This window comes from Mesoplodon mirus, assembly GCF_964341445.2.
Source record: "Mesoplodon mirus genome assembly, chromosome: 17".
NCBI lineage: Eukaryota > Metazoa > Chordata > Mammalia > Artiodactyla > Ziphiidae > Mesoplodon > Mesoplodon mirus.
The window spans coordinates 4758833-4898701 of record NC_138993.1 but is presented as its reverse complement, the minus strand read 5'-3'; the positions used below and the strand labels follow the sequence as shown (position 1 = coordinate 4898701).

Sequence of the window (139869 nt, the reverse complement as noted above, 5' to 3'; positions counted from 1 at the left end):
TACATTTTGATTACCTAAGTGTAAATGAGTCAGCACAGTGGATTAAGTTAACCTTAAATTTGTTTTATTTATTATTTATTTATTTAAAAAATTTTACACTTTGACTCCCTTCACCCATTTCTCCCGCCCTTCACCCCTCCCCCCACTTCTGGCAACCACCAGTCTGTTCTCTATATCTAGGACCTTGGTGTGTTTTTTTGTTTGTTTTTAGATTCCATGTATAAGAGAGATCAGACAGTATTTGTCTTTCTCTGTCTGACTTGTTTAACTTAGCTTAATGCCCTGAAGGTCCATCCATGTTGTCACAAATGGTAAGATCTCTTTCTTTTTTATGGCTGAGTAATATTGCCCTACATATGTATATTTATATATATATATGTGTGTGTGTGTGTGTGAGCATCTGTGTGTGTGTGTGTACAAAAAAACCCTAAAGATCCATCAAAAAAACTGTTGGAACTAATAAATGAATTCAGTAAAGTTGCAGGATACAAAATCAGTATACAAAAATCTGTTACATGTCTATACACTAACAACTATCAGAAAGAGAAATTAAGGAAACAATCCCATTTATAATTGCATCAAAAAGAATAAAATACTTAGGAATAAATTTAAACAAGGAAGTGAAACCCTGTATACTGAAAACTATAAGACATTAAGGAAAGAAATTGAAGACACAAATAAGTGGAAAGATATTCTGTGCTCATGGATTGGAATGAAATTAATACTGATAAAATGTCCATACTATTCAAAGCAATCTATAGATTCAATGCAATTCCTATCAAAATTGCAATGGCAACTGCTGAATTGTCTTGAACTGAAGTTCTTGGATTTTTTTCTTAATAAATTTATTTATTTATTTATTTTTGGCTGCGTTGGGTCTTTGTTGCTCTGTGTGGGCTTTCTCTAGTTGCGGCGAGCGGGGGCTACTCTTCATTGCGGTGCGTGGGCTTCTCATTGCAGTGGCTTCTCTTGTTGTGGAACATGGGCTTTAGGTGCGCAGGCTTCAGTAGTTGTGGTGCGTGGGCTCAGTGGTTGTGGTTCGTGGGCTCAGTGGTTGTGGCTCATGGGCTCTAGAGCGCAGGCTCAGTAGTTGTGGCTCACGGGCTTAGTTGCTCCGCAGCATGTGGGATCTCCCCGGACCAGGGATCAAACCCATGTCCCCTGCATTGGCAGGTGGATTCTTAACCACTGTGCCGTCAGGGAAGTTCAAGTTCTTGGATTTTTAATTTATCCTGTAATTAGACTAATTTTGCTTCACTGTTATTCTCTCACATCCTTATATTTCCAGTGAAACTGCTTGTTGGGTCAGATTTGTGGGAAAATCAGATAGGTATGGAACTCACACTTGATTATGCTTGTTAAAATTTCTCTTGGAGACAAAATCCAAAATTTCTCTTGGATTTCTTTAAAAAGAAATCCACAGACATTTTCTCAAAACAGTCTTTCTGGCTGTCAAATGAAATAGGTGAGCAATTAGGCCTCTGTCCTCTGATTAGATTCAGAATTTTCTGCTGACTAGCGCAGTGTCCTGTCTCTACCTTCTGCTGTCATTCAGGTACTTGGCTGTACTCTGATGGAATGAAGAAGAATCTGTGGTTGAAGTATTTTGACCACAGTACTTGCTGACAAAAGACTAAAACCTTTTTAGCCATTAGAAAAACTATTCTGGCTACAGTTTCATATATGCCAGGAATTTTTGAAATAGACTTTTTGGGAAAAATGATAATAACTTTAACCATTATAATGAACCACAATGACATCAATATGCTTCTGCAAAATAACTGATACAAAATGCTTTTTAAAAGTTTTAGCACTGGGACTTGTAGCTGAAGCAAAAAGTGTTATGTGAATAATCTTTGTCAGACATTGTTTTAATGCTGCTAATTTTCACAAAGCTTTCACATTTTGTAAATACAATTCCATTGCCAATTATTTTTTTCAAACTAGTTTTCACAAATCAGTGATACTTAAAAGTTGGTTTCTGTAGTATTTGAAAGCTGATTTACATGCATGAAATTGGTAAGGTTCAATTTAAATAATTTGCTAGAATTCTATTTAATTTTAGTTGATTTAGGAGAAGATATTTGAAACTAGAGGGTAAACTGGATAGGGAATTTCTGGGGTTAGTGGTCTGATTTCTTTGGCACAATGGATTTCAGAAAATTTAAATATACGTGTCATAAAGGTAAGGACTTAGTCACTATAGGCATACCACTTCGTATCCAGTGCTTAGCAAGTAGTAAATGTTCAAAAAATATTTGGAAATAGAGATGGAAAAGATGGAAATGGATGGAAGCAACATGATGGCCCAATTGGATTTTAATAGTATTAATGGAGTTTTAAGAAAACTCGTTCACAGTTGCAGAGTCTTATAGTAACAGGATGAATTGGGGTTTAGGGTCCACTTGAGATTGATAATGAATCCAACTTAGTCTGCTGCCCAGCTGACTGGTTTCCTCAGCAGTACTCAGGGCATTCATTCATGGAGCATGCATTCACAGAGCACCTATTATGTGACAGGCACTGATCTAACACTGGAGATACAGAGGAATAAAACAGACAAAAATCCCTGTGCTCTTGAAGTTTACATTCTAGTGGTGAAAGACAGATCATAAATAATATACCATTTACATGATTATGTTATGATATACACACTATGACATGTAGACAAGTGCTATGGAGAAAAAAAAAAGCAGGAAAGGGGAATGATGAGACATTACTATTTAAAATAGGGTGATCAGAGAAGACCTCACTGTGAAGGAGCAAAGATCTGAAGAAAGTGACGAAGGAAGCCATGCAGATACCTGAGAGAAGAGCCTTTCAAGCAAAGAGAGCAGCAAGTGCAAAGATCCTGTGGACAAAGAGTATCTATGGATGTCAGTGTCCTACATGCTTAAGCAATGCTGGAGGTGGGGTGTTGGCAATGGGCTGCACCAAAGAGGAGGGGAGATGGCATGGAATGCGGTGAGAGGTAGTGGGGGACCTCTAGGCGTTGTATGTACTTTGGTTTGAACTATGAGTGAGGTAGGTGGGAAGGCATTAGAGAATTCTGAAGAGGAGTGACATCTGACTTACTTTTGTAAAAGATTACTCTGAGGTTAGTGTTAAGATTAAACAGAAGGTAGAAATATAAAATTCAGAATTAAAAGGTAGAGACTTCAATACGCTATCTCAATAATGGATAGCACAATCGGACAGAAAATTAGCAAGACTATATCAGCCAGCTAGACCTGACTGACATCTATAGAATATTCAAACAGCAATAGCAGAATAGACATCTCAAGTGCACATGGAACATTCTCCAGGATAGACCATATAATAGGCCATAAAACAACTCTCAAAAAATTCAAAATAATTAAAATCATATAAAGTATGTTCTCAAACCACAATGGAAACATAAGGGAAAAATTTGGAAATCACAAATGTGTGGAAATTAAATGATACACTGTAAGTTACCAATGGATCAAAGAAGAAATCATAATAGAAATTAGAAAATACTTAGAGGGACTTCTCTGGTGGTCCAGTGGTTAAGACTCCACGCTCCCAATGCAGAGGGCTGGGGTTCGATCCCTGGTCAGGGAACTAGATCCCACATGCTGCAACTAAAAGATCCCACATGCTGCAACAAAGATCCCACATGCTACAACTAAGACCCGGTGCAGGCAAATAAATAAATAAATATGTTTTTTAAAAAAAGAAAATACTTTGAGATGAATGAAAATGAAATATACCAAAATTTATGGGATGCAATGAGAGCAGTACTTACAGGAAAATTTAAGGTACAAATTTTTTTAAATTGAGGTATAATTGACATATAACATTATATTAGTTTCAGGTGTATAATATAATGATTTGATATTTGTATATATTGCAAAATGATCACCACAATAAGTCTAGTTAACATATTTTGGAATAAATCTACTTAAGTGCAAGACTAAAAAACTTAAAATTACAAAGTATTGTTGAAAGTAATTAAAGAAGACCTAAATATATGGAAAAACATCTTATGTTCTTAGATTAAGAAAGACTTAACATTGTTTAAAAGGCCAAAAATATTTGGTTTATGTATTCAGTGCAAACCCTATTAAAATATTTGCTGGCCTTTTTTTTGGAGGATAGAAATTGACAAGCTAAAATTCTCATGGAAATGCAAAGGACTCAGAATAGACACAATGATCTTGAAAAAGAAGAATAAAGTCTGAGGACCTACACTTCCCCATTTCAAAATTTAAAGCAAAGCTACAGTAAAAAGACAGTGTGAGGGCTTCCCTGGTGGCGCAGTGGTTGAGAGTCCGCCTGCCGATGCAGGGGACACGGGTTCATGACCTGGTCCGGGAGGATCCCACATGCCGCGGAGCGGTTAGGCGGGTGAGCCATGGCTGCTGAGCCTGTGCGTCCGGAGCCTGTTCTCCGCAGCGGGAGAGGCCACAACAGTGAGAGGCCCGCGTACCGCAAAAAAAAAAAAAAAAAAAAAAAAAAAAAAAGACAGTGTGATACTGGCAAAAGGATAAATTATAGATGAATAGAATAGAATTAAGAAGCCCCAAATAAACCCTTACATTTATGGTCAATTGATTTTTAGCAAAACTACCAAGAAAACACAATGGAGAAGAAGGAGTCTTCAAAAATGGTTCTGGGATAGTTGAACATCCACATATGCAAAAAAATGAATTTATATCTCAACCTCATACCATACACAAAAGTTAACTCACAATGGATCACAGACCTAAATGTAAGAGCTAAAACTGTAAACTTTAGAACAAAACAAGGTCTTTGTGACCCTGGTTTTGGCAATGATTTCCTAGATACAATACCAAAAGCACAGAGGTAAAACAAAATATAATGAATTAGACTTTTCAAAATTAAAAATTTGCATTTCAAAAAACACTTTCCAGAATGTGAAAAAACCTGAGGATGGGAGAAATATTTACAACTCATATATTCAATAAGGGACTCATATCTAGAATATAAAACTGTAACAATTCAATAATAAAAAGACCCAATTTATTTCAAATGGGCAAAGGGTTTGAATAGACATTTCTAAAAAGAAGATATACAAATGGCCAATAAGCACATAAAAAGATGCTTAATATTAATAGTAACTAAGGAAGTGCAAATAAAAACCACAATGCGATACTGCTTTATACCTACTGTAGTGGCTATAATTAAAAAGTCAGATATTAACAAGTGTTGACAAGGATGTGGAAAAATGTGGAGAAATACATTGCTGATGATAATCTAAAATAGTGAATCCACTTTGGAAAACAGTTTGGCAGTTCCTCAAAATTGAAATCTCCAGGGCTTCCCTGGTGGCGCAGTGGTTGGGAGTCCGCCTGCCGATGCAGGGGACACGGGTTCGTGCCCCGGTCCGGGAGGATCCCACATGCCGCGGAGTGGCTGGGCCCGTGAGCCGTGGCCGCTGGGCATGTGCGTCCGGAGCCTGTGCTCCGCAACGGGAGAGGCCACGGCAGTGAGAGGCCCGCGTACCGCAAAAAAAAAAAAAAAAAAAAAAAAAGGAAATCTCCAGCTATTATTGTAGCACTGTTTATTTCTCCATTTAATTTCATCCATTTTAGCTTCATATACTTTGGAGCTATTTTATTAGGTCTTTTATTAGGTTTTATATTTGGAGTTCTTTTACTGGGAACTCATTTATTAGATACAATTGTTACAGCTTCTTGATGGATTGACCCTTTTATCAATATAGAGTATGTTTCTTTGTCTCTTGTAGCAATTTATTTTCTAAAAGTCTACTTTGTCTTATATTAGTGTAGCTACCCAGCTGTCTTTTGTTTACTATTTACATGGAATTTTTTCCCATACTTTCACTTTCAACCCATTTATGCCTTTGGATCGAAAGTGAGTCTCTTGTAGACAGTTTATAGTTGGATCGTGTTTTTAAATCTATTATGGCAATCTCTACCTTCTCATCAGAGAGTTTAATATATTTTCATTTAATGTAATTATTGATAAGGAAGGACTTTGGTCATTTTGCCATTTGCTTTCTATACATCTTATATAATGTTTGTTCCTCAATGCTTCATTCCCACCTCCTTTTGTGTTTAACTTTTTTTATTATACTGTTTTGATTCTCTTCTCATTTCTTTTACTCATTTGTTTTAGTTATTTTCCTAGTGCTTCTCCTGTGCATTACAATTAACATTGTTATTTATTACAATCTGGTTTGCATTTATACCAAGTTACTTTCAGTTGTGTCCAAAACTTTGCTCCTATGTAATTCCATATATGTTGTTATGTACCCCCTTTTATGTTGTTATTGTCACAAATTACATCATTCTACATTGTGTGCTAATTCACATAGATATTTAGTTGTTGTTTATGCATTTGTCTTTTAAATAATGTAGAAAAAAAACAAGGAGTTACAAACCAAAAATACAATAATGCTGGCTTTTGTATTTTTCTATGTAGTTGCCTTTACTGCTATTCTTTATTTCTTTGTAAGGCTTCAAGTTACCATATATTGTCCTTTCACTTCAGCCTAAAGGATTCACTTTAGCATTTCTTTTAGGGCTGCTCTATTACTGACAAATTCCCTCAATTTTTGTTTTTCTGGGAGTGTCTTAATTTCTACTTCATTTTTGAAGAATGGTTTTGCCAGATATAGAATTCTTGGTTGATAGTTTTTCTCTTTCCAGGCAGGCATATCTCAGAGATATTGCGGGTTCAGTTCCAGACCACTGCAATAAAGGTAATATCACAATAAAGTGAGTTATAGGAATTTTTTGTTTTCCCAGTGCATATAAACTTATGTTTATACTATACTGTAGTCTATGAGGTATGCAATAGCATTATATCTAAAAAAACAATGTATATGCCTTAATTCAAAAAATAACTTTATTGCTAAAAAATGCTAACCATGATCTGAGGCTTCAGTGAGTCATAATCTTTTTGCAATAGTAACATCAAAGATCCCTGATCACAGATAACCATAATAAATATATTAATAATGAAAAAGCTTGAAATATTGCGAGAATTACCAAAATGTGACACAGAGACATGAAGTGAGCAAATGCTTTTGGAAAATGGTGCCAGTAGACTTGCTCAACAGGAGGTTGCCATGAACTTTCAATTTGTAAAAAAAAAATGCAATATCTGCTAAGCACAATAAAGTGAAGAGCAATAAAACGAGGTCTGCCTGCATTTTAAATGTAATCCACTGCCTCTGGCCTCTATTGTTGCTCATGAGAAATCAGTTGTTCATTTTACTGGGAATCAGTTGTACGGGATGAGTTGTCTTTCTCTTGGTGCTTTCAAGGTTCTCTCTTTGTCTTAGGCTTTTGCCAGGTTGATTATACGTGTTTTAGTGTGAATCTCTTTGAGCTTATATTACTTGGAGTTCACTGAGCTTGGGTGTGTAGATTCATGTCTTTCACCAAATTTGGGTTGTCTTGGCCATTATTTCTTCAAACATTCTTTCTGCCCGTTTCTCTGGGGCTTCTGTTAAGTGTAAGTTGGTGTTTTGGATCATGTCCCACAGACCTGTTAGGCTCTGTTTATTTTTTCCATTTTTTTTCCTTCTGCTCCTGAAACTAGATAATCTCATATTCACAGATTCTTTCTTCTGACTGCTGAAGGTTGGTTTTTCATTTTAGTGATTGTACTTTTCAACTCCAGAATTTTAAATTGATTCCTTTTTTTGTGATTTCTGTCTCTTTATTGATATTCTCAATTTGGTGAGACATTATCCTCCTAGTTTCCCTTAGTTGTTTTTCAATGGTTTTCTTTAGCCTTTTGAACATATTTAAGATAGCTGATTTAAAGCTTTTTCTGACTCAGTGTCCAATGTCCAGAGTCCAATGTCTAGGCTTCCTTAAGGACGGTTAATTTTTTTTTCCTGTAAATGGGCCATACTTTCTTCTTTTTTTGCACACCTTGTAATTTTTTGTTGAAAATTTGACTTTTTTAATATTGTAATGTGGCAACTCTGGAAATTGCTTTTCCCCCCCTCCCCATGATTTGTTGTTGCTTGTTTTTTATTTTATTTTTCTTTTTATCAATATTTTTTGTTGAAGTATAGTTGATTTACAATGTTATGTTAATTTCTGCTGTACAGCAAAGTGATTCAGTTATACATACATATATATATATACACATATACATTCTTTTTCATATTCCTTTCCATTATGGTTTATCACAGAATATAGTTCTTTGTGCTGTACAGTAGGACCTTGTTGTTTATCTATTCTATATATAAATGTTGCTTGTTTTTTAAATGACTTTTCTGAACTAATTTTTAAAGCATATTCCTTGTAATGTGTGGCCACTGAAGTCCCTTTTCCACTAGTGGTCAGACAGTGGTTTGGCACAGATTTCCTTAAATGCCTGGAACCAGAAAAACGGAAAACAAGGCACTAAAGACTCTTTTTGGTCTTTTCAGATTGGCTCAGTGGCCACCCAGGCCATGTACTTCCTGCTCACAGGGAGCCTGTAGCTCAGCTGGAGCTGAGAGCTTTGAGCCTTCTCAGGTCTTTTCTGAGCACGTGTTGAGACCAGGCCTCCATGTGGCCTTCCAGAGCCCTGGAATACATGGAAACTTTTCAAAGCCTTGATTCCCTGAAGTGTGCCCTTCTCAAGCCTCTTTTTTCCCAGGATTGTTGGTTTTTCTATTGCTTGACCTAATTGTTATCCTTTGTTGCACGTGGCAGCAGCTAATACATTTGTCTTTAAATGTTTTTGGCAAATGTCACCCAGGAAGCTGCCTTAACCCTGGGGAAGCTCTGGGCAAGCCCTTAAACAGATCTTTCAGGGAGCTACCATACAGGTCAAAATGCAGAACTACAGTTGTCTGAGAATAAGGTCAGTATTGGTTTCTCTGGTACCAGTAACCTGCACCAGGGAAGTGGGCTTCTGTCCTCAAGTGTGTAGCTGTGTTGGGGAGTCAGGGTGGTAACAAGGCACGTTAAAATGCCACAGAGCTCTCTTACCAAAATTCAGCTTTTTTCTTCGTTAAGCTTTCCCCTTGTTGTTGTAAGTTTTAAGAATTAGATTCTAGAGTGCTGAAGACGTTCATTGTGGCAGTTTTTCCCAGCTTCTTCATCGCTGTTGTTGAGGAATGAAGTTTCAAGGTTCTCTACTCTGCTGTTTTCACTGATTTCTGCCCAAAGGAGAGAGTGGGTGAGGTGGGTGTGATAGTACTGGTCCCAATAAAAGAGTAGCATCCAGTCCAGATCCCTTCAGGTTTGGCTGGGAGTCTTCTGAGTTGGAAGGCACTGACCGGGCCCCTGTGTGGGGTCACCTTTGAGGAATGGACGCAGATTCTGCCTCAGGGGCCTTCACTCTTCGGGCGTGCAGGCTGACAAAAGGCTTTTCATCTGCCTAGAAGGTTTTCAGTTTTCCTGGAATAAGTAAATCCAGGAAAACCTGGCACTGGGATACTTGGTGAAGGTCTTCACAGATTCCAAAGTTCAGCACTGGACACGGGCCCTGGGATGGTGAACTTTTATGTGACCTGGGAGAAGATCCAGAAAAGAATCAATCCGTCCTTTTGCCTGGACTCTTTTGAAGACCCCTGTTTGACATCCTGCAAACATCACTCACTCCTCACCTGCCTCGGGCATTTGGTGAGAGAGAACCAGGATGGGCTTTTCAGTTGTCCATGGTGTCTCGATATGCCTCAGACACAGAGCATCCAGATCAGCCCAGCCCTGGAGGCTGGCGGCTGAGATCAAAGTGCTGTGCCTGCGCTGAGCGCGCACCGCACGATGCTGAAATTCCGTGTGAATACCGTCTGGATCCAGCCACCGCCAGCTCCCTCGGACTCTGTGCGACCTGCGGTGTGTCCTGCTGAGTCCAAAAGAGAGTGCTGAGACGTTCCTTCCTCTCTGCGGCTTGTGTCCTGGGCTCCGCTTCAGCTCTGGCTGCCACGTTGGATGGAAACGGGGAGGAGGGTTGACATGGGGTGGCATCTGCACGGAGTCCGCCTGTTGTCAAGGGACATTCTCCATGTCTTTAGAGCTTGAATTCTGGGTTGGGAGCCTCAGAAGAGGATAAAAAGTTGCCGTTATCCCAACCCAGGACCCATGAACCTTAAAATTTCAGAAGGCAAGCGTTTTCCTGGTTTTGACCCGAAAGCCATTTCCTTTTGGGATGCTTCTGATGGTTTCCATCTGTACGCATTCAAAACTGTGTTTACCTCAGGGCCTTGGCATTAACCTTCTGTCCTAGGATCCCAGGACAGGGTGAGAATGTGGAACCCATGAAGGTCCGTCCCAAGTGAGCTACAAATACTGCCGTTTGGCCACAGCCATCCCGAGAAAACATGTAAACTCTTGCTAAAATGAAAAGCAAATGGGAGACAACTGTTGGCTTACGAGTGCCCAAGCTCTTCTGTTATGGCAAGGGGTTTATAAGGTTGGGAATACTGAGCGGGTTTTATTTTGTTTTTTTCTCCCTGATAAGGAAGTCTTAGGATAGAAATTGCTCAAATAAGTCATTAATTCTAAGTGGTAGGTTTTGCTTAGGATGGACCCGGAACAAACCCAAGAGGTACCATTACAAGTGTGGTTAGGTTTCCTCTTGTATGTTTCCAAGAAGACATGTCCATGAATTGCTGCTTCCAGAGGAAACCAAGAGCCTGTTTCTGAACGGTATCCAGGAGGATCTGTGTCAACCGTCACTGAAAACGCTCCCAGTCAAAACAAGAGATGTGTGGGTGAGACGTGGACAAAGAAACATTATCTTGTTGAAAGCTTGGACTACCAAATGAGAAAGGGGACCAAAATGCAAACGAAGAATCCAACTGAACAAGGCAAAGGGGGACTCAAGAGTCAGAAGGTTCTTAAAAGGGAAGTCTTGCAAAGAGAACAAGGGAGTCAAACTTCTGAGGAATTCACTCCTCAAACAGAGAACTGGACGGGTATGTAATCAAGTAAACCACAGAGTTATCAAGGTTCCCAAGTTTACATTAGTCTGTTAATGGTGGCTATAGACAACTCTCTCATGAGATTATAGTCATAAAGACCAAATATATTCTCAGACATCAACATAACGAAATCAGGCTTCAAATTGTTTTTGTTTGGAAATCCAAGTTTATAGGATTTTCAATATTTTAGTATCTTGGAGGAAGATCTGAACCAGTTAGGATGACCCTGTAATGTTTGGTTTATCTCGCAGTGCAGAGTGCTTGACTTTTCTCCTGACTGCCGTCTGAAGTGCTCCATCATGTTGGAAACAGAGCAATGTGTCAGCAGTGCTGGCCTCTGGCATCCCTCCTTGGTCAAGTTCCTGCCGCTGAGGTGTGGATTTGACTGCAGAGTTGGCTGTTGCTTTTAAATTCCGTATCTTTAATTGGTCATTTTGTGCTATTTGGCTAATTTACTTATATAGGAGTAACTAGTGTTCTTCTTTTTACAGAAAGTCCTTTTAATGGTTATCAAAATGCAGTGTAGGGAGGCTTAAAAGTACACTTTGGTGGAGGGCGGGGGGTGGGCGTTGCTCGGTATTTAGTGTTATAATTTCCTTTTACGTTTACTGCCATTATCAGATCAATTCGGATTGGGAACTAAGAAACTAATTTACTCTACCAGGTTGGGCTGAAGTAATTATGACTGTAAGGCTCCCCAGGTTTTTCCTGGTCCTGGCCTGCAAGGAAGTGACAGACTCATGTGTGTAAGGGGAGGATTTCATAAGCCACAGAGCAGACACTAGGCAATTTCTTCTGGGGGGAATTTGTGGGCATCATTTCTACATGTGAATCAGCCCATAAGAGTGGGCTTACGAAACGTAATTCCAGAAGGATTCAACACTTAATTGTAAAAGGTAATACCTTGAAGCATTTAGAAATAGGAGACTATCTTTTCTTAACCTCTGTGTAAGAAAGAAGTACTTCAACGAGACACAGGAAGCTCTAATTGGAAAGATTGACTGTGTTAATCTATGTTAAAATTAAGAACTTCTGTTCATCAGGAGACCAACAAGAAAGTGCAGAAACAATCTAAAAACTGGAAGAATGTATTTGCAGACACATAGAGCTGAAGAAGAAAGTAGTATTCAGATTAATCGTATAAAACAAACAGAAAAAGACAAACAAGCAATGGGAATACGGTCCAAACACATGAAAACAGATATTTCACAGGAAGCAGAAACACAAATGGTGAGTAAACATACAAAAAGTTTCTCCACTTATTAGTAATTAAGGAAATGCAAAAAGAGGCTATAATGACATACCACATAAACCCCACTGAACTGGCTAAAACTAAGTCTTATAATCACAAGTCTCAAAGATCAGTAGAAACTCTTACACACTGCTGGTGGGATGATAAATATACATAACCGCTTGGACACAATTTGATAATACCTTGCTAGTTGAATGTTCACATTCCCTATAACTCAGCAATTGTGCACATGCACACAAGAAGCCATCCATAAGGACATTCATAGCAAGATTGAAACAGTATTTCTACCTTCTTTCCTGCATGCATTGAATAGATGCAAAGTCTACCTCTCTGGATGAAGTCACCTAGAATTTTAGTTATATGCGTAACTCCTTAGGGAAGTGCTTAAAAATTAACAAAGAAGATTTTTGTAGAACTACTCACTCTTTTTTTATTCTGGATAATTTTAACCTATCATCAGATTGGCAAGTCACCTCTAATAAAATGTAAACTGAAGATAGATTTTTTTTTCTTCGTTGTCTAAGCTTTTTAATTTTGTTCTCCTTTGCTATTGTCTAGTTCCAAAAGGAGCAGCTTAGTGTGAAATTTGTGGGAAGGGTGCTATTCAGAGTTTAATGTCATTATGTAGTAACCCAATGAAAATCCAGCAGAAAAAATGTAGGTGTTTCTAGAAAATGCTAAAAATTATTTGAAAAATGAAGTCATAGACATAATTTCTCTAAAGTGGAACATTCAGTCATAGAGTTGGAGGTTGAATAAATGAATGGATGATTGAATGAAAGGTTGTTTCAAAATGCATCATTAATGAATTGGAAATAATCAACTGTGTCACTTGGTCCTAAAAACATTCCTCTAAGGAACTATTAGCATCATATGGCAGACTTTCTTTTTTTTCTTTTTTTATTTGTGGTACGCGGGCCTCTCACTGTTGTGGCCTCTCCCGTTGCGGAGCACAGGCTCCGGACGCGCAGGCTCAGCGGCCATGGCTCACGGGCCCAGCCGCTCCGCGGCATGTGGGATCTTCCCAGACCGGGGCACAAACCCGTGTGCCCTGCATCGGCAGGCGGACTCTCAACCACTGCACCACCAGGGAAGCCCTATATGGCAGACTTTAAAAAAAAAAAAAAAAAAAATGATACCCAAGCCCCAGGTGAATTGAACCAGAATCTCTAGGAGAGGGGATTAGACATTAGTATTTCTTAAAAGCCCCGGGATGAGTCTAAACTGTAACAGGTTGTGAACCACAGAGCTACAGCCTTGTATGACTTCAAAGTGGGATCCAAGGACAACGTCACCTGGACGTTGTTATCATTCAGCATCTTTAACCCCACCCAGACCTGCTGAATCACTCTGCAGTTTAACAAAGTCGCCAGATGACATGTAATAGTATTAAAGTTTGAGAAGCTCTGGGGAGTCGGAATTGCCTTCCATCCTGCATGCTATTCTGCTACATCTTGGATCAGGAGGTTGGGGACAGGTCTTTAAGATTCTGTTCCCACTTTAACCTGAAAATGAGTGTGGGGGTGGGTGAAATAGGTGAAGGTGGTCAAAAGGTGAAAACTTCCAGGTCTAAAATAGATAAATCCTGGGACTTCCCTGGCGGTGCAGTGGTTAAGACTCCACGCTTCCACTGCAGGGGGCACGGGTTCGATCCCTGGTTGGGGAACTACGATCCTGCGTGCTGCACGGTGCGGCCACAATCAATCAATCAATCAATCCTGGGATGCACTGTACATCACAGTGACTAGTTAATAACACTGTATGTATATTTGAAAGTTGCTAAGAGAGTAGATCTTAAAAGTTCTCATGCATGAGGACCCCCAAATAGCTGAGGGTCAGACTCTGTTCCAACTTGCAATTGAATGGAACTGTGTGTTCCCTGCAGAAGTATCCTTCCTAGGCCACAAGCCCAAGGTCAGACAGGAAGCAGGTCTTCTTTTGGTGGTTATTTGGTGTCATAGTGAGAAGGGCCACTCCTATCCCCCCACCTTGGTTCCCAGACCACTGCAGTCCGGTTATGAGGGCAGTGGTGCCAAATGCTGGCTGCTGGTTTGGGGAACTGACTGCATCCACTAGGCAGGTACCCACCTTGCAGGGTCTTGCCTTCCAGCTGTCACCATATCTGTCTTCAGCAGGCCCCTCTATTAAGCAATCTCTTTCTAGGGAATGAAGCATGTGATAAAGCCAGTGAATTCCATGGCCAAGCGCCCACTGGCAAATGACAGCCTCTGAAAATGCATCTTCTCTGGGGAGGAGATGCTGAGTTGCAACACTATGGTGATAGATAAGATATTCTCTAAGTTCAGGAATGTTGGTGCTGGCAGAAGTCCTGGGGGCAGGGAAGGAGAATCCGTGATGGGAGCAAAGATCTGTCTCTCTGAGGCTGGTTCTGGCCCCTCCGTGATGGAAGGGGTCTCCGGCTGGTCCCCTTGGGGAGCGGTGCCATTTTAGGGTCTCAGTGTTGATCACCTGCTGGCAGATTGGACACTCAGCCTTGTCAGGAGCCAGACCAGCGCTGCTGAGAGAGAGTAGGCCACTGGCCTGTGCGCAGCTTCCACCCCCACCTCATGTGTCCTTTGCTCATGGGCCCATGGAGCAGGCACGTGGGTGGCGAGGAAGAGACTTATACACATCCACGGGGTGGATCATCTTGACCACCTGATTAACGCTCTGGGCTGCGTTGTACCTCCTAAATCCATGTGTTGAAACCCTAACCCCCCCCGTGTGTCTGTATTTGGAGACAGGGCCTTAAGGAGATAATTAAAGTTAAAGGAGGTCATACGGGTGGAGCACTAATCCAATAGGACTGTTGCCCTTGGAAGAAGAGGACGATTATATGTTCATGATAGCTTAGTGAAGCTGGAAAAAAATTTAATAAACAAAAATGAGGAACAAAGGGAAAAAAAGACCAAGAGACATCAAAAAGCCCTCTATGCATGCTCAGAGGAGAGGCCAGGTGAGGACGGAGAGAAGGCCACCTTCTATAAATCAGGAAGAGAGGCCTCACCAGAAACCAGTCCTGATGGCACCTCGATCTTGGACTTTGAGGCTCCACAACTGTGGGAAGATAAATGGTTGTTGTTTAAGCCTCCCAGTCTGTGGAATTGTATTCTGGCAGCCTGTGTATGTTCTGTGCACATTCCAGAAAGTCCAGCCACATGTCTCTCCCCAAGCTCTCCTGTCACTAAACAGACAATTTATTTTTTCCAAGTCCCCCATCAACGTGGTGAACATGTTACCACTGGCCATGAATTGGATGGATGGCATTCCTCAGACCTCCTTCCCTTCCATAAAGAATAAACCAGAAGGAATGCCTGGAGTTCTGCCCACTGGGGGGACCGCCTCTCCCTCCCTACTTTCAGACCATCCCTGCACAGGGCTGCAGCTCAGCGGCTCATCCCTGCTGTCCGGTTCCACCCTACCATGTGCATCCATTAATAAATCCAGCCCCGCTTTTCCTCCTCTGTATGTGGCTGCAGGGAACTTGCCATCAGGCCACCAGATGTGTTGAGAGGCAGTCAAGCAGTAGGAAGAGGTACCGTGGAGCCTGAACTGACTGATCTGTGGTTTCCAGACCTGCAGAGCTTGGTCTCAATGTATCATGCACACTTTACAACGATGCTGCTGGGCATGTCCCGGGCGTGATGGGCAGTTTAAATCACATAGTCCTTTGTGACCCAGGGTCAAATGTTCAGTCCCTATGGGGCTCTCCAACAGTCCAGGAGCTGCTTTTCAACTGAAAAACTAGTTACCAGCAGTTGACTTTACTTGGGTCCTATTGGGCTTGCCAGGAGCCCCCGATAGCATCTCTGTCTGCCTCAGATCCTTCCAAGCCCCTGGGTCTGCTGCTCAGACTGCTTGTAACGCAGCCTGGATTTGTTTCTGAACCGCTTTCATACCCTGTGCCCACTCAAAACCAGTAGCCTTGTCAGATACCCAGTGATTAGGTCAGAGCGGCACACAGAAAAATATGGTTTAGTTTGCCTCTAAACTCACTACATGTTGTGTCTCCTATGTGGTACATGGGGCGGGATGCAGCAGCTATCTCTCCCATGTAGCAGGAGACACCCCAACATGCCCCAGACCACTGGGCCCCTGGAACCATCAGTGATGTCGCAGCCCTGCACTTCCCAGGGGGTTATCTCCCAACTTCTTTTTTTTTTTTTTTTTTCTATTCTTTTTGCGGTATGCGGGCCTCTCACTGTTGTGGCCTCTCCCGTTGCGGAGCACAGGCTCCGGATGCGCAGGCCCAGCGGCCGTGGCTCACGGGCCCAGCCGCTCCGCGGCATATGGGATCCTCCCAGACCGGGGCACGAACCCGTATCCCCTGCATCGGCAGGCGGACTCTCAACCACTGCGCCACCAGGGAGGCCCAATCTCCCAACTTCTTGAAGTCCATGTGTTACCAACGCACCTGAGGCACCTGCCACCTCCTGCTCCCCAAATCAAATTAGCATAATGCCATCAGTGTAACGGCCCAGCGTGATGTCCCATAGAATATCAAGACAAGCAAGCTCCCTCCAGATTATATTACGATAGCAGGATTTGATTTAGCTCTAAGGCAGGACAGTTAAGATATAGTGCTATCCTTGGCACATGAAGGCAAACTACTTTTAATTTTTTTTTTTTTTTTGCCGATAGAGAAAGGGCATAGTGAAAGCACTTTCCAGATAATTAGGTGCCCGGAAGTGTTGCCTTTCGAGCAGCCAACCCACAGCCACCCTGCTGAGAGAAAGCCAGGGTCATAAATTTGCCAACCGGTCTCCAATCTCCTGCTGGTGCCTCCAGTTACCCAAGTCCAACTGAAAGCCAATCCTACAGGTCAGCCCGTAAGACACAGGCAGAGTGGAGAAGGTGGAGCTTGGGTCAGAGATGCAAATGGAAACCAGCCATCCTACTGGCACATGACATAGCGCACACCAGATAAACGAACGAATAATTCGATCCTGCTCCAATGTTAAAGGAGGGGTCCTTTCTCAAGAACAGAATTTAGGAGTCATGTCACTGGGCAGGAAGCTTTCTGGATCAAACTGATTAAAGTTAGACTGCCAGGACAGGATGCACTTTCTGACTATTTAATATATACAATGGAGTCAGAGATCTTATATGCTAGCGAGTGCAGGATTTGAGATTTTGAAAATTCTAGTGTCCTCTGCTGATACACCACTGTTTCAACAGTCTCCTTCATGAGGTTGAGTTTTATCACAACCTAATTCCTCCCACTTTCCACTCGAGTTGGGGCACATTCTTCCTTCTGGAGATTATCAAGAGGTACAGTGTATGAACCTTGAGGATATTATGCTAAGTGAAATAAGCCGGTCACAAAAAGACAAATACTGCATGATTCCAGTGAGATGAGGTACCTATGGTAGTCAGACTCACAGAGACAGAAAGTAGAAGGGCGGTTGCCCTGGGTTAGGGGGAGAGGAAATGGGGAGTTATTATTTAATGGGTACAGAGTTTCAGTTTTGCAAGATGAAAAGAGTTCTGGAGAAGGATGGAGGAAACAGTTGCATAAGAATATGAATGTACTTAATGCCACTGACCTGTACACTTAAAAATGGTTAAGGTGTTAAATTGTATGTCCTGTATTTTACTACAGTTTTAAAAATTGGGGGGAAAAGACATTGGTACCTGCTGTAGAAAAGCATACTTCAGAGATTCCTCAACTGATTAAAATCCCAGCATTACCACTTACTAGCCTTGGACAAGTTACTTAACCTCTCAGACCCTCAATTTCCTTACTTCTAAACTGGTATTGAGAATGCCTATCTCACTGGGATACTGAGAGAATTAGGGAGATATATGCATAAGCATTTCCAGCAGAAGCCCTTTATAGACCCTGATGCCCTTTGTCCTTTGAAAGAAAAACACAGGAAAGGAACCATCTTAGGACAGGCAGGCAGCTCTCAGAGGCAGCTTGTTTGGGCCCATCCTGTCCCATGAGGCATAAGGACACGTATAGATAGATCCCTTAGGTGCTGGCCACCCTTGCCTACAGGGATTACACATTTTCACATGCTGTTCCTTCAGGCTAGAGTGCGGTTCCTCCTTCCTTTCTGTTCTGGCCACACCCCTCCTCTTGTGCCGACAGAAAACCTGATCATCCTTCAGACCTCAGCTTAAACACCCTTTCCTTTGCAGGCCTTTTCTCACCTGGTCAGGGCATCCCTCCTGTAACACTGTGCTAATGCCATGAGTTGTCTGTTCAGCTCCTCAAGATCATAAACCCCACGAGAAAAGGGACCATGTCTGTCTTCTTACCACTTGTAAGCCCAGAGCCGAGTCGATCCCAGGGAAATGGGAAAGGATGTAGGAAAACAGTGGAAAGACATGGGGGCCTTAAGAACAAGAAAGCACCATCCTCGGACAAGACATTTTAGAAGATTTATAGAAGATAGAAAGTGGATCATAGCAGAACAAAATGATAACTCCAGACCACCATGGAAGTAGTGGCTGTTTTTCCTGGCAGAGCCCTGGAGCAATTCCAGGACTTGGAGTCAGCAAGTTGGGAGAGAAGGAGTGATGACTTGAAGGGCCATCTGTAGACTGGCTCAGACAGTTAGTCCCTCCCCTCCATGAAATATTTGGAGCGGCACCACTTGCTGGGGCCGCAGCCCTGGGAGTCCTGACTCCGACAGTGTAAAAGCTGTGTCTGCGGAGATCCCACGTGAACGGGTGGGGGCAGCAGACTGAGGCAGAACAGGACCTAAGACTTGGGACCCCCATACGGAGCCCCAGGTAAAGGTCTCCACTATCAGAGCGGATTCCTGTTGGTTCTCACAATTCCGAGCCTGCCTGTGAAGGGGATGGAGCCATTTACACAGACTTCTTAGCCAGCCCCCGGTTCTGGTGGGGATGGAGGGTGGGAGCGGGGTGGGGGAGAGGCCTTTCAGGTAAATGGGTCTATAGCTATTTGCAAAGGAAATGCATGTAAGTTGCCTGTAAAAATCAATGTATCCCATCATTCCTAAGCCAAGCCATGCCAATCAAAGATCGTAAGAGGTTTAAGAGCAACTAATGCTGTGAAAGACCAATTTGAACAAGTAGAGCACATCGTTTCAGAGAGTGGGAGACAAGAAACAAAACAAAAAAAAAACTTTCTAATCTAAACTCCAAAAGATAGACTATGTATCCATTGAAAAGAAGAATAGGAACAGATGACCATGAAAAAAGAGGCCTGAGAAAATTCAAAATTCTCAAAAATTAAAACATGATTGCTAAAATGAAAACTCAAAAGTAGAAGGTCTGGGCTTCCTTGGTGGCGCAGTGGTTGAGAGTCCGCCTGCCGAAGCAGGGGACGCGGGTTCGTGCCCCGGTCCGGGAAGATCCCACATGCCGCAGAGCGGCTGGGCCCGTGAGCCATGGCCGCTGGGCCTGCACGTCCGGAGCCTGTGCTCCGCAACGGGAGAGGCCACAACAGTGAGAAGCCCGCGTACTGCAAAAACAAACAAACAAACAAACAAAAAAACAAAAGTAGAAGGTCTGAATGAAGTAAAAGATCAAACAGTGATCCAGAAGATACGGACAGAGAGATATTCCAAAATATGGAGCAAAAATGAGGGAAAGTTAAGAAACATAGAGGATTCGATATCTATCTAATAGGAGTTTTGGAAGGAGAGAACAGTGAATGAAAAGAAAGTGTTTAAAGAAATAACTAAAGATAATTTCCCTGAACTGAAAAAAACTTAAGTGTTCAGATGGAAAAAGTTGACTAGTACCAAAGACAAGGAATTAAATACACACGCGCGCACACACACACACACACACACACACAGACATTTTTTTTTTTTTTTTCTTTTTGCGGTATGCGGGCCTCTCCCTGTTGTGGCCTCTCCCGTTGCGGAGCACAGGCTCCGGACGCGCAGGCCCAGCGGCCATGGCTCACGGGCCCAGCCGCTCCGCGGCATATGGGATCCTCCCAGACCGGGGCACGAACCCGTATCCCCTGCATCGGCAGGCGGACTCTCAACCACTGCGCCACCAGGGAGGCCCTACACAGACGTATTTTGATTAAGGTTCCGAATGCTAAGTTTAAAAAGAAAAACGCTAAATTTTGCAGTGAGGAAAGAAAAGAAGTCTCTCTTAGGAAATAAGGAATAAATTAGAATCAGAAATATCTAAAGTGATATCGTTTGCTAAAACATAGGGGAGCAACGACCCCCAAACTTAAAACTACATCCAATCAGACAAGCAAATGTGAGGATAAAATTAAAATGTTAAGCACTCACAAAGTTTATCTCTACATATTCCCTTTCTGGAAAAATTAATCAAGGATATGCTCCTCCCAAAGGGAGAAGGAATCCAAGAAAGAGGGAGGTGTGAATCCCAGAAGCCCAGGAATCAGCCAAGGAAATCATTGAAAAGAACCACAGGGGGTCATGTGTGTAACAGGCCTGGAAAGCTGTCAGTTCAGATTAAAACAGGAAGTAGAAGGCCTCCAAGAAGATGTCTTTAGGAAGAAAATAGATTTCATTACACACATTGAATATTTAGGAACCTGGAAATACTTAATGACAAAGCGAAGGTATTTCAATAACTGCATATAAACACGCACACACACAAAAGGAAACTAGAAACTGGGGAAAACAAATGCTGTACAAGCTAGTCATGATCCGAACAGGAAGCTAACTAAAACGTGATTTTGAGCTATACAGAGAATTCAGAAAAGTCTTTAATCATGACGCAGGTGTCATGACACTATACTTTTCTGTGGGTTCAGTCACATCACTTGTTTTTGCACTGAACCTCTATACAGAGCACAAAAGACTTAATTATAGTTGTAGGGCAGAATGAAGATGTAAGAGCAGTGGCCAACTTGAACAGAAATAGGGAATGGGAGAGAAGCAGAAAGACCTGCAGGTCCATGATGACCTCAGCTCCCAAGGTGGCCGCCTTTTACAGAGCTTAGGAGAGCTCGGAGGGAAACCCCGTCCCCCTGCGGAGTGGGATCTAGAGAAGGGAAAGGGAAGGGGGGAGGGGGTTTTGTACCCCAGCGCCTGGCTTCAGCAGTGACCATGGCTTTGGTCTTTAATCTCAGGTGGGACTTTCTGTCCTCATCACCATAGGAGTCAGATTCTCAGCCACCACTGCTTGTTTTGAGACCCACAGCCCAGGCCCCACTCGGCTCTTACCGTTTCTTTTCTCTTTCTTGTCCTCATGAGTAATTGTCTTATTTCTGAGCCATGTTCTATCTTTTTTAAAAAAAATTTCCTCTGTGGGGCTTCCCTGGTGGCGCAGTGGTTGAGAGTCCACCTGCCGATGCAGGGGATGCGGGTTCGTGCCCTGGTCCGGGAAGATCCCACATGCCGCGGAGTGGCTGGGCCCGTGAGCCATGGCCGCTGAGCCTGCGCGTCCGGAGCCTGTGCTCCACAACGGGAGAGGCCACAGCAGTGAGAGGCCCGCGTACCGCAAAAAAAAAAAAAAAAAAAAAAAAATGTCCTCTGTGTATATTTCGTTTGGCATTGCTTACTGTTTTCACAGAGGATGAAATGCACCTTGCTGTACCATCTTGACTGGAAAGCCATTGTATTACTACTATAATTCTTAAAATGATATCTTAAAACATAGAAAATCCATTCCTCTCTCCTTATAGGATCTAATCTGCAAGATACTGACATTGTGTACTTATTGGTTTTTATACACATGCAAAACCAGAACTTATCTTTCAGATCAACACAGTATCCGTTTTCTGAACTCCGAAACAGAGTTATTCCATGAGGGAAACCGAGGCACGGGAGAGGGTACCATTGATGTTCAAGTGGTTCACCCGCCCTCAACCTGTGCCACGCCCCTCCCGCCCTCAACCCCGCCTTCGGGGAGGAGCATATGCAAATATCTCAGAGTTTGGAGAGGTCCGTGTATGATCTCCACCTGCGGTGTGTTAACAGCCGCCCGCCCGGTCAGCACATTTCTCCTTACAGGTCACCCTGAGTCACTTCTGCTTCCTCCCTTCTCTCCAGTCTCAGCGGAGATGAACAGCTGACCCTCCTCTGTCTCCTTCTCCTCTCCCCTCTCCTCTGGGGCAGAGTCCTTTGGGTGGCAGGAGATCAGTATTTAGTCACCCTCTAGCCGTTTCTTTCCCTGGCCGGCTCACGCCCCTTCCTTAAAGGTCCGTCCTAGGTCTTATTCTGAGCGGTTAGTCATCTGGTGGCTTTTCTTCGAAATCCTTCCTAGGCGCTTTTCCACGCTAAGCGCCGAGGTCGGAATGGATTGGATACTCTTCTGGTAAGCATTTCCAGGAGGGCTGAGACCGTAATCCTTTTCATAATTCTTAGGATTGAAACATAAAACACAATGAAGCAAACCACTGACAACTGTGCCCTAACAAATAAGGAAGCAAATACATAAAGTTGGGGGGTTGCCCTCATTCCTCTTAAATATTATCATTCTGTTTCCTGCTCTGAGCCAGTCTGTTATCTGCTGGGCTGTTTTCCTTCCAGTGTCCATTCTCTCCTTTGTTTGTGCTCAAACCCCCAGTTACTGGCTGGATACATGACCACTCAGAGTAAAGACCGTTTCCTAGGCTCCCTCATAACTTGATGGGACTCTGAGACCAAGTTCTGACCAATGGAATGTTAATGGAAGTGTTGGATACAACTACTGACAAATATTTTTAAAGGGTAAGGGCAGGCCCTTCCCCCCCTTTCTCCTTCTCACTGCCTGGAAAAGGAGATCAGATGGTAGGGATCCCTCTGGGGGCCATGAGGCAGCTCTTTGTGGATGGAGAGCAATACAATGAAAGGCCCCCGGATCCAGATAATCACGTACCGGTTAGAGCAGCCCTGGCTACCTTCTGGCTTATTTAGTGTGTGAGAGAAATTAAATTCTATTTTCCTAAGCTGCTGGTGTGTATGTGTGTGTGTGGGGAGGGTATTTATTTATTTCATGAAGCTAAACCTGATTAAGCAGCCCTTAGAATGTGTTTATATATGTTTTGTTTTGTTTTGTTTCACTTGCAGAGGATGATACAGAGAATATCCAGCTGGTTGTGTTTTTCTCTCCTCTGTGTGTGAACAGCTCAAGTGTACCAAATGCTTACTATATACCAGGTACTTGGTATGCCTGGTTTCACTTAATCCTGACATAAACCTAGGATGCTATTCTTATTTTTACTTTAAATGAGAGTACACTGACACCCGGAGGTTAAATAACCATGCTCAAGGTCACATCCCACAGCCTGACCCTACAGCCCACCCTCCTGGCATATGAGCATTGATTCTGTTCCCCAAGGACCTACCGAAAAGGTGTTCATAAAAGTTACCGTGCGTTGAGTCCTTGCTCCATGCAGGCACTGTGCTGGGACACAAAACAAATTCTAGAAAGGCTGGAGTGAACTGGCATAGGGGAAGCAGAACAGGCAAGGTAGCTAGGGGCTCAAATTGTGTGTTTCCAAATTCAGAGCGCCATTCAGCAGTGCTGTGTAGTGCAATATTCCTCTTTCCACTGATGTATTTTCAAATTGTGATTGATAGATGCATGCTTTTTGAAGCTCAGTCATCCAGGATTCTTTCTTTTTCTTTCCTCTAAATTATTCTCTTAAATTGCTTCACCTGGACTTTCCCTTTGTTTTATGTTGAGAATATTGATGTCATAAAAATCTTATTCATCACATGCTGATATTAATTCTGGAAAGTAACTCATGAGACAATAGAATATGAAGTATGATAAAAATACAGTAATTTATCAGCTATTGACCTGGAGATATTACACATGACTTAAGCTACAAATAAAGTCAAATGAAAGATTCGTTAGTGTCACTTTCATAAACTAACAGACTAACATTAAAAAATCATCCCCTTTTAGACTAACAACCTTTGGAAAATTCAATACTCAATATAGTCAATAAACTATTGATTGATGACACATGAAAATAACCGTTCTTATTTATTCTCCTTTAGCTGTTCTTGAACAGGAGAAAACTCTTCATTTCCACTTTGAACAATTAGTAAGGTGAACTTTCAGTCCAAATTAAACTATCCTTCCTGGTGAAATTCTTTCATAAATTTTTACGCTCCTTTCTGGCTTCTTGAATAATCAACCTCACCATCTTTTTAATTGAGAATTATAGATAAAAGCATGACTCAGAGCTGAATATAAATCCTACACATTGTAACTTTGAACCAATATTGCAAATTAGATTCTCTGAGCCGTTTTTTTTCATGTTGATGCACTATAATCACACAAATAATATCAGTTGCAGGATATAAGAACTACTTTTCATAGGAAAATTGGTTATAGGGCTTTGAACTACCTAACTAGTTCTTGAATATGGAAGCAGTATTGTTTCTGTAATATCATGCAATTGTAAGAAGAAATGGTGAAGCATAAAAACAACTTAAAAAGAGACAAACTCTATAGTTTTGATCACTATTAAAAAATAAAATAAAAATTCTATATTGCAAACATGTGGCGTTCAAAAAAAGCAAACTACAAATTTGTAAAAATAAATATTTAAGACAAAAATATAGAGAGCCCACACAACTTTAAAAACCGTAGGATACCAACAGAAGCATGGGCAAAGACTTCAGATACATAATTCACAAAATAAGAGTCACCAATAGCTAATAAACTTAAGAAAAGTTATTCTCGAAAACAAAGAGATGCAAATTAAAATGCACAGTGATTTTTAAATATCTCATATAAGCAAATATTTTAAAATAATGCACCATTAAATAGAAGTGGTTGGAGTGGACAGCCTTGCTTTGTTCCTGATCTTAGTGGGAAAGGATTGGGTCTGAAACCATTAACTGTGACGCTAGTTGTACATTTTTCAGTTGCTTTTTTTTTTTTTTCAAACTCCCAGTCCATCTCTCAGGTGCTCTTTTTTTTTTTTTTCAGTTTAAAAAATTTTTTTTATTGGAGTATAGTTGCTTTACAATATTGTGTTCATTTCTACTGTACCTCACATGCTCTTGATCAGGTTGAGAAATCTTTTTATTCCAAAATTCCCTTTTGTTCTCTATTTTGACAATAATGCTCAAGGTTGGCAACAGTGCAACAAGACACATGATACTCTGCTGTGGGGGTGTAAGTCTGCACACTCTCTAGAAATCAAGTTAGCAATATGTATCAAATATTTTGTGCCATATTTTATGTCAGTCCTTTTGTTTCTATACAGCTGACCTAAGAAAGTCATCTGATATATGGTTAAAGATTTATTTACAAAGATATTCATTGGAATGTTATTCACAATAGTGGCAAATTGAAACTAACGTAAGGTCAATATTGGAGGATGGTTAGGATAATTATGGCCAAACATAAAAGAGAATAATATGCAACCATTCAATTTCAATTTACAGAGTCTTTTTAATGCCACGCGAAAATGCTTACAAGTGGGGCAAAAGTATGATAAAGACAAGATCTGGCCCAGGAACTTGGTTTCAGAGTCAAGGAGGTGCGATGAATGGATTTGAAGTGACAGGGCTCTGAGATCCTGATCAGGGACATGATGTGGGGACCAGAGATTGAGTGAAGACCCAAAGTAGGGTCACAAAACCAGAACTCTGCATTCAGTGGGGGAAGAGGTAGAACGCAATGTAGGGAAAAAGAAACAGAGAGTCATCAGCGAGGAAAGGCAGAACGTGGAGGCGACAGAGACCACACTGCTTTCATACGGAAAGCAGAATGTTCTCCTCCGTGAGTCCGCCCATCCTCAGCACCAGAGTGAGATCCAGCACTCCAGGGCAGACTCTTTTCAAACTGCAGACAAAGAAGACTGGAAGGAAATACACCAAAACGTTAACCGTGATTTTTGTCTGAATGGTGGATTATGGATGATTCTAATTTCTTTCTTCATGCTTTTACATGTTTTCAAAGTTTCATAATGACAGAGAAGTATTTTTAAGAATTTCTGACCATAGACAATCAGCTTTTTAATTCCCTGTGCCAAGTTCAGAAACATACTATAATGGGATAAAATAACTAAAAGATGACAAGACTTCAGGGTACATCCTCTTAATCTCCAGGCCAACTGCCAGTTGCTTTATAGATGAACTTTCTCCCCAAGTGTCCTCAAGGCACTGCAGTCACCTATGCCGAGTTGAAACTGTGTCAGATATATTTCTTTAAACAGTTGTTGCAGGTTTAGCTGTCCATGGGCATTTTTTAAAATAACTAGTCTTAACATATTCATTCAGTCATTCACCGTGCTCCCACTAGATGGTGAAAGTATTACAAAGACGAAGTAACTATGTCTACACGTCTTATGTTCAAAGTCCTTATGTGGCACGTAAGCTAGAAGCAGAAAAAAATGAGCAAAGCGGGAGTTTTAGAGAAGTGAAAGAATACTTCTGCCTGAAGAGATCAGGGCAGTCTTCACAGTGGAGGTGACATTTGGACTTTAAAGTAAATGCGGTTCCAACAGGTAGAGAGGGGAGGATGCCATGATCTCCCTGAGGGCAGGAACTGTATTTATCTTGTTCACTACTTATCCTGTAGCTCCTAGCTCATTCCTGGTGCTTAGTCGGTGTCCAACAAACATTTAATGAACATTTGTGGGCAGGGTGGAGAGAAGAGACACATAATCATATTCTCAGCAGTGGGGAAACAGGTTTATTCATACAAAAGCTACTTTTCTTTTGTGGAAGGATAGCTGGATGAGGAGGAACATTGGAATTTAAACTGGAAAGTTATATACGGAGTCCAGGTATGCTAGACTAAGGAGCACACAGTAGGTAATCATGATGGTGGACTGGAAATGTTCATCTGGAGTGGTTTTCAAAACCAATGGAATAGATCAAAAGTGAAGAGACCAAGTGTAAGTCTATTAAAAGAGTATTGGGGAGGGACATCCCCGGTGGTCCAGTGGGTGAGACTCCGTGCTCCCAATTCAGGGGGCCCGGATTCAATCCCTGGTTGGGGAACTAGATCCCGCAGGCCGCAACTAAGACCCAACACAGCCTAAATAAATAAATGTATTTTTTTAAAATAGAGAATTGGGGCTTCCCTGGTGGTGCAGTGGTTGAGAATCTGCCTGCCGATGCAGGGGACGCGGGTTTGTGCCCCGGTCCGGGAAGATCCCACATACCACGGAGCGGCTGGACCCGTGAGCCATGGCCGCTGAGCCTGCGCGTCCGGACCTGTGCTCCGCAACGGGAGAGGCCACAGCAGTGAGAGGCCCGCGTACCGCAAAAAAAAAAAAAAAAAAAAAAAAGAGAATTGGGGAAATGTGGATGCAGACTGTGTATTTGATGTTAAAGAATTATTGTTTTTTTTAAAATTTATTTTATTTACTTTATTTATTTATTTATTGGCTGTTTTGGGTCTGTTGCTGCACATGGGCTTTCTCTAGTTGCAGTGAGCGGGGGCTACTCTTCGCTGCGGTGCACGGGCTTCTCATTGCGGTAGCTTCTCTTGTTGCAGAGCATGGGCTCTAGGGCGCATGGGCTTCAGTGGTTGTAGCACGTGGGCTCTAGAGCAGAGGCTCAGTAGTTGTGGCGCATGGGCTTAGTTGCTTCGCGGCATGTGGGATCTTCCCGGACCAGAGCTCAAACCCGTGTCCCCTGCATTGGCAGGCAGATTCTTAACCACTGCGCCACTAGGGAAGCCTCGAGGAATTATTGTTCATTTAGGTGTCATAATAATATTTTGGTGATCTCTTAAATACAAGGAAATATTTACAGATAAAATAATATGATATCTGGATTTACTTCAGAATCATCCTGGAGGGTCCAGGGGTAGGGGCACCGATGAAACAAGCATGGCTATGTATTGATAACTGCCAAACTGGGGGATGGCAAAGGAACTTTCTGGGGTGATGAGAAAGTTCTATATATTGATTAGGGGTGGCAGTTAAACAAGTATATACATTTATCAAAACATCGTACACTTAAAATCCATGCATTTTACCATATGCAAATTTTTGTAGAAAAATTGGGTGATGGGTAAATTGGGTTGATTTTACTGTTCCCTCTACTTTTTTATATGTTTGAAAATTTTCATAAAAAAGAAGAAAAGAAAGAGAAGAAACAAGAAATCTACTGCAGTATTGGAAGCAGGAAAATGACTTAAATGAGAGTGGAGGCATGGAAGGAAGAGGGGCAGATAACGAGTGACACCTTCTCAGGTTCAAGCAGGTGGTGGCTCGCTGGATGAAGCAGGGTTCTGCCTCACGGGAGCACTCACACAGTGTTGCGGAACTGCACTTGGGTTGGGTTGCCTTAACCCAGGCATTAAAAGAAGACAGCACAAAATAATTTACTCGGTATTGTCCGATGCAGCTCCCATTTTCTGCAACCAACTTCATAATCAGCATCATCAAAATGCCTACTTGATAGTCTCATCCACAAAACTGTTGCTCCGTCATCTCTGAAGGGAAAAAAAAAAAGAAGAAAATTTCTTTTACGTGCTTTGGTTATAGGATTGAGCCTTTCTCAGGCCATTTAATAGTAGACCCAGGAGGAAAGGTATTTAGGGCTTTCCAGGGTAGGCCTAATCCTGAAGAGGTCTGGCCCGGTAATTACTGTGCCCTGAGGGCCTTCTTCTGTTGGAACTATGTCCACGGGATAGACCATATTGCCATTTACATGGCTGTTGATTTGTTTTTATTTTAATATTTGAATGGGAGCAATCTGGGAATATTTTTGTACAGATTTGACATTATGATGACTTTTTAAAAAATGACTATCAGTGGTGCTTAATGTAAGTAATTGATAACATTCTGAATTACATTCAAACGAGTTAAACATACTGCCCCAGAGATACGCTGACAGGATGGAAAGAAGACATTACCAGAGGCAGCTCTGGCCTGGAAGTGGATCGTTCCCCTAATCCTACCAAATGGATGCATTCACCCAGCATCTGTTCCTTCCCTTCTTTTTTCAGAACTTAAATTTATTATCTTCTGGTTCTGAAGATCAGAAGTCTGACATATGTCTCACTGGGCTGCACTCAAGATCTGGATGGGGCTGTATTCCTTTCTGGACACTCCAGGCAGGGGTCCATTTCCTTGCCTTTTTCAGCTTTGAGGGCCCACCCACTTTCCTTGGCTTGTGCCCCCTTTTGCTATCTTCAAAGCCAGCATCCTAGCATCTCCCTGACTCTGCTTTCATCAACACATTTTGCTTCTCCTCTTCTGACCGAATGCTTGCTTTGGCCAAGGTGGTCTTTATCCCTCAGACAGCCTTGTGCCTCAAGGGGACAGCCCAGCTCTGGGGGTGAGCCTGCTTAGTCAAAGCAAATCCCATACCTCTACGCCCCGCCAGTGATCTGTTCAGAAACTAACTTTTGTCCATTTCCTCCCCTTAAATGTGAACCCCACGAGAATGTGGATGGTCATCTGCTTTGCCAAGCATCTGGAACAGCACTGGGCACATAGTTCTCACTTAATAAATGAATTTATCTTTTTCACTCCTCTTCAGCAAACTTTAACTGATCACCCACTTTACGTCAGGGACTCTTCTGAGTGCTGGGGATGAGAAGATATATAAGACTCCAGGAGTCTAGCGGGGGAGACAGACGATTCCCTAACTATGCGCCGCGGTAAACACTGTCGTGAAGTTGAAGGGAGAAGGCTGAGTGGGCACTGCCTGCAGGAGACGGGCAAGGCTTCCCAGCACCTCTGACATCTAGCAGATCGTGGAGGACGAGCAGAGGTTTGCCAGGTGAAGAATTAAGGCAAATGCAGTGACCACGCGATTCGTTGCCTAACAGGACACTTTGGAGAGTGAAAGGAAGGCTATTAATAATTACACCGAGCAACAGGTGTAAACAGAGACTGTTCTGGGCAAACCTGGCCACGTGCTCCTTCTTGGCGGGAGGAGCAACATGGGCGAAGGCAGAGGTGGTAGCAGCGTGAGGGGAGAGGGAGACCTCAGTGTGCTGGGGTGAGGAGTGGGCACGGTTGGCGAGGGGCTGGTGTGGCAGGTGGGCGCCGAGGCGAGGGACCTGAGCAAGCAGAGAACTTCAGCTTGTTCCTGCAGCCCTGGGGACCTGTGGAGCTTCTCGGCAGGAGAGCACCAGGACCAGGTTTGCATCTGGGGACAACAGCTCTGGCTGTCCCAGGGAGAGAGGCCCAGAGGGACCCGGACTAGAGGAGGGAGACCAGAACGGAGGCTGCTGCGGTGGCTCATTAGGGGATGCTGGGCCCTGATCTCAAGCGGGATGGGAGGGCGGGTCCCAAAGGAAGCACGTACACTAGGTGTTCCTGAGGTGGAGCTGATGGAAGGGCAGAGGAGGGAAAGCAGAGACGGGTGATGCTCAAGTGTCCAGCCTCGGTGACTGGTGGCTCCTGCTGGGGACACGCAGAAAATGACCTCAGCTGCCTGGCAGACGGAGAGTCATCGGGGAGCAGGTACAGGAAGCTGAACCTCGCAGGGCCAAGTGCCCAGCCAAGTGGGCAAGCCAAAAGCTAAGTCACTCGATCCAAAGGGTCAGCACAGGTGGAAAAGAGGGAGACCGGGGAAGCCTGTGAAGGAGAAGCACTAAAGCAGACGGGCAGAGGGGCAGGGACCGAGGCCTGGTTTCCAGCTGAGCCACAGGCATACCTGGCGTTGTTTGTAGCCTCTGCATCCCGGTCATGCTTCAGAATGGAGCAGGGATCCCCGGGCAGACCCCTGGGAGCGCTGAGAAGACAGCATCTAAGGGTGGCAGAAGAGGTGAATCTGGAGGCAAGTCAGCGTAACTGAAGTGATCTGTGGGACCAGAGGGCAAAGTCAGTATAAAGGAACACTGGCATTATCTGTAAGTCCTTGGTGAGATTTTTTAATGATTGTTTTTTGTTGTGCTAAAATATATGTAGCATAAAATTTACCATTTGAACCATTTTTAAGTATACAGTTCAATGGCATTAAGTACATTCACATTCCTGTTCAACCGTCACCACCGTGTATACCCAAATCCTCTTCAACAGCCTCAACAGAGACTCTGTACTCATTAAGCACCAACTCTCCGTTCCCTCTCCTCCCAGCCCCTGGCTTCCACTGTTCTACTTTTTGCCTCTAGGAATTTGACTATTTTAGATACTTCATGTGAGTAGGATTATACAGTATTTGTCCTTCGGCTACTGGCTTATTTCACTTAGCATAGTGTCCTCAAGGCTTATCCATATTGTAGCATGTGTCCGAATTTTGTTCCTTTTTCAGGCTGAATAATATTCCATTATATATATTTGCCGTAGTTTGTTTATCCACCCATCCGTTGATGGACTCCTGGGTTGTTTCCACATCTGGCGATTGTGAATTCATTACTCTTTGAATCAAGCAACCATACACTGTTGAGGAAAGAATCCAGGGAAGCAGCCAGGCACTCTTATCTCACTCATCCTGGGGGCCAGCTGCAGTTCTGAGTCCTTATGTGCAGTATCTCATTTAATCTCCCCAACAACCTGATGAAGTAGGGATCTTCCCTTCGTATAACGAAGAAACTGGAGCTTAGAGGGTAAAGGGCTTGTTCAGGATCACAGACTGGATATCCTCTGTGGGTGGAGGGGAGGGATTCAGCCAAGGCGACACCCTGATTCTTAACTTGAAGCCCATTGGTATCTCAGAAGTCGACTACTACTAACAACCGTAGAGCTTTATAAAATCTGTTTTTCCCTTATTTATTATTTTTGTCATCTATTTCCTATTTCTTAGTAATGATTGACAGTGGAATTCTTAAAATAAAAAGCTCCTTGCTGCTTACAGGCAACAAAGACAAGGAAGCAGTTCCTCTGGGGACACTGTGTGCCCAGGTTGTCAAAAGGAGCAGCCCTGGGCTTGAGCCTTGGAAAGATGGGCGTGTGTTTCCCTGTTACCTGGAAGACCTATTAAAAGATATTCTGGTATCATCTGTCGTTTGTGTATCCTCAGGTTTTGTGTCAGAAAGCAGATATATCTGCTCCTATGTGTAACTGTTGTTAAAAGGAAAAAAAGTAAAATTTCTACCACGCTTAGTAGAATTGACCAGAGGGAATTGGGAAAGGCTAAAGGAAAGAAAAAATCAAGCCCTACAAAAACACCCAGAAAAGGTTAAGATGCCTGGGAAGATGAGCACTCTTCCTGTGCTGGAGAAAAGCACAGGACTGTTCTGTGGACAGCTGTTGGGTAATGGTGGTCATGTGATCATTGATTATGTGATCACGTGAGGAACTGTGATCACTTCACCTCTTTTCTGTTTGGGCCTTGAGGATGGAGCGCCAGGAACAGAGAGGATTTTCTGGGCTCACCTCCCTTCATCCCATCTCTCATTTCCTCCACAACCTCTTCCTTTTGACAGAGCAGGAGAAACACCCATTGCTAGCCCTCTTGAAGCAGGCAAACAAAAGCTTGCCCTTCTGTAAAGAGACTGTTATCTTTCTTAACTTGCAGAGTCTGAGCCAATGCAGGCAGAAGAGCCCAAACAGAGTCCTAAGGAAGGAAGTGTCAGAGTTCAAGTGTGTGTTCTATTTAGGCAGAGACAGACCAGAATTGAACTAGGCTTGCACTAAGTTACTTAAAAAAAATTTTTTTTTGGTTTGGATTTTGCCTAGTAACTTAAAAATATTGTCACATAACTGTCTTTTATTTAAGTTTAAAAAAATTCAATTTACTTAACTTTTGAAATAGTTATACATTTGCATGTATCCAAACTCAAAAAGCATAAAAAGTATGCAGTAAAATTCTCTCTTCCATCTTTTTCCCCAATTCACCCATTCCCACTTCCACAATCCTGGGAAATCACCATGAACAGTTTCTTGTATGTCTGACAGGAGTTTCTGTATGCTAAATATATTTTGGAATTTTTGCGTTTGTTTAACATTGCTATGCTCTGCTGTTTCAATAATTTTTAAAAAGAAGAAGTGGGAACCATGCCTGTTTGTCTCAAGTGATGACAGAGCTTGTGTGTCTCAGGAAACCCCCAGCGGGTATGCTGCCCCGTACTAGGTGCCCTAGGCAGGCTCCTCAAGGTCAAGTGCCCAGGAGGCCCGGTGGGCGGGAAGATGCAAAAGTGGCAGTAAAATCACAAGTTAGAGCCAAACGTTTACAATACAAACTCCAAGTGTATGGTTAAACTCTGGTAAATCATATAGAAAAACCACCCTGACATTTTTGAGAAGTAGGTTGTTAAGGAGAGGGCAGGATGAAGTAAGAAGCTGTCTCCAGAGGAAAAAACCTAAAGGCACAGTAAAGAAAATCAGAGCCGTGATTGGGGAAGTTGTAGATGCCTGAGACTTTCTGGAGTCCAGAAAGTACATTTTCTTTTCTTTTCCTTTTTTTCTTTTTTTTTTCTGATGAACTTTCTTACAAGAGCTGAGCAAATGCTGAACTGAAAATGGGAAACTCCAGACCGAAGGCAGTCAGAGAAACAGCAGTGTCTGCAAGCGCTTTCTGAGACGTCACATTCATTTTGTTGATTAGTCAAGATAAATCAGCTCTATGTACCAGGATTCTTCTGTTTTTATTTGCTCTGGAGGCGAACATACTTAAAGTGTAGGTGTTTTATTAGTTTCCGTTCATTCACTAACATTTATTTATTGAGCACTTACTGTTCTTCCTCAGGCCTTGGGGACAGAGCTCTAAAATAGACAGGGTTCCAGTTCTCTTGAGCTTACATGAGAGGAGGGGATCTGGTGGCATCAGGGCCAGAGGAGGTCACTCTGTAAAGGAGTGGGAGTGTTCCAGGGAGAAGGAACGGCCAGAACAAACACTCAGAGGTGGCATGGAGCTTGTCGGTGCTTGAGGAATAAGACAGAGGCAAGTGTTACTTACAAGATATAATTATGTTACTCTTTGAGATTTTCCAACTTTTCCCTTTGGATCAGGTGACCCTACTCTCTAGTTAAGGGGTAGCATTTTGGATGACCCAAAGAAGAAACAATCACTTTCTTCTCTGAACCCTTATAATACTATAAATCACACAACTGGTACTTAAAGTGATTTGTGTACAAGTCTTCTCTCTCAACTAGATGGCATGCTTTTTTACTTTTTACTTTTTTAAAATTTTATTTTATTTTTTGGCTGCATTTGGTGTTCGTTGCTGCACGCGGGCTTTCTCTAGTTGCGGCAAGCGGGGGCTACTCTTCATTGTGGTGTGCAGGCTTCTCATTGTGTTGGCTTCTCGTTGCAGAGCACGAGCTCTAGGCGCGCGGGCTTCAGAAGTTGTGGCACACGGGCTCAGAAGTTGTGGCTTGTGGGCTCTAGAGCGCAGGCTCAGTAGTTATGGTGCACGGGCTTAATTGCTCCACGGCATGTGGGATCTTCCCAGACCAGGGCTCGAACCTGTGTCCCCTGCATCGGCAGGTGGATTCTTAACCACTGAGCCACCAGGGAAGTCCCGATGGCATGCTTTTTGAAGGAACAAGCTTCTTTGTTCCCTGTTTCCGACAAGACTTCATGAGTCGGAGGTACTCAACAGATATGCATTGACTAAAAAAAGCAATTCAGATGCACACTGCTGAGTAATTACATGACTGGAATGGATCATGTTTGTATCCAGGGTTGTCGCTTTATGGTTCTGTCTCTCTCTGTTCTCCCCTTTTCACAGAAGAAAGGGGTGGCTGATGGAAGCATTTGAAAAGGTGTCCCCTTCTCAAGTTAAGCTCTGCAACTTTTGCACTTTTCCTAAACAGCCGGGATGCTCCCCAGCCTCCTGTAGTCAGGCCCTGCTTAGTGAGGAGCTAAGTACAAAAGAAAATATTCCAGTTTACCTCTGTGCTCCCCGGAAGTCAAGGTTTTCTCCCCAGGTACCTACCTGTTAGTTTGATGCCTCCTTGAGATTCTCTGCCATGTTTAGCCTCAACAGATTCCAGGGTGGGAATCCAAATGGAGATTATGAAGAACAAGGAACAGGTTTGCAGGTAGGCTGATTCCACCACTTAGTACTGATGGATATGATGGTAGAGGTTCCAGAGACCATAATCCCTGCTGGTGTCACTGTGGGTCAGATGGTCCCCTTAACATGCCACACTCATCTCCACAAACTCCACAGAACACTCAGTGCCCCAGCCTTAGACGTACCTCTGGCTCCTATGGGTCAGTGCATGTGACTTGCCCTCTGCCTTCCCCTCCCCCGCCACTGTCCATCCTATTCTTCTGGATTGTGAGGCTGTCCTCAGCTTGTCCCTCCTGCAGGCAGGGTTAGTCTCACCTGCCTCAGAGCTGACTGCACTTAGTTCTCCCTTCTCCCAGCTCATTTCCGTACAACTCATCTGTCTATCCCAATGGACTGTGCGCTCCCTGAGCGCACAGATTTCTCTTAATCATCAGTAGATGACCAATAGATAACCTGTTTTAATGAATGAACTCATTTTTCAGTTTTAAATAGAATGTAAAGGGGCTGTGCCTTTGGCCCTCTTTGAAAACCTAGATTTAAATAACGACAAAGGTTTAGATACATTAGCTATATGCCATGCTGCCCAGCAAATCAGAGTCATATATCCATAGGGCATATGCTTTGACTTTACTCATCTGAATTAGAAATCAGCCTTGAAAAGTAAGTCACTGATTTGTTGATTCAAACCAACAAAAGAACATCACTGGTTTTTTTTTTGTTTTGTTCTTGTTTTTTTTTGTGGTACGCGGGCCTCTCACTGCTGTGGCCTCTCTCATTGCGGAGCACAGGCTCCGGATGCGCAGGCCCAGCGGCCATGGCTCACGGGCCCAGCCGCTCCGCGGCATGTGGGATCTTCCCGGACCGGGGCACGAACCCATGTCCCCTGCATCGGCAGGCGGACTCCCAACCACTGTGCCACCAGGGAAGCCCAGAACATCACTGTTTTGATTAACATCCACCTCTGGACAGCTGGATGATGTTAATTAACACTACCAAGAAGGTTAATTCATTCAGCTGTCAAGGAGCAGGGTAGAGAAGGGGAGAGACCCTGGGTTTTCAAGTCGGAGTGTCTGGGTGTGGCCCCTGGCCCTGCACTGGCTGGGCAGGGCCATGGTGAACATGGTAAAATGATCACAAAATGATCCAGCCCCAAGGGCTCTGGGAGGTTACATTACAAAATGCATCTAAAATACTAATCAGGCTACTGGCACTTGGCTTGTGAGGCTTGTTATATCAGAGAGAGTAAACCGGCAGCCTGAGGGCAGTGCTTGCCCATCCTGACTTTTAAAATGTTGATAGTGAATGTCCATTCAAAGCTCTCCAGTCTATGCTGAGTGCCAGGCACTTTTCTAACTGTGTCTCCATGTTTTAGCCTTGCCACACCCCTCTGGGGTGGGCATAATCATTACCCTTATTTTCCAGATGAGGGAAGTGAGACAAAGAAATACTTATCTGCGTTTATTTTGTAGCTGTAACCTGGTCCCAAAGGAGTGAGTGCCTTTCAGCCTCCTGCTGTTAGAATCAAAATGAGGCACTTTGACTTGAGCTGGGTTAGCAGGGTGGATACAAGTGTGGCCTCTGGAGCTGGGTTAAAATCCTTGTTCCATCATTTATTACTTGTGCAACCTTGGGAAAGTTCTCTCTGTGCCTCCGTTTCCTCATCTAGAAAATGGGGACGATAATAGCACCTACTCCATCGGGTTATGGGGATTTGAGGAAATGCTTGGTGCCCGCGTAATTCCTCGATAAGCACTCCCTGTCACTGTGGCTGTCTTACATGCCTCTCCACCCCCTCTCCACCACATCCTTCCTCGCCCCATCAAGGGCAGCATTTCACTCATTGATGTCAGCTGGTGCAAACCCAAATGGCTTCGTGGAAAAGAGAGGTGGCAGAAATATATGAAGTGGCACGTGGTTAACTGGAGACAGGAAGAGAACAGAAAAGATGAAGTGGCTTGCAAGGAACTGGACCGTAAAGGATTGTGTAAAATTATTTAAACAAAACCATTTAAAAACATCGTGCTAACCAAATGGAATGAGCTTGCCCTAATTTGTTTACTTGCTTGGTCCCTGAAGTTATCTGGGTGTAATTTGTAGCTGATACACTCAGGAAGGCCTGAAAGAGGTCAGTTGTACATAAACTCATCTTTCCCTACATACAATGAAGCTCTTTGTAAAGCTGATACGGCTGCAGGTAAAAACTGTATTCTAAGTCCAGATGATCCCTTTCAAGCTCTGGGGGCACAAGTGTGACATTTCAGCTATATCTTATCTTCATCTGCATTACATATGGTAACAAACAAACAAACAAACAAACAAACACCCCAGTGCAGCACCTAGCACATGGAAGATTCTCTCTTTACGTTTGTGCCTTTCCACTCAGCCTTGACGCTGGGGAGGCGAGGCATTGAGAGGTTTGCTATTAGGATCTGTGTTATCACCTGTGAACTTATTTTTTAAATTTTAAAAAATTTTAAATCTTTTGGCCACGCCACGCGTCACGGGGGATCTTAGTTCCCAACCAGGGATCAAACCTGTGTCCCCTACATTGGAAGCGTGGAGTCTTAACCACTGGACTGCCAGGGAAGTAAGTCCCTCATCTGTGAATTTAGATGGCTATAACATCAACTAAACACAACTTCAGATAATTCCACCAGAAATCCATTTAGAAAAGCCCTTGTTCTTACATACGCTTACGTATAAAGCTGGTGGCCTCTGTTCCATGGACAAGGAGAGATCTTGGTGGGCAGCCTAGATGGAGATGGGGCTCAAATTCTGACACATTAGACCTGTTCAACGGGACGGAATGACAACTAGACTTTCATCCAAATAGATGAGATGGACAGGGTCCAGTCTGTCATGGGCATGGCAACACTGGTAGGAGGCCCAGGCATACCCTGGAGGTCTAAGCAGGATGGAACATAGCAAGAAACAACTCAGGTGGGTGATATTTCCAAGTCTAGGCAGGGAAATGGGGAGGTGAGCACCCCAGCTACCTGAATGTGTGGTTCTGGCACATTCTGGCACTGGCTCGGGTATCAGGGCAAAGAGGGAAGTCCCGGCTTCCAGGGAGGCAGGTGCCTGGAGCAGCAGGCCAGCTACTATGGGACTTGGCTATATTCTGTTTGCAATTTTGTTTCCCCCAAGCAAGCTTATAATGGAAATCACTATGGAAACAGCATGCATGTACCAGAAATCTATTTTTCACCTAAATTTTGTTTGAATGTTTTGTGTTTTAAATGTTTTGAACCGAAGAGTTAAGGCATATCTGATTTTAGAGACTCGTATGTCATTTGTCATTTCTGCCCCACTGAAATGGGGGAAACTAAAAAAGCATCCCATCAGTTCTTCAATCGTGAAAAATCACAAGCTTTCTAATACAATAATTTATAAAGTTATTCTACTAACTTGAACTTCTTTCTCAAATAGGAAGAAACGAAGCTGAGCTGTCTGACATGAACAGGATGCAATGATACATTTTATCAAAGCAGAAAATAGGAACTATCCCCCCTGGCTAATACTGCTTCAGCATTTCTCACAGGACATTTTTCTTACTTGTGGGACTTCTTGTCCCTGGGAATAACATCATCACTGCTGGGTTGAGATCCTTCCCTATTTTGCAACTCAACTTTCAGAACAAGTATATTTAGATATTATATTTATAACCAAATTCTAAATTTATGGCCAACAAGCGGGCGGAAATCAGCTTCGCCCCCTTCCCCATAATTTACCTTTCTTAATTCAAGGAGCCAAATATAGTTTCTTCTTTGCCTCTTTCACTTTTAATTAATTAATTTGTCTTTCGCGAAATTACGGTGTTCTGACCCAGGTTATTTACCCAATGTATGTAAAAAGAAACAAACCACCTTGCATTTTAGGTGCTTGGGACATTGGATGACCTGGGCTATTTTAACCGTTCAGAAGCAGGTTTCCTCCCACCGCACCCAGAATTATCGAGATCACCCCCTCAGTTTTCTGTCTGGGCTAGCTGTTCTCGCCCTTGGTAGAGGCTGCTGGTCAGCCCCTTCCAGGATTGACACTGGTCGCCCCCAGCACCCTTGTTGCCCCTCTCTCGGCACGCGGGCTCTAGGACCGCGAGGGGCGCGGGCGGGAGGCGGTGGCCCCTCCGAGCCCCGCCCCGGCTGAGCGCGGGGTGGAGCCGGCGCGGGAGTTCCCCGAGTCGCGCGCTCCGGAGCCCGGGAGGCATCCGCTGAGAGAGGGCGGTGCCAGCGCGGGGAGTGGGCGGGGCCGCGAGGGGGTGGGCGGGGCGCGCCGCCGGGCCGCGCAGCTGCCAGCAGGCCGGGCATTAGGGCCTCGGCGGAGCCCGCTCCACAGCGCGCTGGGCGGGGTGTGTGGCGGGCGGCTTCGCGGGCAGGCGCGGGCCCCGAGGCAGCGGCTGCGCCCTGCGCCGGGGAGGAGCCGGGGGCGGGCGGGCAGCCGGCAGGCGGGGGCTGGGGCCCGCGGCAGGGAGTGCCGGAGCGCCGGCGGCGACGACGGCAGCGGCGGCTGAGCAGGCTCGGTGCCTGGGTCCGCGGCGGCTCGGGGTCCGCCCGCTGGCTGCGGTGCGAGCCGGCGACCCGGCTGCCCTCCTCCCCCGCCCGCCGCCGCCGCCGCCGCCGCCGCCGCCGCCGCTGTGATTGGGTGGAGGATGGCGCTGGGCGGATGGAAATCCTAATGACAGTCTCCAAATTCGCCTCCATCTGTACCATGGTAGGTGAGGCGGGAGGGCGGCGGGCGACCCTCGTCCCCGCCCTCGCCGCCCGCGGGGCCTAGCGCGGGGCTGTGGCCGGGAGGGGGCGGCGCGGGCCGGGCGGGGGCAGTCGGACGGCGGGGCGCAAGCAAGCGCGGAGCGGCCCCGGGAGGCGGGCGCGCGAGGGTGGCCGGCGGGGGCGGCGCGGGTCGTCGGTGCCCGTGCTCGGCCTCGGGTCCCCGCGGCTCCGGGCTGTGGGCGCGCGAGCCGGGCCGCGGGCCCGGCCGGGGCCGGAGGTGGAAGCACAGGAGCGGCGCCCGCGTTTCCGTCCGGCTGCGCTCGGGTTCGGGCCCGGCTGGCCGGGCCCGGAGGGTCCCCGGCGGGCGAGGGGCTGCGGCGGGAAGGCAGGGTCCCCTTACCGGCCGCGAGGGCACGGAAGTCGGCTTAGGTTTCCTCTTCGCGCCTCTGGCGAGGCTGAGTCCCCGCCGGCGCCGAGGGGAAGGGGGTGTGTGTGAAGGTGGAAACTTTAAATAAGTGCTGTCGAAATTTTCCCCCTTTTCTCCTCTTCTGAGAGGAACGAGCTCTCCCGTTTCCAGCCGCGTGTCCAGGTGGCAATCTTGTCTTTGGGAATCCACGTTGATCTTGGAAACAGCTTAAGCATTCCTGTCATTTGTTTACTTGAACGCCCCAGACGCATCAGTGTGTGGCTTGAAGTGTTTCTGTGCAGGAACTGACGGCAAGGGTTGCTGTCTGTGTTTTACTGGGGCTTTTAAATCGACTTTAAGGGAAAAGTGCTAATGCCTGTGGAAAAGTCCCGAGTTGAGCAGAACGTGGGTGCGTTTAAATCTTGGTGTTTTGTGGTTGGTCAGAAAGACCAGTTTTCCACACGGTGAGGCGAATTCGTTTCATTAGCTCCTTATGACTTACATATTGCGATCTTAAGTATGAGCCATCACAGAAAAAAAAGTTATTTTTCACCACGTGGGCCTAGTGATGATGTTATTAAAGACTTCTGAAATCTTTCCTTCTGTTTTATGTCTTATCAGACCTTTTTATGCATGTGGGAGATTCCCCCCCAGCAATCTTCCATTTAAGGGTGGTACGTTTCATATACCTTTCTTTAAGGAGCGGTGAATCAGATCGAAAAGGTGTTTTAGAAGCAGATTCTGTACTGCACGCTAAGGAACAGTATAAAAATGGCTGAAATCAAGTGGGATTAAAATCTACAGTATTAAAGACATCACACTGAAGAATGAATCATGAAGAATCCATTTCCTCAAATGGATGTTTGTTTTTCTTGCACAATTCATATTTTAGGAACCACTGATGTTAAAGGGACTGTATTTTTTTTTAATTTTATTTATTTATTTATTTTTGGCTGTGTTGTGTCTTCATTGTGCTTCATTGGTTGCAGTGCGTGGGCGTCTCACAGCGGTGACTTCTCTTGTTGCGGAGCATGGGCTCTAGGTGCGTGGGCTTCAGTAGTTTTGGCTCACAGGCTCAGTAGTTGTGGCTCGCGGGCTTTAGAGCGCATGCTCAGTAGTTGTGGCGCACGGGCTTAGTTGCTCCGCGGCATGTGGGATCTTCCCGGACCAGGGCTTGAACCCGTGTCCCCTGCATTGGCAGGCGGATTCTTAACCACTGCGTCACCAGGGAAGCTGAAAGGGACTGTATTAAAAGGATTTCCAAGGGTCATGTAGATTAATTATTTTTAGATATGCCAGTTATTCTCTTTCTAAAGGAATGTGATAATTAAGTCTTTAAAAGTGATAATCTTACCAGATTGCTGAGCTACACAGATTGTCAGGTCATAGTTCACTGTCAAAGTCTAGAGTTTCTGGAGTGAAGTGTTGCTCTTTACTGTTTCATCCACTCAAGTATATCAGGTATACATTTAGCACCTACTACGTACAACAGAGTGTGCTGAGTGCTGGGGATACAGCAGTGATCAAGACAGTCTCTGCTTTCATAGTGTTTACATTCTAGTTAAGAGAGACAAACAATATTCACGTAAACGTATTAATATATGCTCTAATCAGGTTAAGAAAATGAGGCAGAGAGAGATTTGCCACGTCAAACACTGAGTAAGTGGGATTTTGATCTCAAGAATTTTAGACTCCAAAACTCTCTCTGGGGCTTCTGCTCAGGTGCATTAATTACATGCGGTGTGTGTGTATTGTTGGCAGATAGGGAAACATCAGTGGCCGGCCAAATGAGATTGCTCCAAACGTAGTGTTAAAATTGTATGTGCCTGTGTTCATATTTAAATACACTCTGATGCACTCCCAAGGTAGTGCTAAATATATCAAAGTATCCTGCAATCTTATTCTTTAAAGAGAACTTCAGTCTGTCTTCTGAGATACTACAAAAATGACAATCAAGAAAAGCAAAGGTATTTATCTCTGTGCCTTTGTAGGTTTCTGACCTGGTCACAGCTGTCTCTCAAGCAGGTAGCCTTCCGTGAATAATCTTAGCTCCGTCCCTCCCCACCCTCCATCCCCCTCATACAATTTCACAGCAGTTTTGTGATCTCAGGAGCACTTACCATACTTGCTGTGTTGTAAATTTTTCTCTTATCTCCTTATTAGATTCTGAAGGCCTTAAGCGAAGGGACTATCATTTAATTCTACATTTTGGTGGAGCAGTACCTTCTGCATACAGTAAAAGTCTCCCTGCATCCTTCATGTCTTCTCCTGATGTCTGGGGGGAGTAAGTTTGGTTAAACATGCCTGAGATTGGGGTCGTGTGTGGGGTGAAGCGGAGGAGAGGGGCTGGTCCTAATGAGAATGATCTTTCAGAATCAGCAGCTGTGAAAACGCTTATAATGAGTTGACGTTTTATTCTATAAATAATAACGTTGACATAATTTTTTCACATGTCAACACAAGGTACCTGGGCAAATAGCAATACCTTAATAGGATTAAGTAACCGTTAAAAGCAAATCTCTTTTGATGTGTCTTATTCTAGATCACAGTTGTTCCTCTGATATGCGAAAGTCAGTTAAGTTTGTTTCTCTTAAGTTAGTGTTACAGCCTGACGGCGTGAGTGATTATGTTTAGGTTGCAGTGAATCAATTTGCAGGATACCTGTAGAAATGCCTCTTTTTTTTTTTTTTTTACGGTACGCGGGCCTCTCACTGTTGTGGCCTCTCCCGTTGCGGAGCACAAGCTCTGGACACGCAGGCTCAGCGGCCATGGCTCATGGGCCCAGCCGCTCCGCGGCATGTGGGATCCTCCCGGACTGGGGCACGAACCCGTGTCCCCTGCATCGGCAGGCGGACTCTCAACCACTGCGCCACCAGGGAAGCCCAGAAATGCCTCTTGTTGTTTGCCCGTGAAATAATTTCAGTGTCACATGGTGCTTGTTTTGCTGATGAAGTAGCTTCAGACTTCAGGGCCTGGCACAGAGCAGCTACCTAATATTTAATATTATACTTCATAATTGTGAAATAATGGGGAAAGTGACCGAATGCATGTGGAGGGATGGCCTGTGTTTTGAAATTGAAGTGGAAGTTGTAGAGCAGCTTGTGGTGGCCCAGGACTAGAAGATGACCATACGGGTCAGGGCTGTTAGGAAGCACAGCGCTGGGGGCTCCACGGATGTGAGAAGCATCCTGGCTTCCTGTTTGGGTTGTAGGAGTCCTGGCGGGGGAGGGCGTGCAGGGCGGGGGTTGGATAAAGGAGAAGTCGTTGCAGGGGAACGTGGTCGAGCGTGGGGTGGCCTGGCTCCTTGCCCACCCCCAGTCACTGGGTGTCAGCTAGATCCCCTAGAACATGGTGTCGTTGAAGCCAAGGCCACAAGTCTGCTGCTCGGTGGGTCTGACAGGTTTGCTTCGAAAAAGCCTGTACCCAGCACGGCACCCTGCGCGTGGGAAACTTTAAGCTGACTGTACTTACTGCAGGAAAGTCACAGGTGAGACTGGCTCTTTGTCTTTTCTTATTGTTTGAGTCTCACTGGGGTCACTCACGCAGAGTCAGATGCGTGTGTGGTCAGTGCAGTTTATCACTCCAGAGGGAGGGAGAGGAGGAAAACCTCAAACCCCGCGGTGCCTTGCTCGTCGGGGTGCGGGGTAGGCTCTTCATGTCGTCCGAATATTAGAGTAAATGATAGCGGCCCTTGTTCCTTCTTGAGAAGTAGGGTGGGTGTGATTCTTTTATTAGCGAAATATTGAATTAATTTTTATTAATATTTTAGTAGTAAAGTGTTTTCTATGATGGGAACATTCAAAGTGGGTTGCCATTGGTTTACTAATTTTGCTGTTTTTAATGTTAATTTAGGAGAGATGAAAACTTCAAAAATAAGGAGACTTCTGTCATATAAATGGTTAGATAAGGAATGTTTGAACATTTGTTTGAGGACCTTAGCAGAGAGATCGTTTAGAATGTTTTATTTAAGCCTGCTGATCATTCGAATTTCGCTAAAATACATATTGGACATTAAAAATTGCACATTCTCATTATAGAAAATTTGGAAAGTATTCTATAAAAAAGAGTTTCGGAACTCTTAATGCAGCAGAAAAAAAATAACTTACTTTACCTCCCAGAGCTTTTGTCTATTATTTATTTATTTATTTAAAATTTATTTTTAACTTATATTATTTATTTTTGGCTGCGTTGGGTCTTTGTTGCTGCGCACGGGCTTTCTCTAGTTGCGGCGAGCGGGGGCTACTCTTCGTTGCAGTGTGCGGGCTTCTTGTCGCGGAGCCCGGGCTCTAGGCACACGGGCTTCAGTAGTTGTGGCATGCGGGCTTCAGTAGGTGTGGCATGCGGGCTCGGTAGTTGTGGCTCGTGGGCTCTAGAGTGCATGCTCAGTAGTTGTGGTGCACGGGCTTAGTTGCTCCGCGGCATGTGGGATCTTCCCGGACCAGGGCTTGAACCCGTGTCCCCCGCATTGGCAGATGGATTCTTAACCACTGCGCCACCAGGGAAGTCTGTCTTGTCTTTTTTAAAAAACTATGCCCTAGGTAAAATTTCACATTTCAGTTTTCCACGTGAATTATTGGCACTTACCACAAATAAAGGTAAGACCATTGGGATTTGAAACTTTTCATATGCTTAAAAAGTATGGTTTTAAATACCATATTCAATTAGGTGAAACAGGTATAAAGACTCTAGTCTCATATCTTTTGGCTTTGCTTACCTCTTGGTGGTTTTCTCCTTCCTCCTCCAACTAATCTTTTTATAATAGATCTCTGAGTAGGTTAATTATTTACTGTCCCACGACCCACGTGGCCAGTTCAGCCAGACTTGATCGCTGCATACCTAGTTTTCTTCCTTGGTTCTGGGCTTCTGATAGGCCCCCAGAGACTGAGTCCACTTCCATTTTCTCACAAGTTCTTTCTTTCTACCTTTAAAGCCAGATTTATTGGAGCTCTCCTGAAACTTCTACTGTCTCAGGAAAGATTATTTAAGCATTTGTTTAGCTAGCATTAATTCCTTTCCAGAAACCTTCATTTTTTAGATTTAAATAATCTGATTTTGTTTTGAATTCTCTTTCAGTAGCTCAGTTCCAGAAACTTAATATAGTTTTTTTTTTTTTTTTTTTTTTTTTTTTTTTTTTTTTTTTTCTTTTTGCGGTATGCGGGCCTCTCACTGTTGTGGCCTCTCCCGTTGCGGAGCACAGGCTCCGGATGCGCAGGCCCAGCGGCCATGGCTCACGGGCCCAGCCGCTCCGCGGCATATGGGATCCTCCCAGACCGGGGCACGAACCCGTATCCCCTGCATCGGCAGGCGGACTCTCAACCACTGCGCCACCAGGGAGGCCCAGAAACTTAATATAGTATTTTGTAATGTATCCTACTGCATGGTATATTAAAAAGAGCAGTTGGACCAGAAGGAAATTTCTAATCCAGATTTTGACATTTAGATCTGTGCATATGGGAAAGTCTCCTAAAACTTTGTGAGTTGGTTTTTCTCATCTGTAAAATAAAGGGGTTGGACTAGACACATAAATATTCCTTCTGTGTTTGTTTCCTTCTAGATCGAAAACTCAGTATTCTCTGATCCTTTGAGAATTTATAAATGATTGTTGATATCATCACTTTGGGAATGCTAATTGTGTTTAATTGATTTTCTTTTACCTGTTTGACCCCCTTCACCCATTTCTCTCCACCCCCCCACCTCCACCACCTCTGGCAAACACCAGTCTGTTCTTTGTTCTATGAGTCTTTTTTTTTTTTTAAAGATTCCACATATAAGTGAGATAATATGGTATTTGTCTTTGACTTACTTCACTTAGCATAATACCCATGATATTCATCCATGTCATCGAAAATGGTAAGACTTTTAGTCCTTTTTTAATGGCTGAGTAATATTCCATTGTATACATGTACCACATCTTCTTTATCTATTCATCCATTGATGGACATTAGGTTGTTTCCATATCTTGGCTGTTGTAAATAACGCTGCATTGAATATAGGCATGCGTTTATCTTTTTGAGTTAGTATTTTTGTTTTATTTGATAAATATCCAGAAGAGGAGTTGCTGGATCATATAGTAGTCTTATTTTTAATTTTTTGAGGAACCTCCATATTGTTTTCCATAGTTGCTGCACCAACTTACATTCCCACCAACAGTGCACAGTGTGGTTCCCTTTTCTCCACATCCTCACCAACACTTGTTATTTCTTGTCTTTTTGACACATTCTGACAGGTATGAGGTGATATCTCATTGTGGTTTTGATTTGTATTTCCGTGATGGTTAATGACGTACAGCATCTTTTCATGTTACTGTTGGCCATGTGTATGTCTTCTTTCGAAAAATGTCTATTCAGATCTTCTGTCCATTTTTTGATTGCACTGGTTTTTTTTTTTTGCTGTAGAGTTGTCTGAGTTCTTTTATGTATTTTGGATATTAGTACTTTATCAGATATATGATTTGCAGTAGTTTCTCCCATTCAGTAGGTTGCATCTGATCATGTTTTAGATAATATAAGGTGCATGGAATTAGATATAGTTAAATATGAATTATACTTAGTTTCCTAGTTTGTTTTTTTCTTGTTTGTTTGTTTGTTTTTTTGGGCACGCTGCTCGGCTTGTGGGATCTTAGTTCACTGACCCGGGATTGAACCCTCACACCCTGCAGTGGAAGCGTGGAGTCTTAACCGCTGGACCACCAGGGAGGTCCCCCCCCCTTTTTTTTTTAATGTTATAGAATTCATGGAAAATTACGGTCCAAAGTAAATATATTTCTTCCTTAAAAAATATTTACTGGAGGTTAATGATATCACCATTTTATTCATTAACAGGCTAATCCACGCTGTTTACTTATTTTTGACGTTTTTTTCTTTTCCAATGCCATTTTAAAAAAGGATTTGAGAGACTTCCCTGGTGGCGCAGTGGTTAAGAATCCACCTGCCAATTCAGGGGACACAGGTTTGATCACTGGTCCGGGAAGATCCCACATGCCGTGGAGCAACTAAGCCTGTGCGCCCCAACTACTGAGCCTGCGCTCTAGAGCCCGTGAGTTATAACTACTGAAGCCCACGCACCTAGAGCCCGTGCTCCGCAACAAGTGAAGCCACTACAATGAGAAGCCCAAGCACCGCAACGAAGAGTAGCCCCTGCTCGCAGCAACTAGAGAAAGCCCGCGCACAGCAACAAAGACCCAACGCAGCCAAACATAATAAATAAATTAAATTTGAAAAAAAGATTTGAATTTGAGCCCTTTTTGAGATTCCTCATTTATTTTTGTGGGTGTGAGTGCGACCCTGAACAAGTTACTTCACTGTGCCACGGTTTCCTTATCTGTGCAGTGGGGGTGAAATAATGTCCACTTCGTAGGGTTGTAGAATGGTACCTGGCCCAGGGTTCGTCATCTGTAGTGTTTGTAGTTGCTGTCATCACCTTTGTAAAGTGATTTGCTCCCTCCATGAGGTAAGGGCTCATTGGCGCTACTAAGACTAGTAACGAAAATTGAAATTTTTAAAGTAAAATGCAGGTATGTTTGTTCATTTCCATCATAAGAAAGATTAGTTCGTTAATAGCATATGCCTCTGAGAAAGCAGACGTTTACCTTGAAGTTAAGTGAGCTAGATTCTAATATTGCAAACTAAGGATGTAGATTATCTTTCTTCCCTGTTTTGAATATTTTGTAGAAAGATTTTATTCCTTTCGTATGGGAATAAAAATGTTCTAATTTGTAACATTCTCAAATATGTTCTAGAAGTTTAGATAAGTTGGGAATACTACTTTCAGAAGAAACGTCTTATTTTTTCTACTAAAAAAAAAGCATACCAACTTTTTGTCATTGTTAGAATGAAGCATGTGTTTTTTGTTTTGTTTTGTTTTTTGTTTGTTTGTGTGGTACGCGGGCCTCTCACTGCTGTGGCCTCTCCCGTTGCGGAGCACAGGCTCCGGACGTGCAGGCTCAGTGGCCATGGCTCACGGGCCCAGCTGCTCCGCGGCATGTGGGATCTTCCCGGACCGGGGCACGAACCCGTGTCCCCTGCATCGGCAGGCGGACCCTCAACCACTGCGCCACCCGGGAAGCCCGAAGCATGTGTTTTAAAGTTAGCTTCAGGCCTCATTTCCTTTCAGATTTTCCTGTTCTTTCCTGAGGCCATCTTGTTGCACTTGATTCACTCATGCCTCTGCCCCCACTGGAATGATATCTCTTGTTGGTCTGCGGTGCAGTTACCCAACCTGCTTTTTTTAGAAGAGGATTATTTAAATATCTGTAAAATAAGGTGTCGGTAGAAAAGGGTAAATGCTAGATGTTATGAGGCGTTAATGGGTTGCTGAATTTAAAAATTTAATCAGAGACCCAGTATTGTTGAAAATAACTATACATAAGACTTCATCATTTAAAACCTTGTACATAGAATTTGTATTAGAAGGGGAGAGACAGTTTATATACGTAATTCGTTTTGGAAGAAAAACTATGAAGTCTTTACTTTCACAGAAGTACTCAGTCAAGAACTTTGTGATACTGCAGCGTGAAGTACATGTGTTTAATATAGAACATGATTGCGTGAGGTGCCGTGTGTCTTCACTCTCCTGTGTTCACTGGCTTATCCTTTGCTGCCGCTGCTTCAAAAGAAAGATCATTAGCTTTTCCTAAGAGTTGTGTGGTGTCTACAGAATGTCTAAGCTTGCTTAGAATCTCCATCTGTAGTCATCCATGCATCTAAAGCTGCATGCCAATAAATTTATTTCCAACTTAAAACAAGAAGTGGATGTTCTTCCAGTGATAACGGACAGATGTTCTTATTGAAATGCTTCATAGGTGCAGGAACCAACCAGCATTTCCTTCTTGCGAATAGTGGTGTACTTTAATGGAGTTAGAATATGATTGCCTTTGATTTTATTTTAGTGCTTTTTATTTCAGTGACCTAAGTAAGCCTTCTGCCTGATGGTGAGTAAGTATATAAGTGCTTTTCATGGAAAGAGGGGTGGATTTATTATTTTTAAGCTAACAGCGACGAGTTCTCTCTCTCTCTTTTTTTTTTTTTTGTAAAGAGTGCCTTTCTTCATGAGTACTTTCAGGAAGTATTCATGGAGGCTTGCATTCTGTCAAGGTGTATGCGGGTCCTGAGAATTCAGAGATGACCATGATAAGCTCTGGTCTTACAGAGCTTCCCATTCAGTGTGTCCCAAATGGGTTATGGTCGTGCAGAGAACACCCAACTTCTGGTGGGTTTTCCCTGTGAAAATCCAGCCTTCGCCCGATGACCACACTTGAAAGTCTGCATCGTTGTCTTCTTGTTTGTAGATTGCCCTTTTCAACTGAACAGATGTCAGTGGACTCTTCCGCCTTTTCTGCCTCTCTGTTTGTGGTCTGTCCTATTACTTTCGTCCTTTCACGGTGGCATGGCTGCCTTGCCCTTCCTTTCTCGTGTCCTGCCGTCTCTCTCTCTCAGTTGCAGTGTTTCACCCCAGACGTCACCATCTTTCGTGTTTACTTCTGGGACCGCACTGTGGTTTTTATACCACCTCAGTGTGTTCTGTTAATGATGACCAGGGTCATCTCAGCAAACTTAGTGAAGTGGGAGGTGACTTCTGTAAGTTTCAGCTTCCCGGGGAATGTGTGTGGAGATCTGGCACTCGGTGGCCCTTAGTGGTGCTGGTGTTGAGTACTTTGCAAACTGGTTTAGCAGACTTAGAGATGATAAATCCAGGCTGGATCGTTAACAAGAATTAGGATATTTGGGTCCATTTTTGGTTGACATAAAGCTGATGAGCCCTCTCTAAATGGGATGTGGTGAAGGCTGGGCTGAATAGGTGTGGCCCAGTTGAGAAATGAAATTTCATGATAGAATATTTGTAAAAACCTTCAGAATTGTATTCCAGGTAGACATGGAGTGGTTGGTAAATATTTTTTTTAAAGCTGTCAATTATATATTTTTATTGAATTTAAATGCTAGAAAAAAGTATTCAGGGCTTCCCTGGTGGCACAGTGGTTGAGAGTCCGCCTGCCGATGCAGGGGATACGGGTTCGTGCCCCGGTCTGGGAGGATCCCGCATGCCACGGAGCGGCTGGGCCCGTGAGCCATGGGCGCTGGGCCTGCGCGTCCGGAGCCTGTGCTCCGCAACAGGAGAGGCCACAACAGTGAGAGGCCCGCATACCGAAAAAAAAAAAACAAAGAAAAAAAGAAAAAAGTATTCAGAAGTATTTATCTCTTCATCTATTTATTTGTAATACCGCAGAACTCCTCTTTAAAACTTTCCTGTAGGAAATTTTTATTAATAGACCTATTTTTATCTTATTTTCCTTCTGTCTATGTTTAGTACTGATTCTGAACTATAATGATGTGGTCACTTTTAGAAATGGGGTGGTATATATGCCTTTGAGGTTGAATGAATTGTTTTGAACTATCAAAATGAGGATTTTAAAAGTGAAATAAACCACTCAGGTTTAGCTGTATGCATTGTTAAAGAATATTATGACCTTTGGTTTCCTTGGAAATAGTAGTTTCTTTTAATTCTTCATTTTTAAAAAGTCAAAAAATTTTATTATTTTAAAAAGTACAAAATTGTGTGAAGTAAAAAACCTATCTCTTGCAAAGAGAAGGAGGGGCAGCCCTTTCCAGGAGTTAATTATTTGTTAGAGTCTGTGTGTGTGTGTGTTTGTATGGCTGGACATTACCGGAGCATATATAAACATACAGTATTGTGTGTGTCATCACCCCCCCCAATAAAGTTTGCAACTTGCTCTTTTCACTTAATGTATTGAATATATTGGACATTTTTCTTTGTCATTATATTGCTTCATTCTAGGTCAAAACTGTGCTCATTTTAATTCTCCATCATCTTCAGTGTCGATCATATTAGAAAGGTTGGATTATATAATACTGATTGCATATTTTCATTTTCTTTAACATCAATTGTGTTAGTTTCCTAGGGCTGCCAAAACCAAGAACCCCAAACTGTGGTTTAAAATAACAGAGTTTTACAGTCTCACAGCTCTGGAGGCCAGAGTCCAAAATCGGCAGGGGCTGGGGGTGGGCAGAGGTGGCGCCTTTGGAGGCCTTGGGGAGACTGCTCTCTGCCTTTCTCCTACAGCTTCGGGTGGTTCCCAGGCAGTCTTTAGTTTGTGGATGCGTCACTCCAGTCTTTGCCTTCATCTTCACTTGATGTCCTCCACTTTGTCTCTGTTCCTTCATATCGTCTTCCCTCGGTCCATGTCTATTTCTGTGTCCACATTTCCCCTTTTTATACGGACGTCAGTCATACTGGATTAGGGCTCACCCTGATGACCTTTAACTTGATTACCCTTGTAATGACCCTGTTTCCAAATAAGGTTCATATTCTGAGGTACTGGGGGTTAGGACTTTCAGATGTTTTTATTGGGGGATACGATTTATCCCAATGCAACAATGGAGCAGTCAGGTTCATTTTTACAAATCAGTATCAATGATGTTCATTAAGTAGGTTATGTACTAGACACTAGAGTTGCATTTAAGTTTCAGACTTTGTCCTCAAAGGACTTGCAGTCCTTTATATATATATTTTTTTCATATATATGAAAAAATCAATAATGAAAGTAAAATGCTACATTAGAAAATACTTAATGCAAAAGAAAGCAATAAAGGGGAAATAGGAAAAAAGACAGGAGTCGGAAAACATTTATAAAATTATAAATTTTACCATATACATCTTAGCTTGTTAGAATCACCTTTAGATTTTATACTAGCATAATTCCAGTGATGTATAGGAATGTTATTCCTATATAGGTCCATTCCCTTTCTCCCCTTTTAGGGCTTTATTTTTATATATATTATATCTGTTAATGTTATAAACACAGCAATACATTGTCATAATTAGTACTTTACCATCTATTTGCTAAGCCCATTACAGCTTTGCTCCAACCCGCCCCTTTGTGCTGTTACTGGTATATGTATGACGTATATTACATTTATCTATATTATAGGCCCAGTAATACTTTATATATTGTACATACATACTCGTTTATACAATTGCTTTTTAAATCAGTTAAGAGAAGAAAGAAAAAAATGTGTTTATGGCGTCCTCTGTAGTGAAACAGTTACTGTCACGGGTCCTCGTCTTTTGTTCATGTGGACAGCAATTGTTATCTGAGGCCATGTGCTTTCATCCTTAACAACCTCCTTTAGTATTTCTTGTAAGTCATGTCTGCTAGCAAAAAATTGTCAGGGTTGTTTGGTTTCGTTTTGTTTGGTCTGGGAGAATCTTTGTTTCACATTTAGTCTGAAAGCTTTGCCAGATTTAGTATTCTTGGTTGACGTTTTTTTTTTTTTTTTGCGGTACACGGGCCTCTCACTGTTGTGGCCTCTCCCATTGCGGAGCATGGGCTCCGGACACGCAAGCTCAGCTGTCATAGCTCATGGGCCCAGCCACTTCATGGCACGTGGGATCCTCCCGGACCGGGGCACGAACCCGTGTCCCCTGCATCAGCAGGCGGACTCTAAACCACTGCGCCACCAGGGAAGCCCCTTGGTTGACGGTTTTTTTATTTTGATCACTTTGAATATGTTACCCCACTGCCTTCTTGCTGCCTTGTTTCTGTTGAGAAGTCAGCTGTCAGTATTATTGGCGTCCCTTCTAAGCGACTCATCCTTTTTCTCTTGCTGCTTTCAAGTTTTTCTCCTTGTCTTTGACTTTCAGCATTTTCACTATCATGTGCCTGTTTGTGGGTCTCTTTGTGTTTATAACCTATATATTCTTTTTTAAAAAAATAAATTTATTTATTTATATTTACTTTTGGCTGAGTTGGATCTTTGTTGCTGCACGTGGGCTTTCTCTAGTTGCAGTGAGCGGGGGCTATTCTTTGTTGTGGTGCACGGGCTTCTCATTGCGGTGGCTTCTCTTGTTGTGGAGCACGGGCTCTACGTGCGTGGGCTGCAGTAGTTGTGGCTCGCAGGCTCTAGAGTGCAGGCTCAGTAGTTGTGGCGCATGGGCTTAGTTGCTCCATGGCATGTGGGATCTTCCCGGACCAGGGCTCGAACCTGTGTCCCCTGCATTGGCAGGCAGATTCTTAACCACTGCGCCACCAGGGAAGCCCTGACCTATATATTCTTAAATTCTGGTTTATGTTAAATGCCTGTACCTTTCAGTTGGGAGTTTGTTTTTTTTTTGGGGGGGGGACATTTCAGCTATAGTATATCAACTTTGTAGGTCAGAATGATTAGATTAATTCAGGATCATTACGTCTCAACCAAGAATATATTACTATAGTTAAATATTACATTCTCGCAGAAGACATTCATAAGAAAATCGGACACAAACTAAAATGAAATGATAGTATGAATTCCTTTCATGAGTTATATATTGTTGTGCCTGTAGATTAGCTTCACTGTATATTTATTCTACAGATAAAATTGTTTAGTGTTCTTTGGAAAGGCAGTGGTTATGAGGGTGTCCCGCTGCATGTTTATCGGATGGTGTATTAGATTTCTAGGGCTTCTGTAACAAGAGCTGCAAACTGGGTGGCATAGAACAAGGGAAATTTATTGTCTTACAGTTCTGGAGGCCAGAAGTCCAAATCCAAGGTGTTGGCAGTGTTATGCCCCCTCTGAAGGTGCTAGAGAAAGATCTGTTCCAGGCCTCTCCTAGCCTCTGATAGCCTCACTTGGAAGTATGGAGCCTCAGGTGTTCCTTGGTTTGTCGGCCACTTTTACCGGTGTCCCTTCACATCATCTTCCCTCTGTGTGTGTCTGTGTCTAAATTTCCCCTTTTTATAAGGACACCAGTTATTGGATTCGGGCTCACCTTAATGACCTCATTCTAACTTGATTACTTCTGTAAAGACCCAGTTTCTAAGTAAGGTCACAGTCCAAGCTACTGGGAGTTAAGACTTCCATATATCTTTTTTTGGGGCGAGGGATACAGTTCAATTCATAACAGATGGCTTAAAGGAGTATTGCCATCTTAACTTCTTTCAGAAATAAGATAGGGACTCAAGGAACTGTAGTTTTTTAAGGGGAGTAGCAATTAGTTAGTTTGGGTATCTTTTAAACTAATTAGTTTAAATATCTCTAACCTCACTTATGAGCCAGGATTGGAGCTCTGTAGTTGGTAGAATTTATACTTAATTTTGCATTAAACTAATAATGGCTGACATTTTCTGGAAGTCGACGTATCAGTAGTTAGCTGACTGCTTGTTTTTTTTCCTCTTTGTGACTGCTCAATCCGTCACCTTCTACCCAGCCTCCCACACCCAAGTCTTTCACAGCTGTGTAACATAAGAAACTAAAAGTCACCTATAACCCATTAATCAATTACTAGTATTTGATAACATGTTTTTTGTATGTTCTCTTGGTCTTTTCCATATGTGGCAAACATGATTTTTAAAACACAATTTGTATTAAATATCCTTTTACTGTCCTGTGGGTAATTGAGTTAATTATTAATGCTCGTGCTCTCAAATCAGACATTTTAATATATTTGCTCTTATATCTTACTATTCTGTGACGTCTTGGAAACCAAGATGTACTTATTTTTGTTGTTTCTTATTTTCTCTATTGATAACAGAAGTTTGGTGTAACAGATTTAGAGTTTTGGAGTTAAAAAAGGACCTTGTGACAACTAGCCCTTTATAGTAACAAGTGAGTAGTACAGGGGGACTAAATCTGAGATCCCGATATTTCACAGTGATAAGCAGATTCTAAATGAACTCCTTCAACATAGTGGTTTAGATTGAAGTTATGTGGGAACTAGTTTATGTTATTATTAATTTGTCCTTCCTTCTGAGAAGCTGCCAAACTGGAATAGCAAGCATTGGAAGAAAGTGGTTATGCAGGAAGTCTTCAACTAACAGACTGATTTCCAAAGGTCTTTTTTTTCAAAGGTCTTTTTTAAAGCCAGTTGATTGGCACTCATTATTGATTCTCCCATAGAAACAGTGTATAAATTCAGCTCCTTTGCCAAATGGACAAGGTGTGTTTTAGCCCTGATCAGTTCCTCTGGCTCAGCAGCATCATGGCACACGGTTCACGCAGAAGGGCTACCGTTGCCACGTGGAAAAGTGGGGCTCAGAATTTCATGTCTTTTGCTACCTGTCATTCTTCAAGAAGGAGACTCACTGGGAAGTGTCTTACACTTGTATGGTTACTTGAGGAGAACCTGACGTTTGGGGAGGGTAGTGTGATGAAGAGTAGCAGTTCTGTGTCTGACACAGACCCACGTTCAAGTTTCCCCTCTGCCATTTATTAGTTACAACTTTGGGCATATTACCTTAAACCCTTGAGTTTATTTTACATGTAAAATGGGCCAAAAATAATATGTGTAACAATTGGGTAGTGCTTACTGTGTGCTTGACATTATTCTAAGCCCTTTACATATATTAATTCATTTAGTTTTCACAGTAGTTCTTTGAGGTTGGAACTGATGTTATCTTTTACTGATAAGAAAACTGAGGCACAGATAGCTTAAGCTGTTTTCCCAGTGTCATACAGAGCTGGGATTCAAATCCCTGGAAGTCTGGATCCAGAGTCTTTGTTTATAATTGCCATACTCAACTGCTTGTCCAAAAATACTGCTCTGAGGTTACTACGAGGAGTAAATAAGATAGTATGTCAGGGGTCTGGTTCAGTCAATGTTAGGTCCCTTCTTCAACTCCTTAGGTGTCTGCGAGCAACCCTGTATTTTCATGGCTCACTGGGTACTCAATCACAAATTATGAATTCCCTGTACCAGCAAAATAAGTTTTAATAACATACTAGCCCTTCTCTTGATTTGTCTACACATTACCTTCTCACTGCAGGTGGAAATCCCCAGTCAAGATTTAGGCAGTGTCGGGGACTTCCCTGGTGGCGCAGTGGTCAAGAATCTGCCTGCCAATGCAGGGGACACGGGTTCAAGCCCTGGTCAGGGAAGATCCCACATGCCGCGGAGCAGCTAAGCCCGTGCGCCACAACTACTGAGCCTGCGCTCTAGAGCCCACGAGCCACAGCTACTGAGCCCGTGCGCCACAACTGCTGAGCCGCCTAGAGCCCGTGTTCTGCAACAAGAGAAGCCACTGCAGGGGGAGGTCCATGCACCGCAACGAAGAGTAGCCCGCACTCGCTGCAACTAGAGAAAGCCTGCACGCAGCAACGAAGACCCAGTGCAGCCAAAAATAAATAAATAAATTTATTAAAAAAAAAAATTTAGGCAGTTTTGGGGTGAGTGGAAAGGGGGAGGGACAGACACAGGGAAGGGTCCGTCCAGCACAGTGGTGGAGTCGCTGGATGTCAGGGATCATCAGCGCCTGTAAACCCTGATGTATCAGCACTTCCCGCTGGGGAGCAGGGCCTTCTCTTTGTAGTTTTGAATTATACTTACCTCTTTCTTAATATAGGTTCTAGTGAAAAAAATTAACCTTTAGATTAAAAGTTACACACATATTCGATGAAGGAAATCGTATTTTTAAATAGTTCACATTAATATTTTCAAATCAGATTTAACATTAGTTTTTGCCCCTTAACTTCTTTGAATCTTCTTCCTTTTTAATTGGGATGCTTACAGAAGGCTTTAGTGGAATTCTTGTGTAGTGTTTTGAAGTTACGTAGTCTGTAGTTTTAGTATGTTGTTTTGGCTGAATACTCACTGTCAGCTGACATGGAAATAATTGTGAGATCTTCTAGTCTCTTGTTAGAGCAAATGAACATTTTGCAATTAAAATTTTTTAATTTCAAGTTAAGATCTTTTAAAATGAATTTGTTATACCTAGCTATTGCTTCATTTACATATGAAGAAAGAGTAGTATTAGTCAAATTTCCAGTCTTTTAAGGATTCAAAGTGCTAATTTTGGTTTTGTTATCTATAAAATTAGCATAATATCTAAAAGGATTGTTTTGAAGATAAAATAGATTATATATATAAAGTACCTAGTATCTTCCTTGGCCCATTATAGATACTTAATAAATGGTACCTCTTATTATTATTATAATACTATTGTAGCTTATATTGCCTATGGGGACATAATAAGCCTTAAAAATTACTTGTTTGATTAATATACCTTGTTGATGTAGATCAAGATTTCATAATCTAAAACTTTTGACCTTCTATATGTTTTCATAACTATACTGATTTGCTTAACATATAAGTATAAACCTCAGTGAATTTTCAGATTAAATACACCTATGTACCAGCTCCAGTATTAAGAAGCAACCTTATCAGCACTTTTGATGCCACCGTCATGTTCCCTCCCAGTCACTACCTACCATCTTCCCACCATCTTCTCTTTCATGGGACAGTGCAGGAATTTTTCTATTTTTTCTCTATTAGGCCCTACCAAAAACATACTGTATGTATTAAAAGAAGTAGTCTGTTTTTGAGATTAGAATTATGTTAGATGAGAAACTTTAAGTGGGCTTTGTAAATAGCTTTTTACATTGCATATTGTGATTTTTTAATGAAAGTACCCTAATAATATGTTTTGCAAGTAGGAAGTGAGCTTTTAATTTGTATTTTACCTTATTATAGGGTAATTAGTAGAACCTTTTTGAGGGACAATAACACTAGAATATCTTTTTCACTGTCACTTGTACATCGATGGTGAACAACAAAGGCAGAAGTTCAGTTTCCTTTTTCTGTGGGGATAAGTCAAGTTTGTATACTCCGTCCTTAGCATAGTACCTAGTACACATTAGCCATATAAGAAATTGTTCTGTTTTTTTTTTTTTTTTTTGCAGTACGCGGGCCTCTCACTGTTGTGGCCTCTCCCGTTGCGGAGCACAGGCTCCGGACGCGCAGGCCCAGCGGCCATGGCTCACGGGCCCAGCCGCTCCGCAGCATGTGGGATCTTCCCGGACCGGGGCACGAACCCGTGTCCCCTGCATCGGCAGGCGGACTCTCAACCACTGCGCCACCAGGGAAGCCCAGAAATTGTTTTTAAATTAAATATCTGAATCAGTATAGGCAAGTACTTGTGTACGACTTTACCTGCATTTATTTATATCCTACCATGTAAAATAATTTTTTTTTTCTTTTTCTTTTTTTTTGCGGTATGCGGGCCTCTCACTGTTGTGGCCTCTCCCGCTGCGGAGCACAGGCTCCGGACGCGCAGGCCCAGCGGCCACGGCTCACGGGCCCAGCCGCTCCGCGGCATATGGGATCCTCCCAGACCGGGGCACGAACCCGTATCCCCTGCATCGACAGGCGGACTCTCAACCACTGCGCCACCAGGGAGGCCCCATGTAAAATAATTTAAGGTGGACCTTGCATGTTTAGAATTGCTGTGGGAAAACTCTGTCTTTCTATAGGAGTTTCAGACTTTAAATTTATCTAAGAACGACTGTTTTCGAAACAGTTTTATACATGTGTGTAGCATAAGCTGTAGGAAATTTATCACAGCTGTAGGAATATAGGGTATATCAGCATTATAGAAACTAATCATACTCCATTCAGATGTAAACTACGGCAAGCTCTATTAAGTGTGTCTGCATCTTCAATATTATATTTTGATCTGTATGCTGAACTTCTTTGCCAAAGAAATCATCAATCTGGGAAAAGTCCAGCAAAATGTTAACAGTAATAGTTAGAGATGTGTGGTATATTCAGTAGGAGAAAACTGAAAAGAATAAGGTGATTGTGCCTGGAAAGAGAATGATTAACATACAGAATGTGAATACAAGGCTGCGGGATCATTTATTGTCTCACCTGGGGCCCTTTGGAAGTGAAAGGTGTGCCGTGACACCTGGCACACTGTCTCAGGCAGGGCGGGGCGTCGTTGTCCTACTGCAGAGTGAACATGGATTTCTCTGCCGTATCCTAGAGTTCTAGAATCATTATTTCTTTAAACTCAAGAGAAGGAATAATAGCACAACTAAAGGGGCAAATACTATACAAAATGTGGCAAATGTAGAGCTTTGGAACTGAAAATAGTCACAAATTTAGCAGCTTAAGCCAACACACATTTATCATATAACAGATCCACTGCCAGCTAAGGCTCTGATGAGAACTGAGCTCTGGCCAGCACACTGATTGCAGCCTTGCAGAGGGCAAGGCTGAGTGAGGGCCCTGGCTTTTGGCTGGCTGTTAGCGCTGAGAGATTGCCTACAGTTCCTGGCCACATGCCCTCTCCTCCATGGAACCTGTCCTCCATGTAATCCTCTCCTCCATGTGGCCCCCTCTGCCATGGCCCTCTCTGCCATGGGATGGGCTGTCTCCCAGCACTGCAGCTTGCTTCTTCGAAGCCAGTTACTGAGTCAGAGAGCAAGCCTGGGAGCCATGCAGACTCTTCTACAACCACAGAATTGTCGTCCCATGACTTTATCATATTCTGTTGGTTGGAAGCAAGTCACTGGCCCTGCCCACATCTGAGGCGAGCGCTTTAATACTGTCCACCACAGTGATGCGTTCACAGGCAGTGAGCAGTCTCAGTCTGACTGAGGTTTAGTTCTTGCTTTGTGTGGTAAACATCTTACTTGTGATTATATTATGTGGAGGGGCTGCCTCTTTCTGAACTAATCAGTTATCTGTATCACTTATGTGGCAGTTAATCGTGTTTTGCATTTTGTTTTAACCAAGCGTAGTCTCTTTTTATTATAGAAAAACAAACATCTATAAGGTAGATGCATAGTATCGTGTGCCGCCGTGCACCTATCCACTGGCTGCGGCCCAGAGCATCTCTTTTTTTTTTTTTTTTTTGCGGTACGCGGGCCTCTCACTGCTCTGGCCTCTCCCGTTGCGGAGCACAGGCTCCGGACGTGCAGGCTCAGCGGCCATGGCTCACGGGCCCAGCCGCTCCGCGGCATGTGGGATCTTCCCGGACCGGGGCACGAACCCGTGTCCCCTGCATCGGCAGGCGGACTCCCAACCACTGCGCCACCAGGGCATCTCTTTTTTTTTTTTTTTTTTTTTTTTTTTTGCGGTACGCGGGCCTCTCACTGCTCTGGCCTCTCCCGTTGCGGAGCACAGGCTCCGGATGCGCAGGCTCAGCGGCCATGGCTCACGGGCCCAGCCGCTCCGCGGCATATGGGATCCTCCCAGACCGGGGCACGAACCCGTATCCCCTGCATCGGCAGGCGGACTCTCAACCACTGCGCCACCAGGGAGGCCCAACAGGGCATCTCTTGACCAGCCTGTGTCTTCTACCATCCCACCTACTGTAAACCTCCCGGATTATTTTGAGGCAAATCCCAGGTATCGCTTTATTATTGAAATATTGTGTGACAACGTTTTATGTGCTGGATCCTGGTCCTCCTCTTCTGTACTGTGTGTTCCCTGAGGATATGGACTGTCTAGTCCATACCTTGCTTTGTCCTAGTGGTGCCTAGTGGGTAGGCAGCTACACGCACGTGCACAAAGTCATTTCAGAATCCCCCGGCGGTGGGGCCTCGCCTGCTCTTCGCAGTTGCTTTTCACATGGACCTGTGCTGGGGAGACAGTCCCCTGATAACATAGCTCCGCAGTAACTCAGGCCTCTGGTGGGAAGAATTCTAGATGGAGTTCTGCCTGACTTCTAGACGGAAGGAACCCCGTGAACACCTCACCCAGCTTGACAGTGAAGGAAGAATGTTTCCTTTGCCCCTCTCCCCAGCTTGCTCCTGGCCGCGCATGTTGATATATGGTTGTATCCCATGTAGAAAACAGCAGATATCTTAGGATTTGTATATTTCATAGACCTCGATATTTAAGTGTTTGAATATGTAAATATTTAGGGATGTGGCTGATATAGTAAAGGGTTACGTATATTTAATTTATAAGTTTTGATACACATAGAGATTTGAGATAAAAAATAAATTGTGAATGTTTTCATTCATTTTATGATGTAATTTTATTCATCTTCGGATTGTTCGTAGGCATCTTTAGCAGCAGCGTTTTGTTCTTGATACTTTTGTGACATCCAGCGCAGTTGGTCAGAGCGCATCATCTCTACTTTCGTTTAAGTGCATCTGTCCCTACGGGCAGCACTGCTAAATTTGTCTTGAAGCATTGGTGGATACTGTGGCTTGGAATGGCAGATCTATTCATGTAATATTGACCACGGGGTTTTTGCTTGCTCGTTTGCCAATATCGCCATATAATGTTTCACTGATTGCTGACCTAGTCTACCCTTTAAAAAAGTGATTTTAAAGGCGCCTTTGTTATAACATCCATCACGTACTATAATGAGATCATATCTCTAGCATAATTAATACATGTGTTCAAATTTCTTACTTCTTCTCTAAAGGAATTAGAACTATCATTTATTGGGGTTGTTTCAGACTTCCTCGGATAACCCTTAGTTGTTCAAAGTGAAGTAATTGTGAGAGTATTTTTTGGTAATAGGAGAGACTCTAGGGGACCGGGATGGAAAGAAGCTCCCTCTTCTCTGAGGGTGCCGCGTGTATTTGGGCAGGTGATGTGTGCATTCTCACCCGGGACTCACTGAACTCTTACTTTTCCCTCCTCTCGGACTTAATAGGGGAGACCTTTTTTCCCCCTTTTCCTGTGTCAGTTTCAGAATGTAACAGAAGGTGAGTCTAGGTGGCAAGCCACATGTGATAAAGAAATGTTAGAAATTGAATTGCTTGTGGTCAAAGCACTTCCCTGGGCATTGCCTCCAAGTTCTGTCCCATGGGGCTTTAGCAACCCTATAAAGAGAACTTCTTTAGTCCTTTTTGTCTGAGTGTGGTGACACATTTCAATTATATGTATGACTAGTAAAATTATTTTTTATAAATTAGAACAAATTTGAATATTTTTCTGAAGTAGATAATTGATCTATAAATTTCTTACACGTTTCTATATGTAATATTTGTAACATATTATTTTTGGCCCATATTGTTGGAAATCATTGCTGGGAACAGTGGTCTGAATGAAACAGCCTTTGGTGTGGGCTGCGAGTTTCTGCTGAGCCTGATTCAGCACCAGAGGGGCTCTTTCCATTACTGTAGGTGTTTATTAGCAAAGTTTTTTTATATGATTTAGATAATATATTCTGTGGAGAGCAGACTACTTGAAGTAATATACTTGTTAAAATAAAAACTCTTGTTTTATAAGAAATCTGTCGTAAAGGACCCTGAGGCCAGTCTGTGCACATCCACCTCTTCAGCAGTGTCTGTGGGAGTAACGGAAAGATGTGTCTGCACGCGTGTGCGGAGTGGCTGTTTGTGCTTAGTTTATTAAACTTCAATAGAGGTAGAGGGTAAATGGTGCTACCGATGGACCAGAGCTTTTTGAGGAATTCCTAGAGGATTGAAAAGTAGTGACAGGAAAGAAAAGAACCACTAAACAGAACAATTGACTGTGGTCCTCCCAAGAGAGCCCTTGTGGAAGCTTGAATTTGGAGCCTGCAGTTCACGGTTGGCGTGTGGCTGTGATGCCATCACCATGGTAATCGCTGGAAGAGCTGGCTCAGGGGAGCCTTCTCTCTTCCTGTTCACACAGAGTAGCTGGCACGTGGGGTCAGGCCAGAGACGTGGTCTTTGCAGAGAGCGGGTGACCTTCTATCTGGGGGCGGATAGGCCGTTCGGGCTCAGGAGTGGAGAGATCAGGGAGGGGCGTAGGGTGGGCCGGTGTCCCTGCAGACGTGGGGCTGGGATGCAGCCACCCTCAGCCGCGCCCCCTGGTACCCAGCCTCCCCACTCCTCCAAGCACCCGCTTCCTTGGAACTGGGAACCAGCGCTTTCAGGACAAATGCAGAGGAATCCCAGCCAGAGATACCGATGCTGGTCATCTTTCATTCACGAGTCAGAAGAGCTAAGCAAGGATTTCCAGAAACTTAAGGAAAAGCGGGAGCTTGAAAGAGAACAAGAAGCTTGGTTCTCCTTTAAGTGGCAGTGGTTTAATGACCAAGGGCCACATTTCTGTCCCTTCGCTTTTTTCTTTTTGGCTTTCCTGTACCGCCTTTTGTTGCAGTGATGATATTTTCTTTGTTTTCTGGCAGTTACCTGTAAAGTTTTTCGCATGTGTAACTAAGCTTTTCTTACGTCGAGGTTGTTCGGCACCTTTCTCCCCGTCTGCTTTGAGTCGAGCTCCTGAGCGGCATTAGCTGCCCTCTGGGCTGCTGTCCATGGAACTCTTGGGTTTTGAGTAAAGGGTGGCAGATCTAGTTATCACTACAGAAGCAAATATAAGTGTCACGGTCCCTGCGTAGGTAAACAAGTGGAGGAAGGAGAGAGGTAGAGGGAGAGGCAATGGGTTGCATAGCGGGAATTTAGTCCTTTATGAAATTGGTTAATCTAGCTAGAGATTTAAATGTAGAATTACTAGATTCCCTAAAGCAGTATTATATCTAATGATTTGTAATAAAAATTAGGAGGTGACGTGGGGAAGGAGAGTTGGAGGAGTGTGTGTGTGCCAGTTTTTCATTTGCAGGGCAGATTTAAAGCTGTTGACGAGATAGCGATTATTTACACCTGCGATAATAACCACCTACAGCTGAAACCAAGCTGTTCGCAGCAGGTGTCTCTGGGGAAGGACCTGAAGGGAGGGAGTGGCAATTAACACTTAGGTTTTACTCTCTACCCTCCACAGTTGGCATTGTTTTCAGTGTGTGAACCTGCCATATTTATTAAATAAAAGTGTTACACAAGGCATAGAAAAGGGATCTGATGCTCGTTCTAGTCTTTACTACAGCTGTCCAGAGGGAGCTAACTTCAGACTTTGGGATAGATTAAAGAGCTGTGGGGCTTCCCTGGTGGCGCAGTGGTTGAGAGTCCGCCTGCCGATGCAGGGGACATGGGTTTGTGCCCCGGTCTGGGAAGATCCCACATGCCGCGGAGCGGCTGGGCCCGTGAGCCATGGCCGCTGAGCCTGTGCGTCCAGAGCCTGTGCTCCGCAACGGGAGAGGCCACAAAAAAGAGCTGTGTATTTTCCTTCTACCTACACAAGTAACTTCCAAAACAAAGTACAAGTAAAGTACTTCACTGTCTTCTCTTGGAATTTTCCATTGTGTTGATCAGTTTGGTAAAATGATCACTCAGGAGAATTCGAGTGACTGATGCTTCTAATTCCTTTACGAAGTGAAGTTTCACCCTCGTTGTTTGATTTCCACACCTGTGAGCTCGGCAGAGTAGGTGTTTCCTTGTATTAAAAGGTGAGGAGACCAAGCCGGCTACAGTGACTTGTTCATGGCTCATGAAGTGGTGCCGACCTTGGGCTCGGACTCCGTCCCCGATTCCGGGCCCCCGCTGGTCCTGCTGCCTGCGCACGGGAAGTTTATACTGTCGCCAAACTCAGGTTCCCACACTGATGTCTCCCTGCATTCTGAAAATCGTATTCTAGTTGTATTGAAAATACGTAAATCTGTGTTTATTTTAAAAGCTGAAGTTTACTGCAGTTTTTAAGAAGTGCCACCCGTGAACACTGGGTGTCATTCAGCCTCTTGCTGTTTCAGCAGCTGGACGACACTTACTCTCTGCCCTGCTGAACGGATCTTTTCTCAGACATGGGTGCTTCCCAGAATTTTCCTGATGTCTTTGTTTTGCACTGTTGTAGCTTGCTGAATCAAAGCAGTTGAATGTAGATGTTGTTTGCTTCAAGGATTAACTTATCTTTGGGGGCTTGTGACACTAAACAAGCAACACTTGGCCTTATCTGATCCCTGCAGTTACGTTTTTCACCCAAGAAATTTTGGATTTCAGCAAGCGATTTGCCCTCCAGGAAAACGATGGTGGGAAAGGAAGTGTATTTATTAACTCTTGTTTTGGGATCTCAGTGTAGCACCCTTGACCCTTGATCACCTGTCTTTTTCTTTTTTTCTTAAAATTGTGGTCAAATATATATAACATAAAATTGGCCATTTTAATTTTATGTGTAGATTTCAGTAACATAATTACATTCAGCATATTGTGCAACCATCACCACTATCTAATTCCAAAATGTTTTTATCACCCCAACCGGAAGCTCTGTAGCCATTCAGTAAAACTCCCCATTCCTCCCTGTCCTCCCTGTCTGTAGACTTCATTGCCCTCTAGTCAGCTTTCTTTTTTTTGTTTTTTTTTTAGTCTGCTTTCTGTCTTCTGTGAATTTGTCTGTTGTAGGTATTTCATGTATGTGGAATCATACACTGTCCTCTTATGTCTGGCTTATTTCACTTAGCATAATGTTTTCAAAGTTCATGCATGTTGGGCTTCCCTGGTGGCGCAGTGGTTGAGAGTCCGCCTGCTGATGCAGGGGACACGGGTTCGTGCCCCGGTCCGGGAAAATCCCACATGCCGCGGAGCGGCTGGGCCCGTGAGCCATGGCCGCTGGGCCTGCACATCCGGAGCCTGTGCTCCGCAGCGGGAGAGGCCACAACAGTGAGAGGCCCACATACCGCAAAAAAAAAAAAAAAAAAAAAAAAAAAAAAAAGTTCATGCATGTTGTAGCATGAATCAGTACTTCATTTCTTTATATGGCTGAATGATATTCTGTTATATTCCACATTTTGTTTATTCCTCTCTTGATGGACATTAGGAGTTGTTTCTACCTTTTGGCTATAATGACTAATGCTGCTGTGAACATTGACATACCAGTGTCTGACTTCCTGTTTTCAGATCTTTTGGATATATACCTAGGATTGAAATTGTTGTGCCATATGGTAATGCCATATTTAATTTTTGGAGGAACCACCAAATTTCTTCACATCCTCACCAGTGCTTGTTATTTTCCATTTTTTTCCCTTGGATTCTGGCCATCCTGTTGGGTGTGAAGTGGTACCTTGTGATTTTGGTTTGCATTTCTCTAATGAGTAGTGATACTGAGCATCTTTTCTTTTTTTTTTTTTTTTTTTTTTTTGCGGTACGCGGGCCTCTCACTGCTGTGGCCTCTCCTGTTGTGGAGCACAGGCTCTGGACGTGCAGGCTCAGCGGCCATGGCTCACGGGCCCAGCCGCTCCACGGCATGTGGGATCTTCCCGGACTGGGGCACGAACCCGTGTCCCCTGCATCGGCAGGCAGACTCTCAACCACTGCGCCACCAGGGAAGCCCTGACATCATTCCACTTTGAGGGATGTTTTGGACAGGACTCCACGTGGTGCCAGCTGCAGTCAGTTCCTTTCTATATTTGACAAAACTATTTAAGTTTGGTGATAATTTTAGTTTTTATTACAGTTAGCCCCTAGAATCTGGAGTATGAACTCTGTTGTTATAGTAACAGAATAAGTCAGTCAATAATTTACATAATTTTGGTTTCACTTCAACTTAATAATACCTTTTAACTATATGGTGATTTTCCTCTCAGGAATCTGAGGGACTTTACAAATGATTCACTTTACTGTAACATAGGATTTGGGGAAGATAGAGGTGTTCATGTTTTCTTAAGTGGAAAAGCATTGCCCCACATTTTCTGATTGAGCACCACCACACAGGTCAGTCATCCAAGTCAGCTGTCTGAGGGTTGGCCTGGTGCCAGTCCAGGGCCCCTTGTTTTTTATAGAGCTGAAACATTTGGTAACACAGAATATAAAAACTGTCAAGAATGTGGTAGAAAGGGCTTAAAATGATGAAACATTTCTTGTAATTTTTTTTGGCCATGCAGGTGAATCTCTGCATTGAAAGGTATGCAGAGATGCTGTGAAAACCAAATCTTGCCCCCTTTTTTGGTCATAGGTATGGTGCCAGTGATGGAGTTCAGATATAGCTGTGTTTTAAATGTTTAACCGCCCGTGAAGGTATTTTGTGAATTATTTGGCATTGGTAGAAGGGTTGGATTTGTAAAATTCATTGTGCCCATTCAAATCATTAAGTATGTTTGGTCATGTTGGAGAATTTTCTTTCTGATGTTATTGTTAAGCTAAATGTGAAGGAGTTACAGAGTAATTCTTGCTAAAGACGCCCAGTGTCACCGCTGTTACTTTGACAGAGATGAATTAACGAGATTTTTTCAGTAATTCTGTGTCTCGTGATCACATACAGGTCAAAGCATGGGTTTTTTGGTTGTGGCACCAGGTCAGTGCCAACACTTTTCCATTCCTTAACTGACTTCAAAGATTTGAAGTGAATCTATGTCTTCTTTTATTCTCTTCATATAAATATTCTCTGTAAGTAACACACATTTAGCCACGAATTATATAACCAGACTTTTCGTTGGAGGTATTAGGTGAGATAATTGGAAGGTTGTAGCTTTAAGCTCACGTCTGATAGGAACATTGAGTTTTAGTGGATATTTGAATTTTTAGAGGTTAAAATTATATGCCTATTGTTTTTGGTTTGGTCGTTAGTCATTGATTTACAGTAGTGATGCAGATGTGTAATTTGTTGCTTAGCTTCTGTTTTTTACATGGCACGTCTGTACATGTATCACTTTTAGATGAAAAGGATTACGTAAGTGCCGACTTCTGAGTGACTTTAAATTTTCAGTCTTTGGCCAGTGATTAATCATAGAACTGAGTTTTCGCGAAGAGCTTAGATGAGGAATTTTACACGTGTAATATGTGCTCCTGTGGTGGCAGTTGAAGGGGAAAGTAAGCTCCTTTAATTTCTTCTGGGAAGAATCCTGGGGGCGGGGTGTGGTCAGGAGGGTAGGAGGGAGGATGAGACATACACACGGACGTGGGCACACCTACCGTTGGACCGTGAACTTGTACGGTTTCCCCTTATTTTCATTTATTTTATTTATTTATTTATTTTGCGGTACGCGGGCCTCTCACTGCTGTGGCCTCTCCCGTTGCGGAGCACAGGCTCCGGACGCACAGGCCCAGCGGCCATGGCTCACGGGCCCAGCCGCTCCGCGGTATGTGGGATCTTCCCGGACCGGGGCACGAACCCATGTCCCCTGCATCGGCAGGCAGACTCTCAACCACTGTGCCACCAGGGAAGCCCTCCCCTTCTTTGAGGAGCTCACGGAGACGGCTTCTGGAGGACCTGCCTCGGGCCCTGCCTCGTGCGCTGGCCTTGGGCTCTGACCTCCCTGCGCGGCTGAGTGTTGCTGGCAGCACAGCCCGTCTCGCCAGGGTGGCTCTGCCCCGTGTGGCCGCTGCTTCTCAAAAGCACTCGCAGCCCCTGTGATCTGCTGCAGCAGGGCAGCGCCGTCTTAGGTCTGGGCCAGTCCCGGGGTCCTTTGTCCTTTCTTTGGAGCCCGTTTTAACTCTGATGGCAGAGTTACAAGCAGAGAAGACCACTGTGGCGGGCCTAAGATCCTTAGAATGACTGTCCTGAGTGTGGGACCCCCAGATCCTTCCTCAGTCACCGTGGGAATTTCAGGTCTTCGAGGGGTCCAGCCCAAGGTGGGAGTAGGAAGGGGCAAAGGGACTGCGTATTCAGCGCCTTCCGTGCCAGGCTTCGCTCGGAACGCCTCCCGTCCATTTGATGGAAACAGGCCACGGAGGGGCTGTCGTTTGCCCTGTTTGGGAGATGGGAAAAGTGGGGTTCGGGGTGAAATAGCTTGCCCTAAATTCACACCTTCAATGTGACTCTGTATTGCCGCTGTTTTAGAATTGAAGCATTTTAGGTTTTCAGTAGGTGCCACACATCTGGTCTCTCTCACCTTGCTGGTGAGGAAAGTGAGCAGTGATTTGCAGAAGGTGACGCCGCTTAGTTGTTCATGTGTTAGAACCAGGCCAGGAAGGCAGGCCTCCCGGTTTGTGGGCCTCGCTCAGTGCCGCACAGCCTGAGCTGGAGGGGGACGCGCGCTCACGTGCATCGGGGCACGTGCAAAGCGCTGATGAAAATGCCTCTGAAGGAAAATCGAGGCTTGGCTCTTTTCGTTCCATCTGTGAAGGCTCCCCCCAGTTCTCCAGCTCTCAGCGTCTTTCCTGTCCTGACACCCTGTAGTGCGTACTGTGTTGTAGCAGAGCAGTTTGGTATCTGTTCTCTCCTTTATAACTTTAGATTTATTTTAAAAATAATTTTCTACCTGTCATCATGAAAAACTAATTTTTATTCACTGTGTGCTCCCCAGTTGGATTATGACTTCGGTAGTTTCTCTTTATCCTTTTTAATGTATATCAAAAGTTTTCTGATTTGCACCCACAGTAAAAATTAGCTTTACAATTAGACCTAATACATGCATACTGGAATATTGGAACAAAAGTTCCACAAACCATTGTTTTCTCTTGGTAGGGAGATGTACTGTCATCTGTTCTATTTTACTGAAAAAGAAAATGGTGGTTGTGATCCCCTGAGTTGTCCTCACCCCGCCACTAATGGGTGTGACTGTTTGAAAATAACGTTCCACAGCTTTTGGCACAGGGCTGGGCAGAAGTGCTCAGATGCTTACTGAGGTTCATCTTTTCTGAAGGACTGCTGCTTTGAGAGGATTTTTATGATGCCTGAAACTGAGGGTATGGAAATGGTTTGTTTTTTCATTAAAATGTTTGTTGTCTTTGATTTAGTTTCAGGGGCACAGCGTTTTCCGGGAGAACAGGCATGGACTTTCAGCCTTCTCTTTCTTCTCTGTTTTCTTGTTTAGGAGACAGAAACTTGTTTCTTACATCTTCTTACTTTGGAATCATCCTTTTACAGCAGTAAAAGGATGTGTTCACATCCTCACATCGGCTCTTCCTGTGCCTCCAGAACTGTTCTTAATTTGCTAAGGTCGCTTGCTCCTTTGATCATCAGGAAGCCTTTCCTGCCTGTTTTGGCAGTTCTCCTTTGGGTACTGACCTGATCTGACCCACTTCAGTGTTAAACTTGGAATGATAAACACTGGATTCTAAGATATGACTTGAAACACAGAAGTGGGGAAAATGTATTTTCTCATGTTTGTATTAAATACAAACTATCTGCTATAAAGAACTGTAACTATCTAATGTAAAGAAGGAAGTGCCGGCCGTCCGTATCTGTGGGTTCCACATCCGAGGATTGAAAATATTTGGGGAAAAAATTCTGGAAAGTTCCAAAAAGCAAAACTTGAATTTGCTGTGTGCTGTCAACTATTTACAAAGCATCTACATTGCATTGAGTATTATAAGTAACTGAGAGATGACTTAAAGCATACGGGAGGGTGTGCATAGGTTATACTCAAGTACTACACCACTTTACATAAGGGTCTTGAGCATCCTTGGATTTTGATACACGTGGAGGTCCTTGGAACCAATTCCCCACAGATACTGAGGGACGACTGTATTCTTGATAAGTATGTTTTCTTGATGGAGATGTTCATCTTTTAGGTTTTCATCATTTTTTATTTCCTACTAAAATGTATTAAGTACCCTGTTTTCTTAAACAGTATACACTGAACATAATTAGCTTTTCAAAATGATATGTCTTCATAGATACCATTTTTTACCATAGTCTAGCTTTAGATTGTGGAAGAGATTTCCTTAATTTACTTTCTTGAAAACATTCCTGGGTATCAGTTTCCTTTTGTGTAATTGTTTCTTTCTCATAATGGCACATGCAGGGCAGTCAGATGTGTGTTTTCCACGGTTGACTGTGTAAACATTATTTAATCAGAAGCAGCTGTCTCCCAAGTGATTTTCTTTTTTCCTATTTGCAGATGGTATCTTCAAAACATAGGTACCCTTAACAAATAAAGGGTATCCTTATAGTTTCAGCTTACTCTTCTTTCACTTGGGTGGTTATTTTTGGCATGATTCAGCTTTCTAAGAATCATACTAGGTAGGTTTAAGGAGGCACTTACTCCATGGCCTGCAAAGTCTTACATGGGATGATTGTTTCTGAGGATGATACTGTACTAACTTTCATCCAGAACCTTGTTAGTGTCTGACCTTGAATAGACTGTGCAACATTTTATCCTTAATGTTTTAATAAGATTGGAAGAGCCAGTAGGTTCACACATTGTTAGAAATGTGGGGATGGAGGTACTATAGAGATCAAGATCTTACATACGAGATAACCCAGGTCCCGAGAGAGAAGCATTTTTTCTCAAGGTATTACAGCTAGTTAGTGGCATGGCCAGAGCCAGACTCAAGCCTGTAGCTTTGCTAGTTGAGTCCTATTTTTAGTGTACCCTGGTCTCTCTCAGTAGCTCCCTAATGGCTCCATTTTTCCATGAAATTTTTTCTGTAAAACAATACTTCCTATTTTTAATAAACCTTTAGTTTCAGTTAGTAGCATTATATTGACAGGGATATTGATTTTAAAATATTATCCAATATTAACCTTGTTTCTGAAGCACAGCCATTGAGGGTTTTTTTCTTTCTGATTTTATTTATTTATTTATTTTATTAAACTTTTTTTTTTTAAGAACAGTTTTAGTTTCACAGCAAAATTGAAGGGAAAGTACAGAGAGGCTTCCCTGGTGGCGCAGTGGTTGGGAGTCTGCCTGCCGATGCAGGGGACACGGGTTCGTGCCCCGGTCCGGGAAGATCCCACATGCCGCGGAGCGGCTGGGCCCGTGAGCCATGGCCGCTGAGCCTGTGCGTCCGGAGCCTGTGCTCTGCAACGGGAGAGGCCGCAGCAGTGAGAGGCCTGCGTAACGCAAAAAAAAAAAAAAAAAAGTACAGAGATTTCCCATATACCTCCTGCCCACACGTGCACAGCCTCACCCCTTGTCAACAGCACCTCCAGAGTGGCACACTTATTACAATTGATGAACCTATGCTGACACATCATAATCACCTAAAGTTCATAGTTTATACTACAGTGTACCCTTGGTGTACTTTCTGTGGGTTTGAACAAATGTATAATGACATGTATTCATCATTATAGTATCGTACAGAGTATTTTCACAGCCCTAAAAATCCTCTCAGCTCCGCCTGTTCATCCCTCCTTCTCCTTAATCCCTGGCAACCACTGTTGTTTTTTGTTGTTGTTTTGAACTGTCTTCATAGTTACCATTGAGTTTTAAACTTTCAATTAATTTTTATATTTAAAAGTTTTATAATTTTTATATTTAGAAGTTTTATTTGGTTCTTTAAAAAAATCAGCTTAGGCTTTAAATTCTCATCTTTGTTCTTATAATCAAGCTTTTGCTATTTCTTTGCACATATTAAGCATTTGTTTTATATCATGTCTGAAATAGTCCTGGTATTTAATATATTGAATCTCATTCTGCCATCTGTGCTTCTGCTGGCTTTTACTCGTGGTGCTTTGTTTTTCTGTTTTTCTGTGTATGTGTGATTTTTGATTGTGAACTCAAATCTCTTGGAGTTATATTTGTGGGAATTCTTCGAGGGGTGGATTGAATTTGTCTTCGAGAGTGAGTTTGTAATTCCGTTGGTTGCTAGTTGTAGGGTGGAAGAGGGCACTGTCAACTCAGGACCTCTTTGAATTACATTTTCTGCCTGATTTTGTTTGTTTGTTTGTAAGATCGTATAGCACGTGTGAATTTGGGTCACAAACTTTGATTAGGGCCAGCTTGTCGTTATGACTGTTGGGAAGATATTTATCATCTCGCCCACTCCCACACCAAGGACAAGTCAGGCAGGTTTCATTGCTGTCTCCTTCTGTGGTGCAAGGTTATTTCTTGTTCCCCCTTAGCTGAAGACATAGCCCTCTTGGGTTCACTGTCATGCTGGGGTCTTCTGCTGGCCTCCCTGTCTTTGGTGGGCCCTAAGCTTCAGCACCTGGTTACCATGTTCTGTTCCATCCAGCTGTCAGAGTAGGGTGCACAGGTCACTAGTGTTGGCAGGTGACCTCCATGTAAAATCTATCTTTGGCATTTGCTTATCTCCCAGGGTTCTCCCATGGCTTCGTTTTTTGGTTTCTGCAGATTCCTTATTTTCTCACCAGCTCAGTAAATTATTATTGTTTTAATTAAAAAATTCATTCACCTTTTGGTTGTTTTCATCAGGAGGGTCACGAATATCTAATTACTTCTTCTTGATGAATTTGTAGTAATAGGTCCTGAGTCTAAAATAATCTTATGTAAGTTACAAAACTGGAGACAGAACAGTCAGGATGTCTTCTTCCTTCTGAGCGTGCTGTGTTCTCAGACAAAACAAATGAATCCTGTTCCTCACGAAAGCTTTAGAGCAGAAATTCCTAACTGAGAACACCAACATTTCTTCCCTTTATCCCAGTAAAGAATCGTGATTTCATAAAGCATTGTTAATTGCAGTAGGGTCATATTTCTCAAGTGTGGGGATGCAAGGCTGTTCAGAGCCATTACTATTGGATGTTGACTTGTTCTAGGCTCAATTTAAATCTTGCGGTGCTTGACTGACTGTTGTTTGACATGATAGGGTGTGTCAGCCTTCAATAAAATCTTCAAGGGATGATGTTTGAGAACTCTGGTAAACGTACTAAAAATTGTGTGGCAAGTTTTCGGCTTTGTGGTGTTTTTTCACCAGTTATATCTAACTGTAGTATTGAAAACACTTAAATTAAAAAAAAACACTCATCGGAAACTGGATTGCTTTGTCTACACTTTGCCTTTGTAGTTAGCATTTGGCTAGAGGTAGGCATGTGCTCTGGTCGTTTCTGCAAGGAAGTCTTGAATTCCTGCCGTGGGGCTATCCTCCTGTAGTTCACAGAATCCTCTCTGCCGCGTCACTATGCTGTACTGAGGTATAGTTTACTGTGCTGTGCCTTGCTTTAGACCTGTCGCCAGGCAAATTCTGTTCTCTCTGTACTGTCCGTTTCCATCTGCTGCCCTTGCTGTATCTGCAGCCACAATCCCTCCCTGTCAAACCGTGTTGCTCGGCATGTGTCGGTTGGCTTAGAATTCCCTGGAGCTTTGTGTTACTACAGTAGTGTCCTCAGAAGTGTCGATAAAAGTGATTGGAAATATGACAGAATGTTAAGTTAGAAGACACTTCAGAAATTACCTGATCTTCGGCTGTGAAAACCTAAGTTTGTGTAAAGGCTTACTTGAAAACCCAACAGATAAGCTTAGAGCTGGGGGTTTGGAAAATTGCTGAGGAGACTGGCCCTTTTATTTTGCAAATAAAAATTCTTAAATTACCAGAAAGGTTAATGACAGTGGTCTGAGTTTCCACTTCATCGCACTTAACCTCCTCCTCAATCCAGCCTCGTTGGATTATGGTTCTGCTGGTGGTTCGGCTTTTGGGGAGTATTATGAGGGTTCTTCCAGGGGCCGTGTTGTGGAGTTGGCCCGATTGGGGAGATGATCTGTTTTTTTTTATGAAGCTTCCTCATTTTCTCCTTCTGATTTTTGTTTCCTTCTCTTGTTATTTCTTAGCTATTGCATGGAGCCGGTCATATTTATTAATATTACTGGCCAGTGAGAGTAGCTTTTCTTCCCCTTGGAATTGAAGGGAAGGGAGAGAAGAGAAGCGGCATTTACGGACACCGGCTCATGTACAAGGCACAGCCAGATGCGTTTACAAAAGCTTCAACTCAGTTTATTCGTAGCCACTCTGTAAAGTAGTTGGTGCCATTTCCCTCTTACCCTTAGGAACTTGAGGCACGGAGAAGCTAAGAACTTGAATCGTAGTCAAAACTACCCTGAGGCCAGGATGGGTGGGGGAAGGGCTTTCTGAGCAGCGCCTGGAAGCGTGTAGGGACACCAGTGGGACATGGGGTGGTCAGAGCACACGGGTGTGGCATGCGATCGGTGTTACAGCGGAGAATGCTCACGTGGTGTTCTGTTCTTGCTTCATCCCGAGGGCCAGAAATGCTTTCCCCAGGTACGTGTACTGGCATTTTATTGTCCCGAGTACATAGATGCATGAGGTTGTACTTTGGATAATAGCACCTTTTCTTGTCTTTTTTGTGTGTGTGTGGGAAAGGGGTTATACTCATTTGAATACACCAATATCAGTTTAAATTCTTACATCTGGCTTAGTGATAGTTTTCAACATACCTGAGGAAATTCTGTGACAAGATACTTGAGCTTGCGGGGGCGGAGAGTGGGCTTGTAGCCTTCCACCAGGACGGTTCTGTTCAGTAGATCCTGAAGTTGCTGTAATAACTGAATTTCATGTCGTTATAAAACAGTTCATGGAGGGCCAAATTTAGAAATAAATAGTATCTGTGAACCAGTGACTGTGTCGGGGATTTATAGAAAGCCGAATAGTAATTCCTAAATTAAAAAAATAAAGACAGTATCATGTATGTATACAAGTGCTGGATGGCTGGAGGGCGTTTTAGAGGAAATGTCTCATTTTGGTGGAACTCGACGACCAACCCACCCGGTCCCTTTCATCAGCACTTATTTCAGGCCTGGACCGTCAGGAAGTTGAAGAGGCGTCGTCTGACAGAGATCTGGGCTTCCCAGGCTCAGGAAACAGCAGGGGCGGGCTATGGGCACCTGGTGGTGTTGACCGTGGTCGCACCCTTGGGGAGGCATGGTGTGTGTGTCGTGTTCTCATCTTGTGTGCAGCTCCGCAGGGTGGTGGTGGGCTGTTTTGTGAGTAGTATCAGTTGTATTTGTCTAGTAGTGTGTGTTCTTGGGAATTTCCAGGTAGACTTATGCAGAGTTACTATGTTTTCGGAATTGCTTTTACTTCCCTTTCAGGCTACGTCTTGAGCCCATTTGCTAGTGTGTGCTGGTGCTCAGGGCCTGTGTGCTGCCCACCACTTCCCCCGACTCCCCGTCCCTTTTCCTTCAGAGACCTCAGATGCACAGAATTGAGTCGGTCGTATTCCTGAGACCATGACACACAGTTATTGTTTGAGCAAGGCCCCTCTTTTGTTGGGCTTTATTTTATTTTTTCCTTTGTGTCCTTCACCCTGCAGTTCCACATCCCGGCCCTCTTCTTCCAGCCCTACTCAAGTGTGTTTCATGTACATTCTTCCAGCCCGTTTGCCATGTACTGTTTTATATATATATGCGGTAGTGGTCTATGTTGATCTCGTTTTTACTTTGTTTACTTAATATTATGTTTTTGACAAATATCCATGTTTCTGTATGTAAATCTAGTTCATTTATTCTGACTGCTACATAGTATGCTGTCAATTTATAGACCATCTAGATTGCAGTCAGCTGTGCAGTCGTCAGTGACGTTTCAGCAAACGTCCTTGTCACCTTTAATTCTGTGTGAGAATTTTCCAGGTATATACCTCTGAAAAAGTGTTAGGTCACTGAATATATGCATATTTAATTTCACAAAATTTCAGCTCTCTGAGATGGCTGCTCTGAGATTACACTCCTGTTAGACCATGTAACACAGCAGGGGCTCTCATCCATTACTTAAAACAAGGAACAGGATTTGATATAATTCCTTGATCCAGGCTTTGTCCATGAGAATGTTCCTGCAAACTAGTTTTCGGTCATATTATTAAAAGCCTTTATTCTTCACTCTCACCCTTTATTTTCTTTCCATAATGTTAGGTAGTTATAGGGAACAAGAAAATTATTTTAAGGGTTTCTCTGTAATGTGTATATAATTGTGACGGTATTGGGAAAATACTGTAAATACTAAGATTTCTGTTTTTCATTTTATAGGGCGCCAATGCCTCGGCATTAGAGAAAGAGATTGGTCCAGAACAGTTTCCAGTCAATGAGCACTATTTTGGATTAGTCAACGTAAGTATCTGTTGATACGTAGCCTTCAAATTATGCTTGGAAGTAGTGTTAAGAATGATGAATGCCGTTCATAATTTATTAAAGGAAATTTGTTCCTTTGTATCAGTAGACTTAATGCCAAGAAACGTGACTTGGGATTTCAAAATTATCTCTAATGGGAGGGAAACAACATTGCCTGAAGTGTTTTTTTTTTTAATTTATTACTTATTTATTATTATTATTATTTTTGGCTGTGTTGGGTCTTTGTGGTGGTGTGTGGGCTTCTCACTGCGGTGGCTTCTCTTGTTGCAGAGCCCGGGCTCTAGGTGCACAGGCTTCAGTAGTTGTGGCTCATGGGCTCTCTAGAGCACAGGCTCAGTAGTTGTGGCGCACGGGCTTAGATGCTCTGTGGCATGTGGGATCTTCCTGGACCAGGCTCGAACCCATGTCCCCTGCATTGGCAGGTGGATTCTTAACCACTGCGCCCCCAGGGAAGTCCCCATTGCCTGAAGTCTTAAGAGTCTTGGAACAGTTTCTAACTTGTCAGCCTTATTTTTTTTCCTATTTTGTGTCAGAATTTTCTCATAACCAAAATTTCACATGGCCTAGACCAAATGATCTCTTTGATTCTTTGAGAATTATTTACGTGTCTAAATATAAGTGGTCCAAATGTACAGATATAAATATAGTTTTGTAAATGCCCCCATGTGTCTATAGCGTCTTTGTCAGTTTGCTTCTGGCGTTGTCCCAGTGGTATAGATTTAAAAGTGTGAAATATAAGAAAAAAACATAGCCTTGCCCTTGTGGAGGTAATCATTGTAATTATACCTTATTAAAACTTTGGAAGAACTTTCTTGAGAGTTTTTAGCTCTTTCCTGAATCTTGAGAAAACACCACAAATCTTTGTTATACAGTTGTCGTGGTAGTTTATGCTGTACTGTATGCACTGTTAGGTGGATCCATGGTGAGTGTTTTAAAATCTGTGTATTGGCGATAATACAGGTAAGAAGGTAAGTTACGTTGAACAGATTGGTGTGTCACTGAGTACTAGCACGTCATTATGTACAGATAGATTTCTTGTGCAGTTTGAGGAGGGCAGTTGCAGTGGTATGTGTGTCTCGCCTTGCTTGGGGACCCTTCTCTGTCTGTGCTGGGCATAAGCTAGTAACACAGGGTCAGCAGTGCCCACCCTCCTCTTCCCCTCCCTGGAGGAGGCCACTCATTAGTCCTTGGGCTATTTTTTCTGGAATGTATCCTTACAGCCTAAATAAGGTACTTATACTGCCATTAAAAAAAAACAAAACTACTGATTCCTGTTTTGGCAGATAAGAAACTTCACTCTCTTTTCTCACCATCCCTGCCCAACTTCACTTTCCCCCGTTCTCCCAATATGGAATTAATCATTGCTTTATTTTTCCATGTCCTAAACTTTCATTTATTCTTCCCAAAGCCTTCAGCAGAACTAAAGAAAGCCAAAAAGACCTTCTCAATATCCGTTTCCACTGAGCCGTGCCTGTCAGGTACCACCCAGCCCCCCGTGCTCCTGCTGTGCAGCCTGTGCCTGGCGACGTCTCTTCCATCGCCCTTCACATTCCCTGCACTTGTCTCCTTTCCTTCATCCCGACTTCTTTCCGGGTTTTTCCTCCCTTGCTTTGTGGAACACCTTCTGTAGATGCTTGTTTAGGAAATGTGCATGGATACAAACTTGGAGGTCTTGTATATTTAAGACTGTTTTGGTTATTGTTAGAGCTAGATATCCATCCTAGGTTACAACCTTCCTTCAGAATTTTTCAGGGCTTACTCCACTGCTTTCTGGCTTCTGTTGATGCTGAGAGGGTGGATGCCATTCTGGTTCTCGATCTCTTATGTACAGGGCTTTTTTTTCCCCCTTTAAAAAGTTTTTGGGCGGCCTTAAGGATATTCTCTATCCACAGTGTTCTGAAATCTCATCCTGTGTCTTGATGGGGACCCTGTTGTGCTGAGTGTTTATGGACCCATTCAGACTGATGATTTATTTCCCTAAGTTGTAAAACATTTCTGATACTATTATTGGGATAATTTTCTTCCTATCATTGTAATTTCTCTGTTTTGTCTTTTTTTGATATGGTTAGTTGTACATTGAAACACTTAGACTGATTCTTTATCTTTCTTATTCTCCCATTTTTGATCATCTGCCTTATTCTACATTTTAGACTATATCTTCAACTTTTTTGTCCAGCTCATTGCATTTTTTATTTCTTAGAATGTTACTTTTTTTTCTTCTCTTGTTTCATGGGGGCAGTATTTTCTGTTCCTTTTCTCGGGATGTCATTTATCGTTTTTGTTGTTGCTGAGGCTTTCTGTTGCTTACTGGATTGCTTCTGAGACCTTGGAGTTTATTCCCCGCGCCCTTTTAAACTTTGGTATCTTTCCTGTTGGAAGCTTTCCTCAAATTGTACTCATCTATAAGGGGGAAATGCTGAAAGGGTGACAGGGGCTTCTTGTGTTGTGGTGGGGCTGCTCTTTCAGTCTGGAGTGGCCCCTGGCGAATGCCCCTCCCTCCCACGGCCCCCATCCCATTTCAGTAGCTGGAGCTGTCTCTCCGGGGCTGTTTATCTTCTGCCGGGAGGCCTCCTCCAGTGCCTGTCTGGCGGGGGCGTTTTTCGGGGTTTTATTTGGTCCTGTTTCCTGCTCGGTGCCTCACTGCTGTCCTTAAGGGTTCTCCACCCAGAGTCTCCTCTTCATCTTTTGTGGAGACTAACCCTGCAGCTGAAGGAAGAGTTGAGTGCCTGGGGGTCTAAATGGTCCTTTTAAAGACTGACGACCAGACTTGTGTTCTCAGAGGTCCCCACCCCACAAAACATCTCTGACCCTTTAGAGGTGAGTCCGTTGTTACCCATTTGTCTCTTAGAGGCATTTGGGCTACTTCTCCTCCGTCCGCCTTCTGTTTTCTGGAAGTTCGCTGGTATCTCTACTCTGTCATTGTCTTCTTTGGCCTTTTGAGTTTTTGCCTGATCTGTTCTTTTACTGTCATTTTATTGGGGTATCATGGGGAGGAGAGTTAAATGAATATATTTAATGTTTCTTGTTTATTGAGCAGTCTGGCCTCTACTTCTAATATCTGAAGTGCTCATACTTACAGAGTTGTCTAGTGATCAGGAGCCTCATTTCAGTTCTGGGGGTGGCAGATCCCAGTCCTTCAGTCTCATTGCCCTTTCTCTGTGGCTGGCTACCACCCTTATTCGGCTCAGCCTCCAAAGCTAATTTGTGTCTTAACTTGTAGAAAAGTTGTGCCCTTTTTAGTGTCCCAGAAGAACCCATTTTCCTTAGAATAGTAGTATGTTCTGTATTGAAGGCTGTTTTCCCTTTACCTTCTCCAGCATAAACATTCCAATCTCCCCATTTTGTGTCTAACTGACTTTTTTGCAGATAACCTCAAAACAAGTAAATGAGTCTTAAAGCTCTATATTATTTTTTCTTCTGCTGATATGTTGTTTTTAATTGGATACCAGTATCCAAATACCAGTGTTGATTGTGTGTAAAAAAACAAAAAAAGTTTCTAAGAAGGTATCATTTTTATTACTTCATGTGCATCTATCTAAATTCAAAAGGTAGGATTTGTATTTCTCCCTGAAGCTGAGTAACCGAGATTCAATAAAACCAAGGAAAGCAGGAATTTCTGATAACAGTTTCTGATCTCTGTGCCTGGTTATTATGATGAAGAATTGAGATCCCTAAGGTAGCCAGGGCTCCAGCTGTGAAAGATTGAGGAACACCTTGAATTATACGCAGAAATAAATTGGTGGTCCGAGTAGATGCAGCAGAACTAGGATAGTGATGAACTTCTTCTTTGATCTGTGCTCTCAGGCTACTTTGCAGCTGTGTTGCGTACCTTTAACCGTTTTCCATAAGCCCTGTTTTCAGCTCTTAAATTGTCATCACCCTTCTCTCTCGTTTCCTTCCCCCTTTTTTCTTTGTAGAGTTATCACACTGTTATAGAGTCCCTTAAAAATTAAGGTTGGAGCTTTGAGCGGTTGGGGAGATGGCTTAGTGAATTGAGAGATGAACATTTTAACATCTTCCTCCTGTCCCTGTGCCTGTCTGCCAAGTAGTTAGTGTTATAAACAACGTGGAAGGTAGCTGCTTTAAGGCACTTGGTGGTTAATCTTCCCTAGCAGTTGGATTCTGTTAAAGTGAGGCACGTGTATATTTTCTTTCCACCAGTCTGTTCTTAGCTAAGTGTACAGGTTCATTTTAATTGCTCTTCCAAAAAGCTAATACTGAAAAGGGTTCCCATTAGATCTGCCTGATTGGATCCCTTTTTGCGACCGACCAGTAAGTGGTAGAATCACTCAGTAGCACTTGCTTTGGGGAAATAGTGTGTGTATTTGGGCAGTTAGAAAATTAGACTTTTTTTTTTTTAATGGAGAAGAGGAAAAAAAACCCCCGAAACCCCACAGTTAATTAATCTACCAGAAAATTCAGAGTGGTTACTCTTCACTTTGTTAATAACAGTCTGTTCTCCATTATTTTCTGTTGTAGATGTTTTTATCTTGGAGGAATATTTTCACAAATGATAGCTTTTATGGCCGTTTACTCTTAATGGTAACTCTGATGCCATCACTGTGATTTGCATAATACATAGAGTGGGGATTTCCTGTTGGGTTAACTCTTGTGAATACGTTAGTATTTCTGATGGTACAGGATGTTAGGAGAGGGGAAATACTGTGTGGCTCGGGGTGCAGAAGCCATCTTGAGGAGGGAGAGGAGCCTTTGGAAGCTTTCTCTTGCTGTGAAATACCCCCCTTACGTGTCTGCTGTTTATAGTCAGCTAAATTCTTTGAAAACAAATTGTTTAATCTGATAAACCAGATTGCCTTTTTCCTTTGTCTTGTAGCTAATGAGTACTTACTTTAGTAAAGTTGATAGTAGTGATTTAGACTAGTAGTATCTCTTTCCTACTTTCTGTGCAGTCTCTCCATTTTTAAAAAATTTTATTGTTATTATTATTTTAGCTGCACTGGGTGTTCGTTGCTGCGCGCGGGCTTTCTCTATTTGCGGCGAGCGGGGGCTACTCTTCGTTGTGGTGCCCGGGCCTCTCACCGCAGTGGGTTCTCTTGTTGCGGAACACTGGCTCCAGGCGCGTGGGCTTCAGTAGTTATGGCTCACGGGCTCTACTAGAGCACAGGCTCAGTAGTTGTGGCGCACGGGCTTAGTTGCTCCGCGGCATGTGGGATCTTCCCGGACCAGGGATCGAACCCTCATCCCCTGCATTGGCAGGCGGATTCCCAACCACGGCGCCAGCAGGGAAGCCCAGTCTCTCCATTTTTAATAGCCTTTTAAAAATCATTTCATTATATGATTTTATTTTAATTTTCTAACACAATAGGTTCCCAAACACAAGTAGGTTTGTGGAGCTAGACTATCTTATAAAAGTCTTTTTAACCTGAATTGCTAGTAGTCACTAGTTGGAACTCTGAATCCAGGGAACGGGGGCCATTATGGAAGAGAGCAAGAAATAAAAATGGAACTTTCCATTTGTAGGTTGTAAAGTTGATTAGGTCTATGTCTCTTGGTTCTGTTTTCTTTTGCATTGGTTTCCTTTTCCTTTAGCTTCTCTCCACCTGATGGCCATCTTATATCATCAGAGATCCCAGACCGTCCATATCAAACCTGACAAAGAACTCTGCCCCAAGGCCTCTGGCCAGATTGGATCCAGTGCCCGACCCTGTTGCAGGGTCTACAAAAGAGCTTGTGACTGACAGTCGTACAGAACTTGCACAGAGAAGTCGGTTCCCGTGAGGAAGCCTGGGGCAGGGGAGCAAGGGAGCGGGGAGGAACAGATGTCCATGAGAATCTGGATTAGGTTCACCTGGCTGCAGAGAGGGGGTGGGTAGGGGCATGTGGGATCTAGACTTATGTAAAACAGGGCCACCTAAACAGATTGTGGTTGGGGGAGGAGGGCCTTCCCGTAGAAGGGAGGGTGTTCACAGGATGGCACCATCGCCAGCCAGTGTGGAGGACTATGGAGCACTTAAACATTTAAAAACATATTTTAAAGGTCATAGTGTTGACATAATTGTGATTACAACTGGTAGTTTCCAAATGAAATATGTAAGATGATTCATTGGGGACCAAAATATGAGCATTTCTAGTGTTTCTTTTTATCTAAAAAGGAAAGATATAGGTTAAGCTTTACTAATTCTTAATAATTGGTTGACACTGGCACCCAGACTACTCTGTCCACGTGTGTAGTGGTCCTGTGTCACTGCAAGTTGCATAGTACCAAAGGCTGACAGTATCACCCCTCCTATTCATTTGTGCTGCCGCAGTCTATTAGGATTCCAGTGTAGACTTAGGGGTGGCAGGATTTAATCTGTTTCAGCTAAGCTAATTCTTCACACGGGACAGACGGCTCCGAAAGGTTGTTTCAAACATAACCACGTGGTGATGAGGTATTCCAGCCAGGCCAGGTTCTTCATGCAGATCATTCATTTGATTCTTTATGAGGTTGTAGAGGTGGGTGCTGTTAGAAATGTCATTTACAGATGAGGAAACCGATGAAGGGAGAGTGGCTTGGTAATTTCCTAGGGTCGGGTAGCAGAACCAGACTGGAACCTAGATAGCTTGGTTTCCGATCCTGTGTGCTCAGTGGCCAGGCTTTGCTGCTACCAAGACAGATAATTACTTAAATGAATTCAAACAAATTTGGTAGTTAGGATCGACTATCTAATACCATAGTTTAGAAAGTAAAGGCTGTCAAGGAGAGAGTCTTTTCCACTTGGACCCATGTATGTATCTTTACGGAGATACCTTTTTCAACTTTTTTTTTTTTTTTGCGGTATGCAGGCCTCTCACTGCTGTGGCCTCTCCCGTTGCGGAGCACAGGCTCCGGACGCGCAGGCCCAGCGGCCATGGCTCACGGGCCCAGCCGCTCCACGGCATGCGGGATCCTCCCGGACTGGGGCACGAACCCACGTCCCCTGCATCGGCAGGCGGACTCCCAACCACTGCGCCACCAGGGAAGCCCCCTTTTTCAACTTTGATATCCCTTAAAACTACATAGCCAAATAACTGAACTGTCAAATCACTCTATTAAAATCTGTAACCCATAGTTTACAAAAAAGCATACTAAGTCTCATTGCTCTTAATAATTTTTAGTGAAAACAAAAAATTAATATAATAATTTGAAATGTTCATCTTAATCACATTTGTTATATTTTAGTGTGCATAATGTAGTACATATATTATTTCTAAACAAATATGCATGTATTAGGGATATGTGCTCAAAATGATCTTATTGATGGGGATATGAGAAATCTTTTTTTTTTTTCAAGACTTAGAGAAAGCAGGGATAGGTCACTGTGTTCAATAAACAATTGAGAAGTCAGTGATCAGACCTTTAATATTTGTTTCCCCTGATTTTAAACCTGGTCATGCCTTTGATCTTCAGAACCAGCTAAAAAAGCACAGGGTAGGTTTCAACCCTATTCAGAAGCAAGAGTGCAGAGGAAATCATCCCGGACAGTCTTTTGCATGAAAGCTGTATACTTGAAGGATATGTTTTTAGGTTTCAGGGACTTCAGTGAAAGTTACTACTAAAAATCAGGGAAATTGAAGGAAAAGCTTCAAAGTTATCAATAAGATTGAAAGTTAGTTTATTCTGGAGAAATAGTAGTAGTTTCAACCTTTAAGTTTTCTTTAATGGGGTGGATGAAGGTAAGTAAAGAAGACCATAATAGAAAGCCTCAAAGATTGGTTGTCATGTTACCTATTGCTTGTAGTCAGAAGATTAGCAGGAGGCTGACTTCAGCATTCTCCACATGCCAGTTCCTTAGCTTATTTTTTTTTTTTTTTTTTTTGCGGTATGCGGGCCTCTCACTGTTGTGGCCTCCCCCATTGCGGAGCACAGGCTCCGGATGCTCAGGCCCAGCGGCCATGGCTCACGGGCCCAGCCGCTCCGCGGCATATGGGATCCTCCCAGACCGGGGCACGAACCCGTATCCCCTGCATCGGCAGGCGGACTCTCAACCACTGCGCCACCAGGGAGGCCCCTCCTTAGCTTATTTTATTTGCTTTTTTATTAGTAGGTCAAGCTTCATCATCATAAATGTTTCTAATATACTGTGAGATGCTGTCTTTTGTTCATTTAACTGCTCTGTGGAAGTTGTTAGAGTTCCCTGTTGTTTATTCTTTAATAAAATGTCCAAATTATGGAGACTGTATCTTCTCTTCAGTTTACAAAGCCATAGTTTGTTGGTCATTGGAGTCATTAGAAGTTGTACAATTACTAGTATTTTTCAGACTAATTAATACTGATTAATTGGTAAGATAATCTTAGTAGTATTGGAGATTCTACTGCAGGTGTACTTAGCCCCTGAATAGGCTTTATTGAAGGATATCCATGGTTGTATTCATGATCAGTAATATGAATGCATCATTGTCATATACTTGTAGCATTTCTCTGGAAAGCCTGTAAACACATCTGTCTTTACGAAATCAGTTCTTGGCTCCGACTAGCAATGTGAACATAGAAGTTGTAAATCTTCGCTGAGTCTGTTGTCTTGTTCCTTTTTTGGGGTATTTAACTTCTTCCTCTGTTCCCTGAGTATCTTGTAAATTCGTAGTTCAATCTAGACCCTTGGTTAAAGTTTGGGGATTTTATTTTGATTTTTAAGGCAAGAATACTTTATAGGAATTGCTACATATTTCTTGGTGCACCACATCACGGGATTTAAAGTTTTGGCTGTTCATTTTGAATGATGCTGGAATGCATTGGGCGTTCAGGTCTGAGCCCCCCATTTTAAAGTTCCCCACCAACCTTTAACCAAATGTTTTAGGTACCCAGGGATAATTATTACCCAATCCATTATTTACAATGATTTCTTCTGGATTTATTAGCCAGAATTATTCTCTAAACAATAACTTTAATGCCCCCTGAAATATGGTTTTTATGAGAAAGGTGGGGTAAAACTTTGATGTTTTCCTTTTTTATATTCTTGTTTACAACTTCCACTGGAGACTAATAAACCACATAGATATTTGTGTAGTTGATGTGCTTTTTAGTCCATTGCAGTAATTCTTTTTGATGAAAGTTGGCTCTTCAAGCCACACAAAAAGATATTCCGGGCTAATCTTGTACATTGTACATTTCCTGTCCATTATGTTGTATAGCCATATCTGTAAGTCACCCTAGTTCCTTTTTGTGGGAAAAGGGTTTTTAGAGGCCACAATCTGGATGCAGGGGAAATTTATTGATGTGGAGGCCTTTTCAGCGCACAGAACCTGAGAACACAAACACACACACACACACACACACACACACACTTACTTTAAGACTTACGAAGAGTCATGAGTTTATACTGCTATTTCTAATTCCAATTTAACTTTAAAGGACTTTTACTCTTCTGATTTTTACTATTGTATCTTTTTTCCTTTACGTTAAAAAATTTGATTACGGGCTTCCCTGGTGGCGCAGTGGTTACGAATCTGCCTGCCAATGCAGGAGACATGGGTTTGAGCCCTGGTCCGGGAAGATCCCACATGCTGCGGAGCAACTAAGCCCATGCGCCACAACTCCTGAGCCTGCACTCTAGAGCCCACGAGCCACAACTACTGAGTCTGTGCGCCACAACTGCTGAAGCCCACGCGCCTAGAGCCCGTGCTCCGCAACAAGAGAAGCCACCGCAGTGAGAAGCCCATGCACTGCAACGAAGAGTAGCCCCCGCTAGCCACAACTCAAGAAAGCCCGCACGCAGCAACGAAGACCCAACACAGCCAAAATTAAATTTTAAAAAAATGTTTTTGATTCCTAGGGGATATTAACATAATTCTTTCCTTGCTTTGTCTTACAGTATATCTTTAGTGGTTTCAAAATAGCAATATCAATGGGTTAATTCTAACAGTGTGAGTACTGAATGCTGTTTTAAGACCTCTTTTTGTTCTTAGATTGTAGTTCAGTAGGCATGGATAGTAAAAATCCTGTGTTTTAAAGTTATTTGAAGTCATTCTTTTTTTTTTTTTAAGCTTTATTTATTTATTTAAAAATTTACTTTTATTTGGTTGTGTTGGGTTTTTTTTGCTGTGCGCAGGCTTTCTCTAGTTGTGGCGAGCGGGGGCTACCCTTCCTTGTGGTGCGGGCTTCTCATTGCGGTGGCTTCTCTTGTTGCGGAGCACGGGCTCTAGGCACATGGGCTTCAGTAGTTGTGGCTTGCGGGCTCAGTAGTTGTGGCACATAGGCTTAGTTGCTCCACAGCATGTGGGATCTTCCTGGACCAGGGCTCGAACCTGTGTCCCCTGCATCGCCAGGCGGATTCTTAACCACTGCACCACCAGGGCAGCCCTCACTCTTTTCTTTACGTAGTTCTACCACCAACTTGTTACACGTCTAGGTCTGATTTATTTCTATTTATTTTCAATTTTAGGAATATATTCTTTCTTTTTCATTTTAATTTAGTTTTTAAAAATATGGGTACAACGTAAACTTTTTATAACCATGTACATGTACAGCAGTCTCACTTTCATTGCTCTTACTCTTTTCCCTTTGTCTATAAATAACCATTTTTATTAGCTTTTGATATATCCTTCCTAGTTTTAAAATATAAGCAAACGTATGCATGTGTTTATGGACATAATTGAAGAGTGCCCGTTCTTCAACACTCTTCTCCACTTGCTTGTTTCTGGTTACTGTATGCCTGACCCCACCCCATGGCAGTTCTCTGAGAATTGTCCTTGTTCCTTGTTTACTCCCCAGGTCCTCAGTGATGGACTTTTAGGGGTTTTATTAGCCAGCTTTGGGAGTCAATGTCTATTAATGGGAAGGAAAAAATGCAAAAAATATTTATTAAACCCTGTGTTATTTTCTCTGTAAAGTAGGATGACTTTCTCCCCTGTTATTAAAGAGAAGGAAACTGAGGCTGAGCGATCAGTCACCTGCTCCAGGCCACGTGGCCAGTGAGAGGTGGGGCTGCAGTTCAGGGTTCAACTCTGGAGCCGAGTCCACGTCCTTCTGACGGATGGAAAATGATGTGACCTGGCATTTCGGCATTTCAGTGGTTGTTAGGCTGTCACGTTGATGACTTTTTCATCTAATATTTCAGAGTATCTTGTTTTTCCTTATTTTTTGTTTTTGTTTATTTTTTGGATGGCACTGAAGAACCTGATAGTAAACCTGACTCTTATGGGTTTTTTTAAAGAATTTTTGAGAGTTACATTTTTAAATGTACAGTATAGAAAATGCTTTGTATACAACCAATACTATCATAACATTGGGAATTGGAAAAGGAATCCTCCAGAAGCCTAAACCTTAACTAATCTCGCTGTTTAAACTATGTAGTTCTTTAACTCAGTTTTAATAAAGGCCAAATTTATTACATGTATTTTTCTTCAGTTTTAACCTGAAACTGATGCCAAGAGCATCCATTTAATGTTAGAATGGGTAATTTGCAGTCAGGACAATTATTTGTACTCTCAGATACCTTTTAAGTTATGAGGATCATCAGTTCCCTATCTTGTCTTTCTCTTCTCTCAGTTTTAGACATAGAAATTCTTTCTCTGAAAAATGTGTTGCCTCGGGCCTCCCTGGTGGCGCAGTGGTTGGGAGTCCGCCTGCCGATGCAGGGGATACGGGTTCGTGCCCCGGTCTGGGAGGATCCCATATGCCGCGGAGCGGCTGGGCCCGTGAGCCACGGCCGCTGGGCCTGCGCGTCCGGAGCCTGTGCTCCGCAGCGGGGGAGGCCACAACAGTGAGAGGCCCGCATACCGCAAAAAGAAAAAAAAAAAAAAAAAAAAAAAAAAAATGTGTTGCCTCAAATTTAACAAAAATGTTTTTTTCTCTTCTAGTTTGGGAATACTTGCTACTGCAATTCAGTTCTTCAAGCACTTTATTTTTGTCGTCCATTTCGGGAAAAAGTTCTCGCGTACAAGAGTCAACCTAGGAAGAAGGAGAGTCTTCTTACGTGCTTAGCAGACCTCTTCCACAGCATCGCTACCCAGAAGAAAAAGGTTGGAGTCATACCTCCTAAGAAGTTCATAACAAGATTACGGAAAGAAAATGGTAATTCTTCTACTTCTTAATGTATTGCTTACATAACAGGAAGATCAGGTGCAACAAGCATCAGCTGAGCATCTTTATGCCTGATGGTGCGTTAGCTGCTGAAAAGCCAGCGGTGATATTCCTGTGTCTAATGCAGTGCCAGTTTAGTGAGGAGACAGTCACAGTGATTACTGTGAGGTGTGATTGCTGTTTGAAGTATGTTGTACAAAGATCAAATACTGTGTGCCAGGAAGTGAGAAATCATAATTTCTTTTTTGCCTGCTTGGCTTTTCTATCAAGAAAAGTTGTGGGTTTTTTTTTTTTTTCTTATTGTTCATTTGTTGTTCTCATAATGCTTTCATGTGTGTTAACTCATTTGATCCTTACGATAACCTGATGAGAGAGCATGTTATTTCCCCCATTTTAGTCATGAAAAAAACAGAAGCTAAAAGAGTTGCCAGGAGTCACACCCCAGGGAGAGGAAAGACCTAACACAATAAAGTAAACTTTCTGGCTTGGTGTAGGTAGTTTTAACTTCACCTCCTGTCCCCACCCCCCTTTTAAAAATAGTTACTGATTGCATCCCACTTCCCTTTTCTCTCTTAAAATACTTTTCATTTAATTTTCATAGCAAGCGCATAAGTTAGACATTACTTCCTCACTTTACATGATGTCACTGGCTCTCAGAGACGTTAATGTCCCCTGTCAAGCCCCACACTTCTTCCTGACATTTGAGCCCAGGGTTCTGTCCAGTGTGGTGTGCTACCTCAGAAGGTTCAGATGGACTCAAGAAACAGGTAGAATTCTGTTTGTTTGGATGTAGGCATTTCAGTCATTGTAGAAATAAAATTGAGTAGTATTTTTTGTTTGATTTGCTATCTATTAAATATAATGATGTGCACAGAAATATGACTTGAGAAGTCTTTAGTGTTGGTTTTTAAACACATCAATGGGGAGGCCTGCCCTTAAGTCAGTTGACACTGTTCATTATCACATGAATTGAGATGAGCATGGGTCATATCTCGTTCCCTAAAACATATGAAGATGCTGAAATAATACGGCTCTAGGTTACTACTCTTGAATCTGATACCTATGTTAAAGATTTTGTTCATTCTCTCCATATACAAATATAGATCAGTTGATTAATTGATCACAAAAACACATGTTTTTTGTGTTCCCCTGACTAAAGCTAAACCTACTTACCTTCTTGAATTACAGATGTGTATAGTATCTTCCGTTGGTAAGAAAGCCAAGTACAACTCTGTTAGAATGTGGACTGAGTGACTCAAGTCTTCTCAGAGAGTCTTTTTGTCTGTGTTGGTAGTAAACTTAGAAAATGTCGTCCTGGTAGAAAACTCATGTACTGCTAACCCGTGAACAACGTGGGTTTGGACTGCGCTGCTTCACTTACATGAGGATTTTTTTCAATAGTCAATACTATTAACACTGCAGCATCTGCAGTGGCTTGAATCCACAGGTGCGGTCCAGGTACAGAGGAACCACGTATACAGGGGGCCAACTGTGAGTTATATGTGGATTTTCAGCTGTGCAGAGGGTCACCTCTCCTAACCCCTGCTTTGTTCAAGGGTCAGCTGTACATGATAATTGAACATGCCATCCTTTCTCAGTGATTTTGTTAGTATTTTAGAAATGTTCAACATCGGAAACATAAACTTATACAGAATGCATATTATTTTCCTTTTCGTGTAATAGTACATTTTCCTTGACCTTATTGTTTAGTAATATATCGCATGTATTCTGTCTTAGTTTGGGCTACTCTAACAAAAATACCATAGACTGGGTGGGTTAAACAATAAACATTTATTTCTCACAGTCTGGAGGCCAGGCATTCCAGGGTTAAGGTGCTGGCAGATTCACTGACGGGTGAGGGCTGTCTTCCTGGTTTGCAGACAGCCACCTTCTCGCTGTGGCCTCTTACGGCGAAGAGAGAGGGAGAAGCAAGCTCTCTCGAGTCTAAGAGCACTATTCTCAGCCCTTAAGACCTAAATGACATCCCAAGGGTCCCATCTCCAAATAGCATCATACTGGCGATTAGGGTTCCATCATATGAATTTGGAGAGGGGCAGGTGCATGCAGTCCATAACAGTATCGTTACATGAACAATGATTTTTAAATTTAGATCAACTCTCCTGCTGAACGCAGAGTCCACGTTTCTGTGTTTTGAAAGCTCTTTGTGGTTCAATACTTGCAGCTTTATATGTTGGCTTATCAAAGCTGGGATATCTTTCCGGTATTTGTTATTTCTTAGTAGTTCAATTTTTTTGAATTTTTTTGAGTGTTTAGGCAGAGTCAGTTGATACACAATAGACTTCTTAATTACTTTGTTGAATGAAATTGATTCCAGAATGAATATTCCAAACCCATCTTTTCATAAGCTTTGTTTCATTTTTCTGTACCTCAGAAATAATATTTAATAGACAAGCATATTTATTACATGATGTTTCTGGCTTTTGTAAATATGTTTTGATTTTTGGCTTTTGACTTTTTTCCCGCTAATTAATGTAGAGGAGAGCATGCAAATCAAAGAAGATTTAATAAATATCCATTGCATAACTCTAGTGAGATTTTATTGACTGATTTGTTTTAAATCTCTGGAAAGTGTATTACCTATTTCAATATCTCCACTAACTTTCATTGTTGGAGTGTTCTTTTTTCTTCATATTAGTTTATTGATTATACACTCTTTTTTTTTTTTTTTTTTTTTTTTTGCGGTACGCGGGCCTCTCACTGCTGTGGCCTGTCCCGTTGCAGAGCACAGGCTCCAGACGCACAGGCTCAGCGGCCATGGCTCAACGGGCCCAGCCGCTCTGCGGCATGTGGGATCTTCCCGGACCAGGGCATGAACCTGTGTCCCCTGCATCAGCAGGTGGACTCTCAACCACTGTGCCACCAGTGAAGCCCCTCATTGTAGTTTTGATTTGCATTTCCCTAATAATTAGTGATGTTGAGCGTCTTTTCATGTGCCTCTTGGCCATCTGTATGTTTTCTTTGGTGAAATGTCTATTTAGGTCTTCTGCCAATTTTTTAATTGAATTGTTTGTTTTTTTGATATTGAGCTCCATGAGCTGTTTGTATATTTTGGAGATTAATCCTTTGTTGTTCATTTGCAATATATTCTCCTATCCTGAGGGTTGTCTTTTTGTCTTGTTTATGGTTTCCTTTGCTGTGAAAAAGCTTTTAAGTTTAATTAAGTCCCATGTGTTTATTTTTATTTCCGTTACTGTAGGAGGTGGGTCAAAAAAGATATTGCTGTGGTTTATGTCAAAGAGTGTTTTTCCTATGTTTTCCTCTGAGGGTTTTATAGTGTCTGGTCTTACATTTAAGTCTTTAATCCATTTGGAGTTTATTTTTGTGTATGGTATTAGGGAGTGTTCTAATTTTGTTCTTTTACATGTAGCTGTCCAGTTTTCCCAGCGCCACTTATTGAAGAGGCTGTCTTTTCTCCATTGTATGTTCTTGCCTCCTTTGTCATAAATTAGGTGCCCATATGTGCGTGGGTTTATCTCTGGGCATTCTATCCTGTACCATTGATCTATATTTCTGTTTTTGTGCCAGTACCATACTGTCTTGATAACTGTAGCTTTGTAGTATAGTTTGAAGTTGGGGAGCCTGATTCCTCCAACTCCATTTTTCTTTCTCAAGGTTGCTTTGGCTCTTCGGGGGTCTTTTGTGTTTCCATATGAATTGTAAAATTTTTTGCTTTAATTCTGTGAAGAATGCCATTGGTAGTTTGATAGGGATTGCATTGAATCTGTAGATTGCTTTGGGTAGTATAGTCATTTTCACAATGTTGATTCTTCCAATCCAAGAACATGGTATATTTCTCCATGTGTTATGTCATCTTTGATTTCTTTCATCAGTGATTTATAGTTTTCTGAGTACAAGTTTTCACCTCCTTAGGCAGGTTTATTCCTAGGTATTTTATGCTTTTTGTTGTGATGGTAAATGGGATTGTTTCCTTAATTTCTCTTTCTGATTTTTCGTTGTTGGTGTATAGGAATGCCAGAGATTTCTGTGCATTAATTTTGTATCCTGCAACCTTACCAGATTCATTGATTAGTTCTAGTAGTTTTCTGGTGGCATCTTTAGGATTTTCTATGTATAGTATCATGTCATCTGCAAACAGTGTTACTTCTTCTTTTCCAGTTTGTATTCCTTTTATTTCTTTTCCTTCTCTGATTGCTGTGGCTAGGACTTCCAAAGCTATGTTGAGTAAGAGTGGCAAGAGTGGACATCCTTGTCTTGTCCTGATCTTAGTGGAAGTGCTTTGTTTTTCACCATTGAGTATGATGCTTGCTGTGGGTTTGTCATATATGGCCTTTATTATGTTGAGGTAGGTTCCCTCTATGCCCATTTTCTGGAGAGTTTTTATCATAGATCGGTGTTAAATTTTGTCAAAAGCTTTTTCTGCATCTACTGAGATGATCATATGATTTTTATTCCTTAATTTGCTAATGTGGTGTATCCCATTGATTGATTTGCATACACGGAAGAATCCTTGCTTGCATCCCTAGGATAAATCCCACTTGATCATGGTGTATGATCCTTTTAGTGTGCTGTTGGATTCTGTTTGCTAGTATCTTGTTCAGGATTTTTGCATCTATGTTCATCAGTGATATTGGTCTATAATTTTCTTTTTTTGTGATACCTGTTTCTGGTTTTGGTATCAGGGTGATGGTGGTTTCATAGAATGAATTTGGGAGTGTTTCTCCCTCTGCAATTTTTTGGAAGAGTTAGAGAAGGATGGGTATTAGCTCTTCTCTAAATGTTTGATAGAATTCACCTGTGAAGCCATCTGGTCCTGGACTTTTGTTTGTTGGAAGATTTTTAATTGCGGTTTCAATTTCATTACTTGTGATAGGTATGTTTATTATTTCTAATTCTTCCTGGTTCACTCTTGGAAAATTGTACCTTTCCAAGAATTTGTCCATTTCTTTGTGGTTGTACATTTTATTGGCATATAGTTGTTTGTAGTAGTCTCTTATAATCCTTTGTATTTCTGCAGTGTCAGTTGTGATTTCTCCTTTTTCATTTCTAATTTTATTGATTTGTGTTCTCTCCTGTTTTTTCTTGATGAGTCTGTCTAAGGGTTTATCAGTTTTGTTTATCTTCTCAGAGAACCAGCTTTTAGTTTTATTGATGTTTGCTGTTGTTTTCTTCATTTCTGTTTCATTTATTTCTGCTCTGATTTTTATGATTTCTTTCCTTCTACTGACTTTGGGTTTTCTTTGTTCTTTCTCTAGTTGTTTTAAGTCTGTAGGGTTAGATTGTTTACTTGAGATTTTTCTTGTTTCTTGAGGTGAGATTGAATTGCTATAAACTTTCCTCTTAGAAGTGCTCTTGCTGCATTCCATAGGTTTTGGGTCGTCATGTTTTCATTGTCATTTGTTTCTATGTATTTTTTAATTTCTTCTTTGATTTCTTCAGTGATCTGTTGGTTATTTAGTAGCGCACTGTTTAGCTTCTGTGTATTTGTGTTTCTTACAGTTTTTTTCCTGTAATTGATTTCCAGTCTCATAGCATTGTGGTCAGAAAAGATGACTGATACGATTTCAACTTTCTTAAATTTTCTGAGGCTTGATTTGTGACCCAAGATGTGATCTATCCTGGAGAATGTTCCCTGTGCACTTGAAAAGAAAGTGTATTCTACCACTTTTGGGTGGAATGTTCTATAAATATCAATTAAATCTATCTGGTCTGTTGTGTCATTTAAAGCTTGTATTTCCTTATTTATTTTCTGTTTGGATGATCTGCCTACTGTGTAAGTGGTATGTTAAAGGACCCTACTATTATTGTGTTACTGTTGATTTCTCCTTTCATGGGTGTTAGCATTTGCCTTATGTATTGAGGTGCTCCTATGTTGGGTGCATAAACATTTATAATTGTTACATCTTCTTCTTGGATTGATCCTTTGATCATTATGTAGTGTCCCTCCTTATCTCTTGTAACAGTCTTTATTTTAAAGTCTATTTTATCTGATACGAGTATTGCTACTTCAGCTTTCTTTGATTTCCATGTGCATGGAATATCTTTTTCCATCCCTGCACTTTCAATCTGAAGTGGGTCTGAAGTGTCCCTAGGTCTGAAGTGGGTCTCTTTTTTTTTTTTTTTTTTTTTAAATACATTTATTTATTTATTTTTAGTTGCGTTGGGTCTTTGTTTCTGTGCGAGGGCTTTCTCTAGTTGCGGCGAGCGGGGGCCACTCTTCATCGCGGTGCACGGGCCTCTCACTATCGCGGCCTCTCTTGCTGCAGAGCACAGGCTCCAGACGCGCAGGCTCAGTAGTTGTGGCTCACGGGCCCAGTCGCTCCGCGGCATGCGGGACCTTCCCAGACCAGGGCTCGAACCCGTGGCCCCTGCATCGGCAGGCAGACTCTCAACCACTGCGCCACCAGGGAAGCCCTGAAGTGGGTCTCTTGTAGACAGCATTTATATGGGTCATGTTTTTGTATCCATTCAGTCTGTGTCTTTTGGTTGGGGCATTTAATCCACTTACATTCAAGGTTATTATTGATATGTATGTTCCTATTACCATTTTCTTAATTGTTTTGGGTTTGTTTTTTTGGGTCTTTTTCTTCTCTCGTGTTTCCTGCCTGGAGAGGTTTCTTTAGCATTTGTTGTGAAGCTGGTTTGGTGGTGCTGAATTCTGTTAGCTTTTGCTTGTCTGAAAAACTTTTGATTTCTCTGTTGAATCTGAATGAGATCCTTACTGGGTAGAGCAATCTTGGTTGTAGGTTTTTCTCTTTCCTTACTTGAAGTATATCCTGCCACTCCCTGCTGGCATGTAGAACTTCTGCTGAAAAATCAGCTGATAACCTTATGGGGATTCCTTTGTATGTTATTTTTTGTTTTTCCCTTGCTTCTTTTAATATTTTTTCTTTGAATTTAATTTTTGTTATTTTGATTAGTATGTGTCTTGGTGTGTTTTTCCTAGGGTTTATCCTTTATGGGACTCTCTGTGCTTCCTGGACTTGGGTGACTATTTCCTTTCCCATGTTAGGGAAGTTTTGGACTCTAATCTCTTCAAATATTTTCTCAGACCCTTTCTTTTTCTCTTCTGGGACCCATATAATTTGAATGTCAGTGTGTTTAGTGTTGTCCCACTCGTCTCTTAGGCTGTCTTCATTTCTTTTCATTCTTTTTTCTTTACTCTGTTCCACAGCAGTGAATTCCAGCTTTCTGTCTTCCAGGTCACTTATATATTCTTCTGCCTCAGTTGTTCTGTTATGGATTCCTTCTAGTGTATTTTTAATTTCAGTTACTGTGTTGTTCATCTCTGTTTGTTTGTTCTTTAGTTCTTCTAGATCTTTGTTAAACATTTCTTGTATTTTCTCAATCCGTGCCTCCATTCTATTTCTGAGATTCTGGATCATCTTTACTATCATTACTCTGAGTTCTTTTTCAGGTAGATTGCCTATTTCCTCTTCATTTATTTGGTCATGTAGGTTTTTACCTTGCTCCTTCATCTGTGACATATTTTTTGTCATCTCAGTCTTTTTTTTTTTTTAATAAGTGGGATTGTGTTTCTGTCTTACTGGTTGTTCGGCTTGAGGCTTCCAACACTGGAGTTTGTAGGCTGTTGGGTAGAGCTTGGTCTTCGTGCTGCGATGAGGACCTTTGTGAGACCTCACTCCAATGAATATTCCCTTGGGTCTGAGGTTCTCTGTTAGTCCAGTGGTTCGGACACAGAGCTCCCACCACAGGAGCTTCAGCCAGACCCCCCGCTCGTGAACCAAGATCCCACAAGCCATGTGGGGTGGCAAAAAAAAAAAAGAGAGAAAACAATAACAAAGTAAAAGATAGAATTAGAGTAGGAAACTAACATATGTTAGAAAGACTATAAAAATAAAAATATAGATGAATCAACAACCGGAAGGTACATCAGTACCACAATAGTAAAAAAAAGAGGAGGAGGGAAAAGGAAAAGAAAAGAAAGAAAAGGAGAAAAAACAGGAGGAAAAGCCCTTGGCTGTAGAGGGCAGGGCCTAAGCAAGGATGAGGTTTGGGTGGTGGGCGGGGCCTATTCTTAGGACCCACAGGGCTGGAAAAGGCCATGGGAGCTATGGGGGCTGGGGCTTAGGCTCAAGGAACAGAAGGGGCCCAGGCGTGCCCCCCACCCATGGTCTCAGAGGGCAGGGGATCTCACCTGGGAGCCCAGCAGGCTTTCTGGGCTCGAGTGGGCAGGGCAAACGCCCTCCTCTCCTCTCCTGCTCCTCCCACCTGCCTCTCCTGTTCTCCCTCAGCCTCCCTCCTATGCCCTCGGGACCAGTGTGGCCAGGGGGAGGAGTGGGCCCTGGAGGGCAGAGGACCGGCCTGGGAGCTCAGCAAGCTCCCCAGGCCGAGTGCACGGGGCAATCACCCTCTGCTCCTCTCCTGGTCCTCCTGGAGGGCCCCTTCCGCCTGCCTCTCCTGATCTCCCTGGCTTCCCTCCTATGTCCCCAGGACCCACGAGGCCTGGAGGGGGTTTGGAGCGGGGGCACCAGCCTAGGAGCTTAGCAGGCTCCCCGGCCCAAGTGGGCCAGGCTATCGCCCTCTGTTCCTCTCCCGCTCCTCCCGAAGGGCCCCCCCCCGCCTGCCTCTCCTGATCTCCCCGGCCTCAGGGGCTCCGATCCTGTCTGGCTTCCACTTTTCCTCCCCCTTCAGTCCCCCGACGTCCTACCGGTTCACTTGGGGGTTCCTTCCGTCTCCTTGGGCGTCAGGGTCCCCATCAGTGGCTGGCAGGCACCCTAGTTGGGAGATGCTAACTCAGCATCTTCCCACAGCGCCCCTTTAGAATGTATTTTCTGGAGTGTTCTTAAATCAATCTCCTTCCATGTTATGTTAAAAACTTCCCATTCTGTATTCCCAGTGGATGTTAGCTCTATATTGTTTTAACCACTATTGCTTTATATCACTAATCATTTAGATATCCCTTGGAAAGAATCTAGTTTAATTTCAGTCATGGATTTTTGTTTTTACATTTTTAATTTCTGTTACCTAATCACAGCAGAAGACACTGTGGCACGGTGCTCCTACACGTGGTGTGACAGCACTTGCTACATATGTATGTTGTCTTTGACGACAGGGAATGTTTGCATTGCATGAATGATCATGTGCTTAGTCCCTACTGGGTTCCAGGCACTGTGCAGGAATTAGGGGTGATGAAATAATACAAGCCTCTGCCCTCACGGGGCTGACATTCTAGCGAGAAAGACAGACAAACAGTTACGTAAGATAATGTGTCATCGCTACAAATAAAAGTAAGCAGGGCAAGGCGGTAGAGGATGAGGGCGTTGATAAGTGACGTGAGAGCAGAGATGTGAAGTGAGAGACAAGTCATTTGAAGATCAGAAGCAGGGTTGTTCCAAGCGGGTGGAACAGAAACTGCAGTTGCCCTGAGTGCTTGAAGGACAGCAAGAAAACTACTGCAGCTCGAGTGGAGTGAGATGAAGCTCAAGTCAGAGAGAAAGAAGGGCCAGGCAGCTCCCGGTTTATTGTGAAAGCCACGGAGGCCCCTGGGGGGCTCCGCTCTGCATCAGAAGGTCCCCTGGCTGCCGGGGGCCTGGCGGCGGGAAGGGGCGCCCGTGGGCAGCGCGAGGAGAAGCACGGCGACCGGCCGGGAGGCCCCTGCGGTCACGGAGGTAGGAGACGAAGCCGTCTGCTTATGATGATTGACTCCTGTCCGCTCTCCCTTGTTTAGAAGAACTAACACACAGGTTGGTGACCTGACTTACCGAGAGTTGACTCAGCTGGATCATCTAAGGAGGACTTGAAGTCAGGCCAGCTGGCTCGAGGCAAAGTGCATTCTTCACACTGTTGTTCGGGGCCAAGTTTATTCTTCTCATGTCGTCTTAGCTGTTTCAACCCCTGTTATCTGTTCCTTCATTCATTCACTCAAGAAATGTCAGGCACATCCACTGTGTGGCAGTCCTGTTCTGAGTGCTGCGGATACAGCAGTGGATGCAGTCGGAAGGCGCTGTTCTCAGGGAACCTGTGTGTACACAGCAGCGTTGCAGGTACTATGGAGAGACACAGATACGAAAATATAAACACAGATTCGAGTATTCGTCTTCCTCAAGCGAGGAAATAACTAGCTGTTCACAAATAACAGCTATTGAATAGATTTTAGTAAATAATTTCTCATATTCATTCATCCTTTTTCTCCAAAAGAGCATGAAAGATATTTTGTATGATGAAAAGCTGTAGCTATTTCTGAATTATGAAGAAAACTTACTTTTAGGCAGTGATTCAGTTTACCTCTTTTATATTTTTGTATTGATGTTACAGCTGTACCAGGACTTCGATAGCTTATACGTTTCATATACGTTTATTTAGTATTGACATTGTCTGTCTCTCCCGCTAGACTGTCAGTTCCTCAGTGTCGGGACCCATTTGTTTCTATGCACCTTTGTAGTCCGAGGACTTAATCCAGTTCCTGGCACATCGGGGACGCTTACTAGATATTTGTTGGATGAGTGAATGAATGAGTGAATTTGTTTAATTTGCCAAAGCAAGTTTGAGGCCCGCCTTGCCCATTATGCTGCTTTGCAGAGAAGAAAGCCACCCATAAGAAAGCTAAGAGTTTAGAAATTAAATATAATACAGTTTACAGGGATTGTCGTGAGGCCATTTAGTTGATGATGTTCGGATGTTTATGTGGTCTTGGTTGATGTTTAAAACTACAGTGGCTGCTCTTAGTTTAGACTCTGCAAAGTTCTGGTATGTTCCGTTTACTATGTTTATAGAAAATGGACTATAATATTTAAAATATTTTAACAAAATAGAGTATTTTCTGATTTGCTTTGCATCTCATTTGTAGAGCATTCAGGTCAATTGAGGTTTTTCTTTGAATATGATGTCATTGTTCTGTATTAAAGGAACATCCCCCCAAAAAAGATATTTCATCTTTTAAAAAAATAAAAACATTTGCATATTTCTGCTTTACAAAAAATATTTGTTTTGAAAAACATGCATATATGCTAAAATACTTTAAGAGGAAAGAGTGAGTTTAGCTTGTGGCATTAGGCCATCATGTAGCTATCCACTGTGGTGAATTATTCATCCCTCACCCTAACCAGGCCCTTAGCAGTGGTTATAAAGTCTTTTTCCTGGTCCTCTCCCATCATCCCTCCCTCTGTATTCTCCATGACTCCCCGAGTCTGTTTCCACTTTGCTCAAGACCCCTGATCACCTCTAGCATAATCTCCCTGCAGTCCTCATCTTAGTGGGCCTCCTGAGGTTGGTGATTCTAGATTTGTGACCTGGGGAGGGGTAAGTGAGAGATGGAAGCTCTTGGTTTTTGAGGGGTCCCATTCACGTCCAGGAGCTGCCTGGACACGGAGCAGGTTAGGGCAGAAGTCGGGGTGGATGGAGAAACCATGGGTCAGGCCATTAGTGGACGAGGGGAGGTTAGCCATGACCACAGAAGGGTGAGGGTTAAGGGTAGGATGGCCAGATCTTACGAGCTTTCTTGATTGAGGGAGAGTTTTCATATGCAAGTGAAAGTGTAGTGGTTTAGGGGTAGCAGCAGGAAGCTAGAAGATGCCAAAGGTTGAAGAAATGGGGAGTTTAAAACAGCTCTTAGAAGGAACAGCAGACAAAGGGTTGCGAAAGAAGAAAATCCCAAGGATGAGGAAGGAAATGAGGTACAGTGATAGTGGAGACTAGGAGACTGGGGTGAGGGGCAGGGTGGTGCTCTTAGGGATGGAGGTTATTGCCTTGAGAGGCAAGGGCAAAGGTCGCTGGCCTCAGGTATCTCAACTTTGGCATAGACCAGTCCATTGGCGGCACCATCGGAGGGCTCCGAGCATGACTTGGCTTGATCTCGGAGATGGAGAGGATGGCTGGAGTGTTTGCAGAGGTGCAGGCGCCTCACGATGTGGGTGGTGTGCGGTGACTTCTGCCGGAGCAGGTGGTGGGAGTGGTGTCAGATGCTTTGGATCCACTGTCCCTCGTGGGCAAAACCCAGAAGACACGCAGTACAACAAATTAAAGACCAGTTAGAGGTTAAGTACACATGGGCTGATGCAGTAACTCTTAGGACTCAGGGCTTTTACTGTTCTTCAAAATAACATAGGGAGTTTGTTGAAGGCTAATCAAACCCCTCAGGACAGACTTACAGCAGAGAAGTGAAGTGTGGCTCCAGGTGCAGGCCCAGCATCATTGTGTTGGCCTGTGACATGCCCGTGACCAGAGGTGGAACCACAGGATAGATCCAGACAGTCTTGCTCTAGCACCTGCACCTTAAATGTGATACTTTTCAAAGGTCTTCTTGACACCTAGATTAAAATCATTATTTTCTTTTAATCTTCATGAAAATGAATATTTTCACACCCCCATTTTATCTTTATAATAACCTTGCAGAGGAAGATGGTATTCCATTTTAGAGACAGGAAAATCAAGACCTTTTTCGTTACAGTGGGGTTGAATGTTTTTTCATGTGTTTTATTTAAACTTTTGAATTTTGTTTCTATAAATTGTTGATTTCAAGTCCTTTGCCAACTTTGTATTTTCTGTTGTGTTGGGATAAACTCTTTATATTATATGTTGAAGATGTTAATAACTTTCAGGTTTCACTGTTTTTAACTTTTTCAATGAGTTCAATGCATGGAACTTAGTTTTATGCAGTCAGGTCTGTAGCTCTTCTAAAATGTAATTTTTTAATTCCTTTTATTTTAGGAAGGCTCTCCCTAAATTTTCTTCTCAATTTCTATTCTATCATTTAAAAAAATGTAAACTGTGAACTTCCTGGCACTTATTAAATGTTTACGGAAGCTCTGAAGGTGAAGCTTCCTGACTGGGTGGTCATCTGAGTGCGTTTTGTTCGCTGGACCGTGGGCGCCTTGTGTTACCAGGTGGCCCCGGCTGCCTGTGTGTGGCTCGCTGGGGCTGGATGGCCGGGCTTGAATCCGGGCCCTGCCGCTTCCTGGCAGTGACTTTACCACTTGATCCCCTTTCCTCGCTTGTGAAATACCGTTAATAGCAGTGTCACAGGGCATGAGACCCTGCCCCTGAAGTCCCTCCTCTTCAGGCTCAGGGTGCGTGATGCAAGCACAGGTCAAGCACTTAATGTTAGCGACCCTCAGGTTTCCACGACATTTGCTTATTCCTGTAACTACAGGGAACGGTCCACAGAGTTACAGACCTCACTTTTGGAAGGGGCCTTAGAGATTCTCTGGATTAAATAGGTAGTTCAGGATGCCTTTGTTCCCCAACCCTGACTGCACAGCAGAGTCACCTGGAGGAGCTTTGAAAAGTGCAGGTTCCAGGCCTCATCTCTGACTTAATCAGAATCTCTAGCATGTATGGCCCAGTATTTTTTAATGTTAACAACTTCCTCTGTGGTTCTTATGCATTTGCGTTGGCACTGCCAAGAGGTTGTCCAGCTTCTACTTTAAAACTTACCATGTTGGGACTTCCCTGGTGGTGCAGTGGTTAAGAATCCGCCTGCCAATGCAGGGGACACTGGTTCGATCCCTGATACAGGAAGATCCCACATGCCGCGGAGCAACTAAGCCCGTGCGCCACAACTACGGAGCCTGCACTCTAGACCCCACGAGCCACAACTACTGAGCCCATGTGCCACAACTACTGAAGCCCATGTGCCTAGAGCCTGTGCTCTGCAACAAGAGAAGCCACCGCAGTGAGAAGCCCGCGCACCGCAATGAAGAGTAGCCCCCGCTCGCCGCAACTAGAGAAAGCCTGCGTGCAGCAACAAAGACCCAATGCAGCAGCCAAAAAAAAAAACAACTTGCCATGTTGTAATATTTGTGGAGTAATAGATTAAGTGAGTTAATAAAAAGCAGTTGTTTCTTATCTTCTCAGTACATTATGTGTGAGGATAGGTTTTGCTCTTTTCTCATTGATTTATTAGTATTTTTTTAAAGATTCTCTTTCATCATAACTTTATTTTCTCCAAATTCAGTCATAATGTGTATATGTGAAAGATACCTATTTCTTGTACATTACTATAACAGTTCCAAACATTTTACTTAGCTCTGATAGAATACTATTCTTTTTTTAATTTAGTTTTTTAATGAAGTTATTAATTCTGAAATAAGTCTCTGTATATTCTTATTTTTAGAGCTTTTTGACAACTACATGCAGCAAGATGCCCATGAATTCTTAAATTACCTACTAAATACAATTGCTGATATTTTACAAGAAGAGAGAAAGCAGGAAAAACAAAATGGTCGTTTGCCCAACGGTAATATTGACAGTGAAAATAACAACAGCACACCAGACCCAACGTGGGTTCATGAGATTTTTCAGGGAACATTAACTAATGAAACCAGATGTCTTACTTGTGAAACTGTAAGTATATCTTAAAATTTCGTATAGAACAAATCTAATCCATTATATTAAGTGTTCTTTGAGAATGGGTATGAGAGATGAACTTGAAAGTTGTAATCCTCAGGTGTGGAGTATATGACTGTGACAGATGTGCCTCTCAGTTGTCTGCTTATTAATAGTGAATACTGAGGTGGCAGAGAAATACTTGCTGCAGTTTGAACTATTTGAGTTTGTTTCACTACAGGAGACCATAGAGCCACATTCTGGAAATTACAGTCAGTTGAGCTCGTAAGAAACCTACAGGTCAGGGAAGTATATTAATTTGTTGCTCCTTTTCCTACAATTATGTTTGTTGCTTATGGTTGGAATAAAAACTGAAGCCTACTGTGTACACTCAAGGAGGGAAACTACCCACTTGCTGGGTAGTTTGTAAAGACGAGCAGTAGGTAAATCTCTTGAAAATGATTTACTCATAGGGTCGGATAACGCAGGCCTCCTGTTCTTTACCTTGTTCTCCCTTGACGAATGAAAGGTCAGACTCTTACTTAGGCACCTTTATCCAGTTCTACCAGTGACCCCCTTTACAGCACAGCCTCCTCTCAGCACAGGGTCTGGTTTTAGAGTTTAGTGGTTGGCATCGCATGTGGTCACCATGCTTCCTTTAGCCTCCTGCAATCTGGAACATGTTCATAGTCTTCTTGTCTTTTATGATACTTACATTTTTAAAGACTATGCCCCTCCCCCTTTTAACCTAACGTTCCTCATATCAAGTTTGTCTGACGTTTCCTTCTAATTAGATGCAGGTTGTGCATTCTTTTTTTTTCTTTTATTAATTAATTTTTTATTTCTGGCCGCATTGGGTCTTCGTCGCTGCATGCTGGCTTTCTCTAGTTGTGGCAAGCGGGGGCTACTCTTTGCTTTGTTGTGCGGGCTTCTCATTGCGGTGGTTTGTCTTGTTCTGGAGCACGGGCCCTAGGCACACGGACTTCAGTAGTTGTAGTTGCAGCACGTGGGCTCAGTAGTTGTGGCGCACGGGCTTAGTCGCTCTGCGGCCTGTGGGATCTTCCTGGACCAGGGCTACAACCTGTGTCCCCTGCGTTGGCAGGCGGTTTCTTAACCCCTGCGCCACCAGGGAAGCCCCGGTTGTACATTCTTGGCTGGAACACTTCATAGTTAATGTGTCCTCGTCAGGATATCACAAACAGGCACACAGTTCCTTCTGCCCCTCGTGGGTAAAATTAATTTTGATCTCCGATTCACGATGTTGTTCAGTTTCTCCACTTCATAATGACTGTGTTTTATGCCCTTGTAACTAGTAGGCAGACTGTGGGAGACACAAATATTCTTTTTTTTTTTTTTTTTGCGGTACACGGGCCTCTCACTGCTGTGGCCTCTCCCGTTGCGGAGCACAGGCTCCGGACGCGCAGGCTCAGCGGCCATGGCTCACGGGCCCAGCCGCTCCGCGGCATGTGGGATCTTCCCTGACCGGGGCACGAACCCGTGTCCCCTGCATCGGCAGGCGCACTCTCAACCACTGCGCCACCAGGGAAGCCCAACACAAATATTCTTGGTCCTCATCAAACTCTCCCCCCAGACTTAGCATTCACTGGTGATTTTTGCCCAATCCAGTCTTTACTGTGATGGTTGTACTGCTAGTTTTTAATAGCGGAGGAGAGTAGCGTGGGCAACTGGAAAAGAGTCCCCAAGCTAGAAGAGTAAGGGAAATGCTTGATGGATGTTGGAAAGAATAACAGAGTCTACTCGGTGAACTGAATCAGATAAACTTCCACTGACAGAGGCTAATAAGGAACTGGTTTTTTTTTTTCTTTTTAAATAAATTTAAGAAAAATGGAGTGGAAAGTACAGAGAGTTCCCAGGTTGCCCCCCTCCCCACTTCCCCCAATGGTAACATCCTTGGCATTAGTAAGATATATTTGTTGCAATTGATGGGCCAATGTCGATACGTTAGTATCTAAAATCCATAGTGTACATAAGGGTTCATTCTTGGTGTTGTCTGTTCTTTGACTTCTCTTTGTTTTGACAAATGTATAATGCTGTGTCAGTCACTACAGTATCCTACAGAGTGGTTTCGCTCTGTTCTCCACGTATTCCTGCTTCCCTCCTCCTCAACCCCGGGCAGCCACTGGTTGTTTTACTGCCTCCATAGTTTTGCCTTTTCCAGATGCCATGTGGTTGGAATCGTAGAGTATGCGGCCTTTTCAGATTGGCTTCTTTCACTTAGCAGTATGTACTTGAGGTTCCTGCATGTCTGTTCACAGCTTGATAGCTCATTTCTTTTTACTGCTGAATTACGCTTTATTGTCTGGAGGTACCAGAGGTTATCCATTCACCTACTGAAGGACATCTAGGTTGCTTTATGAACAAAGCTGTTATGAACGTGCATGTGCAGGTTTTTGTGTGGGCATAACTTCTCAGCCTCTTTGGTTAGTACAGCGCTGAGCACAGTTGCTGGATCGTGTGGTAAGAAGAGTATGTTTGGGCTTCCCTGGTGGTGCAGTGGTTGAGAGTCTGCCTGCCGATGCAGGGGACGTGGGTTCGTGCCCCGGTCCGGGAAGATCCCACATGCCACGGAGTGGCTGGGCCCGTGAGCCATGGCCGCTGGGCCTGTGCGTCCGGAGCCTGTGCTCCATGACAGGAGAGGCCACAGCAGTGAGAGGCCCGCGTACCGCAAAAAAAAAAAAAAAAAAAAGAGTATGTTTAGTTGTGTGAGGAGCTCCCAGAGTGGCTGCACCATCGCACGTTCCCGCCAGCTGTGAGTGAGAGTTCCTGTTGCTCCACATCCTCATCAGCGGGTGCTGTTGTCAGTGTTCTGGGCTTTAGCTATTCTATTGTAGATGTGTAGTGGTGTCTTGTTGTTGTTTTAATTTGCATTTCCCTGATGACATATGATGCGGAGCATCTTTTCATGTGCTTATTTGCCATCTGTATATCTTCTTTGGTGAGGTGTCTGTACTGGTCTTTGACCCATTTTTAAAATCAGGTTGTTTGTTTTCCTGCTGTTGAGTTTTAAGAGTTCTTTGGATATTTTGGATACCAGTCCTTTATCAGGTGTGTTCTTTTGCAGAGATTTCCTCTCAGTCTGTGGCTTGTCTTCTCATCCTCTGAACTGTGTCTTTGGTAGATCAGAAGTTTTTAATTTTAAGTATTAAATTTTAATTTTAATAAAGTCCAGTTTTTTCCTTCATGGAAATGCTTTCGATGTTCTTTAAATGCTTTTGGTGTTGTATTGAAAAGTCATCACAAACCATCAATGGGTGTAGAGTCGTTGCGAGTGGGAGGCCCCGGGGACCGAGTCGAGGTCCCTCCCGTTGCATCGTGTCGTCTCCTTGCACGTAGGAAGAGTGATGACTAAAGCTCTGTCCTACTGCAGTTCAGATGAATAAAGAGTAACTTCATTTTTATAAGATGATTTATTCATAATTCAAACAGAACATTGTTCAATTTTGGGGGGAAATAAAAGAAAGCCATAAGTGAAGATTATAGTTAGGCATTTGGGGCTAAATTTTTTTCTTAAATGATAAAACAATACAGATATCACATCCTTTGCCAAATATTCTCATTCAGTCTTGGCCTGCGTTTCTTAAGAAATAGTGTATATGGTACAGTTTGTTTTATGCTTCACAGTATTACCAAGATTAGGGGAAGTAATGGAATTTCACATCACACTAGCCTTTGCCAGTAAGAAAATCAGTCACAGGTGCACTTCGGTGTTTTACCTCTACATATAATGAAAGCTATTCATTCAGTGTCCTTTTGGATAACTTGGGGGAAAAAGAATTCTTTATATACTTAATTATACATAATAATACTAATAATAGAGTGCACTTAATTCTATCATTTTGGAACAGTGATTAAAGAAATCAAAGGTTGTAAAGCAATTATACTCCAGTGAAGATGTTTTAAAAAAAAAGAAATCAAAGGTATTTCCCTATTTTTACAGATAAGCAGCAAAGATGAAGATTTTTTAGACCTTTCTGTTGACGTGGAACAAAACACATCCATTACTCACTGCTTAAGGTAAGTGCAGAGTTATTTATTTTGACATGTAATGACTGTCTTTAGGTTTAGAATATTTTTAAATGAATACATAATTTTCTGGTATAGACAAAATTATTTTGTGTTTTACACAGGGGTTTTAGCAACACAGAAACTCTATGCAGTGAATACAAATACTACTGTGAAGAATGCCGCAGCAAACAGGAAGCACACAAACGGTAAGTTAGTGTTTTTAACATTTATAGTGATTCTTTGGCAGTGTAGTAGATGGGCTTTTCTAGCTGAAAGCGATCTATGACAATTTACAATGAGAAAACATTCTTTCTTTTATCACCAACAGCTCAGATTCATTAGATAATTAATAGATAAACAGTATTCAACTCTGTACCCTCAGGTGATTTTCTGCATTTAGTGATTGTTTAATAATCATAAACCAATACAGTTAAAATATTTTGCTTTGAAGCTTTCTTGATTATGTAAACTTTTTCTTGGTGAGGAAGGATGAGGGGAAAGTACTTCACTCACCCTCACCCTGGTTTCCACTGTTCCTACATAGGATTTTGTACCTTCTCTCAGTATATTATTATAAAGATGGTATTTTGGTATCAAGGAATTGAATCATCATCATCATCATCATCATTATCCTCCTCCTGATCATTGTACTTTTTATTTTGAATCAGACTCAGAAAAGTTGCATTAACAATACTAATAATGTTTTTTTTTTACCCTGAACCATTTGAGAGTGAGTTCCTGATATGACGTCCCAAGATCCTGGACACTTGGGTAGCTGTTTCCTACCAAAAAGGAAATCTCCTATGTACTGTATCCATCCAGGTCAGGAAAGTAACACTGATGTGTTACTGTTATCACAGACCTTATTTTAGTGACACCAGATGTCCCAATAATGTCCTTTATAGAAAAAAGGATCCAGTCCAGAATCACACATTGCATTTAGTATTCATGTCTCTTTGGTCTTTTTTACATTTAGAAGAGTTTCTTAGTCTTTTCTTGACTTTCATTATCTTGGCACTTGAAAATTACAGATTGGTTATTTTATAGAATGTTCTTCTTTGGGTTTGTCTCATGTTTTTGTATGATTAGGTTCAGGTTATGTATTTTGGGCACGAATCACACAGAAGTGATGCTGTGTTCTTCTCACTGTGTTCTTTTAAATGGCACACAATTTTGATATGTGTCAAGTGTCAGGGTTCCCAAGACCACTCCTGGATTTGGTGATTGACTAGGAGGACTTGCAGGACTCAGCATATATCGTCGTGCTCACAGCTGAGATTTATTACAGGGAAAGGGGACAAGTACAGTCAGCCAAGGGGAAGCCAGGCCAGCTTGCAAGAGTCGTGTCCCCGTGGAGTCACACAGACGTACTTAGTCCCTCCAGCATCAAATGTGACAACATGGGAGAAGTGCTGTCTCCCAGGGAAGCTCATCACCAACTCGGTGGCCGAGATTTACTGGGGGCTGGACACGTAGGCATCCTCTGCCTGGCATGTACCGAAATTCCAGGCTCCCAGAAGGAAAGCAGGTGTTCAGCATAAACCATGTGATTTGCACAGACAGTTCTCAGGGGCATCAAGACACGCTTGTCAGTTAGGGAACAGTGGGGACACCCCCCAGTCAAGTTCCCAGGTGTTAACCCAGGACCCTCCTTGCACCCGGCCTTTCCGAGGACGGTCTGAGGCCTGCTCTGGGACCCTGTCTCGCACATCCTGTGACTGGTACTGTTCTCTTTGGACACTTGACTAAGGCGCTGTCTCCCAGGATTCTTCACTGTGCAGCTGTGCTTTTCCCCAGTTGTAATTCATACGTGTTTTGAGATTGAAAGTTTGATGAGAAATGGGGATATGTACAATTTTTTTCATTTTTTAACTCTCAGTGCGGACTCAGGGACTCCTGTTGTATCCCGTGGGTAATGATGTCTCGTTTACTTTCATGTCCGCATTATCCCGATTTGGCCGGCAGGAGCCCCCTCCCGCTGCCTCCTGTGTCTTTTGCCCTGTCCCTTTGTTCTCCGGCCCCTCTTTACTCGGTAGTGCAACAAGATGTCCAGGCTCGCTTTGTACCTTCCTTGCCCCCCACACTGGTACCAGCCATTTCTCGAAGGAGCCCTGATTCCTTTTAGGGGGAGAATAACCTTTAAAAACCAGGACCGTGGTGTAGGTGTGCTCGTTGCCGTTGCCGTGTCACTGTTCCTGGGCCCCCTTAGTGAACAGAGCGGGAGGACATGCGTGCTCCTGTGTGTACATATGTACACACATTTACATCTGTACTTATTTATCTGTTGGTCTATCTGTATCGAAAAACCACAAATTCACAACAGTACCTCCAGTTTCATCCAACACCATAGGGTTTATTCTGGTTTTCTCCTTTTTAATATTTTTAAGCCCCTCCTCTGACAGTACAGATTGGTTCCCATTATCCTTATATATTTAATAGTTTGGTCAGTGCCCCTATAGGTAGCCAGGCTTATCACCGCACCCCTGCCCCCCAGAAACAAACGCGCATTTATATGCTCAATGATCTTCAACAGATGGTGGTGGGAAAACTGGGTATCCACATGCAAAAGATTGAAGTTGGATCCTTACTTCATACCATTCACAAAAATTAACTCAAAATTGGTTAAAGACCTAAACATAACACCTGAAACTATAAAACTCTTAGAAGAAAACATAGGGGGAAAAAAAGCCTCACGATGTTGAGTATGGCAGTGATTTCTTGGACATGACACCAAAAGCACAGGCAAGAAAAGCAAAAACAGATAAATGGGGCTGCATCGAACTTAAAAACTTAACGTGCAACAAAGGAAACAGCGGAATGAAATGATACGAGCAATGGGAGAAAGTATTTGCAGACCAGACATCTGATAAGAGGTTAGTATCCAGATTATAAAGAACTCACACAGCTCAAGAGTAGAAACCAAATCACCCAGTTAAAAAATGGGCAAAGGGGCCTCCCTGGTGGCGCAGTGGTTGAGAGTCCGCCTGCCGATGCAGGGGATACGGGTTCGTGCCCCGGTCTGGGAGGATCCCATATGCCGCGGAGCGGCTGGGCCCGTGAGCCATGGCCGCTAAGCCTGTGCGTCCGGAGCCTGTGCTCAGCAACGGGAGAGGCCACAACAGTGAGAGGCCCGCGTACTGCAAAAAAAAAAAAAAAAAAAAAAAAATGGGCAAAGGACTTGAGTAAACATTTCTCCAAAGATGACATACAGATGGCCAACAAGCATATGAAAAGATAACATAACTAATTATCTGGGAAATGCAAATCAAAACCACAATAAGATACCACCTCACATTAGTTAGGATGGCCACTTTCAAATAAAAAGAGAAAATAATGAGTGTTGATGAGGATGTGTGGAAAAGGGAACTGCGCATTGTTGGTGGAAATGTAAAATGTTGCAGCCACTGTGGAAAACAGTGTGAAGCTTCCTCAAAAATATTAAAAATAGAATTACCGTATGATCCAGTATTCTGCTTCTAGGTACATATCCAAAAGAACTGTTAACAGGATTTTCAAAGAGATACGTGCATTCCCATGTTCGTTGCTCTAGTATTTACAATAACCAAGAAGAGGTGGAAGCAACTTAAATGTCTGCTGACAGTCACGCGTGGTCATAGGTCGTGCTCCACTCACCCCCAGCACCATGTGCCCCAGTTAGTCCTGCTTGACATTAAGTTTATAAGAGGAAACTGTGGAATTTTATGTACAATTATTAAGCTTTTCTGTGTGGTCAAGACTTGCCCTTTTTCTTTTCTAATATAAAAATTTAAAGCTATAAATTTTCCTCTAAACGCTGCTTTGGCTGTGTTCCCACAAATTTTAACATGTTGTATTTGCATTATCATCCATTTAAAAATCTATTCTAATTTCCCTTGTGATTTTGTCTTTGTCCCGTGGCTTATTTAGAAGTATATAGCTTAGTTTCCATATTTCAGGGGTTTTTTGCTATTTTATTGTTTTTTAATTTTTGTCAGGAAAATATATCCTGTGATCTCTGTCTTTTGGAATTTATTGAGACTTCTTTCACTGTCCAGTACATTAATGAATGTCCAGCTGTACTTGAGAAGAACATATATTCTTCAGTTTGAAATGGAGTGTTCCATAAATGTTCATTAGATCTATAATTTGGTTGTTCATACCTTCCCTATTCCTACTGACTTTTTTTGTTAGAGAAGTCTGCTAAAGACTAACTCTGTGCATTTATCTGTTTATTTCTTTAATTCTATCAAATTTGGTATTTGGAGCATGAAGCTTTGGTATTTGGTACTTGAAGATTGTGTCCTCTTGATTAGTTGGCCCTCTTTATTATGGAATGTCCATCTTTATCTCTAGTAACACTCCTTGGCTTGGGTTCTACTTTATCTGATATTAGAATCAGCCAGAGCCAGCTTTGCTGACTTTGTTATTTAATGTCTTTTTCTATCCTTCTACTTTTTAAAAATAGTTTTAAATTATAATTAGATATTATCTAATTATAATTAGATAATAGAAAGGTAAATACCTCTTACGTTAGTGCAAAATGAACACACCTTATTGTTTTAAAGATGTAAAAGCAAGAAAATGTATATCATAAATTTATCCAAATTTTAATCATTGTGTAGTAGGTAAATGCCATTTAAAAAAATCTAAATAGAAAATTAGTTTCTAAGTCAGTTTACAGAAGATAAAAATCAATGTCGGGGACTTCCCTGGTGGTCCAGGGGTTAAGACTCTGTGCTCGCAATGCAGGGGGCCCGGGTTTGATCCCTGGTCAAGGAACTAGATCCCACGTGCTGCAACTAAGACCCGGCACAGCATGCATGCATGCATGCATGCGTGCATAAATAAACAAATATTTCTTTAAAAATCAATGTCTATTTCAAACTTTAACTAAAAAGGAAAAAAAAGTTCTCTGTCCTCCCGTTTTTTTCTTCAGCATATTTGCTTTTGGAGAAAACATTACATTCTGAGACCACTTTTTTAACAACAGTGACAGAGATCAAGAGCTCCCTAAGGTCACCTTTCTCCACACGTTTGAATGGAAGGAAAACCAGAATCCTATCAATTCTTTGGTGTGTTGGTGGAATTGGTGTTTCAAGCAGGAAATCAACTTCTTTGTTCTTCCTTCTGCTGCACAATCTCCATAATGAATTTGACTCAGCTTATATATGTGTTCATTTCTTCCTGAGCCATTTCAGTATGAGAAAGATTTTGTGAGATAGTCTCTCATCATCTTTAAAATGTGGCTCCACAAATATTTGTGTCTGACTTTATCCTGTGTCTCTTCACAAGTGTTGGGTTTCCTCTGGGAAGAAGTGCTGCTGGGAGGATTCGTGTTCCTCCAGTGTTGTCTGATGGGGCGTATTTTATAAGCCAGCATTTGGACATGTTCTCTTTTCTCCATTTGGGCTTTTTCCTCTCTGCTCTGCCTTAATTTCTAAAAGCACATTTTTCCTAACCCCCAGGCCATACCTGTCTCCTCTTCCTAATCTTAACTGACTGTATCTAATACACTACTAACATATTTAACACTTAGAAAAATCCTTGTGGGTTTGCACCTCACTGGACATTTTCAAAGGATAGTTTGCTTTTACTGTTTTGAAAGAGTTTGTTTTAGCAACTCTGTACCAGTTTAATTGAACATCTGATGTTTAAGAGTTGGATTACTGTATATATAAATATATATCTTGACTTTTTTACTTTCCATAAGTATTTTCCCAGGCCATTTAGAAACTTTCAACAACATTGTTTGAAGTTGTATAATATTCTGTTGTGTTTGTATTGTTATGTATTTCAGCATTTCCTGTTGTTGAATAGCTAGGATTCTCCCACTTTTTCACAATATAAAGTAACTCCAGAACTGAATTCTTTTCAGAAGTCTTGTATCTGAGATGATATATTTAGTTTCGATTACTGAGGTAAAGGCCGTAAAGGCTGTTAATTCGTATTGCTAGATTGCTTTCCAGGAATGATTAGGTTTTACATTTATTTTCGCTAATGTTTTCCAAAAGCCAGGTTAATAAACATTTCTGGAATAATAAGCTGCCGCACCACATTTAAGATCTGTAGAATGCAGATCTAGAATAATGCTATAAAAATGATTTGTTTTCACTTCATTAGAGGCAGAGGTTTAATAAATTTCATTTTTTAATTATGAAAAGTGTTTTGCTTCACTGAACACACACAGAATTCAGTTCTGTAGTGTTTGTCAAGTACCTATGTGTGCTAGGTGGAGAAACATAGTAAAAGAGATGGTATCTGTCCATCCGGAACCCAGACCCTACAAGAGAAAGACCCATAATCATCTAAATGTTTTATAGTGTAATAAACTGTACAGATATGAAGTGAATGTGTAAAGTGCTGATGGACGGTTGAGGAGAACAGTTATTTGTGCCAGAAGATCAAGCGTTGGCGCTGAAGTGAAATTGGGGAGCAGTGGTGTCTAGGGGAGAGGCTGCCCGGAGGGGTCTTCAGGGCATTTGGGGATGGGGAGGCCCGTGCTTTACAGGTAAAAGCTTCACTCCTGCGTTTCCAGGTTATTTTATTCCCTTTCCAGGATGCACACAGCCACTGCTCTTACTAAGGAGCTGTTCCTTGTCTCTGGCAAATGCCTTTAATGGATGGTCTTTAATGCTTTTCTCACTGTCTCCTGCTCTCAGTCTGTTACTGAATTGTATAGCTGAATAGAACAAATGGATCTCAGCCTCCATTCACCTCTGAAGGAGGGAGCGGCCTTAAGGAGCTGGTTTTTCCTGCAGCTGGCACAGTGACCTATATTTCAGAACTACAGAGTTCTTAATAAAGGAATGTACCATCATATCTCTTTGGGAGCCGTACCGAGTGCTGTGTCAGATTATGTGGTTTGGTGATGATGGGGGGCAGGGGCCGTCTTAAGACTTTCAGAATTTTGCTTTGCTAATACAAAAGTCATGGGTAGAAATATGCAAAAGTGGGCAGTGCCAGGCTATGAAAGCTATCAACTGTTACTTGAATCGTGAAGTTTGATAATTCTTTTAAGGACATGCTGAATATCTTATGAAATTTTGTTTTCATGTTTATTTTAACAGGATGAAAGTTAAAAAGCTGCCCATGATTCTAGCTCTGCATCTGAAAAGATTTAAATATATGGATCAACTTCATCGATATACAAAACTTTCTTACCGGGTAGTTTTTCCTTTAGAACTTCGTCTATTTAACACTTCAGGCGATGCAACCAATCCTGACAGAATGTACGACCTCGTGGCCGTCGTGGTTCACTGTGGAAGGTAACAGGGCCGTGGGCCATGCTGGCAAGATGCTCACTGGTGGGCAAGTGCACGCACAGGATGCTCGTGAGCCACTCAGACATGCAGGCCTTTTGGAGGTTTCTGTAGCCCTCGGTGCTATAGGACAAAAATAAGTTTATTTCAAATGGATATTTCAGATACATTTTACCATTTCCTTCTTAAAACCTTTATATATTAAAATAGTGTGTTATTGCCTGGATTTGATACTTGTTCTTATTATTTAAATATTATTCTGGGGGGCTTCCCTGGTGGCGCAGTGGTTGAGAGTCCGCCTGCCGATGCAGGGGACATGGGTTCGTGCGCCGGTCCGGGAAGATCCCACATGCCGTGGAGCGGCTGGGCCTGTGAGCCATGGCCACTGAGCTTGCACCTCCGGAGCCTGTGCTCCGCAACGGGAGAGGCCACAACAGTGAGAGGCCCGCGTACCGCAAAAAAAAAAAAAAAAAAAAAAAAAAAAAATCTATCTGTCTATATATATATATATATATTATTCTGGGAACTTTAAGTCCTGTTAGTTTTTCTTTTCCTTTTCTTTTTTCTTGATTATTGGTAAAAAAAAAAAAAAAAAAAAAAGCACTGCTTAAAGAGATTTTACAAAATAAGTTATTTCTGAGATTAATTGGATATGTTCATCATGTTAATGATTGTGAAAAACACTTTAAAAAGGTTTTGGAGATAATCTTCAAAGATAAGCTTTCTGATTTTATAAGTCTGTGTGTTTGTTTCCTGTTAGCCAATATAGTGTACTATCTCATCTATACATCTTAATTTATAAAATAGCTCAAAAAATTCTCAAACCACAAGAGTATCTCATAATCAACATTTATATTTGGAACATACAGTCTTCATTGACTATTTAGAATTTCCTGTAATAATTTTATTTTTTATTTATTTATTTTTGGCCACACCGTGCAGCTTGCGGGATCTTAGTTCCCTGACCAGGGATGGAACCCAGGCCCTGTCAGTGAAAGTGCCGAGTCCTGACCACTGGGCCTCCAGGGAATTTCCTCCTGTAATAATTTAAAAACAGGTCACTCATCCTTTTCCCCCTGGCTGTTGGAAACTTGTACTAACAGCGTGTTGTACTCCAGCCTCTCATTAGCTGTCCCTCCCTCTCCCAGCTTTCTGCTCAGAATATGTCAGGACGGCTGGGAGGGAGTCCACTTCTGTCACAGTCTCTAACCTCTGTGGTCTGTGTCAGCCCATCTCCTGTCTCTTATCCTCAGCAATAATCTTTGTTTTCCATTTTGGAGCATTATGTTTCTAAAGAAATAGTGATGACATCTGAACAGAGGAAAACAATATCAGGTACCTTACAGAACCCTGGTGTAGTGATCAGACTGGAGGTTTATTTAAGCATTAAAAGTGGGTTTTTTTTTTTAAGTTTTGAGGTATTTTCCTCTACAGTGAAAAAGTACTCTCTTTGTGTCATTTTGTCACCTAAGATATTCATCTCAACTATGGAATCAAAGATCTGAGGAAACTTGGAGGCAGCTTATTCTTATATCTGAGGTTGCTACTTTTAAAATAGTATTCACCATAAAGAATAATCTGTGTTGAAAATTACTTCAAAGTCTGTAATATAGTAATTGTGGTAGAATTATAATTTGATTTAAAAATTATATATAAGGTTTTGTAGTGAGTCATACTTAAACTGGGAGAGGTTAAAAATCTTTCACGTGTTCTTTTTTTTTTTTTAAGTAGTATTATATTGTATTTACTGTTCTGTAATTTGCTTTCTTTATTCAGTGTTATTTGGAAGATCTTTCCCTGTTAGTACACATAGATTTATCCTATTCTTTTTTTTTTTTGCAGTACACGGGCCTCTCACTGTTGTGGCCTCTCCCGTTGCGGAGCACAGGCTCCGGACGCACAGGCTCAGCGGCCATGGCTCACGGGCCCAGCCGCTCCGCGGCATGTGGGATCTTCCTGGACCGGGGCACGAACCCATGTCCCCTGCATCGGCAGGCAGACTCTCAACCACTGCGCCACCAGGGAAGCCCCTCACGTGTTCTTTATAAAGAACTTTTAGGGACTTCCCTGGCGGTCCAGTGGTTAGGACTCTGCGCTTCTACTGCAGGGGACACAGGGTTCGATCCCTGGTCAGGGAACTAAGATCCTGCAAGCCACGAGGCACAGCCAAAAAAAAAAAAAGAACTTTTAAAAGAAATAATCCCACCTTTATTTTTACATTTTTCTAGATTTCTGTATTCCAGATTTGTTGAAAATGAGATGCAGAGGCAATTATAATAATTATAATGGTGCTAAGAGTTAAGTACTTAAAGCTAGCACTAATAATACTAAAAAAAGTCACTGTTTAAAGAAGTTTATGAAGTTGGAGCTTGATTTCAGAGCCAAGGATTTGATATCTTTACTTTTTCAAGCATCACATGGAATCTTTCCTCGAGAAAAACTATTGCCAAGGGTTAAGACTCAGAAATAATTCTACATGCATTGTTTTGTAGTTTAATTCAGCATGTTCTGGCTGTGATCACCTCTCCTCCCCCCCAAAAATGCTAGAAATTTTTATTTAAATCTTTTATAGAAGCAAATTGGAAAATTACAATTTTAGGGCTTCCCTGGTGGCGCAGTGGTTGAGAGTCTGCCTGCCGATGCAGGGGACACAGGTTCGTGCCCTGGTCTGGGAAGATCCCACATGCCATGGAGCGGCTGGGCCCATGAGCCATGGCCACTGGGCCTGCACGTCCAGAACCTGTGCTCCGCAACAGGAGAGGCCACAACAGTGAGAGGCCCGCGTATCGCCAAAAAATAAAAAAAAATAATAATAATTTTAAAAGGCAACAAAGAATTTTATAGTATAGCTTTATATAAAGAGAATACTGGGTATATCTCTCAAAGTAGAGTACTGATTATTTGGTCTTAAAATTGAATGCCAGTTCAGATCAATGTAGCTTGATCTTTTGGGGGAAAGAATAGGTAAGGAATATTTTTATCTGTTTCAGTTTTTCTACTTTATAGAACGTGGAATATAGGGCATAGAAGAGCAATGCTAATAAACTTTGTATAAAATTAACTTTTATTTCTCTTTGTTTTAGTGGTCCCAATCGAGGCCATTATATTGCAATAGTTAAGAGTCATGATTTTTGGTTGTTGTTTGATGACGACATTGTAGAAGTAAGTAGTTTCCTAATTTCTTGTTTTTCTTCAAAGTTGTGTATGTATTTTGCTCTTGACTTTTTCCTTCCAGCTTCTCATTGTATATGACAGGTCTTCAGATTGTAGTCTAATTTCTACTTCTTACTCCCTAACATCCAGTCCCATTGCTGGAATGGTCAGCTAACCTTTAAAATGTTTAGAATAGGCACTTCCCTGGTGGCACAGTGGTTAAGAATCCGCCTGCCAATGCAGGGGACACGGGTTCGATCCCTGGTCCAGGAAGATCCCACATGCCGCGGAGCACATAAGCCTGTGCACAACTACTGAGCCTGCACGCTAGAGCCCGCGAGCCACAACTACTGAGCCCGCGTGCCACAACTACTGAAGCCTGCGTGCTTAGAGCCTGTGCTCCACAACAAGACAAGCCACCTCAATGAGAAGCCCTCACACCTGCACAGCAACCAAGAGCAGCCCCTGCTCGCCACAACTAGAGAAAGCCTGCGTGCAGCAACGAAGATCCAACGCAGCCATAGATAGATAGGATAGATGAATACATAAAATTTTTTAAAAATGTTTAGAATAAAACAAAGGAAATCTTTCAACAACAGAGCTAGTTTAAAAAAACACTATTAACAAAATAATTTATTGAGCTATAAGACAGTAAAGTATGCAAATTTTAAACAACTTAAATTTTTACATGTGAATGCACACGTGCACACACACACACACGTAACCACCATCTAGATCAAGATATAGTATATTTTCAGCACCCCAACAAGCTCCCTTATTCCTCCTGGTCAGTACCCACAGCTTTCCTCCCCTACCCACCATCCTCTGGAATCCACTATTTTGAATTTTATTATGTTACTGTGATTAATTTTGCCTATGTTTGGATATAAGTGGGCTCATCCAGTGCGACTGCTTTTGTGTCTGGCTTTTTTCACTCGTCAGTACCTATGCAACTCAATCTTGTTGCCTGCAATAGTAGTTCTTTCTTTATTGCTGTCTAATTTTCCACTGTATGGATATACCATGTTAGAAACTTGATTTTTTGTCCATTGTTGACTATTACAAATAAAACCGCCTTGATTATCCTTGTACAAGTCTTTTGTTGGACATAGGCCCTCATTTTTCTTGGGTATATTTTAGATTGAACCATATGAAATAGCCATTTTTGTAGGTCCCAAATGGTTGACAGTTAGTGGTTTCCTATAGTTCAGCCTATACCCAGGAATAGAATTGCTGGGTCACACACAGGGTAATTGTATGTTCAGCCTTAGAAGATGATGCTAAACATTTTCCCCAGCATCTGTGCCATTTTACATTCCTCCCAGCTCTGAATGAGAGTTCCATTTGTTCCGCATTCTCACCAATACTTGGCATTATCCGTCTTTTTAATTTAAGTCATTTGGATTGTACAGAGCTGTTTTATGAACGAGAAAATGAAAGGCATTATTCTAAGAAAGGTTGGAGATTTTATTGGATTTAAGCAATTCAAAGAGCTCGTTTTTGTACTCACGTTTATGTTTTGCCTCACAGAAAATAGATGCACAAGCTATCGAAGAATTCTACGGGTTGACGTCAGATATCTCAAAGAACTCTGAGTCTGGTTACATCCTTTTCTATCAGTCCCGGGACTGAGGGAACCGCGATGAAGAGAGACTTTCTGCCTCATTTCTTCTCTGGTTATTTGGGAAAGGATCAAGCACCAGTTTTCCAAGAAAAGAGAAATGCAGGAAGCTCAGGGGGCAGTAGGACACTTTGCACGCAGTAAAGCAAAGACTGGATGAACACGCTCTTCCTACCATGGTAGTTGATTGGTTTGCTCAGGTATCATGCTGTCTGCGCAGTTCCGTACAACAAGGCAGTGGAATCAGAGATACCAGCTCCTCTTGTAAAACAGCCTTCCAGTAACTGACATGCATTTTCTCTTCATTAATTGCACCAATAATGATTGAACTCCTTGGGGGTGCAGTAGAAAGAAAAGGAATCTGTGAGATTGTACTGACAATTGCAGGAGATGATGTTGAACACACTGCATACATTTGCCTGGTTGAACACGTCGAGAAGCAATACTGGGTGGTCTTTTCAAGCGTAAACCAGAAATACTTTTGGGCCCAACACTTGCAGTTGCCTTCCTGATGTAAAGAAACTAACAGATACTAGAATCCAGTGTCAGGAAGACAAATACGTTTGCTTCTCTGAAGAAGCTTATAATAATATACAGTATATGTATATCTAGGGAACAGTTGGTCAAAAGTGGCTTTTTGTTTCCCCAAGGGGAAAGACTGGCTTTGTAATTATAATTTTTTTCCTTATTTATTTGACTTAAAACTGGTAGAGTCTAAGTATTGTATGAAGTGCCCATGATTCTGTCAGTAAATTTGAGCATATTTTTATTAGTTTTTGTCAGTTTAACTAATCCTTTTGTTTGTTTCTGTTTTTAAGGTGAATTTTAAACTCGTGTTTTAAATCATAAGTTACCTTAAGAAAAATTGCAGTGGGAGGAGGTACATATTCTTTTTCAGGAGGAACTGATATCTCTGGCTAAATATTTGTCTAGTTGTCAGTTATTTTATTCAGTTTTAATTTCAGTAAAATTAAAAACTATCAAAAATTCCCTGTCATTGTGGAATGATCTACGAAATCCTGGTGCAGTGGTGGTGTGCTGGTCTTGAGAGTTCTTCAGTACTCTGTTTCAGGTTGCGGCCACGTTTGGATAACTCATGTCATAGCACTTACGATATTTTCAAATGTTCTCTATCCTGGAAACAAGTGATTCATCCCAGCCCCAGCTCCTGGAGAGCTAACAGACCCTGTGAGGATTACGTTTTAATGAGGTCGACCAGAAGTACTTTGAAAGCAAGTCTTTTTTTCCCCCTTCCACCTTTACAAATGTTATTGGAATTTAACTTTGTGTTTAAGACTTCATTCTTTTGGGAGTTTCAAGAAGTAATATGTGTGATGTACGATGTATGTAAACCGTTGCAGTTGACACTTTTCCATGCATCAAGAAGTTGTCTGACAGTGGCCGAGTGTAACTTGCTGAAAATAATTGAATATGTATTCAGGATAATAGCAATCAGGTCTTAGATGTTCTTTATCCATGTTTTTCCAGGCAGTAATCTTTTTTTTTAATCGTTGTAATTTTGTAAACTTATTTTACTAATACTGTTGAATCTGAAAAACAAGCAACAAAAAAAATGTTTTGTCTGCTGCTATTATTAACATTTATTATCTGTATCTTTTAGCTCAGGAAATGACTTCACCTGTTCGTTCCATGAATAGATCTTTAACAGGGTCGCATAGCTAATAGGGCTGTTGAAACAGATGTACTGGGAGAAAATGATGATATATTTTGACAGATTGCTTTTTAAGAGACAGTTTCTAACGCCTTACCCTGGCTGGAATGGTTCTGTACAAATTACACGGCCTGCCTGATGTACCGGCATGGCACAGAGAATCGCAACCAAGAATGTGGGCAGAGTGGCAGCTGCGGAGGTGGGTGCATTTTTTATTTTGAGGGCTTCAGCCAAATTGTCTTGGAATTTAAAGCTAAATTTCTGCAGCTTTCAGTATGGAGACGAGGAGGAACGTGAAGCTGAACCAGTTTTTACTTGGCGTTGGGGCCACAATGTGCATGAGAAAGACAGATGAAGTCATTTGCATAAAGGTACAGCATTGGGATACTATGTTGTGTTTGTTTTTACATTTTGCATTTAGAAAAACATACAGTGAAGTAAAAGCCAAGGTTAAATTTCCTATTAAAGCAAGTTCTAGTGTTGTTTTTGAGTTCCATGGTAGTCACACACTGTTCACATCTACACCCTGTTTAATAGGATGACTTGTCAGGAGGGGACGATGGGGTGATGGTTCTCAATTTTCTTTGTACACTCCTTAAGTGTAGCTGCATCTACATAAAATGTTTTGAAGCTTCTCAGAAATACAGTATACTTTAAAAACATGTAGGGTTAGGGTCGGGGGGGGGAAATGCAGATATAGTAAGTAAGAAAAGTGACCCATATAGAACGCGTTGTGAGGTTGTGTGCTGGTCTGACTGATTGAAATGAGGGGGTGGGTTTCCGTTGTAAATGGTGGCTGATTGCTGTCTAACTGTGTACATGTTTGTCGGGATGGCTATCCCATATTTTGTATATTGGAATAAAAATTTCTATAAATTATCATAACTGAAAGTAAATATTCTAAATTAAGTCTCACTTCTAAGTCACATGGCTTCTGTCTTGGCGGCTTTACCTTTAGAAGCTGGCTCGAGACAGGAGCCCTGAGACTTTAAGCAAAGGGAAGAGGTGGGGAATGTAATATATGGGTCTCGTCGTCTCTAACCATCCGTGTCGGGTTTTTTCTTTCCTTGACGGCAGTAGAAAGACCTCACTTCCATAACTTACTACTCTTGATACTTTCTTTAAAGCTACTTTTCAATAAAGATTCTCTCATGAGGTATTTACCTGGGAGTTGGGAGGCTAAGGCGCTCAGGTCCTGGCTCTTCAGTGAATTTAACTGTGTGACCTTGGGCAAGTCACTTAACCTCTCTGTGCTTCAGTCTCCCTATCTTGTAAAATGGGAGTAATACCTACCTCACAGGGTTGTTGTGGGGATTAATTAGATATAATGTCTGTAAAGCATCTAAGGTTCTTGAAGAAGGCGCTATATAAATACGAAATAATATCTATTAAAGTTGGTTTATTTGTGCTTGTGGGGTTTTGTGTGTTTTTTCCTTTTTTCCTCAAATGCATTTGCAAACTAGAAGTACACACTTTGGACTCTGTGTTACTGGTTTTGCTCAAAAGTTACTACTTTTGTGACCCAAAGAGATTTTCCCAGAACACATCCCATTTGTGTAAAATAGCATTCCATACGTGCCTGCGTGTTTCTTCAGCACGTACCTTGCATTTATTTGTCTTTATTTAGTAGCATTGTCTTTCCCAAAATCCCAAGTTTAGGAATTTAAACTTAGAATCTCAAAGGGCAAAATATCTTAACAGTCACTGTTGCTAGCACCCCTCCTCCCTTCCAGGGTAGTACTTGCTCCTGTAAAATCAGCACGTGAACTTGAGAACTTGAAGCTTCGTCAGCCGTTGAGTGACGGCTGTTTATTTATCCTCACTGTTCTTGGGAACCCTGGCCTGGAGGTGCTCTTGTTTATCCAGGTCTCTGAAGGACTGTTCTCAGAGTGACACAGTACCCGGAGGTGGGGAGCTGAGATAATCATCTGTATCAATGTTGAACTTTGAGTAAATGACATGGTCTGTTTTCAAGAGTTTTTCATGGACTGTTGAAAAGCCAAGACCGCCCCTCCCTTTTTCCAAGTTCCCTTGTCTTCCAGTACCTGTGCATGTTATTTGAAAGCTTTCCCTCTTCTCATTGATGTTTTCTGTGATAACCCTTTTTTAAAAAATCTCCAGAGCTGCTGAAATAACCCATCATCTTTGAGTTGAGCATGTGATAGGCCCTGTACTCAGCATCTTACGTTTTTTAAAGATTCATCTTGAAGACAGTGTCTATGAGGTTCATTTTACAAAAGAAGAAACTAAGGCTTTTCAGAGGTTACGTGATTTTTCCCAAAGTCACTCAGCTGGAAGGTAGTAGATCCAGGTGACAGTGGATCTTAACCCGTTGTTTCCCTGTGGAAGGTTCTAAATTACTCTCAGGAATTCTCCCTCAAGCAGCCACTATGGACCCCTGATTTCTGAAGAAACAAGCTTACACTATTCATCATATGCCACTTACTCTAATCCACCTTAATAATGGGTTCCTTTCTTAAATTTCCTCACCTGCTGTCAATGATTTGCCCTATAATTAAAGTGATCTAGGACTTAAGGAAAACGTCATACCTTCTAATTGTTTTCAAAAAGCAAAACTCTTTGAAGATCAAAAAAACAGTCCCACTCTACTGATAGCTCATTCCCAAATCTGGATAATTAGCAGAATCACTGGAGGAATTTTACAAACATTCAGATTCCCGAGATCCATCCCCAAAGATTTTGACCAAAGATGAGAAATCGAGTTCTCAAGGGCTCCCAGGTGATTCTAATCATCCAGGTTTGGGCCTGTGTTAGAACTCACCTGAAGTTCTAGATCACGGTTTCTATAAGTTCACTGCCAATCCAGAGTTGGCCTGTTGGGAGCATTGTCAACAAGTGAAATCATCTAAGGAACACTCATGGGATACTTAAGAGGGACAGCACTCTTGTCTTTACATACGGCATTTGAAGGGCTGCCGTCTAGGGGGTGTTTTGCTTCTACGGTTGAGTTGGGACGGAGCAGTGGGAAGAGCAGAAGGGCCCTTAAGTACAAGGGAAAGCTCTCTGTTGGTTCAGCAGTGACAGAAGACAAGAAATGAAGCCTCGAGCGGACGCGTTTTACCATTGGCAGGTGGGGTGCCTAGACCGGCTCAGAGGTTGTGCTAGAAACACAAGCTCCTTCCCACGTGAGGCTGCAGAGACAGGGTGGGCAGGGAGCCGTGCATCCCAGGCCGGGGCTCGTATGGACAGGGAGCCGTGCGTCCCAAGCCGGGGCTCGTATGGGCACGGAGCCGTGCGTCCCAGGCCGGGGCTCGTATGGGCACGGAGCCGTGCGTCCCAGGCCGGGGCTCGTATGGGCACGGAGCCGTGCGTCCCAGGCCGGGGCTCGTATGGGCACGGAGCCGTGCGTCCCAGGCCGGGGCTCGTATGGGCACGGAGCCGTGCGTCCCAGGCCGGGGCTCGTATGGACAGGGAGCCGTGTGTCCCAGGCCAGGGCTCGTCTTAGCCCCACATCTCACTGCCCTGCATTTTTTTTTTTTTTTTTGCGGTACGTGGGCCTCTCACTGTTGTGGCCTCTCCCGTTGCGGAGCACAGGCTCCGGACGCGCAGGCTCAGCGGCCATGGCTCACGGGCCCAGCCGCTCCGCGGCATGTGGGATCTTCCTGGACCAGGGCACAAACCCGTGGCCCCTGCATAGGCAGGCGGGCTCTCAACCACTGCGCCACCAGGGAAGCCTACCCTGCATCTTTTAAACTAGCTGGACATAGGGTGCTCTCATTTACGGCAGGGAGAATCTAGATTGCACTGGTCATTAGGAAGGGGTGCTTCCTTGCAAGTTGCCCCTTTGCCTGTCCCTGACTTGAAAACAGGTAGGTGGGTTGAGCAAAGCACACCCACCAGTCTCTAGGTTTCAGGTGGCAGGAGTTGATTTCGTATTCCTTCAGTTTGTGCGGGCACAACGGCCTTGGGTGAACCTACCCTGCATAAAAGACGCACTCCACCGTCTCAAAATACTTTCCTTTGGAGAACACTCAGGTTCTTCAGATTTAGGAACCTCCGAATTGTGGCCAACTTGACAGAAGACATTAAAAAGTGACCGAGGAGTGAAAGCTCACCTTGTGCGGTGGTGCAGCCCTTGCCCAGTAAATCCTGGAAAGTGCACGTTGGGTCATTGACAAGATTGCCGAAGAAGAGACGTGATTTTACTGTACGCGGCCATGTCGTCACAAAGCCTCACCCACTGCAAGGCCCAGGAACAAGACAGTGATCGCATACTGTCTGTGCACATTTTGGGGTGACAAAAGCAATGATTACTTGTGTTGTTTATAACCTATTTACTGAAACTTCTGGTTGCTGGTAGCTTTTCCCTTCAGGAAGGAACCATTTTCCAAATGGAGTTTGTTTTAGGAGGCAAAAATGAATTTCTTGGCTGGACTTGACTGGCTAGTTTTTAATAACCTGCCAGAGTGTTGTACTTATTTTAAGGAAAAATAAAAAGTGATGATAGGATGATGAGGAAGGTAGACTTACAAAATGGCCTGTCCGTGTATAAGATGATTAGATGGATAATGGAAGCTTCAGAAAATATAAGCATCTTACCTATTTTTCCAGCATTACATGGATTTATCGTTCTAAAAGCCATCTCAGTTGTTGCACTCTGCCCAACAGATGTATTTTTTAAGTTCCTATCGTGAACCCAAGTATGAGCAATGTAGTGTCTGGACTTCTATACATCATATATACTCTATTTTACTATATATTAAGCTATTGACGAGAACCGGTTTGAAATTACATTGATTTACTGAATGTAGTTACAAAGCAAGATAAGGCTTAAGATCCTATCCCAAAGCAGGCAGGCAGGGGTGGGGAGATTTGTGCTTTGAGAAGGAAATCCTGAGCTGTGGTGTGGAGAGGGGTCTGGAGGGGCCAGAGTGGGTGTGTGTGATGAAGCTTCAGGGCAACAGGACTCTGCCACGTGCTGGCTGGGGTGCAGGCGAGGGGAGCAGTGTCCAGGAGGACTCCTGGATTTGTCTCGCTGGCACAGCTTACGAGACAGAAGCCTTCTGCTGAGAACCCTGGAGGAGGACCAGGCTTGGGGGTTAGGTCATAGTACTCCACGGTATGAATGTACCACCGTTTCTTTATAAGCATTTGCTTTTAACAAACTCACGTTGCCTGGCAGTTTGGGGAGGCCTAGCCCTGATGGCCGGGGAATCACTGGAATCCACACGCTCAGGATCTATTAGCCGCTGTCCCACATGCCAAGGGGCAAAGCTTTAACATTAGAATTTGAGATTAGGTACAAAGTTGAAATGGCTCTCGTACTTCTGAGATAATTACTCTGTGGCCAGGGAACTCCCAGAATGTGTTACAAGGTCTACAGTGATTCTGAGGACAGATTGATAAGAGTAGCAGCCTCGTGGTGAAGAATGTTGGGTGTCTTGAAAGCTTTTATTGGAAATGAATCGTATCTATCCTCTGCTCTGGCATAAATAATTTCCTTCTATGGAAAGATGATACGTCTTAAGGACCGTGGAGGGGCTTTAGAACGAGAGAAAAAAATGCAGTTGAAGGGCAACTTGCAAAGTTTTCAAAGGAAGTTTTGTGAAGTGAATTTACTGCTCGACAGATTGAAGTCCAGTCCAATGAGTCTGATGGACCTGCCCCAGGACCCGGGTGCCACTCTGTTAGATGCAGGCGTTGCAGTCCCATAGGAGGAGGGCTGATTCCAGGGCAGCCTTGCAGTCCCCCCTGCTGTGTGATGGTTCACTGGTATCAAAGATGCTCCCATTCTCTGCAGGGGGAACTCTTGTCAGAGATAACTGCTGACGCGTCAAGTTTCTCTGACACAGGTCTCTTGGTGTCTTTCCCAGCACCAATCTAGATCTGAACTGGTGGTCGCTTGGTGACCGTAATGTTCATTGCCTTCTCCTTTATATGCTGAACTAATCAGACACACATTAAATGGACAGCGAGCCAGCCCTTCAGAGCCTCAGGACCCAGTCCCATAGCCCATAAGCCTGCTTTCCTCATTTATAAAATGGCAAAAGTAAGGCTATCTTGTGGGAATGTCATAAATGGAATTGAGGTACACGTAAGATACATCTGGTACAGTTCAGGGCGACAGTCCCTCAACAGCGTTGTCTAGAAACTTGTCTAGAAACTTCAGCAGAAACCTAGTACTGATTTCTTAGATATTGAATGGTTATTATGTGAAAAGCATCACTTCAGTTGTTGCAAGGGATATAAAGATGGCTAAGACACAATTTCTGTTCTCACAGCACTCACGGTGTAGAAAATAAGCTCATATTTGAAGAAGACAAAACTTGAGTAACGTGTGGCCAGAGCCAAGAGGCAAGGAAGGTAGGGCTCTAAATCCAAGAGCCTAACGGGTCAGGTAAGGAGTCTGGATTTTTCTAAAATGGAGAGAGGGGACCTCGGGAGGGTTTTAAGCAGAGGACTGATTTCTCAGAGCGACGCTTGCGAAGAGCCTTTTAGTAGATTCCTCCTGCCTGGAAGAGGAAGACCCGTGAGAAGGCTGTGGGCATCCAGCTGAGAAGGCGTAAGAGCCTGGCCAAGGGGTGGCTTTGGGGATGGGGGCGGGTTTGGGACACGAGACGCTGAGGTAGAATCTTTAGGACGTGACGGCCGTGGTGGGGTTCTCTTGCAGGCAGACTGTTTTGTCCCTCTCTTCACGCTCCGCTGGGGCAACCTCACCTACTCCGCGCCCCCGACTATCTGCGATGCTAGTGACCAATCTTTACCTCTTGCCTAGGTGCCTTGAGCTCCAGGCCCTTCTAGCCCGTTGTCACGTGGGCAGCTCCGTCCAGATGTTACACAGACACCTCAGACTCAACTGGCTCAACCCCCATCCTGCCCTCACTCACATACACAGGTCAGAGACAGAATCGTCCTCCGCGCCTTTATGTCCATCCTGCCAATACATCCAGACCTCAGGTCCTCTCAGGACGACCCTCTAAAGCTCCTGAGCCCACCTACTTTGATATCTCTAGGCCATGGCTTTGGTCTAGGCCGCCACCACCTTTGCCTCCGAATCAGCATTTCGGCTTCCAGTCCTGGCCTCGGTAAATCCGTTCCCCACAGTGAAATTTGAGGGCTCTTTTTTTTTTTTTTTTTTTAATTTATTTATTTTTGGCTGCGTCGGGTCTTCGTTGCTGAGCATGGGCTCTCTCTAGTTGCGGTGAGTGGGGGCTACTCTTCGTTGCGGTGCACGGGCTTCTCATTGCGGTGGCTTCTCTTGCGGAGCACGGGCTCTAGGCCCACGGGCTTCAGTAGTTGTGGCTCGCGGGCTCTAGAGCGCAGGCTCAGTAGTTGTCGTGCACGGGCTTAGTTGCTCCGCAGCATGTGGGATCTTCCTGGACCAGGGCTTGAAACCGTGTCCCCTGCATTGGCAGGCGGATTCTTAACCACTGCACCACCAGGGAAGCCCCTGAGGGCTCTTTTTAAAGTGCACACACTTTCTGAATACATGCCGGAAGAACTCATCTAAAATGCACACATGAAATGGGACCGAGCTAGTGCAGAATGAGATCGTGTGGCTGATTCACTGGGAATCCTCAGCACGAGCTGCTTCACTGCTGTGTCTTAAACGGAGCAAGTGTTTTGCTGAGTGCAAATGTTTGAATATTCATTAGGTGGGGATTTTGAAAAATGGCTTAAAAATTTTTACATCTGTCTTCTGTGCACAACATAGAATGTTTCCTGGAAGTAGTCAAGGGAGAAATCAGACAGCCAGCTACTTGTTCCAATGTCATTCCCTGGATAAAACCTCTTTGCCCCATTGATTTGAAGAAATGCCAACTCCATCAGGTCCTGAAATCCCGCATGAACTTGGAGCTCTCTGGGGCCCTCTCTTTGGCTTCCAGATCTGCCTGTCTAGTCCCAGGACCATATAGTTGTGATCCCCATGGTCTTCACGTCTTAGTAGCACTTCAGTGAAAAATAATACAGACAAGCACACAGGAGTGCCTGGTGCTTTCTGTGTCTGACTATTTAATACATTTCAGAAAGTATTTGGGCACTGATTTTTTTTTTCTCAGAACACTATTGGCGTCCCATGGAACACAGGCATTCCCTGGATTTGAGAAATACTGAACTTGTACATCTTGCTTTAGAAAGGCCCAGCAGGCCTGTTGACCTAGGAGGAGGTCAGACTCACGCGGCTTTTACTGTGCACCTGCTCCGGCCACGCATCGTGCAGGAAAGCGTTCAGGTGTCTCGTCTCGTTTAATCTCCACCTCAACCCCTTGGAGCAGCGGTCATGCCCTCTGTTTTACTGGGAAGCGTGGGAGATTCAGGGACTGTGTTCCGACGAACGTCTAATACCTACCGAGCCACGTGCCAAGTGCCGGGGCGGGAGGCAGCTTCTGCCCACGCACTGTCCTCAGTCACGCCGCACGGTGGCTGCAGTCCCAGGAATAGGAGTGACGGGGCGACTTAGGGAGCACTTGTGAGCAGGCCGGGGCTCGCCCTACCCTCGCACCGCCTGGCGCTTCTCCCCTGCGGGAGCTGGGAAAGAGGAGGAGCCTCACAGGAGGAACGGGTTCCCATTTTCCAGGCGAGGAAACGGAGACGCGGAGGGGTGAAGTCCGCTGCTCACGAAGCGGCGAAGCTGGGATCCGGACCCAGGAGACGCCGGGCTCGAGTTTGCAGCCTGCACAGTGGACCGCCCTCAGCCCACCTCCACTCCCAGGCCCAGCTTTGCTGCCCCGGGCCTTAGAGCAGGCCGTGCCCTCAGGGATCCCTCAGCAGGATGCCACTGCCGCGCTGGGCCGTCGTGTCCTGGGCTCTCCTGGCCACCAGAGGGCTGTGGCCGGCCGGGCCCCCTGCGGGCGGGACGGATCGTCACGAACGTATGGAGCTGCCTCCCAAACCCAAGACCCTCCACGGCGAGGCCAGGTGGGTAGAGCAGTGACGTTTACGTGATGCAGTAACGCAGTACGGCCCCCACCAAAGTCCTGGGCACGCGCCACACCTGCCCCCACCTCCCTCGTTTACTCAAGAGATATTTACGAACCTCCCGCCGAGGCACGGGGCTAAACATCAGATGTATCCGTTGTTTCCATGGAACAGTGTCTCGGGGTTCAGGCTGCGGGTCCAGGGTTTGAGAGCATCCAAGTGGAGAGATCATCACAAACTCGCAAAGGGAAGTAAAATGTCTGGACACACCATCCAACCATGCTGTTAGGAGGGTCCTTCCTGCACCTGCACCGTGGACGCCAGCGCCCCTGACGCTGTGCACGTCATTGACCTTGACCGCTGAAGCCTAATTCTCCAGTTTATGAAAGGATATTACCTTCGTGAGCAGCGTGAGACGGGATCAGAGTTCCGCGCAGGGCAGTGTTTGCACAACTCAGCCCAGCTCTTTGGTTTCCCAGCAATTGTTATGGAACCAAGAGCCGGTGTGGCGATCCACTGATGACTCCGGAACAGGGAGGGCAGACTGGGGGTGTGGAGAGACGGAAGGCCACTCCCCACAGTGCTTCTAGCCTAGTGCCCTGGGCCCTTTACATCTGAGCAACTGCTTCTGCAACAGAGCGATCCTTCATTTTGATATTTTATGCACCTGATTTGGTTCCATGCGGGAGTCTTGTCAGACTCAGGCAGTGGGTCTCCAAAATCAAGGCGGGGGTGAGTTGAATGGGGGAAATTATTGTTTGCTCAAGGATTAAAATAAACAGAGAGGATGGGTTATTACATACTCAATAATGTTGGCCCCTTGATTAAAAATACAAATGTAATTCAGCTCAAAATCATCCTCTAGTTTGCTGTTCTACAAAATTAGATTACGTCATGAGTGAGCTGAGTCTCTTAAACACAAGCCGTTTCCCTCATGTCAACTGTCTCTGGAGAAACAACCTTCCTAGCTTGGATTTTCCATGGATGGAATTTTGGCCAAAACATTACTAATCTGAACATTTGAATCATGCTTCCTGCAATCATTAAAGGCAATATGGCAGAATGGGGAAGCTTGGACTTTGGAATCAGATAAACCTGGATTCTTTACTTGACCAGCTGTGTGAGTTTTGGTCAAGTTCCTTAACCTTTCTGAGTCTATTTTTTCAGGTAAACAAATGAAATAAAACATTTAAAATGAGGATAATGATGTCTACTTTGTACAGCTGTTTTTAGGTGTTCAGATACTGTATATAAAAGTGCATAACAGGGGCTTCCCTGGTGGCGCAGTGGTTGAGAGTCCACCTGCCGATGCAGGGGATGCGGGTTCGTGCCCCGGTCCGGGAAGATCCCACATGCTGCGGAGCGGCTGGGCCCGTGAGCCATGGCCACTGAGCCTGCGCGTCCGGAGCCTGTGCTCCACAACGGGAGAGGCCACAGCAGTGAGAGGCCCGCGTACTGCAAAAAAAAAAAAAAAAAAAAAGCCCGTGTCTTTTTCTAGGAATTCTGTGTTTCCACATTCTTTTAAACATGCACTTAACGTGCTGTCAGGGCTGAGAACCCCTGCTCTGCGTCCTCATCAGCTGGGACAGGCTGACCAGACGTCAGGAAGCCTCACAGTGGTATTCACTTGGGGTCTGGCCTTCAGCCTCATACATTCAGAACTATCTTATCAGAACCCTCGAGGTCATTGGTCTTGGAGAGACAGACACATGGTGAGAGTGAAATGGAGAGGTCTGAATGTCATCTTATTAATTTATGAGGAAAAATATACCTGTCAAACTGACCAAGTATATGTGTTGGCCTGAACAGCGTATTTTCCCTCTAAGCAAACTCCTAAGGAAGCCACATGATGAGGGAGGACTCGGAGCAGAGGAAGTGGCCCCGTGGTGTGAACGTTGCCTGCCGTCTGGCCTGAGATCCCACGAAGGGTATGTGCACTTTGGGAAGGCTGGATGCACCTGCCCTCTTTGCCAGGTCCTTTGTCACCCGTGAATCGGTCTGCACGGCACGTCGTCGGTTTGCTGCCAGATCACATTTGCAGGTCACCATTATCAGGTCATTCAGAAATGGATTCCAGAATGGGAGTCAAGGCAGCAGAACTAGCTCACATCTGTGTCTAACAAAATGACTGGTCATTCCATCAGAGAAGGGGAAGGTCTGGACCGTGGCTCTGTTTTTTTTTTTAAATATAAATTTATTTATTTTTAATTTTGGCTGCGTTGCTGTGCACAGGCTTTCTCTAGTTGCGGTGAGCGGGGGCTACTCTTCACTGTGGTGTGCGGGCTTCTCATTATGGTGGCTTCTCTTGTTGCAGAGCATGGGCTCTAGGGTGCATGGGCTTCAGTGGTTGTAGCACATGGGCTCTAGAGCACAGGCTCAGTAGTTGTGGCTCACGGGCCTAGTTGTCCCGCGGCACATGGGATCTTCCCGGACCAGGGCTCAAACCCATGTCCTCTGCACTGGCAGGCGGGTTCTTAACCACTGCGCCACCAGGGAAGCCCTGTAGCTCTGGTTTGATGAAAGCAGGTGTCATAAACATACATATGAGTGCCCCAGAGGAAAGGATCTGGGCCTTGAGCTCTGTTCTTCTCATTCCCAAGGAGGATTTGAAAACTGCCATGAAAGCTGTGGCTAAAATTTTGCCTGAAGGATTATAAACACTTAACTTTGCTTTTAGAGCTCGTTACTGGATCCCTCATCTGGGCTGAGTTGGGAATGGTGGACCAGGGCCCAGCAGCTTCTGAAGCCCGTACATCTGAGAAGGAGAGGATGAACATCCCATGACCAATGGGCACGTGATCCTGCCAGGCCGGGATCCCAGCAGGGGGACATTAGGAAGAGGGTGTCAGTGAGTGACCGGAGGGGGAGTGATGTGGGAGGAGACCCACAGCTGAGGCCATCGTTCCCCATCAGCACATGGGTGACAAATGACCAGAAGAGCAGGGTGACAGAGACACTGGGGTTGTATATAATGTTACCCAGGGAGGAAGGCAGGAGCTCAAAGTTAGGTTCACTTCGGGTTCAGAAGTCTGTCTTTTTTTTTTCTTTATGGCCACACCAAGTGGCTTGGGAGATCTTAGTTCCCTGACCAGGAATTGAACCTGGGCCCCCTGCAGTGGGAGCACCGAGTCCTAACCACTGGGCCACCAGGGAACTCCCCAGAAGTCTGTCTTTTAAAAAGGATTAATTTATTTAGAATTTAAAGGATCACCAAAGAATTGAGGATGACTGTCCGGTCTTTCGTACTAGAGAGTGAGAGCTGGGTTCATAACCAATGACACAGGTTAACTGTATTGACTGAAACCCAGCGTTCAGTATGGCTCGGACACTAACTTTAGTTCCTTCTCATGAACGCTAGTTCCTTGGCCAGGAGGGGAGGAAGGAAATCTCTTGCCTAGGCTGTGTTTGGACCTTCGCTACACTTAGCCGCCCTAATTTTGCTTTTCTGATTCTCTCCTGTGGGACCCAGACCGGTTTGCATCAGATAAACCCTGTGCTTGCGTCCGGGACTTGTTTTCTACAGGAATCCTATTTCCCGACCTCCTCTATGCTGTCTCACTGGAGCAAACTCGCTGGCAGGTAGCAATGAACCTGGTGTCTCCCCAGCTCACCTGCACACCTTTGGGGGGAGCTGGGTTTGTTCCTAAACCAGCTGATGCCCATGGTTCCCGTTATTGTACTTAGGAAATGTGATTTCACACTAAGAAGTCAGCCAATTAACTATTACGTACGTGAATGTAATGAGTGTGAAAGGGAGAACTGCTTCTTTGAAAGCTAAGTTGAATGATTTGGAAAGATTCAATACAGGTAACTTAAAGATTTGCTTTAAAGTAAGTGTAGGGGAGACTGGGGGGAAATAATTTAAGAATGGAAGCATTCTGTACTGAAAGTGCTTTTCAACAGTCTGTAAGATCTCCTGCCCATTTAAAGTAATCAGAATTTGAAATGGTAGATTACACATTATAGGTGTGATTTATGCAAAAAAGGAGACAACAAGAATCCCCAGTTGGGGCACTGCACAAGGAAAAGGCTTTGGCCCTGGGTCAAAATATTGGCAAATAATTGACCATATATATGTGTTTTAAGGTAAAATAAAATGTTTAAAGTATTTATATAATTTTTAAATCACTGATTCATCCATTTAACACATACTTATGGAGTGCCTACTATGTGTCAGTGTTCTCAGCTCTGGGAATGCAGAAATGATTCAGACCAACCAAGTCCCTGTGCTCAGAATGTACATTCTAGCGTAGGAGTCGACAGGAAACAGGCGTGTAATATATACCTATGACATCATGCACCTCTGTGAACCTGCAGGTGAGCAGAGCCGGTGGTGGGGTGAGGAGGCAGGGGCAGGAAAGGCCTCTGTAAGGAGGACACGTGACAGCGGAGAGGGAATCACGTGGGAGCCACGTGGAGATCAAAGGGAAGACGATAGGGGCAGAGGGACCAGTGGGGCAAGACCCGCAGCCGGGCCTGAGCTGGACGCACTGAAGGAACCTGGGGGAGCAGGGTGGACGGCGAGCACTTCGGGGTGTGGAGAGACACGGGCAGGGCCAGGTCACCGCGGGGGTGACTTTGGATCTTACCCAGAAAATGAGGGAAGCCACGTGGTGGAAGGGGTTGGGGGAAGGAGCCTGGCTAGGTCTGATGTCTCATTTTAAAAGGCCGCTCTGCTGCTGTAGGGAGATTGAAGATGGGGGGCAAAGGTGGAAGCTAGAACTCACAAATGGCACAGACAGGGCCCAGGCAGAGACGCCCAGGAGGACGAGCAGGGAGGACCGGACGCCCAGGGCGGTGCGGGGGAGCGAGAGAAGCAGGTGGAGGCGGAGGGAGTGACCCTTACAAGCGGCTTGATGGACACGGAAGGGAGGGGGAGGGGGGGCTTAGGGAAGGGGCAGGGATGTCGGTGGGCGCGTCCCGGGGGGATGGGAGCGGAGGGGCGCCCTGGAGGGCGAGGTGCCGCGGCCTTTGAGTTCATTAGAGGGAAGAAGGCGGGACTGGGCTCAGCGACCACGAGGAAGCCTGCTTTTCGTCTGTCTCCGCAGCTGATGCGCTGGGAGGTGGGCCCGGGCCGCTGTTGCCCATTTTTGGTGGCGCCGCCGGTGGATGCTGCTCAGCAGAATTCCGCAGAGGGAAAATAAGCCAGAGGCTTACATTTCTCAGGCTTTAGGTAGACGCTCTGCAGTTGGAAAGCTTTTGGAAAATGTCTGTTATGGGAATGTATGATATATACAGGTGTCAGCAATCTATTAAAAAAAAAAATGTTCCCGGAAGCCTCAGGACCTGGCTGGGTCCCTAGCGCGGACCAGAAATATCCTGCATCAGGTCACCCTTGGGGACCAGGAATTTCTGCCGAGGGATGGAAGAAGGAGCATGGTTCAGAGATGTTACCCCGACGGCCTGGCTTTAATTTTCTGCCATTTCTGCCTCTACCCCTCGGTTCCAGCCCTTGGGAACAGCCGATGCCAACAGGTTGAAGATCCTAAATCTTTGAATTTTGCCCCAGCACAGCCCTGCTTGCCCTTGATAAGCCCGAGACAGGGAGGTGAAGGCAGACATGTACTTTTTATAACAAGAAAGTCCCACGTGGGTCCTTACAAACTAGTGTGGCCCCTGTGAGGGATTCCTCCTTCCTGGGCTGCAGGCAGGTCAGGGCCCCGAACCCAGACAGGCTGAGTGGGCCTCGCTTCGCAGCCCACACCTGCCTCTTTCCTGGTAGGAAACAGGCATTCCTGCCTAGAAGGGGCCTGCCCATCAGGGAGAGGCCAGAGCCCGGGCCTCCATCCCAGGATGAGCTGCCTACCTCCCTGGGCCGTCTGGGTGGAGAGGAGGCTGAGGGTGTGGGCAGGATCAGGTGCCTGAAGGGACCAGAGGAGGAGAGGCCGGTGCTCCTCCGGGCAGGACAGCTCCTGGGGGCGCTCGACCAGCTTTTCTTAAGTTTTGAAAATATTGCTTTTACTGGTAAATAACAACCAGCATACCTAAAGTTGCATAAAAATATAGGTACAGTTTAATACCTGCAGCCTAGGAGTGCCCTGTGTGCGTCTTCCTGGTCAACCCCCTGACCCCCCAGAGTGACCAACAACCTGACTGTGTGATAACCATCTCTTTACTGCCCTTTATAGTGTGAGCATGCACGTGTGTACCTTAAACACTGTACTTTAGCTTTATTTCTAAACTGCACAGGAATGGAGTCATGCTCCATTCCTTTACCCTGCTTCTTTCCCTCAGCATTGTGCTTTAAGACTCATCCATGCTGTTGTGCGCAGACTTAGTCCACTGGTTTTCACTTCTTATAGGATTCTCTCCAGTGAGTACACCACAGTTACTTATTCGTTTGACTGTAGATGGGGAATTGGCTGTTGTACAGGGCTGCTGGCAGTGGGCAATGCTGTTATGAATATTTCTGAATATGAGTCACATGTGCAGTTTCTCTGTGGGCTGTACCTTGTGAAATGGAAGTTCTGGGTTTGCATATCTGTAATTTGAAAGATGATGCTGAACTGTTTTTCAAAGAGGTATCTGGGTTGTCCAAATCTGTATCCTTGCTGACTTTCACGTTTGTTAATTATGAAAAGAGTATGTCAAAATCACCTACTACGTGTGTAGATTTGTCTATTTGTCCTTTTAGTTCAGTCATTGTTTTTTGCTTTATATATTTAAATCTAGGCTATTAGATATATCAGATTGTTATATCTTCTTGGTCAATTGATCATATTCAAAACAATTTTGATTTCAATGCAAGAATGTTGATAAGAGCGCTGTGCGTTGCCGGTAACACCAGACAGCCCCACGTGGGGAACTGTCCAAATGTTATCATTTTATCACTACGAAGTGACCCTCTTTATCTCTGTGGATGCTTTTTTTTTTTTTTTTTTTTTTTTTTTTGCGGTACGAGGGCCTCTCACTGTTGTGGCCTCTCCCGTTGCGGAGCACAGGTTCAGCGGCCATGGCTCACGGGCCCAGCCGCTCCGCGGCATGTGGGATCTTCCCGGACCGGGGCACGAACCCGTGTCCCCTGCATCGGCAGGCGGACTCTCAACCACTGCGGCACCAGGGAAGCCCTCTGTGATGCTTTTGCTTTGAAGTCAGTTTTGTACTTCTAACCTTGTTGCCTCCAGGATCCTAGAGACCCTAGAGAGCCAGAGGGAGTGAGTTTGCTGAATGAGCCCAAGAGGGCAGGAGGGAGAGTCAGGCTGACCCCCTTGAGCCGCCTGGCCCTTGGGGCTCAGAGGGGTTGGGGGACCCTCAGCCCACCCCCTCCTGGGGACTGGAAGGAGGCGGGGAGGGGGCAGCAGAGCCTTGAGGACAGCGCTCCCCATCGGAACACCTGCTGGCTGGGGGGTCAGCTGCCCACACATGACTTTTCCACGTGCTCACCCCACCGCTCTGAGATTCGGTTTCTAAGGCTCTTGTTTCTATGCTGTGATGTGGTTGTCGACAGTATTTTCAGAGGAGGAGCTTTGAAATACGAAGGCATTTATGACAGTGGAGTGACTCAGGCTGGGGCTCTGCTGTGGGTGACTCAGGAGCTGGGCCCGGGGTGGAGGGTGTTCTGGGGCTTTTAGGGCTTGTTACTGGGCAGTGTACAGGAGCCTAAACCCCTTCAACCAAGATGCAGGCTCCTCAGCTGCCCCGAGAGGCAGGATGGAGTATGGAATTTGGGCTCGGTGACAGGACAGGAATGGAGCTGGCCCAGGCCAGCGGGTCATAGCTTCCATCTGTGTGTGTGTCACCGCGGGCATGACGGCCGAAGCCAGGTTCTGACTCACCCCCTTGCTCGTCTCTGCCTAGTGTCACCTTAAAGCTGGTCAGCAGAGAGACCATGTGCATCTGTGCACTTCACAAGTGGGGACCTTCCAGACCTGCCAGGCTTTCCACCTCACCAAGAAACGTCCTACCTTCTTTGAGCACTCCAGCCCCCAAATCAGTGGTCCCCTGGTCCCACAGTCATTGGAATTGTGCCCTTGTAAGTAATAAGTTCACTAGTATGGGATCAACCAACACTGTCTTATTGGGTGAGTTCCAGTGTTTTTAATCTTCATGTATCTTAAATCTGATATGGAGCCTAAAACCCCAAATGCACTCCTTTAGTCAGGCCCTCTGTGCTTTGTTTTTTTTTTTTTTTTTTTTTTTTCCGGTACGCAGGCCTCTCACTGTTGTGGCCTCTCCCGTTGCGGAGCACAGGCTCCGGACGCACAGGCTCAGCGGCCATGGCTCACGGGCCCAGCCGCTCCGCAGCATGTGGGATCTCTCCGGACCGGGGCACGAACCCGTGTCCCCTGCATCGGCAGGCGGACTCTCAACCACTGTGCCACCAGGGAAGCCCGCCCTCTGTGCTTTGGCCTCAATGGCCCAGCATTCTTGTCTGTTCAGTAAACTCTCTTTGGGAAAGAAAGGGGTAAAGTTAGATTCTCCTCCAGATCTAAAGATGCAATTTCAAAATGACATCTTCACCCAAGGACCTAGATGCCCATTGGCTGTGCATGCTGGGTCATTCTGTGTGTGTGTGTGTGTGTGTGTGTGTGTGTCACTGAGTGGTATTTGGAAGGCTGCATGCCTCTTTTCTATATCCAGGCCTTATTCTCTGTCTTGAATTTATAGACAAAGGACCTTAGCTCCTTGAGGCTGATGTGAGACAGCGACAACCTGTTTTAGCTCTTTTGTGGATGAGCCGGGACCAGTGTGCAGGGACATGGACGGATAGGGTGGGGACATGTGAGAAGGCAGGTCCAGGCCTGAGGGCTGTGGGTGTGACAGCGGGAGAAAGTTTGGACGGACGCTTATAAAGTAGAAAAGAGCAGAAAAACAGGTTGTGAGAATTCAGGGGCCAGTTAAGTAGGACGTTTCATCTCATTCCTTGTGTGTTTTTCCCAGGGATCTGGAACTGGTTTTTCCTCCACAGTCACGTGCATCGTCGCCAGAGACACAGAGAAGACACGCCGGCCAGGGACACAGAGAGGAGATGCCGGCTCTTGCCTCCAGAATGATCACCCTGTGGTACCACCTTGGGTTGGGCTGCAGCACTTCCTTCTTTTTAGGAGACGTGGGAGCTCCAGAATCCATCTGTTTCCAAAGCAGAGCGTATGATGCATGCGTTCCTCTCCCCAAAACACTTATTAAATGCTCTTCAGTGTAAGGCACTGCCTGCACCTAAATTTTCACACTGAAAATGGCTGGTGAGTATTGGTGTTGGTCAGAGTGACAAGACCCCACGGAGCTGGGGTACAGCTGAACGCCTCCCTTAACGTGGAAGCAACTTGAGGGATAAAAGCAAAATGACCCACAGCCCAGGGATGTTATGGTCAGCTGGGCTTGCCCCTGCGTTCCTACCTCTGCAGCTGTGTGTTCAGCACATGTTTGTGGGGATAGTGTCAAGGCATCGTGGGAATCAGTGACTTCAGTTTGAAGTCGATGCATCCTTGGGGTGTCTCTTACCGCATCTGACAGTGCACGGGTAGGACCTGAGCATCCCCGTGCTAAGAGCCGAGCTGCCTCTCAGTGCCCTGCCTGGGGGTCAGGCCCTGTGCATAGTAGCCTTATTCCTGATCAAGCCAGAGCCTTGCATGGCTGAGGAAATCGGAGCCTGAAGAATTCTGCCCCACCCCCCTAGCCAGTTCCCAGAAGAGCTCAGCGTTAGCCCTCGTGTTTCTGGCCTTGGCTTGTGGTCTGTCCATTACCCCACCCAGCATATTTTCCATCTTTGTCTTTTTCATTTCCTTGGTTTCATTTCCCGCTCTCCAGAGAAGCTATCCAGAGGCCACTCTTGCCTGCACAGAGGGACACTTTCCTGGCAGTCCTGGAGGCCCAAACACCTGCCCAAAGTCCTTGCTCTGCAGGATCCCCGTTAGGCGCCTGACTTGCTTGTGCTTAAGCCTTAGGCCCCCCCGGCTGTTCCCTGCTGGTCGGGCCGAGTCGTGTCCCGCTGTCTTTGCACCCCAGGGCCGAGCCCCACCTGGAATGCGGTAAGCGTTCGCTGTGGACAGAGCCTCCCTCCTTCCTCGCCCCACTGGCCCCCCCAGCCTTCCTCCTACATCGCAGTGTCCTGACTGTCCCCCAGGGCCACCTACTGGCCTTCTCAGCATGCCACGGTCTCCCAGGCTGTCAGATCACTGGACACCCCTGAGGGAGAAAGTGCCATGGGATCTGGGTCAATGGATGCCTCCCAGGCAGCAGGGAGGGTCTGAGGGAGATGGGCTGAGCTGCCTCAAGGTTCAAACCTAACTCTGGTTTCTTCCTTACAGGCCTGTGCGGGGCCCCAGAAGGTGCGGGAAGTTAGCATTCAAGTTACTTTCTGCTGCATATGGGTTGGCAGTTGGGTCTGTGTTTGAAAGAACAGCTAACGTTTAGGGTTCCGGACGAAGGAGTGACCTGTTTCTCACAGGGCCCCACGTACGGTTTGGTGGCCTAGGGGAGCCACGGGTTTGCATCAGCGAAGGCTTCTGCCCAGGAAACCCGTCCAGCTTATTCTGGGCAGCTGATGGGACCCCCTGCAATCCAGGTGAAAAGAAACCTCAGCTCAGGGCTGGCCGTGAAGGGTTGGGAACCGCCCCCCGCCGGGGTACACAGTGGCTGGAGAACTACCCTTATGGCTTGACGGCGGGGTCCCGTCTCCCGCAGCCAACCCTGCAGGTGCAGCTGAGTCAGGAGCCACAGACAAGGCGAGATTGGGGCCCTGTAGCCCAGTGGCCACATTACAGGCAAGAGGTGACTTTTGGCTCACGTGATTCAAGACCTATTTTGCCACAGAAATACAAAGTAGCAAGACAAAGCGAAGAAGTCATTAACT

The 139869-nt window shown here is 43.7% G+C and overlaps 1 protein-coding gene across 1 annotated transcript; it reads left to right on the top strand.

Moving 5' to 3' along the window:
- Positions 1 to 39317: 39317 nt before the first annotated feature.
- USP12 (ubiquitin specific peptidase 12) lies at positions 39318 to 121611 on the top strand. The gene is made up of 9 exons (XM_082602511.1): positions 39318 to 39575; positions 76120 to 76200; positions 88000 to 88213; positions 102276 to 102505; positions 106446 to 106522; positions 106636 to 106719; positions 113560 to 113757; positions 116835 to 116913; positions 118435 to 121611. Exons 1-9 carry the CDS (start codon positions 39528 to 39530, stop codon positions 118534 to 118536), a joined length of 1113 nt encoding a protein of 370 aa, XP_082458637.1. The 5' UTR covers positions 39318 to 39527; the 3' UTR covers positions 118537 to 121611.
- The last annotated feature ends 18258 nt before the right edge of the window (positions 121612 to 139869 follow it).

Coding starts and splice junctions, on each gene's coding strand:
- USP12 (XM_082602511.1), top strand. CDS start 39,528: ATGGAAATCCTAATGACAGTCTCCAAATTCGCCTCCATCTGTACCATG. Junction 39,576..76,119: donor TCGCCTCCATCTGTACCATG/GTAGGTGAGGCG, acceptor TTCATTTTATAG/GGCGCCAATGCCTCGGCATT. Junction 116,914..118,434: donor TTGATGACGACATTGTAGAA/GTAAGTAGTTTC, acceptor TTTGCCTCACAG/AAAATAGATGCACAAGCTAT.